Below are 128,327 nucleotides of genomic sequence, written 5' to 3' on the forward strand. Positions count from 1 at the left end.
ACCTGAGAAGACCCCCAGTGCCTGGCTTATGGGTGCCAATGTGGGGAGGGGTGGCTCTGAGGACTGAGGGGGATTACTGAAAGACTTTGAGCTCCATGGCTCAGGGACCTTGGCAGTAGAGGCCTGGTCAGCAGAGACTTGGACACTGGGACTTGGTCACAAAAAATATGATCAGAAAGGGCATGGCCATCAGAGAGTTGGTCAGGGGGCCTGGTCATTGAGGGATTGTCAGTGAGGACCTGGTCACTGGGTGCTTGGTCAATGGGTCTTGGTCAGTGGGGACCTGGTCAGTGGAGATCTGATTACTGGGGGCTTGGTCATCAAGAGCCTGGTCAGTCAGGACCTGGTCAGTGAAGGACTTGTGGGGGGGGCATTGGTCAGCAGCAGCCTTGTTGGTGGGGGCCTCGTTAGTGGGGTCCTGGCCAGCTGGCCACTGGGTGGCCTCATGCAGTGGTTTGTCCTTGGAGCTTGCTTGCCGCCATCTGTAGTGGGGATGAGTCACGTCACCCCAGAGGGCTACTGGGAGAAGGAGGTGAGCAAGTGTGTGGAATCCGGCCCTGCCACAGATCTAGCACTTTACACCCTAGCTGAGTCCCCTGCTAAAGAGGGGGCCTGCCCTCTGCCCTCCACCCTCAATTCTCTGCCCCCCACCCACAGGACTGCCCCACCTAGGGAGGGCTGAGGTTGGGGAGCACCTGTGGACACTCTGATGCTGGCCACAGGCCCAGGGCCAGGGGTGACAGTGACAAGGACCTGAGTGCATACATGAATGGGGCCACCTGGCCCAGCCACAGAAGCAACACACCATATGCACACGTGTTCACCCACATATGTGTGCACACTCACGTTCACAAACACACTGCATGCACACATGTTGATGCTTCGGGGGTGGAGGACGCTGACTCTGGGCCCTGCTGACCCAGGCAGGGGCCCATTGTGATGGGTGCCGTGACCCCATAATGTCACTGGTGCTGAGTACCCACCCGCCTATCCGGCTGCCTTCTCTGTGTCTGGAGCTCTTGGAGACAAGATACACAGCGGTCTCTGGTTCTGCTCAGAGGAGGCTTTCTTAAGTGAAAGGCACAGTTGGATCAGCAGACTCCGGTGAGTATGACCTGCTCTGTTCCCTCCCTGCTGACCTGGGAAAGTCGCTACCGGGCGGTGCTGGCCTCTGGGCAGGTGCCGAGGAGGGTCATCCCTGAGTGCTCACCAGGTAGGTGCCTGTTCTGCACTGACGGTATAGATGTTCGTCTTGTTGGTCGTCACAGTGACGCTGGTGGGTGTGGGTGCTGTCCCCTAATGTATCCATTCCACAGGTGAGATGTCTAGGGTCAGAGAAGCAGTGACCGGTCCAGGGACCCAGATGTGACCCTGGGCCATGCTCTTAGCCCTGCCCTGTGCTATGCTGGACTCAAGCCCTGACCTCTGTGGCCTCCCTGCCCTGGATTCCAAATCCACCCGGGGTTCCAGCCCCTGATGGGGCAGAGCCTGGCCCTGGAAGAGCCACTGGGACAGCTCCTATGGGTGAGGTGGAGGGGGTGGTCCTCGATCCAAATCTGTGCCCTAAGCTGGGTCCCCGCGGGAGGTCTCACCAACTCAGACTTCACATGCGGTCACTGAGGGTCATTGTGGGACCCACTGAACACAGGGGGTCCCTTGTCTGGGAGTGGGGTGAAGAGCCTTCTGCCCTTAGGCAGTTGGGTAGGGGACTTTGAGCCCTGCTGCTCTGGGACCTGGGCAGTGGGGACCTGGTCAGCGGGGTCCTCATCGAGAACATGGTCAGTGGGAGATTTGGTCATCATGGGTTGGGTCAGTGGGGGCCTGGTGAGCAGAGACTCGGACACTGGGGCTTAGTGAAAATATGATCAGTGGGGAAATAATCATGGGGCCTGCTCAGTAGGGCCTGGCTAGCAGAGGCCTGGCCAGCTGGCCACTGGACGACCTCAGACACGGGGTTTGTCCTTGGAGCCTCTTTGCCTCTATTCATAGTGGGGATGAGTCACAGCATCCCTGAGCACTCGCCAGGTGCAGGTTCTGTGCTGACCTTGTAGATGGCCTTTTCGTTCATCCCCACAGCAACTCCGTGGGGTGGATCCTGTCCCCAGATGTAGCCATTCCACAGGTAAGATGTCTAGAGTCTGACAGGTGATGACTGGCCCAGAGACCCAGATGTGACCCTGGGACATGCTCTCAGCCCTGCCCTGTGCAGTACTAGACTCAAGCCCTGGCCTTTGCAGCCTCCCTGCCTTAGATCCCAAATTTCCCTGGGGTTCTGGACCCTGATGGGGTGGAGGGGGTGATTCTCAGTCCAAGTCTGTGCCCTAAGCTGGGTCCCCACAGGAGGAGGTCTCACCAACTCAGACTTGAGGTGCGCTCACTGAAGGTTGCTGTGGGACCCACTGGACACATGGGGTCCTTCGTCTGGGAGTGGGGTGGGGAGCCCTCTGCCCTCGGGCAGTTGTGGAAAATGAAGGAGCTCTAGAGGGCTGCCTGGAGGGTGATGATCGTCCCTCTTGGTCAAAGGGGCTTGGGGACTGGAACCTTCTCTATCTGATCCTCTAGAGGTCTTGTCTTCCCTTTGTCCCAAGTATTCCCAAGGAGGATGGTCCCCCTGGGTGTTCTCCAGGACCAAGGCCCCAGAGTTCTCTTGTTTTTTCCTTGGTGACCCAGGAAAACGAAGCCCCCCCCTGTACTGACAGCTGGGAATTGTGGAGTCCACCGTCCTCTAGCTGAGACGGGGTTTCCATGAGCACAGAGGCTGCTTTGGATTCAATAGGTCATTTTTCCCCCAAACCAAATGCCCTCCTGCTTAGCTGGTGTTGTTCCTGAAGCGGCTGCACCAGCCAGAGTGCAGAGAATTGGAGCAGAATGGAGCAGTCACCAGCGTGGGGTGGGTGACTGTCTTGCTTCCTACAGAAAACTGGGCATCTTCATGGTCCTAGAAGGATCCCAGGAGGCTGATCCTATAGAGACATCTGGTTCCTGACCCCAACTGCCTCCAGGTGTCTGGAACAGCCCATCGTGGGCCCTTTACCCTCAGCAGGTGGATGCCGTTTGTCGGGCTGGGAGAATAAAACCTTTGGCGGCTGCCCTTCCTCACTGCATTGTGGTTGGGTCTTTGATGAACCGAGACATGCCCTCCTGCTTAGCTGGTGTTGTTCCTGAAGGAACTCCCTCTATGAAGGAACACACAGGTGTGTGTCTGTCTTAGGACATTTGGGAACAATGGGCCTCTCTGTCCAGGTCCCCCTGTGTTCAAGTCCTCAGGAAGGAGCCCACTCCTGGTCCAAAGCAGGGACTCTAGAGACTCGGGCATGGGTGGGAACACTGGGTTTAGCCCTTTGTCTCGGGGAGCAATGGTGGAATGGGGCTCACCTGTCTGGCCAGCATTTGGGGGCCTGGTGGGAGCCGTTCGGGTGTTCTCTGGAGCTCTCAGGTGCAGCAGAGCCTTTGGATGACTTTGTCTCGCAGGATGGAGATGGATGAGGACCCGGATATCCTGCCCACCCAGGGGCAGGGCAACATCATCATTACTAAGTATGAGCAGGTACAGGTCGGGCCACTCCCTTGAGGAAGGTGGGGCCTCACCTCCCCCACAGGTCAGAGCCTGGTCAGAGGGTCCTGGGCTCCCCAGGATCACAGGGTGAAGACACTCTCCATGCCCTCAGGACCCCAAGCCCCTCACCTTGCCCCTATCTCCCTGGCCCTTGCTGGGTCACAGGGATGCTGAGCTGGGGCAGCAGTGGACACAGAGCATGAGCGTGTCAACATCTGGAAATTCACCAGTCGCCTCTGGGTTGTGTGGTAAGTCCTCTGTCCCCCCACCCACCAGTCTCACCTCAGGGACGGGTTTTGTTTTTAGAAAGGTCTCTCTGGGGTAGGGCAGGTTTCCCTGGCTCAGGCCAATCTCCTCTCCAGGGTCAGACCTCCTCTCTGCCTCTCCTGCAAGTCCAGCCTGTGGTCAGGGTTAGGGCAGAGCCTCAAGGCCCATCTAGGGAGCTCGGGAGAGCGGGTGGGACAGAGAGGGGGCTGGGTCAGCCCCGGGGCTCTCAGCACTGAGGTCTCCTCATCAGCAGGAGAGGAGGGGACAGCCTAAGGGTCTGGCCCTGTCCCCTTGGTGCCTGCCCTGGTGAGATCTGAGGGTGGTGGCCACAGGGCAAGGGGACACCTGGCCAGGCCTGTGGGCAGTTGCGTAGCAGGTCTCCAAGGGCTCAGGGGGCCCACTGGGGCATCCTATAGGGAGGGGCAAGGGGACTGCAAGGGCTGTGACCCTGGGAGGCTGGGGGAGAAGGGTAGGGCCTGTCCTGGGCATCTCACAGTGAGGCCAGGGGGGCAACAGGGCCTGTAGCTGAAGACCCCGGGAGTGGTGCTGGGAAGGGACCTGGGCCTGGTAAGGGGAGCCCAGCCTGGAGCCGGCCCCTCAGGCCTCACAGGATGGAGAGAGGGAGGAGCCTGGAGTTGTGGGGGAAGGGGGGGTCGGTGAGCCTGTGAGACCTACCACTTCCGGGATGCACCTGAACCAAGCTGGCCCAGGGTGGAGCTGACAGTCTGGGGAGGAAAACAGATGGGGTGGTCAGGGAACAGCGGCTCACCTGGGACCCCTCAGTGGGGTTGACTCAGTCCCCAAGCTCTGCGTGGCCCTCCAGAGACTCTTCCTGCTGGCTCAGTCAGCACCTCGGAGGGTAGATGGGAGGCTGAGCTGGGGCAGGCAGGACAGTAGGGGGAGGACAGCCAGGCATCCCATGTCCTGGTTTTTGCAGTGGCTGGGAGAGGCTGAGGGCTGAAGGCTGACTGCCCTGAGAGCCAGCTGAGGCTATAGGCAGGGTGGTGGGGCCAGCCCCACTGCCTGAAGGGCCCTTGGTCACCCTTGTCACCCCACGGTTCTCCCCAGCAGTGCTGAGCAGCCCAGTGAGAGACCTGGGGGGTCTCATACCTAGGTTCTGACAGGAAGAGGGTCCTGGAAGGGCCAGGGTGGCTGGAGAGAGGGTCACAGTCTCCGTGGCGGGCAGGATGGGGGAAGATGGGGAACAGGCAGGGTCTGCGGCCAGGATGCAGGGAGAGGCAGGTGAATGCTGGGAGGTCACACCCTGCAAAGCCTATGGGGAGTGTCAGGTGTGACGGGTCCCAGGTGCGTCCTCAGGGCACTAGGCAGCTCTCAGGCCAGGCTCCCTGGACTCTGGTGGGTGATGTGGTCACTCACGAGGCACTGCTGTCAGGGCTCAGCCACCCACCCAGGGTGGCACCCATCTTGTCTCAAGACTGGACTTTCTCAGCTCCCACAGAGGGTGTCACCTCCAGCCCAGGAGAAGCAGCCCCATTGTGCAGCCCGAGGCACTCCACGGGCCCCAAGTGGCCCCCTCCAGGCCAGCCTCGAGCTCCCTCTTCTCCAAGGTCCTGGTGCCTCATGGGCATCAGCTCCACATGGAGGCCCTTGCCTTTCTTCCCTGTGCCTTCTCCTGGGCTGAGATTTAGGGTGGATGGCGGGGGGGCTGGGGCCCTCTCATGGATAAGGATGGCTCCTGGACCAGGCAGGTCCTCAGCTCTGTCTGGGTTGCCTTACAGTGAGACAGAGCTGCCCACGTCAGTGCCCGGGAGATGAAGGTAAGAGCCTGTGCCTGCTGCGTGGGAGACTGGTCAAGGCACAGGGAATCGAGTAGTAGGTGAGACAGAGGGGGTGGCCCACGGACCCAGGCGGTGGTAAGTGGGCCAGGGCTGTCCCTGGGAGGGGCGGCCTTTCCTGATGGACTCTGTTCCCATGAGCGTTTGACCAAAACCCAAATCAAGAACCACAGTCTTGGCTCAGAGGTCACTGCCTGTTTGCACCAAGTCCCCAGCTAAAGGGCGGGGCCTGACCAAAACTCGGGGTGTCTGTGGCCTGAGGATGGTGTGTCCTGGTATCACCAGTCCAGACCACCAGCTCCAGTTCAGAGGGTCTCAGCCCTTGGGGTCTGCTCTTTCCTGACTCCTTCAGGGCCCCAAAGCCCAGGACCCAGCATCCATGGGCCGCTGCCGGAGGCCTGGCAGCTCCACTAACTCCATCATGGCTCATTTGACAGCAAAGATGTCAGGAAATAAAATATACTGACAAATGGCTGAAGATGCTTGGAGACTGGCCAAAATAGAACAGCAACAAGGTAACATGGCGGCTGGGTCTGGTGGCTCAGGCCTGTAACCCCAGCACTTTGGGAGGCTGAGGTGGGTGGATCACCTGAGGTCAGGAGTTCGAGACCATCCTGGCCAATATGGTGAAACCCGTCTCTACTAAACATGCAAAAATTAGCTGGGCATGGTGGCAGGTGCCTGTAATCCCAGCTACTCAGGAGGCTGAGGCACGAGAATTGCTTGAACCCAGGCAGTGGAGGTTACAGTGAGCCAAGATCGCGCCGCCGCACTCCAGCCTGGGCGACAAGAGCGAGACTTCATCTCAAAAGAAAAAGAAGGTAACGTGGGGAGGGAGTGGCCTCCGTGACTGCTCTCTGCAGAGTCAGGAGACAGGCGCCCATGGCCATGACCTGGCACCATCTGCCTCTCAGCAGATGGGTGGCACTCTATCCCCACCATAGGACAGCAGGCCTGTTTACTGGCTTTCCTCCCCAAGCCACTACACATCCTGTCTCACTGGAGTGTTCTTCTGTCTGTAGCTGTCTCGAAGCATGTACAAAGGCATTCCCCTGGTGTGAGGCCGGGCGTGATCACTCCTGCTAGACATTGAAAAAGTCAAGTCCCAGAACCCAGGAAATACAAGGTAAGGCCCTCCCACACTCGTCCAGGGCAGGACAAATAGACCAGGCTGTGTCAGGAGCCCAGGACTCCAGCCGGAAGGAATGTCAAGCCCGGGTTGGGGGTGGGGGCTGTGGTCAGATGCACATATTAGGCACAGACAGTGACACAGGCACCACAGGTGTGCTGGGCTGGGCTGACCCTCCCTGGCTTCAGAAACAAGGCAAAAAAGGAACTTTCTGCAGAAGGAAACCTTCCTCCCTTCCTTCCAGAAGTGCTGACTGTGGGATGACTGCTGTCAGGGGCAGGGAGTCTTTTGTCTGTTCTGAGGCTGCTTCCTCCTCTTGGCCCTGCCCTACAGGTCCTGAAGGAAAAGGGCAAGAGGTCCTCCAGAGTCATCCACCGCATCAAGGTAGATGTCAGCCACACCCTGCAGAACCACAAGATGTTTAGAGTATTCCCGGGCAGCGATATTCCCGGGCCATGTGCCCATACTCACAGGCATGGGTGCCTCTCGGGGGTGTCGGCACTTCTTGAAAATTCAGTGTTTGTGACCCACCAGGACGTAGTAGGCAGGACTCAAGCTCACTTGCCGGCATGGACACCCAAGCAAGAGGGCGGCTCAAGGAGTCAAACTGAGACAGAAAATGGTTGAAGCCCAGACTCCTGGTGTCACCTGGACCCGACCACCATGTCTCAGATGAAGAAATGACCTTCCCCTCCTGACATTGCCCCAAAGCCCAGGAGCTTGGCAGGGGTGCATGCAGATGGTCCTGGCAGGAGACAGGTTTGGCAAGTTGCTGAGGTGCCTGATGGGCCAGGCTCTTGTCATGAAATGAGTTTGCATCCTGAGGAAGCCTCTTCTTCACCAGAAACCAGACAGAGATCCAATTTCCCCTTTGCCTGAACCCCGTAGCAGTGCAGCAGACAGGGAGGGGGTCACCCAGGTGGCTGTTCCTGCTCGGCCGCCACTTTCCAGACCATTCCAGGCAGGGAGAGCAGCTGAGCCAACTCCATGAGCTGCCACATGGGGTCTGGACCCAGCCGCCCTCCTGTGCCAGACAGGCAGCCCTTGAGCTGTCGCAGGACCCTTTGTGTGGTGGTCAGCGCCCTGCCGCCTGCCCTCGTGGTGGGTGCACTTCACAGGTGCTGCTCTGGGCCAGGCATAGTGGCCTCCCCAGCCTGGCCCAGGGGAGAGGGCATGAACAATCCCTGACTGTGCCCTTTAGGGCCATGTGAGCTTAGATGTTCGCTGCAGGAGCCCCCCAGGCTCCTTGTCAGCTGAGTCACACGTGACCTGCTCAGTCCTCATGCCCAGCCCAAATCCCTGGGGGCCTGTGGCAGGTGTCCCCAAGGATCTCTGCCATCTCTGGTGATGTGAGTCCTCCCAGGTGGCCTCAGCCGTCCCAGGTGGCATCCTTCTATGGTGACTCCGGCTCTTGCAGCAGGTGGGCTACCACAGGGACCTGAGCCACATCACCGCCATCCTCCTCCTGTATCTGCTAGAGGAAGATGCTTTCTGGGTGCTGGCTCAGCTGCTGGCCAGTGAGAGGCACTCCCTGTAGGGTAGGTGGACAGCTGTCCCCGGGGCCTTACACAAGTCACGCCAGGGGACGGCCACTCTGGCCGGTGATCCCAACTTCCAGTCAAGGTGCTTTCCTTGTATCCCAGCTTGTTTGGAGCCTCCAGGATGTCCCTGCTGAGGTCCCACAACAGCCTGGGTCTGGACATGGACCCTCAAACCTCAAGTCAGACACCTTTCATCCCTAACATCAGAGAGCATTGATACCTTTTCCTGGCCACCCTCTGTTGCCCGAAGCCAGCCCCGACTTTGTGCAGGCACCACTCACCTCCCTGAGTGTCCTCCTGCCTCCCAGCTGGCTGCGCTCCCAGCCATCCTCCCTTCCTATGGATGGGCCGATGAAGCCAAGATGGCAATGACTGCCCATCCCACGTCCCCCAGCCTGATCCCACATCCAGGAGATGGCCACACAGCCCTCAGCTGCCACCCTGGTCTCCCCGCTAGCACCTGCCTGCCTCAGCCCTACCTCATGGTGTCAAAGGCATGCTGCCCTCCTGGCACCTCAACCCAGGATGCCACCGGGCAGTGCCTCCAGCCAGGGCCCTCCTCCCCAGGGCGGAGGCCATGTGATGGGGTCACCAGATGGGAGGGAGGGAGGCCTCGGGGTCCGGGGTCCCCCATCTTGCCCAGCTCTTCCAGCTGATGCCTCCACATCTTGGGCGTGGGCTCTGATGGGGTGATGGGTCGGCAGCTTCTCAGTATTCTACAGCCCAAATACTGCCCAGATTCAGAGGCTCCTATCGCACCAGGAGAAGGTGCTGCACAAGTCCTTCCTGAAGATCGTGAGACAGCTGGTGAGTGGATGACACCCTCTGCTCCTCCCCATAGGCCCTGGGCCCCACAGGCCAGGGGAGGCTCTAGCCTCTCACAGAGCTGAAAAGAGGCCAAGTCCCAACCACAGCCTGACCTGCGATGGGGATTCTCCATGGGTTTGGAGTTGGGTTTCCTTTTCCTATCCTGAAGGAGACAGAGGCGCTGGGACCAGGGCCAAGCTCTGGCTGAGCAGGGCTAAGGGAAGTATGTCCACTGGGCATCCGTGCATGGGGCAGGTGTTGGCGCCCTGGCCAACACCCTGGCTTCTGCTCCTTGAGGAAGGGTCTACAGAGGGGCCTGGAAGTGGGAGGACTTCAGGGCAGCCCAGGGGGCCCTGAGCACCTCTGCTCCTCCCTTCAGGGCAAGGAAAGGCTGTGCATTGAAGGTTCCATGCTGACTAGGCTCCTCCGGTGTTTCCTTGATGGGGTAAGGAGGCACAGGGAGACCCCAGCCCAGGGACCCTCCTGTCCCGCAGTGCCCGGTACCCCTAGCCCAGGGGTTGAGCTCCCACAGGAGGACTCAGATCCCCTCCAGCCTGCAGGAGGCACAGGCAGTTCCCTGCAGGGCACATAAATCAGGCTCTGCCTGAGAGGGGGCATCCCACTGCAGAGGCCAGGGCTCAGGCCCAGCCTCATGGGCAGACTGGGTCAGGACCCAACTCGGAGGGGCCCAGGGAAGCCCCAAGTCCTCAGGAAGCCCCTTCTTCCAGAAGCCACCTCACTGCTGAGATGAGTCCCCCATGAGGAGCTGCAGGACCTTGTCTGACTGCAGCCTCATGGAGGGGTTTCATCCCATGGAGAGGAGTCCTCAGCACTCCAGGGGACTGAAACCCCAATGGGTCCTGCTCAGGCCACCGGCCCCAGCCTGGAAAGGCCAGGTTCTCCCACACCTGCTGTCCCCACAGAAATCCTTTGGGCTCACCCTGCAACTGTGGGATGTGCTCATCTTGGAGGGCAAGCAGGTACTGACAGCCGTGGCGCATGCATCATTCAAAATACACAGGGGTAAGTCCCATGTGCCTGAGGGTGCCCAGGGGAACACATGGAACAGACCTCGGCTGGCCTGAGGGAAGCATCCTCACACTGTCACGACTCTCTGCTCCATCCGAGCAGAGGGCCTGGCCTGGTGGGCTGGGCAAGGCATGATGACACTGAGCCCACTTCCCACATGATCCAGATGAAGGTCAGGAGTGTGGTGAGCACTTCCCTGCCCGGCCTCCCCCAGCTGTGGCCTCCTGTGCACAGCTCGACCCCAGGGTGGCCAAAAAGGACCCAGCACCACCCAGTGGGAGGTAACTCTGGTGGAAACCGGGGTGCGGGCACTGACCCCTCCCAGGGAACCCTCCTGACCTGATGCCCACCCTCTCCCTAGAGCGCCTCATGAAGCTTTCCTGGAGCACCGCCTGGGAGTTTCAGGAGTGACTCTCTCAGAGCTGGGCCCTGGAGGACAACACAGTCCTCAGGAACCTTCAAACCTCTATGAAGGAACTCACAAAAAAACACCAGGACCTGCTACCCCCAGGTGGGCTCCAGCACGAGGTCCCCTCCCGAGTCACCCTCTGGGGCAGTCAATGGTGGGGGGTGCCCTGGCCCCATCAGCCCTCCTACCTGGCCTTCCTCCTGCACCTCTTCTTCCTCCTCTTCCTCCTCTACTCTAAGAAAGTCAAATGGGTCTGCCACTCCTCAGGGCAGGCGCTGAGTGTGTGTGTGTGTGTGTGTGTGTGTGTGTGTGTGTGTGTGTGTGTGTGTGCTGGAATGCTGTGTGGACAGGCAGGGGCCATGGGCAGGACCCCAAAACACCCCTCCGCCACTTTCCACATTGTCCTTCTCTCCTTGAAGGGCCCTGAGGGACACTGGGGCAGTCAGACCCAGCTGTGGAAGCCCCCACCCCCACCTCCAAGCAGCCTCAGAGAGCAGCAGGGACCCCTCATTCTTGAGTGCCCCTCCAAGGATGTCAAGACAACATGTAGGGAAAAGAAAGAGACATCAGACTGTCACTGTGTCTATGTAGAAAGGGAAGACATAAGAGACTGCATTCTGAAAAAGACCTGTACTTTAAACAATTGCCTTGCTGAGATGTTGTTAATTTGTAGCTTTGCCCCAGCCACTTTGACCCAACCTGGAGCTCACAAAAAACATGTGTTGTATAAAATCAAGGTTTAAGGGATCTAGGGCTGTGCAGGACGTGCCTTGTTAACAAAATGTTTACAAGCAGTATACTTGGTAAAAGTCATTGCCATTCTCTAGTCTCAATAAACCAGGGGCACAATGCACTGTGGAAAGCTGCAGGGACCTCTGCCCTTGAAAGCGGGGTGTTGTCCAAGGTTTCTCCCCATGTGATAGTCTAAAATATGGCCTCGTGGGATGAGAAAAACCTGACTGTTCCCCAGCCCGACACCCGTAAAGGGTCTGTGCTGAGGTGGATTAGTAAAAGAGGAAAGCCTCTTGCAGTTGAGATGGAGGAAGGCCACTGTCTCCTGCTTGCCCCTGGGAACTGAATGTCTCGGTGTAAAACCCGATTGTACATTTGTTCAACTCTGAGATAGGAGAAAAGCTGCCCTGTGGTGGGAGGCGAGACATGTTTGCAGTAATGCTGCCTTGTTATTCTTTACTCTGCTGAGATGTTTGGGTGGAGAGAAACGTAAATCTGGCCTACGTGCACGTCCAGGCATAGTACCTTCCCTTGAACTTATTCTGATATAGATTCTTTTGCTCACATGTTTTTTGTTGACCTTCTCCTTATTATCACCCTGCTCTCCTACTAGATTCCTTTTTGCTGAAATAATGAAAATAATCATCAATAAAAACTGAGAGGACTCAGAGGCTGGTGCCAGTGCAGGTCCTTGGTGTGCTCAGTGCCAGTCCCCTGGACCCACTGTTGTTTCTGTATACTTTGTCTCTGTGTCTTCTTTCTTTTCTCAGTCTCTCATCCCACCCGACTAGAAATACCCACAGGTGTGGAGGGGCAGGCCACCCCTTCACAACAAGCCAGGGAGACAAGAGAATCAGTGCCCCTGACCCAAGAGGATTCAGGCACAGGATAGAGGAAGCCCTAACCCAGAGCCAGAACCAAGAGTTCAGCTGGGCATGGGATTGGTCCAGCCCTGGCATGGGGTGAACAGCCTGGAGGGCAGAGGGGAACCCATGCCCGGGGCCTTCTCATGCTCTGAGACAGGCCCCCATGTGTGGTGGCAAGGGGGCTGGGTGACAGTGCAGGTCCCTCCCACTTGAGTTCTGAGTTGGGGCTGCCAAAGAGCCCTGAGGTGAGGGCATGAGGCAGGAAGCCCTGAGCCAGCCTGAACCCTGGGGGCCATTTCAGGAGCAACCTGAGGTTCCCTGAAAGCTCCCTGACCCTAGACTGCACACAGTCCTCGCCCTGAGATCAGCAGCCTGTGGGGGCGTCCTCAGTGTCAGGGACCCCGAGGACTCCAGAGACCCAGGCCTGTGGGGCCCAGCCCTGAAGGGACCCAATGAGCTTGGTGAAGATGCCGACCATGTCTGTTTCTTTTTTTTTCAGGAGAACTCAAGCGAGAGTCCTCGAGGGTGTCTCCTGGCATTGGGCCCCTCTGTGAGGGGGACAGATTGGCCCTGCCCAGCCCACCAGCTCAGCTCCTCCCTGGGACAAAAGCCTTGTCCTCCCCCAGCCTGGCCTGACAGGGTTGTCTCCATGGCTGAGGCCAAGACCCCGCAGCACAAAGGGGCTTCCCCAGAACCCAGGGCAGCAGGCTGCTCTCTGGGTGGCCCAGAGGATCAAGATGTGGCCAGCCTGTTTCCCGGTGAGGTCAGGCCTCGTATTACATGAAAATACCTGTGCTGGGACTCTATGCCACACCTCCACACAGACCTGGATGCTGGGATCCATGGTTTCCCTACTACGATTTTTTTTTTTTTTTTTTTTTGAGACGGAGTCTTGCTCTGTTGCCCAGGCTGGAGTGCAGTGGCACGATCTTGGCTCACTGCAAGCTCCGCCTCCCAGGTTCACGCCATTCTCCTACCTCAGCCTCCCTAGTAGCTGGGACTACAGGCACCCGCCACCATGCCCTGCTAATTTTTTGTATTTTTAGTAGAGATGGGGTTTCACCGTGTTAGCCAGGATGGTCTTGATCTCCTGACCTCAGGATCCGCCCGCCTCGGCCTCCCAAAGTGCTTACAGGCATGAGCCACCGCGCCCGGCCTCCCTACTACAATTTTGAACAGGGCTACTGGGCCCCTGTCACTTCAACATCTTACCTGGACAGCCCTGCAACCACAGGATGGCCCTGGCCTAGCAAGCCCACTGGGACCCTGACATCAAGCCCTGCCCAGGCTTATGACAGAGGAGGCAGGTCAGGAGACACCCCAGCAACAAGGCGGCACCTGCCTGTGATGCCCCTCAGTAGAAGAATGTGGCATGGAAGGAGCCCAGGTGGCACCCGCCCAGCTTCCTTGCAGCCCCAGATGGCTGCTGGACCTTGGTTCTGGGCCTTGGAAAATCCCATTCAGGGGGGCTTAGTCCCATCAAGGCCTCTGGAGGGAAGGCTAAGCATAGGGTTCCCGCGGCCCCAGCCAGCCAGCCAGCAGCGTGCCCTGGGGCCTCTGACCCCACCTGTGAGTCCCAGGCCCAGAGATTCCTGGCTTCAACTCGAGTCCTAGGAGGAGAGGGGCACCAGAGGCACCACGGGCTCCCAAGGTGACCACACAGGGGACCAGGGCACTGGGAGCCCTGATGCTGTAAGGATTCACATCAGAGAACCTGAGCAAGATGGGAGCCCATGCAGTAATGAGGATGTGGAGGGCTGGCTCAACGGGGCCAACAGCTGTGAACACTGCTGCCTCTTCCCAGCCTCATCGCTGCAGTGCAGGCAGTCTGATCTCTGGAGCCCAGCCCAAAAGTGTCCCAAGTGCCCTGGCTTCATATGCCAATATGCCACCCGGAGGCTTCGAGGCCCTGCCTGCTGCACACCCGCCTCACCATTGCTGAGCACCCCATCTGATGATGAGAGACTTGCTGTGGATCCCTGGGCCAGCACCATTTCCCAGGAGGAGCGGCGGGGTGCCTGTGGGCAGGCCACCCACACTGTGGAGGGGACTGAGATCAGCCTTCACTGTAGGAAGCCCCTACCTGGACACAGACTTGCCGGCTCTACCTATCGCCATCATGGCAGCCTACATGGCATTACTTGTGACCAGGGCGCCCCATCCAGGTCGGTCTGCCCTGGCTGCTGTTTTCCCTCCTGCCACCCTCTCTTTGACTGCTTGTGTCAATAAAAGGAGAACTGGCCAGTTTTCAGAATAAAGTGTCTCAAGTCTCTCTAAAATGTGTAAAACCAAGCTGCACCACGACCACCTTGGTACATGTTCTCACAATCTCCTGAGGGCTGTGTCCTGGACCGGACCATGGTCACTCATATTTGGCACAGAATAAATCTCTTCAAACATTTTACAGAGTTTGACTCTTCTTCATTGACAAGACCATAGAGAGTAACTTCTGGATGTTGCCATGGCATTTGTAAACTGTCATGGCCCTGGTGGGAGTGCCTTTTAGCATGCCAATGCATTGTAATTAGTGTATAATGAGCAAGAGGACAACCAGAGGTCACTTTCATCCCCATGTGGGTTTTGGCCAGCTTCTTTACCGCATCTTATTTTATCAGCAAGGTCTTTATGACCTGTATCTTGTGCTGACCTCCTATCTTATCCTACAACTAAGTATGCGTAACCTTCTGCAAATGCAGCCCAGTAGGTGTCAGACTTATTTTACCTGGACCTTATTCAAGATGGAGTCACTCTGGTCCAAATGTACGTGACACATTTAGATGGTCACAGGGGAGGTGGTGGGCCTTCAAATTTTATTTTGGTTCATGATATGGCTTGGTGTGTATGCTTTTCATTTGTAAAATTGCTGTTCTTTTGACAATTTAAGTGACTGTTTCATTGACCGTAAGTTTGAAAATAAAAATTAAGAAACAAATTCCGATGACTGTGCTGTGGTTGGAGACTTTATTTACCAAGATGTTTACCCTTTCCTTTCCCCTCTCATTATGAGGAGCTGTGTCACTCCTCCTCCTCCTCCTCCTCCCCTAATGCAGCCCTAAGAGCTGCCCCCACCAACTATCAACACCACACACCTCTGAGTACCTCAGGAGGGCACCACCCTGGGGCCAGGCTGTGGGACTATGCTGTGGGAGAAGCCAAGGTCCCATGAGACCCCAAGAGAAACTTTGAAACAAAAGGCCTGGATTGGCATCAAGAGAAGATCTAACCCAGGCTCAAGGCAGCACTGGGAAACGAACAGCTCTATACTGCATCCCAGCTCTCTGGCTATTTCAGAGCAACCATCAGGCTGGGCAGGGGTGGCTCATGCCTGTAATCCTAGCTCTTCGGGAGGCCAACATGTGGGTGGGTCACTTGAGACCAGGAGTTTGAGGCCAGCCTGGCCAACATGGTGAAACCCTGTTTTTACTAAAAAATTAGCTGGGCATGGTGGCATACTCCTGTATTCCCAGCTACTTGGGTGAGCTGAGATCACACCACTGCACTCCAGCCTGGGTGACAGAGCGAGATTCTGTCTCCAAAAAAAAAAAAAAATCTCCTTTTGGAGACTCCCCAAGGGAAAGGAGACTGTTGGGAAGTTAGGCTGCGTTTAGGGGATGTTCAGAAGCCTCAGGCCTGGTAACCTGGGGGACCCCAGAACCACCAGGGCAGGCAGGAGCCTCAAAGCGCAAGCCTAAGAGGGCCCCAAGAGCTTGCTGTTCACTGTGACGGGTCACAGATGGCCACCTGCCATGCGGCTGGAACTATTAATACTGCCTCTCCTCTTAAAAATACACTAGGAAGAGCCTCTCTGAAGTCATTAGTTATGGGGTTTCTTATTGGAAAAAATACGAGAATAAAATCTACAAAGAAATCAAATGAGTGGCCCAAACTCTATTCTGCACGAGTGCAGACACACTCGCTTTGCTTCCCCTTAGAGGAAAACATCCTGCTCTGACCCCTGGATGGGCGTGGGTGCAGGAGGGTGAAGAGCACGGAGCCCCCCTTTGAAGTGTGTGGGTAGAGCAAGTCTAGGGCTGCAATGAGGAGTGAGAGGTTTTATGGGATGATAGGACTTTTTTTTTTTTTTTTTTTTTTTTGAGACGGAGCCTTGCTCTTGTTGCCCAGGCTGGAGTGCAATGGCATGACCTTGGCTCACTGCAACCTCCACCTCCAGGGTTCAAGCAATTCTCCTGCCTCAGCCTCTGAGTAGCTGGGATTACAGGTGCCTGCCACCATGCCCAACTAATACTTTTTTTTTTTTTTTTGAGACGGAGTCTTGCTCTTGTTGCCCAGGCTGGAGTGCAGTGGCATGATCTCGGCTCACTGCAAGCTCCGCCTCCCGGGTTCACTCCATTCTCCTGCTTCAGCCTCCTGAGTAGCTGGGACTACAGGCACCCACCACCACGCCTGGCTAATTTGTTTTGTATTTTTAGTAAAGACGGGGTTTCACCATGTTAGCCAGGATGGTCTCGATTTCCTGACCTTGTGATCCACCCGCCTCGGCCTTCCAAAGTGCTGGGATTACAGGTGTGATCCACTGCGCCTGGCAATTTTTTTTTTTTTTTTTTTTTTTTTTAAGTAGAGACAGGGTTTCACCATGTTGGCCAGGCTGGTCTCAAACTTCTGACCTTAGGCGATCCGCCCACCTCGGCCTCCCAAAGTGATGGGATTACAGGTGAGCCACCGCCCTGGCCAGATGGCCAGACAATAGAACTTTTATGGTGTTTACCCTTTCACTCTGCAGAGGCATCTGACCAGGCCAGATGATAGAACTTTTATGATGTTTACCCTTTCACTCTGCAGGGGCATCTGACCACTTCTCACCACCTTCATGCTTGCTTTAAGCCACTCTCATCTCTCCCTGGGGTCACTGCAATTGAATTCTAACGGGTCTCCCAATTTCCCAGCGGTTGCCCCTGTAGCTGCTCTCAGCACTGCAGCTGGAGGGAGGCACCCTGTGAACCCTGAGTCAGATCATGCCCCTCCCCCTCAAAACCCTTCCCTGCAGCGCCCACCATACTTTGGCAAAGCCAAGGACCTCGAAAAGCACCCAACCCCCCATAATCTTGGCCTCCTCCCACCCATCTCCCTTACCCCATTTTTTCCCGCTCTCATTGACTTCTTTGCTGCCCCCACAACTGGCCAGGCTCCCACCTCAGGGCCTGGCTCTGCGCCATCCACTTGCAATGTTCTCAGGGCCCTCCATGCCCTCTGCAGCTCCTTGCTCAATTGGCCCCTTCTTGGTGACTCTTCTTGACCTCCCCACTTGAAACTTCAAATCTCCCCAATCCTCCTCCTTGTTCCCCAGGTGCCCTGGGTCTGGACAAATGCTATGTGGGAGTGGATGCTTCTAGAAGCGTACGGGCCAAGGCTCACGGCTGGATAAGCATCTGAGATACCACAGCCCAAATGGACGTTTCCTGACCTTGTCATGTGAATTAAACTTTCGAAAAGTTATTATGGTATGACTTACATCTGCTGTGAGTGCACAGCTCCGAAGACTTACAGATGGAACTCGCCAGCCCCCAGATCATGAAGCAGAACATGCCCAGGCCCTCCCAGCACTGCCCCTGCAACCACGGCCTGACTCTGCAGGCCGGCCTCCTGTGCTTTACACACAGGGAATGATAACCGCCTCAGTTTTTTAAAATGAACTTTTACTTTTACTTTTTGAATGACTAAATTTACAGAAAAATTAAACAGATACCACAGAGTTCGCCTATGCTTTCCATCCAACTCTCCTTAAGAATGAAATTTTGCATAACCCTGGCACATCTGTCAAAACTAGGAATTTAGGCCAGGCGTGGTGACTCATGCCTGTATCCCAGCATTTTGGGAGGCCAAGGCAGGATTATTTGAGGCCAGGAGTTCAAGACCAACCTGGGCAACACAGCGAGACCCCATCTCTACAAAACATACTAAAAAAACCCCAAAACAATACAATCAGCTGGGCATGGTGGTGCATGCCTGTGGTCCCAACTACTCAGGAGGCTGGGGTGGGAGGATTCCTTGAGCCCAGGAAGCCAAGGCTGCAGTGAGCTACAACTGCACCACTGCACTGCAGTCAGGGTGACAGAGCAAGACCCTGTCTCAAAAAAAACAAAGAGGAAAGGAAAAGGAAAAAGGAAAGGAAAGAAAAGGAAAAAAGAAGCAAACGGAGAATGAGGCATGAGCCTCTTATGGGATTTATTCCTGTTTACGGCTGGAAACCCAAGGACAACACTGTCCAGGGAAACGCTGAGGCCCAGTTGACGACACGTGCTGGGCTCGAGTCTGCACCTTCACCTCAAAGAGGCTTTAGCCTCTCATCTCTCTCCTCTTCTCATCCAGGCTGTCTCTACACCAGCAGTGCTCAACCAAGATGCTCCTGCCCTCACCATCAAGAGACAGGTAGCCGTGCCTGGGGTCACTGGGGTTGTCTCAATGACAATGGGGCACCTAATAAGTAGAGTCCAGGGATGCTGCCAACCATCCTAGGATGCACAGGACAGCCCCAAAACAAAGCTGATGTGCCACCCCATCCCCTTTCACAACTGGACCACTCCTCCCTAGGGTAATTATGAGACTTTATACAACCACAAGCAAAATCCATTTGTTTTACAAGGAACACACTGGAGACAGCACCCAGTCTGAGAACTTCATGCTACAGAAGGGTTTTGTTTTTGAAAACCGAAACTACAGAATAAATACCCAGAGAGAGACAGGGAAACCTCACCATATGGGTTCAAATGAGCAACCTGAGTATTCTTGGCTCCTGGTGGAAACGGAGGTGCTAATCTCAGGCAAGCCCATCTCCTGTGGCACCCACCACAGCTTGGTTTTGAGCTGCTCCTTCCACTCCTGGCACAAGAGGAGCAGATACTTGGGCAGCCCCATGACTAACTGGGCAGCCAAGACCAAGACTCTTATGCACACAGATGCCCCCTAGTGGCTCCTCCTCCACCAATGCTGGAGGAAGCAGGCCACCGGCAGCTGCTCCCAGACTCAGGGGCCTGAACTCTTCCTCTTCTCTCACGTGGCTGGGAACTGTGCCAGCTGAGGGCCTCAGAGCAGGCTGTGATGAGTTTCTGAGTGTCAGAGCCCTTGAATGGGGCTCCCAGCTCTATTCTTTGGCTTCCCCGGCTGTAGGAAACCTGTGGGGCACAAGGACAGGTCACTGGGTTCAGGATGAGATGAACTGGGTTCCAGTCCTGACACTGTCCTGACTGGCTGTGTGACCTGGAGCAAGTCACTTAATGTCTCTGAACCTCACTCTCCTACCCACTGAAATGAAGAAGTCAATGTGTTGAGCAGGGTTTGGTGAAAATGTTTCTCTCCTGGATCCTGAGTGGTGGTGTAACTGACTACACGTTCTCTGGAAGGGGATTTGGTAACGTGAATCTAGAGCAGGGGTCTTAAACTCAGGTGCCCCTAAGAGCCAGGTAGGTGATGTAATAGAGGGAGACTCATTAGCATAAGGGTAAGGGCAGCTCTGATTTTTTTTTTTTTTTTTTTTTTTTGGAGACAGGATCTTGCTCTGTCACCGAGGTTGGAGTGCAGTGGCGTGATCTTTACTCACTGCAGCCTCTACCTCCTCGGCTGAAGTAATCCTCTCACCTCAGCCTCCCGAGTAGCTGGGACCACAGGCACAGGCCACCACACCTGGCTAAGGTTTTGATCTTTTTCTACAGACAAAGTCTCCCTATGCAGTTCTTAAAAAATATTTTTGAGGTAAAATTCACATAAAAATTACCATTTTATTTTTATTTATTTATTTTGAGATTGAGCTTCAATCTTGTTGCCCAGGCTGGAGTGCAATGGCACAATCTTGGCTCACTGCAACCTCCACCTCCTGGGTTCCAGTGATTCTCCTGCCTCAACCTCCCGAGTAGCTGGGATTACAGGTGCCCGCCACCATGCCTGGCTGCTTTTTTGTATTTTTAATAAAGACAGGGTTTCACCATGTTGGCTAGGCTGGTCTTGAGCTTCTAACCTCAGGTGATCCACCCTCCTTGGCCTCCCAAAGTGCTGGGATTACAGGCATGCCTGGCCTCGGTACCATTTTTCAAGAGCCTGGCTCTTCCCCATTGAATGATCTTGGCACTTTTGTCAAAAATCAACGAACCTTATATGTGAGGGTTTATTTCTGGACCCTCCATCTGTTCCATTGATTTCCATCTCTCTCCTTATGCCATGACCACACTCTTTTCATTACTGTAGCTTGAAACAAGTTTTGAAACCAGGAAGTGTGAGTCTTTCAACTTTGTCCTTTTTCTTCTTTTTTCTTACTTTACTCACTTTTTAATTTTTGAGACAGGGTCTCAGTCTCACCAAGACTGGAGTGCAGTGGTGCAATGATAGCTCACTACAGCCTCAAAGTCCTGGTGTCAAACCATCCTCCCATCCCCGCCTCCCAATTAGCTGGGACTATAGGCACATGACACACACCTGGCTATTTTTTTTTTTTTAAACATTTAGTTTTTTGTAGAAACCAGACTCATTATGTTGCTCTGCTGGTCTCAGACTCCTGGCCTCAAGTAATCCTCCAATCTCAGCCTCCCAAAGTCCTGGTATTACAGGCATGAACCATTATGCCCAGCTTTTTTGTCCCTCTTTTTCAAGATTGTTTTGTTTCTTTGGGATCCCTTGGAATTCCACACCAATTTGGGGATCAGCTTTCCTATTTCTACAAAAAAGGCCACTGAGATTTTGATAGAGATTGCATTGAGTCTGTATTTTGCTTTGGGTAGTATAACATTTTAACAATATTAGGTCTTCCAGTCCATAAACCTGAGCTGTGTTTACAGGTATATAGGCCTTTAATTCTGTTCAGCAATGTTTCGTAGTTTTTGTGCACAAGTCTCTCACCTTAAATTTATTCTGAAGAATTTTATCCTTTTGGTTTCTATTGTAGGTGAGTTTGTTTTAATTTTCATTGCTAGTGTATAGAAATAAAACTGATTTCTGCGTGTTGACCTTGTACTCTGCAACTTTGCTGAATTCCTTTATTAGTGCTAGTAGCTTTCTACTGGATTTTAAGAATTGTTTTTATGTAAGGTAATTTCATCTGTGAATAAATAGTTTTACTTCTCCCCTTCCAATATGATGCTTTTTATTTATTTTGGTTGCCTAATTTCTCTGGCTAGAATTCCAATACTATGTTAAACATAAGTGGGCGTTTTGACCTGTTCCTATGTTAGGTGAAATGTTTTCAGTCTTTCACCACTGAATATGAGGTTGGCTGTGGGTTTTTCATAAATGTGTTTTATCAGCTGGGCATGGTGGTTCACACCTGTAATCCCAGCACTTTGGGAGGCCAAGGAAAGTGGACAGCTGGAGCCCAGGAGTTAGAGACCAGCCAGGGCAACATGGTGAACCCTGTCTCTACAAAATACAAAAATCAGTCAGGTGTGGTGGTGCATGCCTGTAATGCAGGCATGTGTCACCACACCCAGCTAATTTTTGTATGTTTAGTAGAGAAAGGGTTTTGCATGTTGCCCTGGCTGGTCTTGAACTCCTGGCCTCAAGTGACTTGCCTGCCTCAGTCTCCCAAAGTGCTGGGATTACAGGTGTGAACCACTGCACCTGGCCTTCATGGAACCATTATTAATAATAATAGGCAAAACGCAGAAACAACCCAAATGCCCACCCACTGATGAATGGATAAACCACATATGATATATCCATAAAATGGAATATTATTTGGCCATAAAAATGAACTACTGATACATGCTATAACACAGATGACCTTTGGAAACATTATGCCAAGTAGAAGAAACTAGTCACAATACACCATATATTGTGTGATGCCATTGATGTGAAATGTCCACAACAGGTAAATCTATAAAGACAGAGAATAGATTAGTAGTAGCCTGGGGCTAGAGAGGAATGAAGACTGACAAAGTTTCCTTTTGGGGTTATCAAAATGTTCTAAAATTAGATTATGGTGATAGTTGCATAACTCTGTAAATACATTAATACTAAAAAACATAGACCCATACACTTTAAACAGGTGAACTTTATGTCACAGGAATTATATTTCGATAAAACTATTTACTGAAGGGGAGGCAAGAACTGGGCAGTTGGAGAAAAAGAAGGAAAAAAAGACTTTCTATCATATCTTTCAATACTTTCTGGGTTTCAAGCCACCTGACTATACTATCTATTCAAAAGCAAGTCTGAAATCACAGGATATAAAAAAAATTAAAGACAGACCCCTGATTCTCCCCTAGTTTGGGCTGGTGAGTGGAGAAGGAGGGAGCTACTGCACACCCTGCCATAGTGTGAAGCAGTGGCTGAGTAGAATGCCAACAGTGGGTTCTATTGGACAAGGGCAGCTTTGGGGAGTTTCCAGGACCCATTCATGGCCTGGAAGCCACCAAAGCCACTGGACCTGAGGGGAGACAGTGCCCTATTTACCAGATGGCAGTTGCCCAACTGACCAGAGGAGCTGTCCATGCCCTTCCTCTTCTACCACCATCTCAACCCACATAAAATCTCAGAACCCCCAGGAAGCCCCAAAGAGAAACAGGAAAACCCTAAGACTGACACAGCCAGGTGGAGTAGAAGCTTGAGAGAGAAGCTCCATTGACAGAAAAAGAAAGGAAGAACTCTTCTCAGGCACTAGCTTTGTGGGCTGGGCTCACACTCTGGGCAGCCGCAGACCTGGATGCAGGAGAGACTCTCTCCTGCACCCTGAGACCAGAGAGCAGCCAAGGAGGGTGATTCTTAGAGGCCTCTGCTTGTGCCTCATGTGCTTGTCCAGTTAACAGGTGCTGCTAGATCTCTGTGGTCAAATTAGCTTGAAAAATGCTGGGTTAAACAAAGTCAAAGCAGCCAGGTGTGGTGGCTCACGCCTGTAATCTCAGCACTTTGGGATGCTAAGGCAGGCAGATCACCTGAGGTCAGGAGTTTGAGACCAGCCTGACCAACACGGTGAAACCCCATTTCTACTAAAAATACAAAATTAGCCAGGCGTGGTGGCGCATGCCTGTAATCCCAGTTACTTGGGAGGCTGAGGCAGGAGAATCGCTTGAACCCGAGAGGTGGAGGTTGCAGTGAACCAAGATCGCCCAGTGCACTCCAGCCTGAGCAACAAGAACAAAACTCCATCTCGAAAAAAAAAAAAGAAAGCCAAAGTATTTTTTTTTTTAACTGCAGTCCTTCTTTCTCAGAGCCTTTTCTTGTGTGCTTGTGACTCTTCAAGAGGAAGTCTGGCAGGTTCAAAGCACTTTTGTGTTTTTGAGGCATATCTAATAGGAAAGACAGTCTTCTTTGTTTTACAGCTGACGGGAAGTGTCTCAGCCAAAGTCCCAGCGTGGGTCAGGCAACAACTGGCCAGGGCTGATTCTGCAGCACCAGACAGCCTCTGCCAGCACCAGGTCACAATTCTGGCTGGTCCTGACTCATGGTCCCAGGGCTCTAAGCAACATCATCCCGTGTCGAGGCAGCCTTTGGTCACTGCTTTGTTCAATTCTCAGAAAGTTTATGTATTTGAGCCCCTGATCAGGTACGTGTCTGGGGACATGGTTAACTGGACACCCTGGGGTGTGGGGACACAGCAGCAGGGAAAGGCTGTGAATCCAGGCTGTGTCCAAGGTCCACCCAGCGGTGGGTTCCATCTGCACAGTGAGACGTGCAGTTTCCCCCTCGACCTGTTAGATGTAAATTAGCGGCACCCCCTCCCACCCCCGTGCCTGCACCTTGGGTCTCAGGAGCCCAGGTGAGTGGCTGGGGTCCAGGCTCCTGGGATCCCATGGGGCACTGCCCACCAGTGCGCACAGAGCAGTGGAAGGCCTGCCTGGCCTTGGATCAGGTATCGACTGTGGGATGGCCCGTCTTCTAGATCTGGCCCTGGCCACTCCTTGGGCCTGATCTCCCGCCCCCCGGCACACACCCTGGGCCAGGATAGCTCTCCAGCCTCCCAGCATCACTGAGAAGGCCCTTCCCTTTTCCTGGACATACTTATTCAATTTATTGCCTAGTCAGCTCCTCCTGATCCTCCTTCAAGGCTCTGTTGAGCTGTCACCTCCTCTGGGACGCCGTCCCTGACCCAGCCCAAGTCAGGTGATGCTCTTTCTCTGTGTCTTGTTGGTCCTGTCCAACACCTAGCAGAGCACTGGAAAGGCTGAACCCCAGGCCTGGACAGCCTGGGTTTGAATCTTGACCCTGCCGCATACCAGTGGAAGGCCTTGGTGACAATTTATGGAACTCCTCTGTGCCTCCATGCTCTCTGTGTAAAAGGGGATGAGAACATTGCCCATCTCACAGGTGGTTATGAGCATGAAGTAAGGGAGCACAGTTATGTTCTTAGAGCAGGTTCTTGGTACACAGTAAGTCCTCAATAAAGGCCGTGGAGGATGAATACTACGGCCCGTATTGCACTGCATGGCAACTGTACTCCTGTGTCTTCCCCATCCTCTGAAACCTCCCGGGGGATGGAAAGCCCAGCAACAGCCAAAGGCAGAGTGAGAGGAACGTAAAAGCAAAGAAAGCCCATGGGCCCTTAGGAAGAAACTGAAGGACGAGGAGGATGTGGGCAGGTGGAGAGGAAGGAGGGAGGCTCCAGGAAGCAGCTGGAGCAGGGTGATGGTGCACAGAGCAGGAGAGGAGATGCAGACGGTCAGCAAACACAGGAAATGTCCAGTCTCCCCAAAATCGGAAAAACACAATGGAACAATGAAAAACTAACTTTCAGCCATCAGGTTGCAAAGTTTTAAAGTTGGTAACATCAAGGGCAGGGGGGTGATCTACAGAAACATGAACTCAGGGCCCACTGGAGGGAGGGAGCTGGCAGCAGCATTCTGGAGAGTAACCAGCCATGGTCAGTTAAATGCAGAACACAGACCTAACCCACCCCCGAGAAATTCTCCTCCTCCGTGAGCCTCCTCATAACAGTGAGAAACGGGAAACTATAAATGTCCATGCAGCAGAGGATGCCTGAATAAGCAGGGTGCACAGGCCAGAGCCAGGAGTCTATGCCACAGTTAAGAGCATGAGACAAATGTGGAATCTCTCAGGACAGATATTGAGTGAATAAAAGTAGTTTATAGCGTGAGTCTTATAGTATTGTTACTGGAAGGAAGGGAGTGTGAGTTGTCCAGGTCCTTGGTGTTTTGAACAAAGAATTGAACAAAACACACAAAGTAACAAAGAAATTAAACACAGAAGGAAGCAGGAAAGCAGGGATTTATTAAAGCAAGAAAGCACTCCACAGGGTGAGAGTGGGCCCGAGCAATGGGCTCAAGGGCCTGGTTACAAAGTTTTCCGGGTTTTAAGTACTCCTTTTGAGGTCCCTATAGGCTACCCCTAACCTGGATGAAGGATTTGGTCATGGCTAATTAAAGGCTGGGGCGAATTGGTGCCCTATGCAGAGGAAGGGATGGCTCATGCTTGGCCTTGGCCAATCCAAGGCACTCTCCCTTTCCATCTGAGATGTGGTGGAAGGGGAGGGCTATAGGAGAGGAGCCTTTGATCCTTGTCACTTGGGTGTGGGGAGATCGGTTTGTGTGTGGGGGTGGTAGCCTTAGGAAGGTCGCATTAATTGGCCTTAGGTTCCTTGCCCCCAGATCCAGGTGTTCTCTCTTTAGGGAGTCAGCATGAATTGACCCCAGATTCCCTGCCCCCAGACGTTGGTGGTTTCCCTTGATTCACCTTTAGGAATTCAGCATGAGTTGGCTTTTTTTTTTTTTTTTTGAGACGGAGTCTAGCTCTGTCACCCAGGCTGGAGTGCAGTGGCACAATCTCGGCTCACTGCAAGCTCCGCCTCCTGGGTTCACGCCATTCTCCTGCCTCAGCCTCTCCGAGTAGCTGGGACTAAAGGCGCCCGCCACCACGCCTGGCTAATTTTTTGCATTTTTAGTAGAGACGGGGTTTCACCGTGGTCTCGATCTCCTGACCTCGTGATCCGCCCGCCTCGGCCTCCCAAAGTGCTGGGATTACAAGCGTGAGCCACCGCGCCCAGCCTCAGCATGAGCTGGCTTTAAGTTCTCTGCCTCCAGACCCTATTCTCCTGCCTCAGTATGATAAACCTAACATTACACAGATACACACACACACACTCACACACACTCGCACACACATACACTACAGTGCTATGTTGTTCGTGATCACGCACACGATTGTGAAGCGTAAGAAGCCTGCAAGGACGTGCATGATGACAATGGCTACCACTGGGTGGGGCAGAACTGGGGGTGACCATCAAAGGGGCCTTTAATGCTATTTGTAACTTTTAAATTTCATTGCTTGTGTCAATGAACAGTAGCAAAACAACAGCTGGGCTTTGGCAGGTGGATTTCTAAGAAAGAGGTAACGAACAGATCCCACTGCTAGGAACTTTCTGTCTGTAGAAACGAGCAAGCCTAAAGTCACTACAGGATGCTCTTGTTGTGCCCCACCTCCCCTCATGGTTGCACACCCCCAGGGCTGGGGTTCTCACCACCTCACAGAGCTGCTGACTCTAATACTACAATACTGCTCTAATATTGTAGTTTCAAACATGAAAACAGCAGCCTTTAAAACTCTTAAACTCATCTCACTACAACTTGCTAAGGGTTACGGATTCCAGCTTTGGAGATGCAGGTGAGATGTAGGGACTCTCTACCCATGCCCTTGCCTGATTCACCAGTGTCCAAGGGTCCATGGCATGGCAGGGCCCAAGGACCATAGCCAAGGTGCCACCATGAAGGTGTGGGGTGGCTGTGCCTCACCATGCTTCTTGGGAGGTGACAGAGGATGCAGAAGAGACTTAGAGCTGAATTCCACACATTCATCAGAGTGACTTCCAGGCCAAGATCCCCCGGCTGAAGGAAGGCAGAAGGCAAAGCAAACAGCATCCTTGGACTGGCTGAGGTCTCAGGGCATCAGGACAGAGACGGAGACAAAGGACCCAGTGGCACCACATTTGCAGGTGTCAACCTCAGAACTGCAGAGCACCCACATGACAATTTCTGGGCATGGCTAGGGACTTTCTAGCACTAAAGCATTGGTGGCTGTCAGCCAGGGGCCCGGGCCCTTCTCAGCTCCTTCTCATGTGCCCCTCCCTCTTCAAGCCACCAAGAATATGCAGAGTCCTTCTCATGCTTTACACCTCTTGGCTTTTACAGGGCTTTGTGATTAGGTGGGGCACATCCGGACCACCTCCCTGTATCATATAAAGGGCAGCACATTATTCCAGGGAGAGTCATGGGGGTTATCCTTAGAATTCTGTCACATTCACCCTCTTGGCTTTCTGTCCCTCCAGAATTCTTACTGGAAATTACATTAGAGATGGAGATTTCCCCATCGTAACACAAAACTAGGAGCTCTAAGTAGACTTTTAGATGAAAGAAAAGGAGACGTAGTGGTTCCACAGGTCACAGCTGCCCTTGGCTTGGAAAACAACTAGCATGCATCAGGAGCATGAAATTTGAGGACTGAGAGTAATCTGCAGGGCCTTCTTGGGAGTGACTTATTCCAAAAAGACTCCAGGATGTCTGAGTTGAGCAGAATGTGTGGAAGGGTCTCCTAGGAGCACCATTTTGAGCTCAGTGTGGGCCTCACTTGACAGTGAGGGCAGACTCATGTCCTTTTACTGGTTCTCAATTCTGGGCCACTTAAGACATCAGGCAGCTGGCCCAAGGCTCTGCAGGTGGGTCTGGCTGCGATGCTCACTTCCCAGTGCTGCTGACCTGAGGCGACCACCATTGTGTCACTTCAGCTCCTATTGGCACAGTCACGGCAGTGATGACCTCCTTACTTTGACCCTCCACACCTAGTCCTTGGTGGGAAATAAACCTTCATGCAGACACCAAAGCCCTTCAGGGAAGAGGAGCAAGTGCTCGAATGTCACCTCCCTGACCACGGTTATAAATCGCACCATTCACCCAACATTCCCAATCCTCTTTCCCTGCTTTCTCTCCACAACAATATCCCCTTATGTTACCTTTTATTTCAGTTAACTGACAGACCCCATGAGAATGTAAGTTCCATGAGAGCAGGGACTGTTGCCTGTTTTATTCACTGTGGAATCCCCAGCACCTACAATATTACCTGGAGCTGAACAGGTCCCTGAACACAAGTTCATTATTGGATTAATATATGGAAGGAGGCTGAAAGAAACCAGAGATGACACGAATCAATGGAAAAACATTACATGATCATGAACTGGAAGCATCAATATCATTAAAGTGGCCATACTTCCCAAAGCACTTTACAGATTCAACGCTATTCCCATCAGACTACTTTTCACAGATTTAGAAAAAACTATTCTGAAATTCATATGGAACTAAAAAGGACCCTGAATAGCCAAAGCAGTCCTAAGCAAGAACAAAAAAGCTGGAGGCATCATACTACTGGAATTCAAACTATACTATAACTCTGCAGAAACCACAACAGCATGTTGCTAGTATAAAACCCACACATAGATCTTTGGAATAGAATAGAGAACTGAGATGAAGCTGCATACCTACAGATCTCTGATCTTCAACAAAAACAAGCAATAGGGAAAGGACTTCCTATTCAGAAATTGATACTGAGATAACTGGTTGGCCATATGCACAGGAATGAAACTAGACACCTACACCTTTCACCACATACAAAAACTAACCGAAGATGGATTAAAGATTTAAATGTAAGAACTTTGGGAGGTCAAGGCAAGTGGATCACGAGGTCAGGAGATCGAGACCATCCTGGCTAACATGGTGAAACCCCGTCTCTACTAAAAATACAAAAAAAATTAGCCAGGCATGGTGGCAGGTGCCTGTAGTCCCAGCTACTCGGGAGACTGAGGCAGGAGAAGGGCGTGAACCCGGGAAGCGGAGCTTGCAGTGAGCCAAGATCGCGCCACTGCACTCCAGCCTGGGCAACAGAGCAAGACTCCATCTCAAAAAAAAAAAATGCAAGACATCAAACTATTAAAATTATAGAAGAACACCTAGGAAATACCCTTCTCGACACTGGCCTTGGCAAAGAATTTTTGGTTAAGTCCCCAAAACCAATTGCAATTACAACCAAAATAGGTGGAATCTAATTAAACTAAAGAGCTTCTCCACAGCAAAGAAAACTATCAACAGAGTAAACAGACAACTTACAGAATGGGAGAAATATTCACAAATGATGTATCTAATATCCAGAATCTATAAGAAAAACTTAAAACAACAAGCAAAAAACAAATAACCCCATTAAAAAATGGGCAAAGGACATGAATAGACACTTCTCAAAAGAAGACATACAAGTGGCCAACAAACATATGAAAAAATGCTGATCATCACTCATCATCAGAGAAATGCAAATAAAAACCACAATGAGATGCCTTCTCACATTAGTGAGAATGGCTACTGAAAAGTCAAACAAATAACAGATGGTGGTGAGGCTGTAGAGAAAAGGGAGCACTTATACACTGCTGGTGGAAATGTAAATTAGTTTAGCCAGTGTAGAAAGCAGTTTGGAGATTTCTCAAAGATCTTCAAACAGAGCTACCATTCGACCCAGCTATCTCATTACTGGATATGTACCCAAAAGAAAACAAATCATTGTACCAAAAAGACATGGGCACTCATATGTTCACTCCAACACTAGTCACAATAGCAAAGACATGGAATGAACCTAAATACCCATCAATGATAGACTGGATAAAGAAAATACGGTACCTATACACCATGAAATACTACACAGCCATAAAGAAGAAGGAAACCATGTCCTTTTCAGCAAGATGGATGCAGCTGGAGGCCATTATCTTAAGCAAACTAAGGCAGGAACAGAAAACCAAATACTGTATGTTCTCACTTATAAATGGGAGCTAAACATAGAGTACACAGACACAAAGATGGGAACAACGGACACTGGGGACTCTGAAAGGGGTGAGGCAGGGTCAGGGACAAGGCCTGAAAAGCTAACCACTGTATACTGTGCTCACTACTTGAGTGATGGGATCAACTGTACCCCAAACCTCAGCATCACACAATATAGCAATGTAACAAACCTGCACATGTACCCCCTCAATCTAAAATAAAATACATATATATGTACACACACATGGAGAGAGAGAGGGATTGAACATAACCTATCATGCTGTACTTTGGTGAGGTAAAAAGGAAGTTATTTTAAGTAAAATGCACATGGCTACTGGTTTTCAAGAAGACTATGAACCATCTAACTTTCACCACTTTTCTTTGGCTTCCTAATTCTGAGAGAACAAGCCTATGAGGCATCATAGACAAACAGGTCTAGACACCATATTTTGTGAAGAGTAAATAAAGCAGACACATATTTATATTTCTAATTTTACAGAGATTTAACGATGAATAAAAATTACTCCAGGCAAAATGAGTTTTGGGTTTCATCAAATGTAAAATGTTTTGAAAACTAATCCAAAATATTCACACACACACACACACACAAAATCACGCCAGCAGGAAATACTATTCTTATGATCAAGATTGGAAACATCTTATTTTCTATCTCTTCCCTGCAAGCTCATTATGACTAGGTTACATCATAAAAGGGCACTAATGAACATGTGAATTGCCTTTGCATATCCACTCTGGCAGCTGCCTCGGTCCATTTCTGTCAGGTGGGGGACAGCACAGGTGGCATCAGTGGAGTCATTCTTGAATGACTGCTCTTTTTAACTGTTTTCTTCAATTTCCTGTTACCATTCCTATTTCCTTTATGCTAAATCTCCTGCAGGCAGCCGCCTCCCTCCAGCTTTTTATTCTTTCCAGTGTTCTTGGCAGCATGGCTGATGGGCTGGGGAGGCTGTAATCAAGGGGCCTTCCTTCATGGTATGGTCCAGCCTCGGAACGGGGTGGAGGCAGAATGGACAGGGTAGCAGGAATAACAAATAGGGGTCTGAGGCAAGTTTATACTTTGGGAGCCCCTATTATTGGTCAGTAACATGACAGGTTTTCTTTTCTTTTTTTCAGACAGGGTCTCCCTCTGTCACCCAGGCTGGAGTGGAGTGGTGCTATCACAGCTCACTGCAGACTTAAACTCCTGGGCTCAAGCAATCCTCCTGCCTCAGTGCTGGGTTTCTTTTTTTTTGACATAAAGTGAAAAGAAGGTAATGGCAGTGGCAGATACAAGATATATATCTATAATCTGGGTAGATTCTGGTTTTAAGACATATGACTGCTGATATGACGGAGACTCCCAGCCCTGCTAATGTACTATCTGGGCTAGGTCTTGGCTGAGGCTGGGATTTCCCTGCCAGCTTCTTTCTTTCTCTGTCCCCATTTCCCCAAAAGGCTTGAGGCTGGGAAGGGAGTGTTGTGGTGCCAGAATCTTCTAAAGGTTTTGCAAAATATTTTAAGAATGCAGTAGGAGTTGGTGATTTTAAAGAGCGTTTCTATTTAGTGTGAAAGATACAACAATAAAGCTTTTGCAGGAAAACATAGGATAGTATCTTCATGATCTTGGAATAAACAATGTCTTACACAGAATACAAAAAGCATTAACCGTTAGAGAAAAGATTGATGAATTAGACTTAAGAACTTTGTTCATCAAAAGAAGAACATTTAAGGCACGCTGGACGAAGGTATTTGCCACACAATTATTTGACAAGGGACTTATATCAAGAATACATAAAGAACTCTTAAAAGCAATAAGGAAGATAATGACAATCTGATTTTTTTTTTTTTGAGACAGAGTCTCTCTCTGTCGCCCAGGCTGGAGTGCAGTGGCACAATCTCGGCTCACCGCAACCTCCACCTCCCAGGTTCAAGCGATTCTCCTGCCTCAGCCTCCCAAGTAGGTGGGATCACAGGCGCCCACCATCACGCCTGGCTAATTTTTGTATTTTTAGTAGAGACGGGTTCACCATATTGGCCAGCCTGGTCTCGAACTCCTGACCTCAGGCTATCCGCCCACCTCGGCTTCCCAAAGTGCTGGGATTATAGGTATGAACCACTGCTTCCAGCCAACAATCTGATTTTATAAATGGGCAAAAGTTCATGTTCTGCTTACAGAGCCAACAAATCTCACCCCCCAAACAAACAAAGATGATGGTTTCCAGCTTCATCCATGTCCCTGCAAAAGACATGAATGCATCCTTTTTTATGGCTGCATAGTATTCCATGGTATATATGTATCACATTTTCTTTATCCAGTCTATCACTGATGGACATTTGGGTTGGTTCTATGTCTTTGCTATTGTAAATAGTGCTGTAATAAACATACGTGTACATGTGTCTTTATAGTAGAATGATTTATATTCCTTTGGGTATATACCCAGTAATGAGATTGCTGGGTCAAATGGTGTTTCTGGTTCTAGATCCTTGAGGAATCGCCACACTGTCTTCCACAATGGTTGAACTAATTTACATTCCCACCAACAGTGTAAAAGTATTCCTATTTCTCCACAGCCTCATCAGCATCTATTGTTTTCTTGACTTTTTAATAATTGTCATTGACTGGTGTGAGACGGTATCTCACTGTGGTTTTGATGTGCATTTCTCTAATGATCAGTGATGTTCAGCTTTTTCTCACATGTTTTTTGGCCACATAAATGTCTTCTTTTGAGAAGTGTCTGTTCATATCCTTTGCCCACTTTTGGATGGGGTTGTTTTGTCTTGTAAATTTGTTTAAGTTCCTTGTAGAGTCTGGAAATTAGACCTTTCTCAGATGAATGGATTGCAAAAATTTTCTCCCATTCTGTAGGTTGCCTGTTCACTCTGACGGTAGTTTCTTTTGCTGTACAGAAGCTCTTTAGTTTAATTGGATCCCATTTGTCAATTTTGGCTTTTGTGGAAATTGCTTTTGGTGTTTTAGTCATGAAGTCTTTGCCCATGCCTATGTCCTGAATGGTATTGCCTAGGTTTTCTTCTAGGGTTTTTGTGGTTTGGGGTTTTACATTTAAGTCTTTAATCCATCTTGAGTTAATTTTTTTATAAGGTGTAAGGAAGGGGTCCAGTTTCAGTTTTCTGCATATGGCTAGCCAGTTTTCCCAGCACCATTTATTAAAGAGGGAATCCTTTCCCCATTGCTGGTTTTTGCCAGGTTTGTTGAAGATCAGATTGTTATAGATGTGTCTTGTTGTTTTTGAGGTCTCTGTTCTGTTCCATTGGTCTATATCTCTGTTTTGGTACCAGTATGGTGCTGTTTTGGCTACTGTAGCCTCGTAGTATAGTTTGAAGTCAGGTAGCATGATGCCTCCGGCTTTGTTCTTTTTGCTTAGGATTGTCTTGGCTATACAGGCTCTTTTTTGGTTCCATATGAAATTTAAAGTAGTTTTTTTTATAATTCTGTGAAGAATGTCAATGGTAGTTTGATGGGCATAGCATTAAATCCATAAATTACTTTTGATTTATGACCAATGTATGACCAGTTTCATGATATTGATTCTTCTTATGAGGATGGAATGTTTTTCCATTTGTTTGTGTCTTCTCTTATTTCCTCAAGCAGTGGTTTGTAGTTCTCATTGAGGAGGTCCTTCAAGTCCCTTGTAAGTTGTATTCCTGGGTATTTTATTCTCTGTAGCAATTGTGAATGGGAGTTCATTCATGATTTGGCTCTCCGCTTGTCTATTGTTGGTGTGTAGGAATGCCTGTGATTGCTGCACATTGATTTTGTATCCTGAGACTTTGCTGAAGTTGCTTATCAGCTTAAGGAGTTTTGGGCTGAGATGATGGGGTTTTCTAAATACAGAATCATGTCATCTGCAAACAGAGACAATCTGACTTCCTCTCTTCCTATTTGAATACTCTTTATTTATTTCTTTTGCCTGACTGCCCTGGCCAGAACTTCCAATACTATGTTGAATAGGAGTAGTGAGAGAGGGCATCCTTGCCAGACTTATCTTTAAAGAAAGTATTTGCAAAACACATATCTGAAGAAGAACTTGCATGCAAAATATACCAAGAACTTGCAAAATTCAAAAGTAAGAAAATAAACTACATTTAACAAATGGACAAATATATGTAGCAATACCTCCCAATAGTAGATATTCTGATGGAAAATAAGCATATAAAGACATGGTGAGCACTAGGGAATTAGGAGAAAAAAGTAATGCACTGTACACTAAGGAAAGCAAAGTAAAACAGCAATGAGATAGATAGCCTATACATCGATTAAGACAGTTACATAAACAACAAACAAGCAAAAGCCAGCACTACCAATCCTTGGCGAGGATACAGAACAGGAACTCTCCTTCATTACCGGGGAGACTGCGTAATGGCATAGCCACTTCACAAGATAGCATGGCATGTTATTGCAAAGGAAACTGCAGCATCACATAGTATGCAGCAACCGTGCCCCTACACATCTACCCAACTGGTGTGAAAACACATCCACATACAAACCAACAAGAGGATACACACAGCAGCTTTATTCACAATGACGAAAACCTGGAAGGAATCAAATCGTCCTTCAATGAACACATAACCAAACTGTGTCGCTTGTAACCCGAGGCAGGAACAGGTGATGGAGACACATGAGACCTTCAGGGTGCAGCAGAGGAAATGGGGACAGACACATGAGAAGGCAGCACTGCAGCCACAAGGATTTCAGATACAAAAGGAAGACACTGACCACAGGCACATGGTATGGCAGCACTTGAGGACAGATATGTCTGCAGGCACAGGGCAGCTGGGGAATGAAGACACTTGAGGATGGATATGGACCTCTAGGTGATGAGTGAAGGCCCAGGTATCCTGACATGGGCCACATGGACAAGGAATGGATACACATGAGGGAAGACATGGGCTACGTGCAAAGGGACCAAAGACAAATGAAGACTGGCATGGGAGGCAGGCGCAGGGGAAGGAGACAATCTAGGCAAGATCTGTACTGCAGGCTGAGAGGACGGCAAAACCTGACAACACACAAGGGCAGACATGGAGAGAACCTGCAGAATTCAGGCACTGGGATGGAGATGCACAAAGCATGGCATGTTTGCAGAAGCACAGGGGTGAAGACATTGGGAGACAGAGTGCTGCAGGCACAGGGGCTGGAAACAGCTGAGTGCATACAGGAGTTGCTTAGATCAGAGCTTAGTGGGAACGTACACCCTAAGTGAGGATGTCAGAACAGAGAGAGACTGAAAATCAATAATCTCAGCTCCTTCTCAGGGATCAAAGCTAAGGAACAATCAAACTGGAAGTATACTGAATAAAGGCAATAAAAAACATAACAGCAGACATCAATAAATACGTAAAAAATAAAGCACAACAAAAACAAATCAACAAATAACATCAATAAACCATTAGTCAATGTGATCAATATCAGAAATCAACACAGACACATTCTTCACTGGGCCTGTGGACCTTAACAAGAACTTAAGAGGACTTTGTGAAATATGAGGGTCTAAAAATTCAACAGAGAACAAAATGCACCACATTTAAAAACCAACTTACCCAAACTGACCCAAACATAACATGAAATAGAAAAACTCCTAGTCTACTAAACAAGTTGAATAAATTCTCGGAAAAAAAAATCAAACCAACAAACAAAAATGTTCCACAAGTAAAACTCGCAGCTCACAATTATGAAATAGTCCATACAAAGAAAAACACTAAAATGAAAATATAGATAATATTTTTAAAATTTTTTGTGTAGCTGGCATTACATTGAGGACACAATTGGACCAGGACACATTATGGAACACAAATGAATAAAATTATGTCACCTCTTTCATAAACAGTATGTATCTCCTTTTTAATAAACAGAGCTGGGGCCGGGCACAGTGGCTCACGCCTGTAATTCCAGCACTTTGGGAGGCCGAGGTGGGCAGATCACGAGGTCAGGAGATCAAGACCATACTGGCTAACACGTGAAACCTCGTTTCTACTAAAAATACAGAAAAAAAAAAAATTACCCAGGTGTGGTGGTGGGCGCCTGTAGTCCCAGCTACTTGGGAGGCTGAGGCAGGAGAATGGCGAGAACGCGGAAGGCAGAGCTTGCAGTGAGCCAAGATATTGCCACTGCACTCCAGCCTGGGCAACAGAGCAAAAGTCTATCTCAAAAAATAAATAAATAAAAATAAAAAATAAAAATAAATAAATAAATAAATAGAGGTACAAATATTCTAAGCAAAATATTATATGAATGAAGCCACCTATGAAAACACAGTAGATCAATACTAAATGGAATACACACCAAAATGCAAGGTCCTTAACATTCAAAATAAATCATGTAAGTCATCCCACTAGCAGAAAAATACAGGAGAAAATAGTAAGATCATTTAGCTGAAAAGTTTTTTAAAGCATTTAATAAAATTTAAAATTGAACCACAAACACACACAAAAAAACTTGAGTAAAATATAAAAAGAGGATGGGCCAGGCCTGGTGGCTCACACCTGTAATCCCAGCACTTTGGGAGGCCGAGGCAGGTAGATCACCTGAGGTCAGGAGTTCGAGACCAGCCTGATCAACATGGAGAAACCCCGTCTCTACTAAAAATACAAAATTAGCTGGGCGTTGTGGCACATGCCTGCAATCCCAGCTACTCAGGAGGCCCAGGCAGGAGAATCGCTTGAACTCGGGAGGCGGAGGTTGCAGTGAGCCGAGGTTGCGCCATTGCACTCCAGCCTGGGTAACAAGAGCAAAACTCTGTCTCAAAAAAATTAAAAATAATAAAAAAAGAAGGCAACTTCCGGCCGGGCATGGTGGCTCATGACTGTAATCCCAGCATTTTGGGAGGAGAGGCGGGGGAATCACCTGAGGTCAGGAGTTCAAGACCAGCCTGGCCAACATGGTGAGACCCCGTCTCTACTAAAAATACAAAAATTAGCCAGGCATGGTGGTGGGTGCCTGTAATCCCAGCTACTCGGGAAGCTGAGGCAGGAGAATCGCTTGAACCTGGGAGGTGGAGGTTGCAGTGAGCTGAGATCGAGCCATTGCACTCCAGCCTGGGCGACAAGGGCGAGACTCCATCTCAAAAAAAAAAAAAGCAACTTCCTTAATTTGATGGAATCTGATAAAGTCTAATACTAGCCAATAACATATAACATAATTAACAGAGAATTATGGGAAGCTTTTTCCCCCAGTGCAGGACCAGATGAGGATGCCTGCTATCACTCTTTAATCAGCATTGTAGTGGAGAAACAATACAGTAAGAAAAAGGCATTAGGATTAATTTTTAAACCAAAAAAATTGTCATTATGTGTATATGACACTATTACACGCCTAGACAATCCCTGAAAACCCCAAAACTGTTACAATTAATAACTTACTGGATACATTATTGTTATCAACCAGATTACTATATACTAGTATGAAACCAACAGAAAATAATGATCAAACTAGAGAACAAGTATCTATGACAAAACGAGCCAATAAAGGATCAATTTACAGATTTAAGATAAGTCCTTCCAATCAATATAAAAAAAAAGGACCCTACAAAAACACGCACAAAATGAGCAAAGCATATGAAGACAAGTAAGGCACAGAAGCCAATAAACATTTGCTAAACTCTACCTCACATGAAACCCGCCACTGCAAGTTCCAGGTGAGAGGATCCCTGCAGAAACACTGCAGGGCAGGATCCCAGGAGGCAGGACCACCGGGGAAGTGATGGAGCCCCTGCAGTGGGGAGGGTCTCAGGCCCAAGAGGGCCAGGTGGCTCCAGACCTCCTGCTCCAGCTTCCCCTTACTCCCCACACCAGGCACAGCCCCACGTGAGTGCCCTGATGCAGGGAGGATTCTGACTGGCCATGTCTTCTCTGCCATTGTGCAGCCTGCTGAATGGCAGCCTCCTTGCCCATTACATCATTCCAGGCTTCCCTTTCATGGGTCACCTTCTCCCTCCCAACACAATGCCAGAATCCACACCAGGAGGATAGGGACCGGGAACCAAACTGTGGCACCATGAGTGGAGACCCTGGAGGCAGATATGGGTGTAGGCACAGAGTGGAAACATGCTAGGCCTGGCCGACGGGTGACAATCACAGAGGATGGGGACATTCAAGGGCAGACACGGGCTGCAGGCACAGCAGAGAAGACCTGGACTACAGTCACAGGGGATCCAGACAAAAAGGGAGCTCGCTGGCTACAGCTGCATGGCAGAGGCACACCAGGGACAGACATTGGTAGAGGTGCAGGACAGAGGAGTAGGTGAAGGTTGATGTGGGCAGGGGGCACAGAGATAAAGACACCCAAAGGTAGATGTGGCTGTAGGCTGAAGGGTGGAGTCACAAGAGTCCTAATGTGGGCTGCTTGGACAAGGGCTGGAGTCACAGGAAGACAGGCATGGGAAGCTGGCACACTCAATGACAGGCCTCTGCTGCAGTAACAACAGACGGAGACACTCAACGAAAGAGACTGGCTGCAGGTACAAACATTGGAGATAGGAGTTTTGGGCATAGCCTCCTGGGAGAAATGACCCAGGAAAAGGACAGAAATGGGCTGAAGGCACAGGGGAAGGAGACACACGAGTGCAGACATGGCCCAAAAAGCATGGATGAAAACACTGACTGTGGACATGGATTAGTGGGACAGAGAATGTAGCAAACATAAGCTGGCATGGGCAGAAGCTCAGGGGACAGACAGACAAAAACATCAGAATGGGCTGCAAACACAGGGATTGAGGCACTGGAGGACTGCTACTGCCTGAAGGCTAAGGAGATGGCAACATTCAAGGCAAGCAATGTCCTGCAAGCACACAGGATGGAGACTCACATGGCTGGCACGGGCTGCAGGAGCAAGAAATGGAGACTTCTGACAGGCGGCATAAAGTGCAGGCAGAGGACAGACCAGGTGACAATACACAAGGGCAGACGTGGGCTTCAGTCATTATGGGATGGTGATACTGGTGAGAAGATACAGGCTTCAGGCGCAAGGATGGACACACAAGGCCTGGCATGGCTGTAGGCAATACAGGGTGGAGACACTGGGAGGTCAACGCAGCAGCAGACACAGGGTTTGGAAACACTTGACAGAAAATGTGGGCTTTCAGATAAATCTTAGAGAGAAATTTACAGCCTTAAAGGAATGTGTTAGAATAGAAAAAAAGATTGACAATCAATCACATAAACTCCCTTCTCAAGAATTAAAAACGATCAAAATGAAAGAATGCAGAATTAAAGTAATAAAGAGCAGACATCAATGAAATAGGGAAAAAAATGCAACAGAAACAAATCAAGGATAAAAGTTGGTTTATAGGGTCGGGTGCAGTGGCTCACACCTGTAATCCCAGCACTTTGGGAGGCCGAGGCGGGCGGATCACGAGGTCAGGAGATCAAGACCATCCTGGCTAATACAGTGAAACTCCATCTCTACTAAAAAATACAAAAAATTAGCCAGGCGGGGTGGCGGGTGCCTGTAGTCCCAGCTACTCAGGAGGCTGAGGCAGGAGAATGGCCTGAACCTGGAAGGCAGAGCTTGCAGTGAGCCGAGATGGCACCACTGCACTCCAGCATGGGCGACAGAGTGAGTTGCCGTCTCAAAAAAAAAAAAAAATCGGTTTATAAATATTAATACACTTAAGAAATCACTAGAGAAACTAACTAAGGCAAAGAAAAAAGACACAAAAAACCAGTATCAAGAATCAAAACAGAAGCCTGCTCTATAGAGCAGTGTATTAAGACACTAGGAGGGTTCTGTGAAATACTTAGGACTACAAGCTTGACAACAGAGATTCAAATAACATCACACTGAAAAATAAACTTACTAGGCCGGACATGGTGGCTCATGCCTGTAATCCCAGCACTTTGGGAGGTCGAGGCAGGTGGATCGCCTGAGGCCAGGAGTTCGAGACCAGCCTGGCCAACATGCTGAAAACCCGTCTCTACTAAAAAATACAGCCGGGCACCGTGGCCCACACCTGTAATCCCAGCACTTTGGGAGGCTGAGGCAGGTGGATCACGAGGTCAGGAGTTCGAGACCAGCCTGGCCAACATAGTGAAACCCCGTGTCTACTAGAAACACAAAAATTAGCTGGGCGTGGTGGCACGCACCTGTAATTCCAGCTACTCAGGAGGCTGAGGCTGGAGAATTGCTTGAATCTCGGGAGGCGGAAGTTGCAGTGAGCCGAGATTGCATCACTGCACTCTAGCCTGGGAGACAGAGCAAGACTCTGTCCCCCAAAAAATAAAAATAAAAGTAAACTTACTAAAATGGACACAGAAATAACATAAAACAAGAAAACTCCTATATATACCAAAGGATTTGAATTATTAGAAGTCAAACCAGCCAACAAAAATACTGTTCCACATGGAAAATTCCATACCTAAAGAAATATTCCAAATATTTACGGAAGAAAACACCTAAATTTCTCAGACTCTTCCAAAGAGAAGAAATATAGGAAATATTTTTCAGTTTTTTTATGTGTGTGTGTGAAGCCAGCATTACGTTGACACTACAATCTGAACAGGACATTAGAAAAAAAAATTATAGGCCCTCTCTTTCATTAACAGAAATACAAATATTCTAAAAAAAAACATGTATGAATTAAACCACATATGGAAATGTAACACAGGGATACCAAGTGGGATATACTAAAAAATGCAGGATTGCTTAACATCCAAAAATAGTTCATGTAAAATATCCTATTTTCAGAAAAATATGAGAAAAACATATGATTATTTACAGTATATGTATAAAAAGCATTTATTCAAATTCAACAATTAGTCATAAATAACTCTTAGCATATGTAAAAGAAGGCAGCTTCCTTAATCTGATTAAGTCTGTCTAAAATGAAATTATAGCAAACTACATAAGGAATACAGGATCACTGAAACCTTTTCCCTGGAATCAGAACCAGACACACCGTGCTCAGGAGGTGTGATCGGGACAATAAAAGAAGAAAGTGAAGAAAAATAAAGGTGTAAGAACCAACATTTAAGCAATATAGCTGTTATCATACGTGGCTGACACTAAGTACATAAGTAAGTACGTAAGTACATAAGTACATAACTACATGTACATAAGTACATGAAAAACCCACCACAATCCAAAAATGACGACTATGAATATGTGAATTAAGCCAGGTAACACGATACAAAATCAATCTATAAAATCAATTAGTTTCTGATTTACCAGCAAGAAAGAAATGTGAAATAAAATTAAGGTACAATGACCAGACTAAGAAACAACTATCTGCACTAGAAATGACCCCATAAAGGATTAATTTGTAGAATACCTTTTTAAATTCTTCAAATCAATGTAAGAACACAAATGACCCAACAGAAAAGCCAGCACTGAAAATGAAAACAAAGACGCAAAGGCCAATAAATATTCACAAAACGTCACTTCACTAACTTATTTCCAGTTCCAGATGACAGGAGGCCCTCAGGGACTCAGGAGGCAGGACCACAGGGAGGTGACAGCGCCAGCAGCGGGAGGTGGGGCCTCTGCCTTGGCCCGAGCCAGGCCACAGCTCCGGGCGGGCTGCCGGGGCCGGGAAGCCCGAGCAGCCTGGTGCTCCAGGCCCCTGCACACGCTTCCCTCCCTCCACCCCGTTCCTCTCTCTCTCTCTGTGCCTTGGGCCCCGTGGGATGCGCTCACATCCAGACTCACCAGGCCCGAGACGCTGGGAGAATGGAGAAGCGCTTGCGAGCCGAAAGTCCTCCAGGAACACCTGAAGGAAGCTTCGCCTGCACCTGGGACACCCTTCCCTGATGCTGGCCTCAAGACAGGTGCACCGCACACGCTTCCGGTCCATGACGACCACACCACAGAGGAGCAAGCGAACCCAGCCTCCACGAAGAGAAAATGGCGGAATGGGCCTTCGCCTCCCTTTTATCATGGCTGTACTCAACCGCTGCATCTTGGAAGCTTGGTTCTGATTGGGTGAGAAGGAACTTTTTTCGACAACTCTTATTGGATAATAGTCTCCATCTCTGATTGGATAATCTTAACTAATCAGAATTGGAGACTTATCCAATCTGTGTTGTAGTACAGAGTCTGCTCTCATCCTATCAGAAAGAGGCTTCCAGGATATGGCCTTTGAATACAGACATTATAAAAGGGAGGCAAAGATCTGCACCTGCCGTGGAGGTTGGGCTCATGTGCTCCTCTGCATTGGAGTTAGCCAAGGAGCGTGTGCAGAACACTTGCCTCATAGGCCAGCCGTAGAGAAGGATGTCCCAGGTGCAGGCGAAGTTTTGTTCATGTGTTCCTGGAGGATTTTTCCCGTGGCAAGCGCTTCTCCATCCTCCAGCATCTCAGGCCTGGTGAGTCTGGATGTGACCGCTTCCTATGGGGGCCCCAGGCACAGAGAGATGCAAAGAAGGGTGGATAGAAGGGGAACGTGGGCAGGGCCCAGAGAGCATCAGGTTGCCCGTTTCACCAGGCACCAGGTGCAAGGGAGAGGCCGGCCAGGGACCCAGGGCCGGGCTTGGGGTCGTGGGCAGGGCAGGGTGGGGCTGTGGGGTGGGGCACATGGCCCACCCGAGGAGCCACATCTTGGGGAGCCTGGAGTGGGGAGGAGGCTGGCTGGGGTCTCTGTAACAGCCTCTTCTTGGGCAATGTCCTTTAGGTTTCCTGTGGGCTGAGACCTGAGATAAATGCCCCTCACCTGACCCTGAGGTCTCTTGGGGTACAGAAGGGTGAGAGGAGTGGAAGGGGGCATCCACCTCTCGGTTGGTTTAGATCCTCTCTTAGCACAGCCCACCGTTTCCCCATCCTATAGCTGAGCCCGTTTGCCCACCCCAGCCTGGAGTGTAAACCTGGGGAAAGGTTTATACGAGGAGACTGGGTTAGCAAGGGCTTCTAGGGATGGGGCAGGGACAGAAGCTGACTGGATGGAACTGTAGCCCCTAGAGTGCATTCCTGGGTGTCAGGCTCTGCAAAAGGGGCCAGTGTGGAGACTGCACCCCTCTGGAGCCCCAATTTCTTTATCTGCCATATGGGTTGGCCTCCGAGGCTTGATGGCATTTCTGTGCTGTGAGGTGGGCCTGGTGGGTTTGGGCTCAGTTTCCAAGGCAGGATAGGCTCTCGGTCCCCTCTTTCTCTTCAGCACCCAGCCCCGGGCCAGCACCGTGGGTGGAGCAGTGTGGGGTGAAAGACAGCGACTTCGGGGGGCTCACCTGACACTGCAACCCATTTCCCCACCAGACAGGGTTGAGGCGGGCCGGGCTTCTCCTCTTCTCCTCATTAGGTCATGGGAAAGCGTAGCTGGAGGGCCCGCCCGAATCACAGGTGACAGGCCTGAGAGCAGTGGCACTCATAGGTACACGCACGGCACCCAGCACGAGGATTTGAAGAAATGAGGCAAATTCCTGATGATGGGTGGGGAGGGGGTCCCCAGCCACCTAGGAGCTGGCAGGTGGCCCGTGGTGATGAAAGCCCAGGGGAATGGAAACAGGAGCAAGCCTGCTGTAATCACTATGCCCACTTGGTGGCCTATAAAGGAAGCAAGAATTACCACCTGAGCTCCACCCTGTCAGATCAGGGCGGCATTCGATTCTTATAGGAGTGTGATCCCTATTGTGAAGTGTGCATGCGAGAGATCTAAGTTGCATGCTCTTTATGAGTCTAATGCCTGATGATCCGAAGTGGAACCATTTTATCCTGAAACCATCCCCACTGCATCCTATCCCCTGCCCCTACCCTGTTCGTGGAAAAATTGTCTTCCATGAAACTGGTCCCTGCCAAAAAAGATTGGGGACCGCTGCTCTAATCCACCCCATCTCCGCCGGGTGCGGTGGCTTACGCGTGTAATCCCAGCACTTTGGGAGGCTGAGGTGGGCAGATCACCTGAGGTCAGGAGTTGAAGACCAGCCTGGCCAACATGGTGAAACCCTGTTTCTACGAAAAAATACAAAAATTAGCCAGGCGTGGTGGCAGGTGCCTGTAATCTCAGCTACTCAGGAGGCTGAGGAAGGGAGAATTGTTTGAGCCTGGGAGGCGGAGGTTGCAGTGAGCTGAGATGGCGCCACTGTACTCCAGTCTGGGCAAAAGAGTAAGACTCCATCTAAAAAAAAAAAAGAAAATCCATCCCATTTCATGCCATTGCTGGACAAATGCTTATACAGCAATTTCTGATGATGTTATTCCCCTGTTCAAATGACTCTAATTGCTCCCTCTTGCTTATAAAATAACCTCCAAACTTTTCCTGCATGGAGACAATGCATTGTAAAGAGCAAAAATGAGTGAATTAGAGACACAAGCGTTCCAATTTCTGCTTTTGCCAGATGTTAGATATATGGCCTTGGACAAGTTTCCAAACTTCTCTTTGCTTCAGCTTCCCCAAATATAAATAAGACTTATAAACTTATTGAGAATTGTCATAAAATTAAAATAGCCTTCATTTATTGAAAGTTTATTGCATGTTAGACTTTTTAAAATGCAACACCTCATTTAATCTTCATAACCATGTTCTACTATTCCTCTATTTTCTTTGTTCTTCTTTTCTTTCTGTTTTTCTTTTTTTTTTTCTTTTTTGAGACAGAATCTCTCTCTGTTGCCCAGGCTGGAGTGAAGTGGAGCAATCTTGGCTCACTACAACCTCAGCCTCCTGGGTTCAAGTGATTCTCACGCCTCAACCTCCTGAGTAGCTGAGACTACAGGCATGCACCACCACACTTGGCTAATTTTTGTATTTTTAGTAGAGATGGGGTTTCGCCATGTTGGCCAGTCTGGTCTTGAACTCCTGGCCTCAAGTGATCCGCCCACCTTGGCCTCCCAAAGTGCTGAGATTACAGGCGTGAGTCACTGCACCTGGCCTTATTCCTCTATTTTTTAGGATCAGGAAACTCGGACTCAGAGAAGCTAAGCACCCAGCCCAATTTCAGATCCTCAACTGACCCGTGCTGAGGCCTCGCTTTGTGCCGCAGGTAGTCAGTACGTGTAGTTCCCTTTGTCTTCCATAATCTGACTCTGACACACCTTCAAAAGCTTATCTCATGCTACTTTTCTCCCAGCAGTTGTCATCTCCATGGTCTGAACTACCTGACCGGCTGTGACTCCACCTACAAGGCCCTTCCCCGCATTTCTACCTATTGAAATCCTACTGCTATCCTAAGCTCTAGCTAAGTGTCATCTCTTCCTAGAAGACCTGATTGCAAATGTTCCTGCCTCCCTGGAAATCTCGTAATACTTGCCATGTCTCTTATGCAAAGATCATGTTTTTGCTTGTATTATCATTTTTTTCCCTTTTGTATGTATGTTTTATTTTCCTTCTTGAATCACAAACTCTTTCTGGGCAAGGAGAATGTTGCCAAAGTCTTATTCAACCTTGTTTGCCTTTTAGTTCCAGGCTCAGTCCCTGGGACAGATGAGGCACTTGCAAAGTTCTGTAGAATATTTAATTTTTGTGCAAATTTAATCCAGCTTTGAAGAGTTGAGCTCAATCTACAGTCTGCATGAAGTGAATGTGTTCCTCATGTGTTAGAGGTGATATCACAGAGAGAACAGTAATTACAATGTGAGATGGAGATGGGGCCAGTTAGTCTTTCTCCTTTGCCAATAAAAAGGCAGAGAGAGTGAACATTATATGGTTTTAGGCAAAGTACCTGACAGCAGGGACCAGCGGTAGGAGGTCTACTTAGGTTTGCTATCTTAATTAGCCTATTTAAAAAAGATTTCTGGCACTATAAAGATGTGTGGATTTGCCTCTGGAGGTATATGGATTTACCATCACTCTCGTGTGCACGCACACACACCCTCCCACACACACCCCACAATCCAAATAAGACAGTAGAAAGGGTTTTAAAAGAAAACTCTTAATCTACCCCATTTCTATTTCAGCAGCTTCCAAATTCACATGCCTGAATGCAATAAATAAAAATACCGGAGAAGAAAATCAGATAACACAAGTGAGAACTCAGTCAGAGAAAGGTTCCCTAACATTGCAGGAAATATCACTCTAGGCAGAAAACTGCTACCACATCCTTAACTCTGAGAAAGAACCGGTGGAGACATGATAAGTCAACGCCGCTGAGGCTTCATGCAGCAGCCACTGCAGCCCGGCTTGGGTAAATATTTTTATTACAAACACAGTGATGCATAATAGGCCAAACGATCAGTCCTTACAAAGATTGCACACAGGACTGTGACACTGCAGTAGCTGGGAAAGTGGGCTAGAACCGAGCTTACACGAACCTGACGAGCAGCATCGGGGTTGATGTCAAGTTAGTGACAGCTGCCATCACCTCAGAGGAAGCAAAAGTGGAAAATGCAAAATTCAGTTTTGAGAAATCTCAATTGATGGCAAGACGTTTCTTTAAAAACTGCAAGATTCGCAGGACCCTCCATGATCCTCTTAGGCAAATATTTCTTCTTAAGGAAACAGTGTCTTTTCTATTTTTCTTTCTCCCTCAAACTCTCACAGGCTCTGCTTCTTGGACTGAGCTGAATTCCAGTCAAGCCAACCATTTAGATGTCTTCTTTCTTTCTTCCTTCCTTCCCTTTCTTTCCTTCCTTCTTTTTCTTTCTTTTTCTCCTTCCTTCCTTCCTTCCGTCCCTCCCTCCCTCTCTCTCCCTCTCTTTCTCTCTTTTTTAGAGATGGAGTCTCACCCTCTCACCCAGACTGGAGTGCAGTGGTGCGATCTTGGCTCACTGCAACCTCAGTCTCCCGGGTTCGAGCAATTCTCCTGCCTTAGCTTCCAAAGTAGCTGGGATTACAGGCAGCGCCACTACGCCCAGCTAATTTTTTGTATTTTTTTAGTAGAGACAGGGTCTCATGATATGTTGGCCAGGCTGGTCCTGAACTCCTGACTGCAGGTGATCCGCCAGGCTCGGCCTCCTAAAGTGCTGGATTACATGTGCAAGCCACCTTGCCCAGCCTGTTTAGATATTTTCAAAACACCTGCGGATCACAGCGTTGGACCAATTGTCTGGTGACTGTGGCATTCAGTAAGATGTGGAGAGTTAAGAGAGCAGAGGGGCTGCCCAACCCCTGCACCTGGCTCCCTTTACACAGTTACCTACTCCCCCCACCCCCAGGCTCAGGCTGAGAAGAATGAGATCCAGGAGATTGGCTAAGAGGCCAGGAGAGAGAGAACTGGGCTGTGGTGGTGAGAAAGTGAGAAAGCTAACGGGGCAATTAGAAGGCTGATTCATTTGTTTATCTAGATGATTATGCTCTACTTAGTTGAATAGTTTTGAAGTGCTCTGTGGTTCAGGAAATTTCCTCTCACAGGCTTATCAGGTCCACAGCCTTCCATGTGCCTGACAGTTCCACGAAAGAAGGCTCCTGAGCACAGGGTATGGGTTTTGAGGGACCTTTTAATAATACACTTGCTAATATAATTAAGTCAAGTAATGCATACCAAACCTCAAGCCGAGGAGAGGTGAAAAAAATTCAACTAGGGTTGCTTCCATCTTTTAAAAGAACAGAGGAAAAAGACATGGCCTCTTAAATATCCCTAACACAGGGTTTCCCAAGAAATGTTTCTAAATCCCCAACTGGACCTGTGATTCTAGAAATGCAACATAGATTAACAGAATTTTTGAACAGGAAGGAACTTTTAAGCAATATCTTAGGTTTGGGTGTCTCTGATCAATATTTCACAGAACTCTACAATAAAATATGTGAGTCACAGAAGAAGCTAAAAGATAATTCCATGGATCAAATCATTTTAGGAAATTGCAGATTAAACAAAGGTAGGCTGGGCGCAGTGGCTTATGCCTGTAATTCCAGCACTTTGGGAGGCTGAGGCAGGCGGATCACCTGAGGTCAGGAGTTTGAGACCTGCCTAAGCAACATGGTGAAACCCTGTCTCTACTTAACATACAAAATCAGCCGGGCGTGGTGGCACATGCCTGTAATCCCAGCTACTCGGGAGGCCGAGGCAGGAGAATCACTTGAACCCAGGTGGTGGGGGTTGCAGTGAGCCGAGATCACGCCATTGCACTCCAGCCTGGGCGACAAGAGCGAAACTCTGTCTTAAAAAAAAAAAAAAGAAAACAGAAAAGTAAATTGGTTTCTTTAGCAAAGGATGTGACAGCTTACAGATGGCAACAGGTTCTTTGTCTTTGCTGGGTCTGCGTCCTCGCCCTTGTCTCTGGGGGGGTTCTGTCTTTGACAGTTGAAGTGATCCTGCCAGTTTCTGGGCGCTGGCCTTATGGGGTTGGTAGCTTCGATGTCTGGTCTCTGGCTGGGCTTGCACTGGAGGGCTCCTCAAAGCTGCCATTCCCCAGCAGACAGGCAGCATCAGTTGCCCACCATGTGAATGGGTCTTGTGGGCTTGAGCCCTTGCCTCCCGTGACTGCCACCCCAGCCAACAGCTGACTGCACCTGCAATGAAACCCAAGTGAGAACAGCCTAGCTAAGCCCGATGAATCCTCAGCACTGAGAGAGATGACAGGAAGTTACTGTTTAAGCCATTAAGTTTTGGGGTGGTTCATGTTGCTGTATGGCACACAGTTGGCAATCAGCAACTATTTATTTAATGAATGAATGACTGAGTGAGTGGTGTAAATGTGAATCTTCCAGAGGGTGGTATAGCATGCCACATTTCCTAAATATGACACCTGAATACTTCAAGACAAATCTTGCAGAACAGGGCTTGACGGAATGCTAGTCTGAGAAACAATAAATGAGAAGATTGAAATGGTAGAGTTTGGAAAATATTGGTCGAGTTATACCCTTTTATGTTATAGATTAGAAAAGTGAGCCAGACAGGTCAAGAGAATTGGCTGAGGAAACAAAACTGTTAGACTCCACCTGTGAACGAATCTCCTTTCCTAGCTCAAGTAAAGGGTATGGTTACAATGGTTTCCCTCCCATAGCCACATTTTAGCTAATTAAATAGATCAGGCTTCTAACTTGGTAGCCCTCTCTTTCTGTTCCATGATAAAGTCTTTGTGTCCAACTAGCTATTTTCCATGAGACCTCTTTTACGTGGCAGACTTCCAAAGATGATATAAGAATATGAATTAGGCTAGGTGTAGTGGCTCACACCTATAATCCCAGCACTTTGGGAGGCCGAGGCGGGCAGGCCACTTGGGGCCATGAATTCGAGACCAGCCTGGCCAATATGGTAAAACCCCATCTCTACTAAAAATAAAAAAAATTAGCCGGGCATGGTGGCGCACACCTGTAATCCCAGCTACTTGGGAGGCTGAGGCAGAAGAATCACTCGAACCCACAAGACGGAGGTTGCAGTGAGCCAAGATCGTGCCACTGCACTCCAGCCTGGGCAACAGAGCAACAGAGCAAGACTCAGCCTCAAAAAAGTAAAAAATTAAAAAAAATATGTATTAGCCTAAAGTCTAGATTAAGCGTTCTCAAAATAGCAGAACGCATAGCAACATCTTGGTTCTTTGGTTTTAAAACATTTGCTTGGACTGGGCATGGTGGCTCATGCCTGTAATCCCAGCACTTTGAGAGGCCGAGATGGGTGGATCACCAGAGGTCGGGAGTTCGAGACCAGCCTGACCAACATGGAGAAACCCTGTCGCTACTAAAAATACAAAATTAGCTGGGCATGGTGGCGCATGCCTGTAGTCCCGGCTACTCAGGAGGCTGAGGCAGGAAAATCACTTAAACCCAGAGGTGGAGGTTGCAGTGAGGTAAGATCACGCCATTGCACTCCAGCCTGGGCAACAAGAGCAAAATTCCATCTTAAAAAGAAACAAACAAACAAAACAAAACAAACATTTGCCTGATGGAAATCCTCGCTTAAAATGGAAATGTCTGGAAGAACAGATTTTCAGTGGAACTAGCTATTGGTGAGGAATCCAGATTTTAAAATTTCTTCAGTCTTATGTTACAAATTTAATTTCTCTTCCTCCATATGAGAAGTAAATAATATGATCTGATTTTAAAACAATATAATGAAGAATGTTAATACTAACCAGGTCAAAATCTAGGGTATTCCATTTTACTTTTCTTCCTTTTTTTAGACAGAGTCTTGCTCTGTCGCCCAGGCTGGAATGCAATGGTGCCATCTCAGCTCACTGCAACCTCCACCTCCCAGGTTCAAGTGATTCTCCTGTGTCAGCCTCCCGAGTAGCTGGGATTACAGGTGCACGCCACCACACCCAGGTAATTTTTTTTTTTTTTTTTGTATTTTTAGTAGAGACAGGATTTCATCATGTTGGCCAGGATGGTCTCGATCTCCTGACCTCGTGATCGGCCCGCCTCAGCCTCCCAAAGTGCTGGGATTACAAGCATGAGCCACCGCGCCTGGCCTCCATTTCCACGTTTCAAATACCATTACAGCCTATGCCACCGCTTCCTAATCAAGTCTCCAAAGCCAAGAACCACTTCAATATCAGTTAAAAAAAGTTTTATCGAATTATCTTCATTCCCTACTTTGAATTGACCAACGATGTATCTTTTTCTGGTTTTATCAAAGGGGCTGCCAGGACAAAAACACATCCAATTTTAAGTAGGCTTTAGTTAGCAGACTTAAAATTGATCATGCATTTTAGTTTCAGTAACTTGCAATTTCTATACCCTTTGATAATTCACTTTAAAGAGCAAACCGTCTTTAATGACAAGGCTTAAAAGAGATGACATTTCTGAACAAAATATGAAAGCTCAGAAGAGATAGTTCTTTTAAGGAAACTATGAATTAAAATGACCTTGTGTTCTGAAACTTTTCTCCCACCATTTTTGATGTTTTACCTTTCCTTTTTACTCTTAGAAAGAAAGCTAAAACACCACTGCCTTCTATGGATGGTGATGCACTTCAATAAGAGAGCTGTTAATTGTTAATTCCAACTCACAATTTCTTCTGTCTGCATTGTCTCTGCAGATGCCTTTAATGAGGTTGCTCACCACTGTAAGCATGTATCCGTTTCTGAAGAAATCACTGTTGATATGTGACATAACAGGATAATGTTTGAATCTGAGCTATTTCCCTTGAATCACGTCAATTCTTTTGTACAGTCTATGAAGCAAGTCCGTCATTCTCTGTTCCCTCTTAGTCTTCCTGTTTTCTTCATTATGTCCCTGATGGCTGCCCTCTGTGAAGTTCACTGTTGAGTGGGGAGGTTGCAAAATCAGAGCTCAGACCCCTGAAAGGGCGCACTGCTTGGTGATGCAGAAATGGTGGACTAGAACAAAATTGTGACATATGTGGATGACTGAATAGCTAACTTTGCTGTTAGCCCTTCTCTTCCCTGACCCCGAGTGGCTAATAACAAACACCAAGAACCTGGGTTGCAGAGTGTTTCTTCTGCTTGGCTTGTTCCAAACCCTTTACCAGCCACTACCTGTTGACAATTACGTGTTGAAATAGAAAAAGCACTGGTGGATGACTCAGGTACAGCAGCCAATAATAATAACTTGAGATGTAACGAAATTAGGTACTTGTGATGAACAATTGATCTTCCAGCAGATAAAAGAATGGATGGGCCTGCCTGCCTTCCTTCCTTCCTTCCCTCCCTTCCTTCTTTCTTTTCTTTCCTCCTTCCTTCCTTCCTTTTCTCTCTCTCTTCTTTCTTTCTTTTTTTCTTCCCTCTGTGACCCAGGCTGGAGTACACTCGGCTCGCTGCAGACTCCCTGCGTCCGGCTCCCATGATTCTCCTGCCCTGCCCTGCGGGCTGCCTGGGATTGCCGGCGCACGCCACCACCCCTGCCTGGTTTTTCTCCTTTGGCTGGAGGCGCGGTTTTGCCATCTTGGCCGGGCTGGTCTCCAGCTCCTGACCTCGAGTGGTCTGCCCGCCTCGGCCTCCCGAGGTGCTGGGACTGCAGACGGAGGCTCGCTCACTCGGTGCTCGGTGTTGCCCGGGCTGGAGTACAGTGGCATGGTCTTGGCTCCCTGCAGCCTCCATCTCCCAGCCGCCTGCCTTGGCCTCCCAGGGTGCTGGGATTGCCGCCTCTGCCCGGCCGCCGCCCCGTCTGGGAGGTGGGGAGCGTCTCTGCCTGGCCGCCCATCGTGTGGGTTATGAGGAGCTCCTCTGCCCGGCCACCCCGTCTGGGAGGTGAGGAGCGCCTCTGCCCGGCCGCCCCTTCTGGGATGTGAGGAACATCTCTGCCCGGCTGCCCCGTCTGGGAGGTGAGGAGCGCCTCTGCCCGGCCGCCCGTCTGGGGGGGGGGGGCGCCCGTCTGGGAAGTGAGGAGCCCTCTGCGCGGCCGCCCGTCTGGGTGGGGCGCCTGCCGCCCCGTCTGGGATGTGAGGAGCGCCTCTGCCCGGCCACCCATTGTCTGGGATTTGAGGAGCGCCTCTGCCCGGCCGCCACCCCGTCTAGGAAGTGAGGAGCGTCTCTGCCCGGCTGCCCCGTCTGGGAAGTGAGGAGCACCTCTGCCTGGCCGCCCCGTCTGGGATGTGGGGAGCGCCTCTGCCCGGCCGCCCCGTCTGGGAGGTCTACCACAGAGGCCAGAAGCAATGTGGGGGCTGGAAGTGGTGGCTCATGCCTGTAGTCCCAGTACTCTGGGAGGCCGAGGCGGGTTGATCACTTGAGGCTAGGAGTTCGAGACCAGCCTGGCCAACATGGCGAAACATATGAAAAATACAACTGACAAACCAACCAACCAACCAAGCGACAAAAAAACAGGTCTACCCTGGAGTCATACTCTAATTTTTTCTATTTTCCTCCCTTTCTGATCCTTTATCCCACTTTCTTTTTCTTCCTCTTCCTTCTTCTTCTTTGTCAAATAGAGGATTGAGTTATTATCATTGATCCATACAAAGTCCCTCTCTCATTTATTTTCTTTAATTCCCACCCCCCATTTCTATTCCCCGTCTTCCCATGTGCAACCTTCCTAATATGTTTGATATGCATCTTTTTGTTTGTATGTACTTTTAGAAAATATTTATTGTTTTGTGTGCAAAAAAAAAAATTAAAAAAAAAGAATGGATGGAATCTCAGATGATTTTATAATAAGGCACAGTGTTTATAATTTATTTCCTGAGCACTTTCTTTTTCTCCCAGTAGCCATTTCTATACTCACTGCTCAACTCAGTAAGGAATTTCAAACATGCCAAATGCAATTTTTCTTTCTCTTCCTTTATCAGAGAATGTTCACAAAGACATTAGTGTCAACCATCCATTCCTATCACATCCAATCAAAGTGACCTAAAGTTTCATTCCCTTTACTCCCAGACGTACATGACATGGTTCAGAAGGGAAACAGGATCTGGGTAATGTCAAAGGTTCACCAGTGTTTGTAATTTCATAACCCTTGAAATAAGGAAAAGAAAGAATGGCAGGCAACCTTCCAAAACACCTACTGATATTTACTCATGGAAAACAAATAGTCTTGAGTGAGAGTTCCAAAGCCAGCATACAATACAATTCACAAAGTATTTTCACCTCAAGCACCTAATAACCTTACTAATGAAATCTGGTGAGCTTCAACTTGTTTTCCATGGTCTGTACAGAAAGAAGTACTTAACAGGAATCCTGTAGGAATCTTTCCATTCAGACTAAATCATAGTCTGAGTACCAATAATCCTCATTTGTTTTAATATCATCTGTAATGATTTTGCTTTTTCCTAAATATTCTTGAAACCAGTACTATAATTTATTGTATATGCAGGAAAAACCTCATCTTCCAAAAGACAGAGACTTATATTCCTGGGGGAGGTGTCAGGGTGTCTGAACATTACCAGGCTGAGTGGTAGCCCCACAGAGATGAGTTAGTGCAAGAATCCCAGGCCTCCTCTGATGGCCACAGCCCAGCCCTGTTTATGCCAATTCCCTCCCTGGCTTTGGAAGTGGCTGTAAAATCTGTTACTTCCTTATCATCTTCGTGGCTCAGTTACAGTACAAAAAGGGGTAATTAATCCTTGGGCTGCAAACAACAGACTTGTGCATGGGAAAGAGAAAAGAATTTTGAAAAAGTGTAAATAAACTTTGTGCCCCATCCTTTTACAGTAAACCAGAGGATTACAGCCCCGCCCATGGGCCAGATTTTTAGAGAGCTCAAAATGCCTATGGCACACACCACAATGCAGTCGAAAGAATTTGGAGCATCCACTCATTCTCCACAATTCAAAATTTCCTTGGCAAATGGGTTGACCAATCATCACAGAACAGCTCTTGGGCATTTGGGTGAGGAGAGGGATGCAGACTTAACCATCCACTCATGGAAGCAACACCATAGTCTCTCAACCAGGTGGTGCCCACATGCAAACCGGACCAAGTAAAGCACATTCTGTGACTACTTGCCAATGTGTTGTGTCCTCATAACCTGACCTCACATTTTTTAGGCTTTCTTAAGGATCATCGATTGATATTATAATTAAAACAACGACCATAAAAAAGGAGATCAAGAAAGTAACAATAAAACCACAGCAGCTATCTAAAATTGTTACACCATATTCTGCCTCTAGGGTTCCAGGACGTGATTGGAGACCAACAAGACAAATACTTGGACTGATATCAGATGATCCAGTGATTTTATCCTAAACACCAATTCATGCACTAATTATGGAGTTGATTGTTGATATGATATAAGGTATATTTTCCCAAAGTACAATTTGAGATTGCTAACATTTGCTTGGGAAAAATACCATATGTATGTCACACTTATTTTAGCAAATGAGGTTCGATAAAAAGTAGAAATAAAACTGATAAGTACAAAATAATATTTTAATAATATATGAACATGAACATGAAAACAATGTAAACAGGTTAGAATTTTTGATATGATACTACAAATGTGATTTTGATCGTACACAACTGGTAAAATTCTATGCAAAACGATTAACAAGGCATATCATAGGAAATCACTTTGCCCAATATAAGCAGTTCTCAGCACATACTCAAATGCACACAAACATGAAAATCGGAAATAAAGGAATGTTAAAAAAATAACTTAGGCAGACACAAATAAAACCACCCCACTAGTGTATGAATGATGCATGTTTTTATGATCTTAATGACATTTAAGGATTTAAAAAATGCCACTGATCTCACAGTTTACAATATCCAAATCTTCAAACCTGCTGGAAGAAGTCCACAGTGCAGTCTGGAAATTGCATCCATTGCATTCTCTCGTGCAGTTACCTGTAAACCAAAAATCACGGTCACGACTTTCTCTAGGTTTAACAGGTATGTCAATCAAAAAATAAGCTTCAATTCTGGAGAAGTTGATAGGGGTTGAAAAGGATATTTGATATCAAAATTTCATAATTTATGCTTATCTATAAGGGATCAAATCTTACCTATACCAAGCAAACAGAATCTTTTGAAAAATGTGTGATTCACAAGATCCTTCCTTTTAATTCAAAGCCAAATAAGTAGTTCAGTCTTTCACTGCATAAACAGGAAGGGCGTCTGATAGAATTACAGCAGGTAAACACAATCTATGTTAGTGATGGCACTGGGAACCTTTGACTACAAAAGGTCTCATGCATCCCCAGAAAGAGCACTGAGGGTACTCAAGTCACTGTGAGTGCTGGATCACTGAGCTGTTAATCTATTCTGGTCTGGAGAACACCACCAAACCCTTAGGGGAAAGGACTTTGAAGATGTGAGCTATCCTAGCAAGTACTGCATCATCTTACTATCTTAAAGGAAGATCGTGTCTCCTTCACTCCATCACTGGGCCTCGACAACGTCCTGTCCTCTTGTCCAGGTAAGGCCTGGACCTGCCATGCCCCTGCAGATCCTTTCATCTTTCTTTTTTCTTTCCTTTTTCTTTTTCTTTTCTTTTTTTTTTTTGAGACAGTCTTACTCTGTTGCCCAGGCTGGAATGCAGTGGTATGATCTCAGCTCACTGCAACCTCCGCCTCCCAGGTTCAAGCAATTCTCCTGCCTCAACCTCCTGAGTAGCTGCGATTATAGGCGTGTACCACCATACCTAGCTAATTTTTGTATTTTTAGTAGAGATAACGTTTTACCATGTTGGCCAGGCTGGTCTTGAACTCCTGACCTCAGATGATCCTCCTGCCTTGGCCTCCCAAAGTGCTGGGATTACAGGAATGAGCCACTGTGCCCGGCAGATTCTCTCATCTTGTTTCGATAGTACAGACTAAGCACTGGGATGAAAAGGGGGGTGGACTTCTTAAAGACATCCTACTTACTAAAAACAAGTCTTTTTCAAAACTTGTATTATGTCCAAGCATTTTAATAAAGACAAAGGCCAAATGAGGAGGCTCACAGATGCCACAACACAAACTAATCAGGAGACAGACACCTGCTTATGGGCTGTACCTTCTGCCTTGATATGTAGTCAGTTTTCTTGAAGGATGGAAAGTCTCTTTTGCAGAAAATTAACCTAGAAAAGACACCTTGTGTGAGAAGAAGTGGATGTGGCTTACGTGTCAATGTTGTGCAAATAGTATGGTAAGATTTTATTCAAATTCAGACAATTCCCTAGATAAAACTCAGAGGATTTGTTGAATGTCAATGTTGTGTTTTTTACATTTGGTCACATCCCATCCTTATTGAAAATCCATCAGATACAACAGAATAAAGTTCAAACTCCTCATCGCAGAGCCATTTTGATCTGGCCCGCCCCCATCATTGTGGCTTTACCTGCCCTCAAGCCCTGCCCACCATTGCTGCTTCTACACCATGTCTTTCTCACTCCACTGCTCTCTGGCCCAGGCCATTTTCTCTCTTTGGAACACTTGTCTTTCTGTCTCCCATTCATCCTCCACCACTTGGTTTAAATGTCACCTCTCCTATGGAATCGTTCACCTCCTCCCCAGCTGCTCCTCACCTCCTAGCCCCAGGCAAAGCCAGCGGTCCCCTTCTCTGTGTTCCTCCCCTCTATTACTGGTACTTCTCAAACTGCTTTGTGGTTATTTGTTTTCATATCTCTTCCCTAAACCTGAGAGCTTCTCTTGGGCAGGAATGACTTTTCTGTCTCTCCACCCCAGTTTCTTTCACAGGGTTGGGCATGTAGCTGGTTTCACTAGCTGTTGAATTAATTAATTAATTAATTAATTAATGAGTGAGTGAGTGTAAAGAAAATTACTGCTTTCTGGAAACCTCAATCCATCCTAGGGATTACCTGAGGTTGGAGGGACAGAACTTCATAGCGGAAAGAGCCTGAGCTTTGTCTGGAGTTAGGCCAACTTCGGTTCAATTCCTGGCTTGCCATCTGTGGCTCTAGGAAAATTACTTAAGCTCTTGATGCTTAATCTGTGAAATGGGATTAATGACAGCTACTTCCCAGGGTTATAAGGATGACATGAAACAACTATAGAAACCGCCTAGTGCAGAGCTCAAAGCTGGTACAACCCCCAGACCACCATTCTTAGGGGGCTGGAGAAACTGGGTTGTTTAGCATATTCTCTTAAATCAGACCTTTACAAAGCATTTGATTACTGTGAAGCATACATTTCTATACTGTTAAAGATGCCTGTATCAGGCGTGGATTCAAAAGCACCTTACACAACCCAAATGGTTTGGGGCCAACTTATACCATGGCTTAATGTAATCAAGAGTCACAGTGGTATTTGATCGTTTCAGAATTGTTTATTCTTGCATCTTTGGTCTGAACTGAAACCATGGCAACAGTTGATCCCGAAACATAGTTATGTAAGAGAGTACAGCTGGCAGAACAGATAATGTGCTTGAAAGATAAGAAAACACAGTCTTTCTAAATGGGTGCATCTCAAAGTGGTCCTCCTGGTTTTGCTTATTTGTATAGCACCCTGGTCTTCATTTTATCCAATTGCTCAAGTGACCCATAGGACAATTGATAATTTTGACAGATGCAGGGATTACACTGATTCAACTTCCCTCCCCCAACCATGCTCTGTAATCAGAATTCCAACAATTCTCAAAAAACACAGGCACCTGTGCTTTCAAACTAAATTTGCTCACTGTATGGCCTGTGACTCCTCCGTGCAGCTGCCAACTCTGAGGTCCTATCGCAGCTGGCAGCACTCTCTTTCTGGGTCAGCATCCAGTTTTAGGAGGCTGAAGTGGCTTTTATTACAGTGAAATGATATGAATGATAACAGAAGCCCTGCAGGTGGGTATCAGATTCCTTTTTTTTTCCTCTTCCTAAAAAAACTCCTCTGAAGGCGTCAGGTCCTACATAGCTGACACTATCTGTAGCTCACCTACAAACTTAATGGGTAACCACACCTGGAGTGGAGCTTTTCATGTAAATAAAGATTATTTAACCCTTTGTATGTTCCCATTCTCCTCCACTACTTATTTTTATATGCAGGCGTGAACAAAATTTCATAGCCCTTAGAAGCAAAATCGCAACCAGTAGCATATGGATTGAGATTATGAACATTTCATTTTCAGATGAGAGAAGTTTTACTAGGGGAATATAAAAGGAGCAGCTAAAATGTGTTCCACATTTTATCTTACATATTATAAATAGATAACATGGATATCATCAAACCATATCATTTATTTTATTCATAAATATATTTATTAAGCACCTGTTATGTGCCAGGCACAGTACTTGATACAGGGAGTAAAGAAATCCTTTCCTTCATGGAGTTTTTCAAGGAAAAATATGTCTTAAACTTCAAAGTGGGCTGGGCACGGTGGCTTATGCTTGTAATTCCAACACTTTGGGAGGCTGAGGTGGGCGAATTGCTTGAGGTCAGGAGTTCGAGACCAGCCTGGCCAAGATAGCAAAACCCTGTCTCTACAAACAAACCCCTGTCTCTAAAAATTAGCTGGGCATGGTGGCATGCACCTGTAATCCCAGCTACTTGGGAGGTTGAGGCAGGAGAATCGCTGGAACCTGGGAGGCAGAAGGTGCAGTGAGCTGAGATAGTGCCACTGAACTCCAGCCTGGGTGACATAGTGAAACTCCATCTCAAAAAAAAAAAAAAAAAAATTCAAAGTATGTTGGAAATGTGAATATGTAAACTCTTTCTTATGACACCAACAATACGTAAAACATTCAAACATGTTAGAAATTTTTCTCACATCATGAACCACATCACATTTCTTTTTTTCTTTCTTTTTTGAGATGGCGTCTTCCTCTGTCACCCAGGCTGGAGTGCACTGGGCATGACCTCGGCTCACTGCAACCTCCGCCTCCCAGGTTCAAGTGATTCTCCTGCCCCAGCCTCCTGAGTAGCTGGGATTACAGGCGTGCACCACCATGCCTGGCTAATTTTTGTATTTTTAGTAGAGATGGGGTTTCACCATGTTGGCCAGGCTGGTCTCAAATTCCTGATCTCAGGTGATCCACCTGCCTTGACCTTCCAAAGTGCTGGGATTACAGGTGTGAGCCACCGCATCTGACCATATATATATATATATATATATTTGAGACAGAGTCTTTTTCTGTCACCCAGGCTGGAGTGCAGTGGTGTGATCTCGGCTCACTGCAACCTCTGCCTCTGGGGTTCAAGCGATTCTCCTGCCTCAGCCTTCCAAGTAGCTGGGATTACAGGCATGGGCCACCACACCCAGCTAATTTTTGTATTTTTAGTAGAGACAGGATTTTGCCATGTTGGCCAGGCTGGTCTCAAACTTCTGACCACAAGTGGTCTGCCTGCCTTGGCCTCCCAAAGTGCTAGGATTATAGACATGAGCCACCACACCCAGACAAGAACCACACATTTCAACAAGAACTATTTAACCTAATTGTTTGAATACCTTGTCATTATTTTGCCTTGAACTTAGAATACATCTTGTTATCTCTAACGATCATGTAAAATACACACCAGAATAAAAGTGCTTCTAACATAACTGTGCTTTCAATTTCTCTGCACTTCTACACAGTGAGGAATCAGCCATATGCTAAGTGATGGCATTTTGGACCTGATACCAAGAATAAAAGGATGAGGCTATATTGGAAGGTAGACTGTAAATGAAGTTATAACTGACTGAAATTTTCAATTTTAAGGGTGCTTTAAAGAAATTCTTATTGAGACCGTGAGTTATTAAACAAGTAAGAAAAAAATTTAAAACAAAATGAAAATTTATCCTGAGTAGTAGGTTATGCAATGACATCACATTGATTTCTGGCATCAATTTGGAATCAGATTTATTTGCAAGTTTCTTTTCAGAGTATCCCCTAAATCCTTGGAAAATGCCTTGATTCTAGTAATTACCTGTGATTTTAGGGAGGAAATGATGTCTTCAAGTTCTTGTCTTAGGGATGCTGGCATCAATCCTTTCAATTTTGTTTCATATTCTCGTCGTATGTCAATTATCTAAATTGGAAAAAAATTAAGAGTTATCTTTTTACCACATAAATGATTGTTTTGAATTTAGGAAGTCTCAGAACAGTATCTGTTGATCACAATGAAAGGTTTGTTACACGCGGTCAGAAACCAGACAATAAAGATGAAATAAGAAGAAAGAGTTAAAAACTGAAAAGGCTACCCAGCCTGACCCTGTGACTCTGAGAGAGATGGTCCCTGTAACAATGCTTTATTTCTTTAAAATCTTTGTGAACACAATTTTCGGCATCTGAATAAGTAAAATAATTGTTCTCTCCTCCCCACTCATGAAGTTCCCCACTATGCTAGCCCTGCAGCCTCTCCTTGATCAGGATGTGAACTCCAACCATACTAAGCTGTCATCTGAGGACAACTCATAGCATGTCTCTGCTTTGATTAAAATACTCCTTGAGGGTGTGGTGGCTCATGCCTGTAGTCTCAGCACTTTGGGAGGCTGAGGTGGGCAGATCACTTGAGCCCAGGAGTTTGAGACCAGCCTGGGCATCTCTAAGAAAATATAAAAATTAGCTGGGCATGGTGGTGCACAGCTGTAGTCTCGGCTACCTGGGAGGCTGAGGTGGGAGGATCCTTTGAGCCCAGGAGATCAAGGCTGCAGTGAGCCAAGATTGGGCCACTGCACTCCAGTCTGGGTGACAGAGTGAGACTTTCTCCCCAAAACCCCCCCAAAATCCCTACTCCTCCAAACTGTCAGGTAGTTGGGGCACTAAATGTGATTCATATAATCATGAAGACATGAATGAAGGAGAATCTGCATAGCTGTGTCTCCAACCCCCTTTGACACAAGTAGACAGGTAGAGTGCACTGGGCATAGGAAGGTTCCTGGTTCCTGGTTTCTTTCTGCCTCTCAAATACTATCAGGCCTGTGTTTAACTAACTGATGCTCACTGGGATAGTAAAAAAAATAGGTTGGTGGCTCATCCCATTCATCTCTCTCAAGGCTAAAGGAGTGACAGGGTAGAAGAAAAGCCTTTGGAAGAATATGCCTGAATGGGATGAAGATGTGCATGGATGAGACGTGAATATGCATGTGTAGATATTGGTGTCTTTTTCGAGCTGTGTTTCTGCATTTCTCTTCCTCCTACTATGAAATATGATAGAATATTTTAAAAATCTGTTGCATGTGCTGTGCATGACTTAACCAAACATTAAAGCTGAGTTGCAGTGTATCATACCAAGTGATTCATCATACACACTATACACACCTGGAAATAGGCAATATACTATGAAAATTGTATACAACTGAGATGAGTTGGATAAGCCTATCAATTTGCTGAAGATAATTTAAAATTAACAGTCTTTAAGACCCAACTTTTCTTACACTAAACTGAATTAAGGAAGAAATGTGCTCAAGAATTCATTTCATTACCTACTAAAATCCTGTGGCCACTGTTATAGAATACAAATTTTCAATTTTTGGCAAAGTGCTTTTTTTGGGATATGCTATAATCCTGTGACTTATACCTAAAGGAAAAAAAGAAATAATAAAACATGATCTCTCCCAGAGATGCAAAGTCTTTGCTGATGAAATATCTGTTGATTCTCCTATCTACTGATTTTTCTCACCTTCTCTTCTTCAACTTACTTCCAAGTGAGCCAGTTCCAGCTACTCACTTATTTGAGTCCGTTAGCTGACTCCAATGAAGGAAAAATGCAAAGCAAAACACATGCTTTATAAACCAGACCTCAGGGTAACATTTATTGAGGGTTCATGGGTTATATATTGACTATTTTTTTTTCTATCACTCAGCACTGGTTCTGAAAGTTTGAGTTTCAACTCTTTTAAAAACAACTCATGCATGCACTATTTCCTTTTTAAATAAATTTTATTCTGTATTTTACTACTGAAATATGTTGTCCTACCCATCCCACCCCACAGTAAAAATCTCACCCAGGCTCCCTATTTCTTTCCCTTATCCCCTCTTCCACCACACCATCCCGGGACAAGTGCTCCAGGATTCCCTGCCCACTGGCCATTCTGGAGTGTGTCCTGTGGGTAGCAATGTGGAAACCACCAGGGCCTTTGTGGAGAAAATGGAGGGGGCTGAAGGAGTCCCAAGAGGGGCTTATATGAGGGCCTTGGATCCTTGCTCATAGGCGAGCTTGATCTCATCATCTGGACAGGTAGAGGCAGATTCTTCCTGAGCATAGGCATTGCTCAAGTACCGATGCATGCCCCAGAAGGCCTCGGGGATGGTGAATCCCTGGTACTTTTTTTTTTTTTTGAGATGGCCTCTCACTCTGTCGCCCAGGCTGGAGTGCAGTGGCATGATCTTGGCTCACTGCAACCTCTGCCTCCCAGGTTCCAGCTATTCTCTTGCCTCAGCCTCCTGAGTAGCTGGGATTACAAGCATGCACCACCACGTCTGGCTAATTTTTTTTTTTTTTTTTTTTTTTTAGTAGAGACAGGGTTTCACCTTGTAGGCCAGGCTGGTCTTGAACTCCTGACCTCCAGTGATCTGCCTGCCTCAGCCTCCCAAAGTGCTGGGATTACAGGTGTGAGCCATGACACCAAGCCCCCTGGTACTTCTTACACACCACTTGTACTATGTGGAGCACTGGCAACAGGTTGCAGTCAGCCAGGGTGAGCTCATTGCCATCTAGAAACTTCCTCTAAGAGATGTCTTCATCTTCAGAACTGGTTTCATCCACTTATTCTGAGTGGGGGGATGTCAAGTAACTGTCTAAAACCTTCAGGACTTTCAGGAGTCCCTGCTCCAGATTGTCATTGAGTGCTGGCTTTGAATTTTTGATGTAAGCAGAAAATTTTGCAAATATGTCCAGCTCAGCTGTGCTGGACTCAGGGTTCAGAGCTGCCAGCTTGGGGTACCTGGGAGGGCACAGCACTGCCTACAGAAATTCCTCAATCTTGTTGGTGTCCTTGTGCTCTTCCATGCCATACAGCAGGAATGGGAGCTGCCCTCCTGGGCACAGCTTTTGCACAATCTCGGTCTGCCTCTTGGTATCAATGATGGTGACACTGAAGGTGACTCCCTTGAGCCACAGCATCATGAACAGTCTCTAGGAGAAGGGGCAGTTCCCAATCTTGGCCCCATCACTGCCAGCCTTCACGAACAATTCAACTTGCAGTTGTTCTTCAGCTATGGTTGTGTTGGGGACCAGAAAGTGGCCATAGCTGGGGGAACTGGGGCATGCACTATTTCTTACATCCTTATCTGTTTAGAATGTCTATCTGTTTTCCTAAGCTGGCACTCAGCAAGAAGGCCATGTTCCATTTGAGTGCCAAGATGGTGAAGCCCAATGGTGAGAAGCCAGACAAGTTCAAGTCTGGCATTTTCCAGGGTCTTCGGAAGCTGGAGATGAACTCGGACCTCAAGGCTTAGCTCGGTTGCATTTACAATGCAGTCCTTGAGGATTTGGTCTTCTCACATGAAACTGGATGGCAGCCAGCTCATACAGGTTAATTTGGACAAAGCACAGCAGAACAATATGGAACACAAGGTCAAAACTTTTTCTGGTGTCTATAAGGAGCTCATAGGCAAAGATGTTGATTTTGAATTTCCAGAATTTCAATTGTAAACACAAATCATAAAGTATATTCACAGTAAAAAAACAAAAAAGTCTCTCCATTGCCTGTATATTTAAAAGACAACTTTGCTGGGTATAGAAATGCTTCAATCCCACTTTCTTTCTCTCATAACTTTGTGAACACAAAGATCAAGTTAGCCAGGCATGGTGGTGTGCACCTGTAGTCCCAACTACTTGGGAGGCTGAGGTAGGAGGATTACTTGAGCCCCTCAGAACATTTCTCCAGTGTTTTCTGGCATTACATATTGCCATGGTAAAGTCTGAGGTCAATCTGATTTTTTTCATGTTGAATATAACTTTCTTTTTCTGCTTGGATGCTATGATTTTCTTTTTCCTTCATTTAGTAACTTCACTGGGAAATGCTTTGATACTAATTATTTTATATTAATTTTCCTGAGACATTGTGTGTGCCCTTTCTACCTTTACATTCCATTATTTGAACAAAAGTTTCCTTTGTTAGAATAATTATTTCTATTTTATTATATATATTTATATATATATTTTTTCTGTTGGTTCTCTTCTTCAGAGACACAAACTTTGCATGTGTTGACCCTTCTTTGACAATCTCCCATAATTATACATTTTCTCTATCATCACTTATACTTTCATATCATTTTATTTTGAGACAGGGTCTTGCTATGTTGCCCAGGCTGGTCTCCAACTCCTGGACTCAACGAATCTTCCTGCCTCAGCCTCCTGAGTAGTTGGAATTACATGCATGCATCACTGCACCAAACTCTTCTTATCGTTTTATATCTATTTTATATTTTCATTTCATTTTGTATAATAGCCTCTAGCCTAATTACTATATTTCCTTGGATGGTTTTAGTTATTTTTCTATTTTTGTTTCATCTACTATGGTTTCAATCTCTGTAATCTTTTGCTTTTGTCTATCATTTTTCCTAAGCTCTGAGAGATCACTTTTCATCTGTCTGTTGACTTATATAATCTTTAAATATGTCTCTTCTTTTTTCTACTTCTCTATCTCCCTCCACCATTTTCCTTGAGAGATGTCTAAATGTGTTTTGTGAATGCTTTGACACTGTGAAGAGCTGTTATAAAGAACTGTAATTACTCTGAACCTTCCTCCTGTAATTTTCCATTTGATATACAGAACATTATTTGCTTACATTCTTTCTTCTCCTCTCTTTTAATCAAGCAAAGATCATATGCTAGTTCCTTTTTCTAAAATAAAAATTATACCTCATTTTTGAATGGAACCAGCTATTTGCTGAGAGTTGAGGTGTGGCGGGGGCAGCTGGGGTCAGGCCACAGCTATGCTTTGGTTTTGTTGTCTTCATTACACTTTGACCAAATCTATGATTTCAGTTGCTCTGGGGGTCTATGTCCCTCAGTTTTCAAGTACTTTGGAGGTCACGGCCAAGTACTTAAGCCCTTTGGTTCATGCTCATGGTTGGTTTCTCTTGACTCTCCTTCCTCCCGCCCTGCCCACTATTCACGTGATGGTTTCTCTCTAGCAGGAGTCCAGGCCATCGAGAGTAGAAGATTGGGTGTGACTAAGGTTGCTCTTTGATCACCATTATTCCTTCCATCACTTTTCAAATTCAGAAGTTACATTTTCCAACATTTATTGAAGATTCGTGCATTTATACTTCCTGTCTACTCCTTTATTCTTAGTTTTTGTGATTTCAGTGAATTTGAATGAATTTAAAATAAGCCTCTGGAAAATATGAAATTACCTCATGTATGAGTGAGACTGTCAACTGGGAAAATATTACTACCCTGAATTCTTAAACTCAAATTCTCAATTTAAAAATCATTATATAAAGCTGAATCCTGTTACTTTAATAAAGTCATGAAAAACTTTAACCAATCTGTTTTCATTCTATTTATGAGGTTAATAAAGTTACCACGAGCAAACATTTACTGAGGACTTTCTCTGTGCCAGGTGTGACTCTCCATGTTTTTATATGGACTTAATCCTTCTGATCACCCAATGAGGGAAGCACAGAGAGGTAAAACATGATTTGAACTCAGATAGTCTGACTCTCAAGCACATATGATTGTCCACTTTGCTCTACAGTTTCTCAAATAATCCTTCCAAATGCTGAGTTGATTTTTCCACCCTAGGGGGAAGAGAATTCCAGAGACATGTGGGTTAGAGGAGTCTTTGCTACCACGCTCTAGTGCTTTCCCCAGCACAACAGGGGCCAGGGCCAGGGGATGGGGTGTTGAACTGCAGTGCTTCCAGACATCCATCTAGTCATTGATCTTTTTAAAAAAGTGACAACAATAACAACAATGACAACAACAACTGGTTCCAGAGGACTCCCCACACTTTCCCATTGATTTTAAAATTTTAGCTTACTACGGATTTATATATGACCAACTGAAGAAAACCTACACAAATGCAACGTACATGTCTGACCTAAAATAAAAGTTCCACAAATTCCCCAAAGAAGTACATATTCAAAAATCCAACCAGTGAAGGATACCAAAATCCATGGATGCTCAAGTCCCTTTTATAAAATGGTGTGGTATTTGCATATAACCTACACACATCCTCCTATGTACTTTAAGTCATCTCATAACTTATATAGTACCTAATCCAATGCTTACACATCACTTCATTCACATGGATTCAACATAGTACTTGACACACAGCAAATCCAAGTTATGGTTTTTGGACCTTTGTGTAATTTTTTTTTCCTGAATATTTTTGATCCATGTTTGACTGAATCCACGGATGTGAAATCCATGGATATGAAAGGCCAACTGTACTCTTCACTCATTAAATATAACATGCAAGCAGTGTTTTAATGTTGATATAACTAATAATTGAACTGAAGCAGTCGTTTATTACATAAACAGGAAAAAAAAGTAAGCAAAATTTAATTACTGGTTAGCTGAAATTAACTTAGAAACAAATTATTCTTGGCTGGGTGCAGTGGCTCATGCCTGGAATCCCAGCACTTTGGGAGGCCAAGACGGGCAGATCACTTGAGGCCAGGAATTCGAGACCAACCTGGCCAAAATGATGAAACTCCCTCTCCACCAAAAATGCAAAAATTGGCCAGGCATGGTGGTGCACACCTGTAGTCCCAGCTACTCAAGAGGCTGAGGCATGAGAATCCCTTGAACCTAGGAGGCAGAAGCTAGAGTGAGCCAAGATCGCGCCACTGCACTCCAGCCTGGGTGACAGAGCAAGACTCTGTCTAAAAAAATAAAGACAAACAAGTTGTTCTTTAAAGGTGAGAATGTATGGTTTTATAAAAATCAGTCTGCATTAATGCTTCATTTGCTATCTTAAATATTTTATAGCTTCCCATAAAACATATTACCTTTTTTTCCGTAGGTGTGTTTTAAATGATTTGAAACTTATTTTCTTGATCCTGTGAATGATAAATGTTTATACTTATTATACTTTAAATTATACTAGAGTCAATAAAATTAGCAACCTAATGAAATCAATCAATCTACTTAATGTCAAACTTTAGTTCAGAGTTTTGCATATTATTAAGTAAGCCCTACAGGTAGAAATTTGAGTAGCTTTATATTACAAGGCATAAAATCTTAGCCACCTGAAGATATTACTGTTCTCAAAAGTATTTGCTTTACAGTATAGGAAAATCTTTCTGACCCTTAGGATTAAGAGATTATTTCAAAAATAACCAAGTCAATAAATATGGAAATGATAAATTCGAAGTCACATCATATAACAGTCCTTGGTATTTTTTGATCATGAGAGAAAAGATCTAAAAGGTGCAAAAGAGAGAGACAGAGGGAGAGAGAGAGGCAGAGAAAGAAAGAGGGAAAGAAAGAGAGAAATTATGAAGATTGGCAGGTAATTTAAAAGAAGGAAATTATTCTAAAATAATAATATATTTAAATAAAATGTATTTTTAAAACTAATCTCAAAAGAGATCATTCCAATTCAAATTATTGTACTTTATTCTCTACATCTCATTAGCATCAATCTCTATTAAGATAAATAAAATGTAAAATTATACAATGCGATAAAAGAATCAGAAAAGACGACCTGCATTTCTGAGTTTTATTTTTTAATTGACTCTCAATTATACATCTACATCAAGAAAACTGTGTTTGACCATTGTTCTTCTGTGTAGAAATACAAGACTCACCCTTAGTTGTTCCTTTGTTTGAATTTGTGATTCTTGTAACTGCTGTTTTAATTGACAGACATTCTGCTCTAATTCTTCAATCATACTAGATGCCTAGAAGGATTTTAAGAAGAATAAAAAGCAGAATATTGATTTTTGTACCATATTATACTTTCCAATTGAAAAAATATGCCTTTTGTACCCCTGAAAATCCAATCAGAATTAAAATTATCTAGAAATTTGAATGAAAAGTTTTTAAAAGATACTAGAAAAATTAATCTTTTAAAGTAAAAATATAAGTTAAATGCAGCATAGTATTAAATATTATGAAAATGTAATGCTGACATAAAAATATAATCTTTTAAAGTAAAAATAGAAATAGAAATTAAATGCAACATGATATTTGGAATTATGGAAATGTACCACTGACATAAAAATAATAGCTTTACAGAAAACTTCAAAATTTTAGTTATAAAATGAAAGCAGAACCAAGATTTCAAAATAATAATAACGCATATAGTTACTCTATAAAATGTATTATTCATACAACTAAGCACTGGAATTTATACGTTTCCTCCTTTTAAGACCTTGGTAAAGAATTTATGATTAAATCCCCAAAAGCAATTGCAACAAAAATAAAAAATGGACAAGTGGGACGTAATTAAAAAAAGAACTTTTGCACAGCAAAAGAAACGATCAAGTAAATGGATAACTCACAGAATGGGAGAAAATATTTGTAAACTATGTATCTGACAAAGGTCTAATATCCAGAATCTATAAAGAACTCAACAATTCAACAACAAAAAACAAATAACCCCATTAAAAAGTGGGCAAAGGACATGAAGAAACAATTCTCAAAAAAAGACATACAAGTGGCCAACAAACATACGAAAAAATGTTCAACATCGCACGTCATCAGAGAAATGCAATTCAAAACTACAATGAGATACCACCTCACACCAGTAAAAATGGGTGTTATTTAAAAGATTAAAAACAACAGATGCTGGCAAGGTTGCAGAGAAAAAGGAATGCTTATATACTGTTAGTGGGAACGTAAAGTAGTTCAACCACTGTGTAATGCAGTTTGGAGATTTCTCAGGGAACTTAGAACAACTACCATTTGATCCAACAATCCCATTACTAGGTATATACCCAAAGGAAAATAAGTCATTCTACAAAAAAGGCACATGCGCTTGTATGTTCATTGCCATGCTATCCACAATAGTAAAGACATGGAATCAACCTAGATGTCCATCGATGGTGGATTGGATAAAGAAAATGTGGTACATATACACCATGGAATGCTAGATGGCCATAAAAAAAAAAAAAAAAAAAAAAAAAAAAAAAAAAAAAAAAAAAAAAAAAATGGAAAAAAAAAAAATAGACATGGACCTAGAGAAAAAAAGCTGAACTACTGTTGGGCACTATGCTCACTACTTGGATGATGGGATCATTCATATCCCAAACCTCAATGTCACACAATATAACCATGTAAGACACCTGCACATGTACCCTCTGAATCTAAAATAAAAGCTGAAATTATTTTAAAAAATGAAATAAAGTATCCATAATACTCAAAGCAATATACAGATTCAATGTAATCCCTATCAAAATATTAATGACATTTTCACAGAAATAGAAAAAGCAATCCTAAAATTTGCATGTAACCAAAGAAGATTCTGAATAGCCAAAGCAATCTTAAGCATGAAAAACAAAGGTGGAGGCAGCACAGTAACTGACAGGAAAATATACTTCAAAGTTGTAGTAACTAAAACAGTATGCTATTCCATAAAAACAGATACACAGACCAATAAAACAGCATGAAGCACCCAGAAAAAAATCCACACATTTACAGCCAGCTGATTTTTGACAAAAATGGCAAGAACATACAATGGGGAAAATATAGTCTCTTTAATAAATGGTGCTGGGGAAACTGGATATCCACATGCAGAACAATGAAATTAGACCTGTATTTCTCACCATACACAAAAATCGACTCAAAATGAATTAAAGACTTAAATGGAAGAACTAAAACTATGGAACTACTAGGAGAAAACATAGAGGAAAAGCTCCATGACATAAATCTAGGCAACAATTTCTGTACAGGACCTCAAAAGCACAGGCAACAAAAGCAAGGAAAAAAAAAAAAAGACAAATGGGATTACATCAAACTAAAAAGCTTCTGCATGGAAAAAAAAAATCAACAGAGTGAAAAGGCAACCTATGGAATGGGAAAATACATTTGCAAACTATACATCTGATATGGGGTTTATATCCAAAATATATAAGAAACTCAAACAACTCAATAGCAAAAAAACAAATATTCTGATGATTAAAAAATAACCTAATGACTTATTTAGGCCAAGGACCTAAATAGACATTTCTCAAAAGAAGACACAGACATGGCCAAAAGGTATATGAAAAATGCTAAACCTCACTAATCATTAGGGAGAGGCAAACCAAATTTACCATGAGATATCATCTAACTGTAGTTAGAATGATTATTATTAAAAAGTCAAAAGATAGCAAGTGTTCGTGAGGATATAGAGAAAAGAGAACCCTTACATACTGCTAGAGGGAATACAAATTAGTACAGCCATTAGGGAAAACAGTGTGGTTCCTCAAAAAATTAAAAATAGCTACCATATGATCCAACAATCCCCCTACTAGATATATATCTGAAGAAAATAAAATCAATATGTCAGAGATATCTGCATTCCCACGTTTACTGCAGCATTATTCACAATAGTCAAGATATGAAATCAATGTAACTGCCCATCAAAGGATGAATGGATAAAGAAAAGGTGATAGATATGCACACACATACACACACACACACACACACACACACACACACAAACACTGGAATACTATTCAGCCATAACAAAGAATGAAATCCTGCCATTTGCAACAACATGGACAAACTTAGAAGGACATCGTGTTCAGTGGAATGAACTGGGAACAGAAAAACAAATACATAATCATACTTGTGGCATTTTAAAAGTTGAGCTCATAGAAGTAGAGAACAGATAGCGATTACAAGAAGCAGGGGAGGAGAGGGAGGAAAGGGGACAGAGAGAAGTAAAAAGCAGGTATACTGTTACAGTTATTGATAGGGTTTGGCTGTGTCCCCACCCAAAATCTTGTCTTGAATTGTAATCCCCATAATCCCTACGTGTCAAAGGAGAGACCAGGTGGAAGTAACTGAATCATGGGGTCAGTTCCCCCAAGCTGTTCTCATGATAGTGAGTGAGTTCTCATGAGATCCAATGGTTTTATAAGTGTGTGGTAGTTCCTCCTGTGTTTATTCTCCTTGCCGCCTTGTGAGGAAGGTGGCTTGCTTCCCCTTCACCTTCTACCATGACTGTAAGTTTCCTGAGGCCTCCCCAGCCATGCTGAACCGTGAGTCAATTAAAGCTCTCTCCTTTATAAATTACCCAGTCTCAGGCAGTTCTTTATAACAGTATGAAAATGGACTAATACAATAATATAGGAGAAATAAATTATGGCTTTCTAATGCACAGTAGAGTGATTATAGTTTATAATAATGTATTATACATTTCAAAAAGTTAGAAGAGAGGAATTTGAACGTCCTCACCAAAAAGAACTGATAAATATTTGAGGTGATAGAAATGCTAATTACTCTGATTTTATCAGTATATAATGTATCTATGTATTGAAATATCACACTGTAACCTAAAAATATGTAAAATCATTACATGTCAATCAAAAATAAAATAAGTTTATACAATAAATTCTAGTTCATATTATATTATCTAAAATTTCAGGAAAGAAATGCTTCAATGGACCAAATACAAAATTAAAATGGCTTAATTTCCAAAAATTGTTTTAGTGCTAGTTAACTAATTTTGTTTAAAATCTGTTGGCTGATAAGAAATCCAGAACATTAATTAAATTCAAGAGCTAGTCAAAAGAATATTTTCTAAATGAAAACTATTTTATAGACCATAGACTTCCAGAAGAAAATATACCAAAACATGAACAGTAGCTGTTTCTAAACAGCCTGGAATTTTAGTTATTTTTTAAACTTTTCTGTATATTCTGTGAAATCTATTACTTTTATAATTAAACATGTTACTTGGAAGCATAAACTGTTATGTTTTCCGTTAGTATTTTATGTAGCTTACCTTTTTTTCCCAGTTATTATTTAGAGATTCCATACTTTGTTCACACATCTTTTTTAGCTCCGCAGTCTGGTCTTCTTTAGTCTTGCTGATAACTTCATAGTCACGTAACAGTGTCCAAGCTGTCAAAAATTTTGAAAACATAGTTAAACCAATTCTAGGTACATAGAGTTTGATGATATAAAATTTAGTGCACCAGTTAGTAGGTAATTCAATTTTTCACCAAGTCTTCTCAATGCTTTCTTCTAAAATATATTTTATTCCTTGCTTTTTCTCGATTTCTACCACTACAGACAGCCTTGGTTAAATTCATCATTACTGGCTCCCTAGACAATTTCAACAGTGTATTGGCCTCAAGCATCATTCCCCTCCAAGGAGTCCTCTGTTGCTTTGAGGAAACCTTTCACCATTATTCTAAGTGAAGTAACTCAGGAATGGAAAACCAAATACCATATGTTTTCGCTTATAAGTGGAAGCTGAGCTATGTATGGGTATGCAAAGGAATACAGAATGGTATAATGGACTTTGGAGATTCAGAAGCAGAGGGTGGAAAAGGGGGTGTGGGCTAAAAACTACATACTGGATACAACGTACACTACTTGGGTGATGGGTATACTAAAGTCTCAGACTTCACCACTGTACAATGAATCCATGTAACCAAAACCACTTGTACCCCAAAAGCTCGTACACGCCGCCCCGGAGCACGGCAGGAGGCGCCCAGTGTCAGGCGCTGCCGCCACCAGGTTCTTCCCCTAGGGCTCTGGTAGTCGGGAGAGCGAGACCCTCCCCTCACGCCCTCCCGCCCCCTTCGCCCACCCCCCTCCTCGCCCCCGCCCTCCCCCTAACGCGCCGCTCGCCCGGCTCCCTCCGGCCGGGCCCCGCGTTGATGGTGGTGGCGGCGGCAGCGGCAGCTGCTCCCCCAGGAGGGAGGGGACTAGCGGCTCCGCTGCCGCTGCCGCTGCCGCCACAGCACACGCCCTCCCTTGGTTCTCCTGCCCGGGACTCTGCTCCGCGCCCTGGCTGCGGACATGTTCCTCGGGGCTGCGCACTGGGTGTGCGTGCCGGCGGATGCCAGCCTCACGGTGTCTGCCGGGGCCGGGAGGCCCCCCACGGCCTCTTTTCTGCTGCCTGCGGGGTTTGCACCCCCCACCCCAGTGCCTCAACACCTACCGCTCGCCCGCCAGGGGGCGAGGCCAATCCCTAGGTGTGGGTGAGGGTGGGGACGAGGGTGGGGGTAGGAGCCTGGAGCCCAGGCACCTGCTGGCCACCTCCCCGCTCCGCGGCCCCCCATCCGACCCCCGCACGCCCGCATCACTGGGAGGGGGCAGCCTCTCAGTCATTTGTCCCTAATGTGAGTCTTTACCGTCTACAATATATTTTACTTTACACTTCCAAAATTAAACTAAAATCTGATTGCAATTCAAAATGCCTTTGGAAACATTATTTTTAAAACCTCGTCATTTTTAAACCTTAGGCATGTTTGAATTGCCTATTTTGAATCAGGGTAAAGAAGAAAACCTGGAAATTTAAAATATTCTTCTAGACACTGATAATATTTGGAGAAAAAACCGAAACGAATTTATAATTGCTTTTACCAACATTTAAGGGTGGAAATGAATCTAAAAATATTTATTTAATTGGTTAACTTATCTATGTAATTGCTGTCCTAACTTGTCAAAGCCATTATCATTCACTCAGATACACTCAGGTTTGGTGATTTGGGGAAGAGCCAGTAAGTTCCATACAGAAAATCCTAAATGAAAACCTTCCCTTCTCCTTTTCTCTTATTCATTGCCTAGATCTTCTCATTCACTAAATCATGATTCACTCTTCAAAATTTCTTCTTTGGTTCCATTCTAACTACTCCCAGTGCCATCATTCAGAAATCCTTCTCACCTTAACATGCAAAGTTACAGCAGCACAGAAGCAGAACATCTCTGAGTTGGCAGGGACTTTATATATTATTTATTCTGATTTCACCATTTTATAATGAGTAAACCAAGGCCCAGAGACGACTTGCTATCATATATCGGACACTGATAACAGAGCTGGGATTACAGCCTATGTTTTCTAATAAGTAGAATGCTCTCTCCCTCACTCCATTCTGCCTCTGCCTAACAGACTTGGAATTGGCCTACTCTATTCAACACACCCTCCATTACCAGGCTACTCCTCCCAAAACATGAGGTCCTAAAACTCACATCTCAAAATCCTTCCCTGGCTGTTTACATCCTGCATCTACAGGACAAAGTTCAAGCTTCTAAATCTAAAATTCAAGGTCATATTTAATCTAGCCCCAAGTCAACTATCTTAATATTTTAAAATCTATCTCTCTTTTTTTTTTTTTTTGAGACGGAGTCTCACTCTGTCGCCCAGGCTGGAGTGCACTGGCATGATCTCGGCTCACTGCAAGCTCCACTTCCCGGGTTCACGCCATCCTCCTGCCTCAGCCTCCCGAGTAGCTGGGACTACAGGTGCCCGCCACCACGCCTGACTAATTTTTTGTATTTTTAGTAGAGACGGGGTTTCACTGTGTTAGCCAGGATGGTCTCGATCTCCTGACCTCGTGATCCGCCCGCCTCGGCCTCCCAGAGTGCTGGGATTACAGGCGTGAGCCACCGCGCCCAGCCTAAAATCTATCTTAATGCATGGGGTATCCACTCTAGCTAAGTAGTTGAGAAGTACCCTTCCTACAACTTACCTATTTCAGCATTCCCATCCCAGTACCTGCAACTCTTCCCTCCAACTAACCAAGACTTTAAAACTTCACAAAATTTTACAAAAGTTCCTTTCCCGAAACAATATTTTCTTTTTTTTTGTTTTGTTTTGTTTTGTTTTGTTTGAGACAGGGTCTTGCTCTGTCACCCAGGCTGGAGTGCAGTTGCGCGATCTCGGCTCACTGCAAGCTCCGCCTCCCGGGTTCACGCCATTCTCCTGCCTCAGCCTCTCCGAGTAGCTGGGACTACAGGCGCCCGCCACCACGCCCGGCTAATTTTTTTGTATTTTTAGTAGAGACGGGGTTTCACTGTGGTCTCGATCTCCTGACCTCGTGATCCGCCCGCCTCGGCCTCCCAAAGTGCTGGGATTACAAGCGTGAGCCACCGCGCCCGGCCTCCGAAACAATATTTTCAATACTCTCTCTAATGACCACCTATTGATGTAGATGTTTCGACCCATAATCATAGTCAACTAGGGTCAGAGTTAGCTCAAGCGGTTACCTCCTCATGCCGGACTTTCCATCTGTCCATAGTTAACTTAATACTTGATTACATGCTTTCTTTTCCTTCTTAATAAAAATGCAAATAGGAAATACTTTTTAATTTTTTTCTGTCAATCACAATACTAGCATATACTATCAGACATAAAAGTAGATACTTAATGTAATGAATTTTACTAGATAAAGAAGAATAATTTCCTTTGACTTCCTCATGAAAGCCAGTAAGTCCTAATTCCATGACTGCTCTCAATACTCTATGGCAGCTGTATCCCAATGAGGCTAGAGTTAAGAGGGAGTGAAAGCAACATACTCTTCCAACTCTGTATCTAAACCAACCACCACTACTACCCCATAACTGTCACTACACAAACACACACACAGACACACATACACAAACACAGTTTTTGCCCCTTCATATGGAAGCCTATATAAATTTATCCATTGATGAAAGCCCACATAAATATACCTACCTCATACTATAAAAGGTCAGAAATCAAATTTTATTCTCCACATCACTAAAACGGAAATGTTATTAAAAGATGTATGTAACAGACTATAAATCATGCTGCTATAAAGACACATGCACACGTATGTTTATTGCGGCACTATTCACAATAGCAAAGAGTTGGAACCAACCCAAATGTCCAACAACGATAGACTGGATTAAGAAAATGTGGCACATATACACCATGGAATACTATGCAGCCATAAAAAATGATGAGTTCGTGTCCTTTGTAGGGACATGGATGAAACTGGAAAACATCATTCTCAGTAAACTATTGCAAGGACAAAAAACCAAACACCGCATGTTCTCACTCATAGGTGGGAATTGAACAATGAGAGAACTCATGGACACAGGAAGGGGAACATCACATTCCGGGGACTGTTGTGGGGTGGGGGGAGGGGGGAGGGACAACATTAGGAGATATACCTAATGCTAAATGACGAGTTAATGGGTGCAGGAAATCAGCATGGCACATGGATACATATGTAACAAACCTGCACATTGAGCACATGTACCCTAAAACCTAAAGTATAATAATAAATAAATAAATAAATAAATAAATAAAAATAATAAAATAAAATAAAGAATGACTCAAGAAAAAAAAAAGATGTATGTAACAATACAACATCATCATTCTTTCCAAGCTTTCTAATAGTCTCTTCAGTTTCATGTTGTTTCCTCCTGTATAAAGTTTTCAGTTCTTCTATTTCATTATTCTTTCTTTCTAAAATCTGCAAATAAATTTAAAATGTTTCAGTATATTGTATTACTTTACATATAGGACACTTTTTTTGAACCCTGATATATTTAATTCTAAAACATAAATAGAAAAAGTGATTGTAGCAAATATGACTACACTGTGAAATTATACTCACACACACACACAAACACAAAGTAGTACCTCTTATCCACGGCTTTACTGTCTGCTGTTTCAGTCAGATGTGTGTGTTTTTGTGCATGTCCATGTTAATAATTCTAGCCTAGTCAGAAGTTCACATTTTACTCTTGCAGCAGCTAGGAGGTAGAATCTATATGATCTGCCACACTTGGAAGCTTCCAAATTGTGAGATTTTCCTCCTTTTGACTAGTGAATATTGCCGCAAATTGGCATTGTAGTGATTTAAGTGACTTTTTAAATTGATTCTCAAATGTCAGTGTTTTGTAAATTAGGTAGAAGTGTTTTGTCCTGAAAGGGAGTTAGGGATTCTTTTTCTCAGATTAGCATAAAAATAGGTGAAACTGTATGTGTCTAATATTTCTCTTCACATATTTTTCTTATACTTATGATATCTACTGTTGTTTATCTGCTAGCAAATTCCAGCAGATAATAAGTGAATGGTGAATTAGCAGGTATACATTAATAGAAACTCGTAAAGAACCAATCATATATCTTTTCAATGAGTGTAATATTTTTGTAAGTCTATCTCAGCTAATCTCATAAGTGGTTTCCCCCCAAACTGTAAAAATTATATTATAGTGCATTAAGAAAATTATTAAATATACAAGAATAATTGATTATCTGAAAGAAATATGTTATTTGTTTGACATTTTCATATAATAATTGTTAAGGACAGTATAAATAATAATTTAGGTGATTCCCTAAAGTGTAATTCAGAAATTAAGCTGTCATAAAGTGGCAGAGAGAAGCCATCAGAAACTTGCCAGGTTGGGAGAGTATAATTCATCACATTGCACTGGGATAGAACATTCTTCAGCTGGGCCTGTCCCTGGATCCGCCCACAAGCACCCTTCTATCCTCCTAGTGCACAGTAGAATTCCCAGATACATGAGGAGATGACATGTAATCGGCCTCCTTTATATCTAGCTCTGCTACTGTGAATCAGAAAAATCAGCTCAAAATATGTCCAAAATTGCAGTAAAATCTATTGTTAATTTATATCATGTCAGAAATTTTAAATGTAATCATTTAGTAAAATTTGTGATTTTATACTTCAAAATACATCTATACTCACAAAAACTACAGAAATAACCAAAATGTAAAAAAGATAGCAAGTAAGAGAAAATGCTAATCAAGGGGAAAAAGGAATATCTACTTTTCTTATGGTTGGGGTATATTTCCCATACACTCATAAGTCAGCTTAACAAGAACAACAAAAAAGAATGGGGCACAGTAGCACACGCCTATAATCAGCTACTCAGGAGGCTTACAGATCACTTGAGCCCAAGAATTCGAGGCTGAAGTGAGCCATGATCATGCCTGTGAATAGCCACTGTCCTCTCCCAGCTTGGGCAACATAGCAAGATCCCATCTCTGGATAATAATAGCCATAAAGAAGCAAAAAAGAAAAAGAATGTATACTAATAAGTAAAACACTGTAAATTTTATGCCTCGCCAATTCCTGATGCTTAGAAAATGCCAAGACAAGCAATAAACTGATGAATATACTTTTCAAATCTAGCATAAAGTCAGGGATTTTACTTATATTTTACCTGGCACTTCAAACTAGTTGCACTGTCTTCTGCAAATAAATTTCAGGATTTATTTTAAAGAGAAATTTCTGGAAAGAATTTTATTATTAAATATTTTACTTTGAATAAATCTTTGTAACAGACATACCAAGAAACCTATTTCAAATTCCATCACCATAATTTTTCCAAATAACTTTTTATATTCATTTATCTTATACATCAATAGACTCTATTTCAATTGTACATGTTGTATTGAAATTATATTACTGACTCTCTAACATACTTATGATGGAGAACTATTATGTAAACAATTTAAACTAAAGTAAAACTCCAGTAAGAGCAAAAAAATTTTGCCTGTAATATCTGAATGGGTGAGAGGAAATTGGAAAAAGAGTTCAGTTTTTTTCTCTAATATCCAATCAGTGGTTTCCTCCTTATTGCTTTGAAGGATGAGCCAAATATGTATTTTACTAAATATTTATATATATATATATTAAGCTTTTAAGAAAGCTTGGATACATAATCCTGATGCTGTAACTACTGCAACTACCTGCCTCTGTCTCCAGTACTCAGTTTTGGGAAGCAGAATCATAGGCTTAGTTTTGAAATAGTAAATGCAAAGTTTCCTTTTGGATCAACCTCCATGTATTTCAAAAAAACACATACATACATTATTATCACTAAATGTTTTAATCATTACTAAAATATAGTAACAACCCAAATCCCATGTAGGATAACCATAATTAATGATTTTTGCTGTGCCAGCTAAGAAAAAAATAAGTTTTATTTGAAAATACAGGCTGAAAGATTAGAAAGCATCAATCCAAATTTAATTACCAGAAAACTAAAAGAATATTAGAATAAAACAAATTCTAGTATTTATCATTGATGTCTTATTTCAACTTTCATGAAAGGTAATGACAGAATGCAGACAAAAGACTATAAGAAGGTCAGCCTAAATGCAACAGTTAAAGAAGGACTAAAATGTAATGTAAATATAAGGTTTTAAATAACACATATGTTTAGCTAATAAAGTTAAAAAATCAACTTTTGCTGGGATATTAGTTCAGCATATTCTACTTATAACAGAATGTCAGAAAGTACATAAATAAGTGGATGGATGGATGGATGGATGAATGGATGGATAACTGGAAGGATCATCATAAGACCTAGAATATTTTTAGTATTCAATATAATTAAAACAAGAGATACATATCCTACCTTCTGAACATCAGCATCATGTTTCTCTTGCAGTTTAAGCTTTTCTACATGAAATTTAGCTTCCATCATTTTTGTTTTCATGTCCAACTTCAAGAAAAATATTTCAAAGGTGTTATTAATTTACTTTCCCTTCGGCAAAAAATACACAATTAAACTAAACTAATTCCCCATAAAAAAGACAGTTATCATTTTCCACCTTTACCTTGTAGTCACAGATTCTAGCAATCACATTACATATACCAATATATTTATTTCAGTCCTCTAATTACTTTCAAACTAATTAAAAGTCTTTAAAATAAATTTCACCTGGTAGGCAAAACTGACAATACTAAGTACAGATTCACTACTCTCCCCATTCTCTCCCGCACAAAAGAAAAAGGCATTTTAAAGTGATATTTTGCTTTTACATTTAAATCCACACAGTATTTTACTCTTCATTATTTTTCACTTCAGTAAGTCTCTTCCAACCTTTTATTTTTTTCTTTGATCTACTTGCTCATTTTAAAATACTCTAATTAACCTACATATGTAAATATGACTTGAGAATGAATATCCATAAAAATGGCAAATTACTGATAAGTGCGTATCTTTCGACAGTTTTCCAGTTCTCTCTCCCAGAATCATAGACCCCCGCTCCCTCAAGGGAGTGACTTTATCTCCTTCCAAACATTCCTTAACTTCTATCCTCTCCAAACCAACACCACATGCAACGGTGCTCTGAGCAAAGCCAAAAATGTAACCAATCTTGTTAATATAAGAAGTGTATCCTACAATTAAAAGAGCAGTAGTGACAGGTTTCAAGAAGAGCAACATAAAATTGATTATCTCAAATGTGAAAGTATTTGGCCACATGATTCCTCACAATTTAAGGGAGTAAGTATTATACATTGGAGTCTGGCAGACCTCTTTTCCAACTCTAATTCCAATCCCACCATATATGCACTGTTGCGACTTTGAGCAAGTGACCCTTTGACACTCTAGTTCCTCTTCTGCTAATTAAGGAAAAGTATTCTTACCTCAGTGGATTGTGAAAATTATATTCAATAAAATAATTTAAATGACCATACCCAGGACAATGTGTGGCACAAAGTAAGTATGCAAAAATATCAATCAACCATATTTAGGAAAAAAATTTTAATATGATTAATGTACCTTCAAAATATTTTCTTGAAAATTTTTGAAATACACTTTATATTTTCAATTACTGTTTCAAATACAAAATAATATAAATTTAGCAAGATAAACATACATATCATATTAACATATCAAACAGATTTTATATTTCACAAACAAAAGTTAACATAATACAAATTCATGACTTAAATGTTATGAATGGTGGAGAAAGAGACAGTTAACCATTTACTTTGCAAAAAAAAAAATTCAATTCCCTTGCCTCTAAATCACACAATATTTCTTCTGCGTTTTTGCAGAAAGGAGGCTAGACAATCTAATTCCATGTAAAGATCCTTCACAGAAGCATTTTTGGGGTCTATTAAAACGGAACTAAAGCCAAAAAACAGTATGAGAAAGCTGGCCAGGTCTAAGAGACATGATTCATTGCCAGATCTTTCCATAACACCTTCTAGAGAACTTGTCATATCCTCAGCTTCTGAGGGTAAGCCCTAAATACCATGTGAGTGTGCTACCATAACCCCAACCCCACACCTCTCACTGGCCCCACCTCATTATTTATTGACCAAGTTAGGAATAAATACCTGAGATATGCTTAAGCAATCCATTAGCTAGCAAACAATCATTCAGATTCTCTCTCAAGAATCTGAACTAACACACCAGGTTAGCTATTTTGGGGAGCAAACCCAAGTTCTAAATTGCAGCAACCAAGAGAAAGCAGGTGAATCCAGTATATAGAAAAAAGTAGAGCAAATACACAAATAAAGATTAGAAATCACATAGCATCTGAAATACGAGGGAAGCAAACTCAGGCTCCAATGATCTCAATGATACTAGGGTTAGTTGAACTCAAAAGGAGTTTTGTGTCTGTTTTTATTTTATGTAGCTTGATGGATCTCTGTTCTTACAACCAAAGATATTTATCTGAAGTCTATTCTTCTGGTTATAACTTTTTTTCTTGGCATAATATTAAACTTACAGAAAAGTTGCAATAATAGCACAAGGAACTGCCATATACCCTTTACCCAGATTTACCAATTTTTTATATTTTGCCCTATATGCTTTGTCATTTTATGTCTACATCTATCTCTACATATATATAAATACACACATACTACTTCCTCAATTATTTGTAAATTAGAAGCATCATGCCTCTTTATCCCTAAAAACTTCAATATATATTTCCTTAGAACAAGAACACTGTCTTTGATAATCAAAGCGTGGTTACCAAATTGAGGAAATGTAATATTAACACAATGATATTATCTACTGCACAGTTTATACTCAAGTTTTACAGATTATCACAGTAATGTCATTTATAGCTATTACTTTTCATAATCCAGGATTCAACCCAGAATTACGCATTGCTTTTAGTTGTCACATCAACTATTTATTTCTCCTTTAATCTGGAACAGCCTTTCTTTGTGTTTAGTGACCTTGACATTTTTTAAGAGTACAGACCGTCATTAAATGTCTCTCCATTAGGATTTGTCTGATGTTTCCTCATGACTAGGTTTATGAGATTTTGGCAAGAATGACACTAAAGTGATACTGTGTCCTTTTTCATTGCATCATATTAGAAGGAGGCTAGTTTTTCCCAATATCTCCAATGTACAGCTCAGTAACTTGGTTAAGACAGTGAGCACCAAGCTACTCTAAGCGTAATATTACAAAGAAAGTCTCTCCACTGCCATCCTTTTAAAAAGTTAAGAGTATCTCATCTCTGGAAACTCTTACCTTGATGCTACAGAATAGCTCTATATTTCTACCCTGTACTCTAGAGTAGAAATCCTGGATGTATTATGTACAAGTAGGGCATGATGCCTGATGAAACATCAGGATTAGAATATAGAAACAATCTTGCTACTATAGTATATAAAGACAGTATAAGGATACAGATTTAGATATAGATGTAGATATAAATATAGATACGTACCTATGTGTTCATCTATATAGACTGAAATTGAAAAACGTTTCTAATTAGTTTGACTTCCAAGGAAGCCTGACTTCAAAAAACATTTAAGTTTTCTTTTTCTGACATCAGGATATACATTATCAATTTCAAATTTAAGATGTAAAAATTAGGCTTGCAGATCTACTTCAGTCTATAATGAAGTAGGTTAACACACTAACCTCCCACTGTTAACCATACAATGGGATAAAATATATGAGATAACCGTTCTCAAGTATTGGACAACAGGCAATGCAGTACTGTGATCCTCATGAATTGAAGACCACGACAGTCCCAACTTTCCGCCTGGGTACAACAACTGGAGTCCATGTAGAGCACCACAGGCCTACTGAGCTGAGAAGGCAGAGGTCAGAGTTCTGGGCAGTTAAAGAATCTTAAATGCAGGGCACTAAAGAGGTATAAGCTTCCCAGAAGATTTCCCTGTCACTCCTCAACCACAGGCTGATGGCTGGGATGTGTGCACCCTGGGTGAATAACAAAACATTACTGCTACAAAGTAGAAAATGTAACAGCTGCTACAGGTTAAAGTGCTGGGAGGCACCAAAGACCTGCCCAGCCAGGTGGAGACAGCTTCCTAACAACTTGCAAATACCTGGGAATTCAGCTGAAACAACATAAAGGCCACACCTTAGTACTACTCTAAACCTACCTACAAGGACTGAAAGCAAGCCTCAGAAAGATAGTTTGTAAGACAGGTCCCATGGTGTTGGATAATATCTTTGGCTTTCTATGTATTTGCCTTAACAGAATGTAAAAACCAAGTCTACGCAACTTAAAGGTGATTAACTAGTAACTGAACAGCCTATAAGAACAACAACAACAAAAATATTCTATGGAGAAAAATAACAGAATCCAGAGTCCCTACGAGGTATCAACCACAAGGTCCTTTATCTAGAAAGTAATAAAGATGCACCAAAAAAATAAAAAAGAAAAGAAAATTTTGTCCTTAGGCAAAATCAATATAAATAAATGAAAGAAGTTAATAAGGCCCAAGATGACTCTACTTCAGCACACCACAGTTTAAAGAAGTTCATATAAATACCTTCAAAGAACTAAAGGAAAACATATTCAAAAATTAAAGGAAAATATTATTTTAATGAAAGAACAGATAGGGGATCTCAGAAGACAAATGGAAATTATAAAAAGGAAACAAATGAAAATTCCAGAATTGAAAAGTGCAATAATTCAAAGGAACAAAAATTCACTAGATGAGCTTAACGGATTAGAGAGAGCAGATAAAGGAGTCTGTAAATTTGATGACAGAACAACAGAAATTATCTGAGAGAAAAAAGATTGAAGAATTGATTTTTAAAAATCAGTAACACTTTTGGAAACTGTGAGACAAAATCCAAGAGTCTAATATACATGTAATTGGGGTTCCTATAGAAGCAAATAAGAATAGGGAAAGATTATTTAAAGAAATAATGGCCAAAAATTTCCCAAGTTTGATAAAACATAAAAATACTGACTTAGAGAATAAGATGCTCAATGAACTCTATGCACGATAAATGCAAGAAAACAACACCTAGAAACATCACAAACTGCTGAAAAACAAAAACAAAAAGAAAAATCTTGGCTGGGCACGGTGGCTCATGACTGTAATCCCAGCACTTTGGGAGGCCAAGGCGGGCAGATCACAAGGTCAGGAGTTCGAGGCCATACTGGCCAACATGGGGAAACCCCGCCTCTACTAAAAATACAAAAATTAGCTGGGCATGGTGGCGTGTGCCTGTAGTCCCAGCTACTCGGGAGGCTGAGGCAGGAGAATTGCTTGAACCCAGGAGGCAGAGGTTGTAGTGAGCCAAGATCGTGCCACTGCACTCAAGCCTGGTGACAGAGTGAGGCTCTGTCTAAAAAAAAAAAGAAGAAAAAAAAAAAAAGAAAAATCCTAAAAGCAGCCAGAGGAAAACAGGCATTACATTCAGAGAAACAACAGGCTCCCCAACAGAAACAATGGAAACCAGAGGACAAAGGAATAACATCTTAGAAGTGCTAAAAGAAAAATTCAGATGACTTAACTTATCACCAGTAGAACTGCACTAAAACAAATAGTAAAAGGTATTCTTAAAGATGAAAACTTAGAAACTCTGAAATGAAGGAAAGTACTAGAAATAGTATGTAAGCAGAGATACATAAAAGCCATTTTTATCTTCTCACAATTCCCCAAAACACAACTATTTAAAGATAATACAACAACCTTGAAAGTTAGGTTTCATAAGGTATTTAGAACTATGACAATAGCACAAGTAATTGTAGGGTTAAATTAGATTATACTGTTTTAAAGTTATTAGATTTATGAGGTGGAAATTAGCAAATGGGAAAAGTCCAGTGTAAGCGGCACAATATTGACACTAAAAACTGACTTTGATATGGTAAGGATGCATAATTTTAGCCCAAAAGCAACCAATAAAGAAAACATACAAAGGGAAAGTATAGCCAAGAAGTCAATACAAAAATTAAAATAGAATAACAAAAAAAATAACTAAAAATAAGGCAAGAAAGGAGCAACAGAGTAGTGAAAAATATAAAAAGGGGGTACCAGTGGAAACGAACACCAACAACGTAGATTAAACCTAACCATATCAATCAGTAACTACATTAAGTTTAAATGGACTAAACACTCTAATTAAAAGAGACTGTTAAAAAATTAGCAATAGGATCTTGAATGGGAATCATTATGGTGGATGGGAGGCATGAGGACTAGATTGCAGCTCCAACTCGGACAGACAGAGCAGTGTGCAGAGGCTTGCATGGTGAATTTTAGCTCCAGAATGACTGCAAGAATGAACCAGGAATCCCGGAGGACCCCCAGACCCTCTGAAGGAAGAGGACTGCTCTTGCAGGACCCGGGAGACACCCCAAATACTGTGAGTTCCCAAACTGCAGAAGTGGGAAAGGGAGACCCTCCATTTCCAAACACACACAACCAATGGGAAAACTCAAAGTCTTGTTTGCAGGAGACGTTTCCGACCTTACCCACAGCTGGGTCAATTTGGAGGGCTGAGCAAAATATACGGGTAGAGGAAGCAGTAGGAAAGGCCCTGGGAGCCCACTGGGTCCCCAAGCAGGCCATTCGTGCCTGGTACCACAGGGACCTTTAGCGAGGGCAGCTAGAGGTGTAGGGGGAAATACCACAGAGAGAAGGAAGTCTCCAACTGAACTTTGTAACAATTTGAACTGGGCGAGAAGGCTCTGGGCCAGAACTCGGAGAAGGGTGCGAACCCAGTGTGCAGACTCCACAGGCGGGGTAAGAACCAAAGCCCTCTTCTTTTGCATCTGGGAACTAGGTAGCCTGGGACAAGTTCTCAAGCCCTGCTTGCTCACCCCCTGGAAATAGACTCGGGTTGCTAGGGGGACATGGTGGGGGTGAGACCAGCCCTGAAGACTGTGTGGGAGCTGGGTAAGAGCTGTGACTGCCAGCCTTCCCTCACTTCCCTGACAACCTGCATGACTCAGCAGAGGCAGCCATAATCCTCCTAGGTACACAACTCCATTGACCTGGGAACCTCACCCCATCCCCCACAGCAGCCACAGTAAGAGCTGCCCAAGGAGAGTCTGAGCTCGGACATACCTAGCCCTGCCCCCATCTGCTGGGCCTTCCCTATCCACCCTGGTAGCTGAAGACAAAGGGCACATACTCTTGGGAGTTCTAGGGCCACATCCACCACTGGTTCCTCTCCATAGTACCACAGCTGATGCTCTCTGGAAAGTGCCACCCTCTGGCAGGAGGCCAACCAGCACAAAAATAGAACTGTAAACCACTAAAGCTAAGAACCCTCACAGAGTCCATTTCACCCTCATGCCACCTCTACCAGAACAGGTGCTGGTATCCATGGCTGAGCAACTCATAGTTCACATCACAGGACTCTGTACAGACAACCCCCAGTACCAGCCCGGAGCCAGGTAGACTCGCTGGGTGGCTAGACCCAGAAGAGAGATAACCATCATGGCAGCTCCGCTCACAGGAAGCCACATCCGTAGGAAAAGGGGGAGAATACTACATCAAGGGAATACCCCGTGGGACAAAAGAATCTGAACAACAGCCTTCAGTCCTAGACTTTTCTCAGAGCCTACCCAAATGTGAAGGAATCAGAAAATCAACTCTGATAATATGACAAAACAAGGCTCTTTAACACCCCTCAAAAAATCACACTAGCTTACCAGCAATGGATCCAAACCAAGAAGAAATCCCTGATTTACCTGAAAAAGAATTCAGGAGGTTACTTATTAAGCCAATCAGGGAGGCTTCAGAGAAAGGTGAAGCCCAATGCAAGGAAATCCAAAAAAAAAAAAAGATACAAGAAGTGAAGGGAGAAATATTTAAGGAAATAGATAGCATAAAGAAAAAACAATCAAAACTTCAGGAAACATTGGACACACTTAGAGAAACGCAAAATGCTCTGCAAAGTCTCAGCAATAGAATAGAATTAAATAAAAAGAAGAAAGAAATTCAGAACTTGAAGACAAGTTATTCTAATTAACCTAATCCAACAAAGACAAAGAAAAAAGAATAAGAAAATATGAACAAAGGCTCCAAGAAGCCTGGGATTATGTTAAACAACCAAACCTAAGAATAATCCGTATTCCTGAGGAAGAAGAGAAATCTAAAAGTGTGGAAAACATATTTGGGGGAATAATCGAGGAAAACTTCCCTGGCCTTTCTAGAGTGTGGAAAACATATTTGGGGGAATAATCGAGGAAAACTTCCCTGGCCTTTCTAGAGACCTGGACGTCCAAATACAAGAAGCACAAAGAACACTTGGGAAATTAATCGCAAAAAGATCATCACCTAGGCACACTGCCATCAAGTTGTAGATTCTGGTTATTAGTCCATTGTCAGATGTATAGATTATGAAGATTTTCTCCCACTCTGTAGGTTGTCTGTTTACCCTGCTGACTGTTCCTTTTACTGTGCAAAAGCTCTTTAGTTTAATTAAGTCCCAACTATTTACCTTTGTTTTTGGGGTTCTTGGTCATGAAATCCTTGCCTAAGCCAATGTCTAGAAGGGGTTTTCCAATGCTATCTTCTAGAATTTTTATAGTTTCAGGTCTTACATTAAGTCCTTAATCCATCTTCATTGATTTTCATATAAGGTGAGAGATGAGGCTCCAGTTTCATTCTCCTACATGTGGCTAGCCAATTATCACAGCACCATTTGTTGAAAAGGGTGGCCCTTTCCCCACTTTATGTTTTTGTTTGCTTTGTTGAAGATCAGTGGGCTGTAAGTATTTGGGTTTATTTCTGGGTCCTCTATTTTGCTCTATTCTGTGGTTTTGTATCTTTTTTTTTCTTTTCTTTTTTTTTGAGACGGAGTCTCACTCTGTTCCCATGCTGAAGTGCAGTGACACGATCTCAGCTCACTGCAACTCTGCATCCCCGGTTCAAGCGATTCTCCTGCCTCAGCCTCCCGAGTAGCTGGGACTACAGACATGCGCCACCACGCCCGGCTAATTTTTGTATTTTTAGTAGAGATGGGGTTTCATCAGATTGGCCATGATGGTCTTGAACTCCTGACCTCATGATCCACCTGCCTCAGCCTCCCAAAGTGCTGGGATTACAGGCGTGAGCCACTGCGCTCGGGAGGTTCTATATCTTTTAAGTGGAGCATTTAGGTTATTTACATGCAATGTGAGTATTGAAATGTGAGGTACCATTGCATTCATCATGCTCTCTGTTGCCTGCATACTTTGGGGTTTTTTTGTTTTTGTTTTTTAACTTGTATTTTTGTTTTACAGGTCCTGTGTGATTTATGCTTTAAAGAGATTCTGTTTTGATATGTTTCTAGGATTTGTTTCAAGATTTAGAGCTCCTTTTAGCAGTTCTTGTAGTGGTGGCTTGGTAGTGGCAAATTCTCTCAGCATTTGTTTGTCTGAAAAAGACTGTACCTGTCTTTCATATACGATACTTAGTTTCACTGGATACAAAATTCTTGGCTGATAATTGTTTTGTTTGAGGAGGCTGAAGATAGGGCCCCAATCCCTTCTAGCTTGTAGGATTTCTGCTGAAACATACAAGGGGCCAACAAACATATGAAACATCACTAATCATCAGAGAAATGCAAATCAAAACCACAATGAGATGCAATTTCACACCAGTAAGAATGGCTATTACTAAAAGGACAAAAATAATAATAATACTTAACATACTGGCAAGGCTGCTAAGAAAAAGGAATGCTGCGGGGCACAGTGGCTCATGCCTATAATCCCAACACTTTGGGAGGCTGAAGTGGGTGGATCACCTGAGGTCAGTAGTTCGAGACCAGCCTGATCAACATGGTAAAACCCCGTTTCTACTCTTGCATATGTATATCAGGATACACATATAAGGTTATTCATAGAATTATTATTTGTAAAGGCAAAAAATTAGAATAAAGTTTATCAAAAAAGGCAAGAAATATGACATTCATTAAATAGAAAACAATGCAAACAAACCTATTACAACTATATGGCACAACATGGATGAATGCCTGTAACATACTATTGAGCAAAAGAAGCAAGACATAAAGGAATATCAAAAGTTTAGTTCTCAGCCGGGCGCGGTGGCTCACGCTTGTAATCCCAGCACTTTGGGAGGCCAAGGTGGGCGAATCACGAGGTCAGGAGATCGAGACCATGGTGAAACCCCGTCTCTACTAAAAATACAAAAAATTAGCCAGGCGTGGTGGCAGGCGCCTGTAGTCCCAGCTACTCGGAGAGGCTGAGGCAGGAGAATGGCATGAACCCGGGAGGCGGAGCTTACAGTGAGCCAAGATTGCGCCACTGCACTCCAGCCTGGGCGACAGGGCGAGACTCCGTCTCAAAAAAAAAAAAGTTTAGTTCTCTTTGAACACAAACAAATGAAAAAACATTCCATGCTCATGGATAGGAAGAATGAATATCGTGAAAATAGCCATACTGCCCAAAGTAATTTATAGATTCAATGCTATCCCCATCAAGCTACCCTTGACTTTTTTCACAGAATTAGAAAAAACTACTTTAAATTTCATATGGAACCAAAGAAGAGCCTGTATAGCCAAGACAATCCTAAGCAAAAAGAACAAAGCTGGAGGCATCATGCTAACTGACTTCAAACTATACTACAAGGCTACATAACCAGAACAGCATGTTACTGGTACCAAAACAGGTATATAGACCAACGGAACAGAACAGAGGCCTCAGAAATAACGCCACACATCTACGACCATCTGATCTTTGACAAACCCCAAAAAAACAAACAATGGGGAAAGGATTCCCTATTTAATAAATGGTGTTGGGAAAACTGGCTAGCCATATGTAGAAAAATGAAACTGGACCTCTTCCTTACACCTCATACAAAAATTAACTCAAGATGGATTAAAGACTTAAACATAAGACCTAAAACCATAAAAACCCTAGAAGAAAACCTAGGCAATACCATTCAGGACACAGACATGGGCAAAGACTTCATGACTAAAACACCAAAAGCAATGGAAACAAAAGCCAAAATTGACAAATGGGATCTAGTTAAACTAAAGAGCTTCTGCCCAGCAAAAGAAACTATCATCGGAGTGAACAGGCAACCTACAGAATGGCAGAAAATTTTTGAAATCTATCCATCTGACAAGGGGCTAATACCCAGAATCTACAAGGAACAACTTTACAAATTTACAAGAAAAAAAAACAACCCCATCAAAAAGTGGGCGAAGGATATAAACAGACACTTCTCAAAAGAAGACATTTATACGGACAACAAACATGAAGAAAAGCTCATCATCACTGGTCATTAGAGAAATGCAAATCAAAACCACAAAGAGATACCACCTCACACCAGTTAGAATGGCAATCATTAAAAAGTCAGGAAGCAACAGATGCTGGGAGGAAGTGGAGAAACAGGGACACTTTTACACTGTTGGTGGGAGTGTAAATTAGTTCAACCATTATGGAAGACAGTGTGGAGATTCCTCAAGGATCTAGAACAAGAAATACTATTTGACCCAGCATTCCCATTACTGGGTATATACCCAAAGGATTATAAATCATTCTACTATAAAGACACATGAACACATATGTTTATTGCAGCACTGTTCACAATAGCAAAGACTTAGAACCAACCCAAATGCCCATCAATGATAGACTGGATAAAGAAAATGTGGCACATATACACCATGGAATACTATGCAGCCATAAAAAAGGATAAGTTCATGTCCTTTGCAGGGACATAGATGAAGCCAGAAACCATCATTCTCAGCAAACTAACACAAGAACAGAAAACCAAACACTGCATGTTCTTACTCATAAGTGGGAGTTGAACAATGAGAACACATGGACACAGGGAGAGGAACACCACACACTGGGGACTGTCAGGGGGTAGGGGACTAGGGGAGGGATAGCATTAGGAGAAATACCTCATGTAGATGACAGGTTGATGGGTGCAGCAAATCACCATAGCAAGTGTATACCTATGTAACAAACCTGCACGTTCTGTACATGTATCCCAGAACTTAAAGTATAATAAAATAAAATAAAATAAAATAAAATAAAAAATAAAAATAAATAAAAAGTTTAGTTCTCTTCATATAAAGTTCAAAATCTGGTAAAATAAAAATATTTCAATTTTCAAAGATGCAGGTATTAATGCTAAAATCAATATTAAAACAAATAGGTGAAAATTATCATCAGAAAAATCAGAATAGTGGTTACTTCTAGGAAAGATGGAAGAGAATATGATTACAAATGGTCAGAGAGCAGGCTTCTTAGGATATTGGCAATTATCTAATTCTTGCCTGGGTTGCATTTACAATGGCATTCCTTTGTACAATTATTTATCAAATTATGTGACATTATGCATATCTGAATGCTATGTTTCATAAGAAATCTATACCTGTTCTCTCATTTATTATGTCAATAACTGTGGCTTTCTTTATCCTAGAGTTATTTAAATTATATATTTGACTAGCAGACTCACACACACACACACACACACACACACACACACACACACACACACAAAAGGCCTAATTCCAAGCGCAGTGGCTCATGCCTGTAATCCCAGCACTCTGGGAGGCAAAGGCGGGCGGATCACAAGGTCAGGAGTTCAAGACCAGCCTGGCCAACATAGTGAAACCCTGTCTCTACTAAAAATACAAAAATTAGCTGGGCATGGTGGCACACATCTGTAGTCCCAGCTACTCAGGAGGCTGAGGCAGAAGAATCGCTTGAATCCGGGAGACGGAGGTTGTGGTGAGCCAAGACTGCACCACTGCATTCCAGCCTTGGCGACAGAGCAAGACTCCATCTCGGGGAACAAAAAAAAAAAAGCAAAAAAAAAAAAAGGCCTACTTGGCATTACACATAATAAAGAAGCAATATCTCTTTTTAGGCAATAGATGGAAACATTCAATATGGGTGAAAAGAAAGGTCAAAGGAAATTTTCTATTTTATTTCACAAAAAGAGTAATTTTTTACTCTGGTTTCTCTTCAGATTGTATAAATCTTTCGCCTTTTACCAAAGGAGCAATTTCTACCATCTGTTCTCTGAAAATTGACCTCTTCTTGTTGTGTTGTCTCTTCTTTCATTTTCAGTGAGAACACTTTTCCAAATGTCATAATGTCAAAAAGCCTTTTTTCAGATTACTAAAAAAAGAAAGAAAGAAAGACCCATTGCTTGATGATGCTCACTGTCACACAATTCTGTGATATGGATATCAGAGAAAATGTGTTAGCAATTACAAAGGCAAGCAAGTCCAAGTATGTTTGTAAGTGATAGGCTAAAGTTAAAATAAAGGATCACTGTCACTGAACATATGTTTTCCCATAACATATAAGAAATATGCCCAAAATATATTGAAAATTTTTAAGAACATCTTAAAATATTTAATATGTGGGTCAGGTGTGGTGGCTCATGCCTGTAATCCTAGCACTTTGGGAGGCAGAGGCAGTGGATCACCTTAGGTCAGGAGTTCGAGACCAGCCTGGCCAACATGGCAAAACCCTGTCTCTACTAAAAATACAAAAATTAGCTGGATGTGATGGCGTGTGCCTGTAATCCCAGCTACTTGGGAGGCTGAGGAACAGGAATCACTTGAACCCAGGAGACAGAGGTTGCAGTAAGCCAAGACTGCACCATTGTACTCCAGCCTGGGCGACAGAGCGAGACTCTGTCTCAAAAAAAAAAAATTTTTATATGTGTATCTGTAGCCACCGAAACAATCCACTAAAATTCTTTAACTCCAATAAAAGTAGATATTAATAGTAATATTAATAATATTAATTAGTAAATTAGGTTAAATAATTGCATCAATTCAATTAGTAATTTTACATATTTTACTCATGTTATCATCTAAGGTATCTTCTGAACAATTATGAATTTAAAATGGAAGTTGTATTTTATTAAATAGCTCCATTTCTAAAGGCTAGTTAAATATTTTAAGACTCGCTAAAACTTCAACAAAATTAAATACTTTAATAAATCCTTCATGACTGATATGGTTTGGCTGTGTCCTCACTCAAATATCATCTTGAACTGTAGCTACCATCATTCCCATGTGTTGTGGGAGGGACCCAGTGAGAGGTAACTGAATCATGGGGAAGGATTTTCCTCATGCTGTTCTCATGATAGTGAATAAGTCTCATGAGATCTGATGCTTTTATAAAGGGCAGTTTCCCTGCACTTGCTCTCTTGCCTGCCGCCATGTAAGATGTGCTTTTGCTCGTCTTTTGCCTTCCGCCATGATTGTGAGGCCCCCCAGCCATATGGAACTGTGAGTCCATTAAACCTCTTTTTCGTTATAAATTACCCGGTCTTGGGTATGTCTTTATTAGCAGCATGAGAACGGAGTAATACAATGACACAGATGAACTCTATAATCTGTAAAAAAATTGGTATCAATTAATTATCTCCAGACTTACTGGACCCTTTAATATAAGTATTTCAAACTCCTAAATTTTTATTTTATACCATTAAGAACTGACTAATGAGGTCAGGCGCAATGGCTCATGCCTGTAATCCTATCACTTTGGGAGGCCAAGGTGGGCACATTGCCTGAGCTCAGGAGTTCAAAACCAGCCTGGGCAAAATGGTGAAACCCCGTCTCTACTAAAAATACAAAAAAATTAGCCAGGCATGGCAGTGAGCACCTGTAGTCCCAGCTACTCAGGAGGCTGAGGCAGGATAATTGGTTGAACCTCGGAGGCAGAGATTGCAGTGAGCTGAGATCGTGCCACTGCACTCCACACTCCAGCCTGGGTGACTGAACAAGACTCCATCTCCAAAAGCAAAACAACAAAAAAAGAACTAACATAGATTACTATCAGTATTTACAGCAAAACCTCTGAAAGAGATCTAATATTTAAATAGAAAAATAAAAATTTTAAATAGACAAAAAAGAGGTAATTTTTTGTTATGTTGGAAGGTGAAAGGCTTTTCTAAGCATAATACAAAAACCAGAAGCCTAGAGAAAATGCTGACTATTTAAAAGAAAACTTCTCATGCAAATCAAAAATACCATGAGATATCATTTCAGTCCAGTTAAAATGCCTGTTATGCAAAAGATAGGTAATAGCAAATGCTGGCAATGATGTGGAAAAAAGAGAACCCTTGTACACTGGGTTGGTGGGAATGTAAATTAATACAACCATGATGGAAAACAGTTTGGAGGTTCCTCAAAAGAAAATAAAAATAGAACTACCAATCCACCAATCCCACTCCAAGGTATATACTCCAAAAAAAGAAAATCAGCATATTGAAGAGATATTTGCACTCCCATGTTTATTGCAGCACTAATAACAATCGTGAAGATTTAGAAGCAAGCTAAGTATCCATCAGCAGATGAATGGATAAGGAAAATGTGGTACATATACACAATGGAGTACTACCCCGCCATTAAAAAGAATGAGATCTTGTCATTTCCAGCAACATGGATGGAACTGGAGGTCACTATGTTCAGTGAAATAAGCCAAGCACAGAAAGACAAACTTCACATGTTCTCACTTATATGTGGGAGCTAAAAATTAAAAACGATTGAACTCATGGAGATAGAGAGTAGAATGATGGTTATTAGGGGCTGGAAAGGTTAGTGGGAAGCTAGGGGAGGAGTTGGGATGGTTAACGGGTATGAAAAGTAGAAAGAATGAAGAAGACCTATAATTTGCTGGAACAATAAGGTAACTATCATCAAAAAATAATTTAATTGTACATTTTAAAATAACTAAATGAGTATAGATTGTTTGTAACACAAAGGATAAATGCTTAAGATGATGGATATCCCATTTACCCTGATGTGATTATTATGCATTGCAGGCCTGTATCAAAATATCTCATGTAACGCACAAATATATACACCTACTATGTATCCACAAAAATTCAAAATTAATTTTAAAAAGTTAAAAATAGAAGAAACCTTCTCTACACTAAAATGTAGCACAAATCAAAAGACGTTTACAGAGAAAAATATTTGCAAGACATACAAAAAAGAAGTGATACTTTAACATGCAAATTGCTCCAGCGTTGATAACAAAATGGAAAGAGACATTCTCTATACCATTAATGTTAACTTAAATAGACAAACCCTTTTTAAGTTTTACTGAAATATAATTTATATATCATAAAATTCATACATTTAAACAATACAAATCAAAGGTTTTTAATATATCAGAGAGTTATACAACCATTAGCATAATCTAATTTTAGAACATTTTAATCACCCTAAAAAGAAACTCTATATACGCTAGCCAACACTCCATACACTCCCATGCCTGCAGCCCTATGCAGACATAACCTTATTTTAAGGACAACTTGTCAATGTCAATCTAAAATGCAAATGTGCCACCCTGTGACTGAGCCATTCCATTTCACATAATTTATTCTGCAAGAAAAGACACATAATACACAAAGATATGCATAGGGGTATTCTTGAAATACCACTTGTTATAGAAAAATACTCTAAACAGCTTATATGCATCAATAGCAAATTATATTAATAAAACATGACATATCAGTAAAGTAAAATTTATGTAATTCTGAATAAGAATGGGGTGATATTTCTGATATGGAAAAAAATCATTGGAATATATATGTCAGTCAAAAAGCAATGAAATGGGCTGAGCACGGTGGCTCATGCCTGTAATCCCAGCACTTTGGGAGGCCGAGGCTGGCAGATCACAAGGTCAGGAGTTTGAGACCAGCCTGACCAACATGGTGAAACCCCATTTCCACTAAAAATACAAAAAATAGCCGGGCATGGTGGCACGCACCTGTAATCCCAGCTACTCAGGAGGCTGAGGTAGGAGAATTGCTTGAATCCGGGAGGCAGAGGTTGCGGTGAGCTGAAATTATGCCACTGTACTCCAGCCTGGGTGATAGAGTGAGACTCCATCTCAAAAAAAAAAAAAAAAAAAAGCAATGAAATGGTCTATATACAGTATATGATCTAATTTTACTTAAAAAGAAATAATCCTAGAGAATTTTAAAGAGAATACTCATTAAATTTTCAGCAATAATTATCTCTGAAGAATGAGTTGAAAAGGTGATGATTAAATACTTGAGAGCTAATATTTAATTTTAAATAAAGTTGACTCACTTAAAAGAATGCTATTTACTGTTTTAAAAATACTACCTGGCAACAATAAAGGCATTTTTAGATGAGAACATGCACAAGAGTTGTTTTATAGGGACATGTAAGGCTCTAACAAACTTCGAAACAGAACAGCATTTATCCTCATGCCAACAATTAAATGTTGAATAAAAGGGATTTAAGCAATTAGACATAAGATTTTCTTTTTTTTTTTTTTTTTTTTCTGAGACAGAGTCTCGTGCTGTCGCCCAGGCTGGAGTGCAGTGGCGTGATCTCGGCTCACTGCAAGCTCTGCCTCATGGGGTCACGCCATTCTACTGCCTCAGCCTCCCAAGTAGCTGGGACTACAGGCGCCCGCCACCACGCCTGAGTAATTTTTTGTATTTTTTTAGTAAAGACGGGGTTTCACCATGTTAGCCAGGATGGTCTCGATTTCCTGACCTCGTGATCTGCCCACCTCAGCCTCCTAAAGTGCTGGTATTACAGGCATGAGCCACCGTGCCTGGCCATACCAATTTTCTAAAGAAAAACATATGTTTATAGAACACATAGAGAAAAGAAAAAAAAACATACAATATATTACTAGTATTTTTTATTTCTAGGTGTTGATTCTATAGGTGATTTTATTTCCCGCCTTACATATGTCTCTATTTCCCAAAATGTCTTTAATAAAAATTTACATAATTTATTTTATAATCAGACATGCTACTTTAAAAGATAGATGAAACTAAGATAGTTTTTACACAGGTTCAAATCAGCAGATACTTTTAAATATTGTGCAATGGAGAAAAATATGATAACAAAAACTTCCATCAAAATAAGTCAGAAATGACTGTAATTGCACAAAGGATTATTTTAGAAAAATGTACATTGAATATATTTTAATATATGGAATAAGTTTATGATTACATGCAAACTTCTCAATGATGCCTCAAATATTTTTATAGTATGCCCAAAAGAAAAACAAAAACATAAGGATTTAGGAAAAAATAAATTCAAACACATTTAAAAATGAATTTCTGATGCAATGCATGATAGCTTTAAATCTTTTTTCTTTGGAAACATATGTGGATGGCATTGGTATGTTGACTCCTGCCCCAAGTTGTCATCAATAAAATTTTTAAGTGATGACTTCCTTTCAATTCGTTTAATTATTTTATGGTAAGCAGCCTCAATAAGTAAGAATTAATACAAAATAAAATTAAAAGGAAAAATAGTTGGGAATGACTCAAAATGATTTTTATAATTAATGAATGACATTTTTTAGAAAAAGAAATTCAAAACGAGCTGAAAGGACAAATATGCTTTTTAAAATGTCATTTGTTTTTATTTCAACAGTTTTTGTAACACCAGGATTACACAAGAAAGAAAACCCTGAGTCTGATGTCAGCAAGATGGCAGACTAGGACTTTCAAGCCCTCGTCCCTCTACAGAAAAATCAATTTGAACATAAACATGCACAAAAATACCTTCATAAGAGCTAAATAAATAAGGTGAAATATTATAGCACAAAATAGGAAAAGACATAACGCAGAATGTAGAAAGGACAGTTTTACTCAGAAGTCCGAGGCTGCAGGTTTTAAAATACTCACATCACCCCTCCCCCAACTCCAGACAGTAAAGCGTGGTGAGACCCTCCACTTGGGAGGAGGGAAGAAAGGTGAGCACTAGCCTTCACCTCAGACCCCAATACCAGGTCAGTCCCAGTAAAACATAGGACCAGGCAGGACTCCTCAGCCCTAGACTCCCAGCTAGTACCCCAGGACCAACCCTGCAAATCTACCCTGGTACAAGGAAAATCTCACAGCCCCAGGCTCCAGACTGGCCCAGTAGATTTAGTCCCTGGGTCCACCCCACCCCATGCTGATCCCAGCAGCCACAGCATCCAAACTAACCCTAGTGCTGGACTGACCCCAGCAGCCTAAGCTTCAGCTCCACCCCAGAGCCAGACCAGCCCCTACAGACTAAGGTTCCTGGCTAGTCTCTGTAGCCTCAGGCTCCAGGTCAGCTCCCAAGACCTAAGACTCCAGGCCAGTACCCATAGACTGAGCCTCTAGGCCTAATTTGGCACAGTGCAAGATCCCACAGCCCCAGGTTCCAACGCCAGCCCAGCAGACTCAGTCTCTGGACTCACCACATTGCCAGGCGGGCCCAGTGACCTTAGGCTCCAGACTATTCACAGCACGAGGCTGGCCCCGACAACTTCAGGTTTCAGGCCTACCCAGGAACCAGGCCAGCCTCCAGAATCCCTAGTCATCAGGCCAGCACTCACAGACTCAGCCTCCATGCTGGCCCATGTGAATATAGTCTCCAGACATACCCAATGTCAGGCCAGCCCATCTGGCCCCAGGCTCCAAGCATAATGCAGGATTCAGAGGCAGGTCAGCCAACACAACCCCACGCTTTAGACCCACCCAACCTCCCAGTCAACACCTCTGGCCCAGATCCCAGGTCGGCCACTGGGGCCCCAATCTCCATACTAACCCCTGTGGTCCCATATACCAGGAGACTCAGGTTCCAGGCCTGACTAACAGACCCAGGGTCCAGGCTCATCCCAATGAACTGTGGTGCCAAGCAAGCCCTCAGAAAATAAGATTCCAGGTCCATCCCTATAGAATTGTGACCCAGGCCCACCCCTGCACACTCAGGCCCCTGGCCTGTCCCAGTGGACCAAAGAACCAGGCCCATCCCAGAACCTGTCTGGCCCCTGCAGATTCAGGCTTAAACCCATCCTAGAACCAGGTCAGCCCTTGCGGACCTAGGCTTCAGGCTAGCCCTGGTGGATACAGATTTCAGGCTTACCATGCAGACCCAAACTCTAAGCTCACTCTCATGGACCAAAGCAACACATCTACCCAGTGGATCCAGGCTCCAAGCTCAAACATGAGGACCAAGATACCAGGCCCACCCACTTTCTGACCCTGCCTGAGGACTGTAGGAGAAAGCCCACCAATAGGCCCAGAATCTCTGGATAGGCTGAATGGTGACTGGCTTTCTCAAATGAAGCCAGTCTACAAAGACTATAATAATTTCCTACTTCTTCAAATGTGCAGACACCAACATAAAGCCACAAGCAACATAAAAAACCAAGGAGACATAACCCCAGCAAAAGAAAATAATCTCCCAATAGCTGACCCTGAAGAAATGAATATATATAAACTGCCTGACAAATAATTCACACTAATTGTTTTAAGGAAGCTTAGTGAGCTTCAAGAAAATACAGAGAAATAATTTATTGAAATCACAAAAACAGTAGTGTACAAAATGAGAAATTTAACAGATAAATTTTTTGAAAAATCAAATTCTGGAGCTGAAAAATATAACAAATGAAAAGAAAAATATAACAGCATTCACAATCGAATTGATCAAGCAAAACAAAAAATTCAGTAAACTCAAATATACAGGTTATTAGAAAATACGCAGTCAGAGAAGAAAAAGGAAAACGACTGGAAAGGAATGAAGAAAGTTTACGGGACGTATGGGACAGGATCAAAAGAACAAATATTCAAGTTATAGGAGCTAAAGAAGAAAAAGAGAGACAAAGGTGTAGAAAGTTTATTTAAAGAAATAATAGCTAAAAACTTTCCAAATTGAGGGAAAGATATATATATCCTGGTACAAAAAGGTCAAAAGTCTCCAATCAGGTTTAATTAAAGCAAGACTATACCAAGGCATGTTATATGCACACTGTCAAATATAAAGAACAAATGGAGGATTCTGAAAATATCAAGAGAAAAGCAAATTATATACAAGAGACTTCCAATAAGACTAGCAGTGGATTTCATGGAGGAAATCTTACAGGCCAGAAGAGAGTAAGATGATATATTCCAAGTGCTCAAAGACAATAACTGCCAACCAAGAATATTGTGAGTGGCAAAGCAGTCTTTCAGAAATAAAGAAAAGTTAAAAATGTACCAAGACACAAAAAAGCCTTAGGGAGTTCATGACCACTAGACTTGTCTTACAAAAATGCTCAAGTGAAATCTTGATGCTCAAAGAAGAAGACACTAATGAATAACAAAAAATATATATATAAGGATAAAACCAGTAAAAGTAAGTAAACAGTCAAATATAGAATAGTCTAATAATATAATGTTGTGGAAATGACTTATATCTTTAGTATGAAGATATGATATTATTTAAATATAATAGCCACAATAATTTCTTTCTATACAATATAAAAAGATGTAAACTGTGACATCAAAAAATGAAAGAGTAAAATGTAGTTTTTATATGTGATAAATTGAAGTTATTATCAGTTTAAAATAGCCTGTCATGAAAATAAGATGTTTTGTGTAAGCCTCGTAGTAATCACAAAGCAAAAACCTACAATAGTTGCATGAAACATAAAAAGAAAGGATTCAAAGCATACCACTACAGAAATTCATCAAATCACAAAGGAAGGTAACAAGAGGGAAAGGAACAAATGTTCTATAAAACAACCAGAAAACAAATTACAAAACAGAAGTAGCAAGTCTTTACTTATGAATACTTATGTTGAATATAAAGGATTAAATTCTCCAATCAAAAGACAGAATACCTGAATGGATTAAAAAAAACAAAATTCAACTATATGCTTCCTATAAGAAATTCATTTCATGTTTAAGAACCTACATAGACTGAAAGTGAAGGAAGAGGAAAAGATATCTCGTGCAAACAGAAATGGAAAGAGAGCGAGGGTAGAAATACTAACATCAGATAACACTGACTTAAAATCAAAATTATAAAATGAGATACAGGTCATTATACAGTGACAAAGGGCTCAAGTCATCAAAAGGATATACCAATTATAAATATATATGCACCCAAAGTAACAGCACCTAAATATATAAAGCAAATATTCATAGATATAAAAGGAGAGAAGGAGTGTAATACAATACTAGTAGGGGACTTTAAGACCACAATTTCAGCAAAGGACGGGTTACCCAGAAAGAAAATTAATAAGGAAACATCAGATTTGGTCTATTCTTTAGTGCAAATAAACCTAAAAGAGATATACAAAATGTACCATTCAATGGCCACAGAGTACACATTCTTCTCAACCAAATGTGAAATATTCTTCAGCATAGATCATATGTTAGTTCACAAGTCTTCACAAATTTAAGAAGACTGAAATCATATCAAGTATCTTTTCTGACCACATGTTTAATACTAGAAATCAGTAACAAGAGGAATTTCAGAAAATCGACAAATACATGGAAATTAAACAACATGCTCTTGAAGAGCTAATATGTTAAAGAAGAAATTAAAAGAGAAATTTGAAAAGATGTAGAGACAAATGAAAATAAATACACAACACACGAAAACTTATGGGATACAGCAATAGCAGTTCTAAGAAAGAAGTGAATAGCAATAAATGCCTACATCAAAACAGGAGATCTCAAATAAACAAGTTAATGTTACACCTAAATAACTTCTAACAGAACAATCTAAGTCCAAAGTTCATGAAAGGAAGGAAATCATAAAGATCAGAGCAGAAATAAATGAAATATAGACTAGAAAACAAGAGAAAAGGTCAGTAAAATTAAGAGTTAGTTATTTGAAAAGATAAACAAAATTGACAAAACTTTAGCTAGACTAAGAAAAAATAAAAGACAAATAAATAAAATAAGAAATGAAAGAGAAGATGTTAGAACTGATACCACAGATTTACAAAGGATCATGAAAGACTACTATGAGTAATTATACATCAACAAATTAGCCTAGAAGAAAGGAATAAATTCCTGGACACACAGAACATATGATGATGGAATCACGAAGAAATAAAAAAGCTGAAGAAATCGATAATGAGTAAGGTGACTGAGGCATTAATTTATGTATTTACTTTTTTTTTTTTTTTTGAGATGGGAGTCTTGCTCTATCATCCAGGCTGGAGTGCAGTGGTACAATCTTCTCACTGCAACCCCCACCTCCCAGGTTCAAGCAATTCTCCTGCCTCAGCCTCCCAAGTAGCTGGGATTACAGGTGCACACCACCACACCCAACTAATTTTTGTATTTTTCATAGAGATGGGGTTTCACCATGTTGGCGAGGCTAATCTCAAACTCCTGACCTCGGGTTATCTGCCCACCTCAGCCTCCCAAAGTGCTGGGATTACAGGCATGAGCCACCGAGTCTGTCCCTGAAGCATTAATTTAAACACACACACACACAGACACACACACACACACACAACATATGCTCAGGACCTGATGGCTTCACTGTTGAATTCTGCCAAATATTTAAAGACCTAATACCAATCCTCCTCAAACTCTTCCAAAAAAGACAGAACACTTCCAAACTCATATTATGAGGCCAACTTTACTCCGACACCAAAACTACACAAGAACACAACAAGAAAGGAAAATTATAGGCCAATATTAAGGAAGAAGATAGATGCAAAAGTCCTCAGCAAAATATTAGCAAACTGAATTCAACAGCACACTCAGAAGAGCATTCACCATGATCAAGTGGAATTCATCCCAAGAATATAAAGATACTTTAACATAAGCAAATCTATACATGTTGTACACCAATTAATAGAATGAAGGATAAAAACCATATAATCATCTCAATAGATGTGGAAAAAGCATTTACAAAATTCAACGTATTTTCATAATAAAAACAACAAATTAGGTATAGAAGAAATGTACCTCAATACAATAAAGGCCATACATGAAAAACCCATTGATAACAATATATTCAACAGTGAAAAACTGAAAGCTTTTCCTCTAGGATCAGAAATGAGACAAAGATGTCCACTCTCACTACTTCTTTTCAACTTAGTACTGGTGGTCCTAGCCAGAGTATTACACAAGGGAAATAAATAAAAGGGTGGCCAGGCACCGTGGCTCATGCCTGTAATCAATCCCAACACTTTGGGGGGCTGAGGCAGGCAGATTACTTGAGGTCAGGAGTTCAAGACAAGCCTGGACAACATGGTGAAACCTTGTCTCTACCAAAAAAATAAAATGTTTTATATATATATATAATATATATATATATAACATATATATATTATATATATAGTGAATGGTGAAACCTTGTCTCTACCAAAAAAATAAAATGTTATATATATATATATAGTGGGCACAGTGGCAAATGCCTGTAATGCCAGCTACTGGGGAGGCTCAAGCACGAGAATTGCTTGAACCCATGAGACGCAGGCTGCAGTGAGCTGAGATTGCACCACTGTACTCCAGCCTAAGTGACAGAGCGACTGTCTCCTAAATAAATAAATAAATAAATTGCATCCAAATTGGAAAGGAATGAGTGAAATGGTCTCTATTTACAGATGACATGATCTTATATGTAAAAAAAAAATTTTTTTAAAGACTCCACCAAAATGCTGGAACTAATAAATGAATTCACTAAAGTTGCAGAATACAAAATCAACATACAAAAATCAGTAGCCATTTTATACACTGACAACGAACTACACAAAATCAAGAAAACAATCCCCCTCTTACTAGGTACCAAAAAAAAAACCACTTAGAAATAAATTTGATCAAGGAGATTAAAGACCAGTATAATGAAAACCGTAAAACACTGATAAAAGAAATTAAAGAAGACACAAATAAATGGAAAGATATCTCATGTTCATGAACTGGAAGAACTAATAATGGTTAAAATGTCCATGCTATCCAAAGCAATCTATATATTTAATGCAATCCCTATCAAAATTCCAATGGCATTTTTCACAGATATAAAGAAAACCCTAAAATTTATATGAAACGAAAAAGACTCTGAATACCCAAGGCAATTTTGAGCAAAATGAACAAAGGCATCACACCACCTGACTTCAAAATACACTATAAAGCTATAGTAATCAAAAGAGCATAGTAACTGGCATAAACCAGACACACAGACCTAATGAAACAGAATAGAGAACCCAGAAATAAACCCATACATTTAGTGTCAACTGATTTTTATATTTATTTATTTATTTATTTATTTATTTATTTATTTATTTATTTTGAGATGGAGTCTTGCTCTGTCACCCAGGCAGGAGTTCGGTGACACAATGTTGGCTCACTGCAACCTCTGCCTCCCAGGTTCAAGCGATTCTCCTGCCTCAGCCTCCTGAGTAGCTGGGATTACAGGCATGCCCTACCACACCCGGCTAATTTGTGTATTTTTAGTAGGGATGGGGTTTCACCATGTTGGCCAGGCTGGTCTCAAACTCCTAACCTCAAGTGATCTGCCCACCTCAGCCTCCCAAAGTGCTCGATTACAGGCGTGAGCCACCATGCTTGGCCGGGTCAACTGATTTTTGACAGAGATGCCAAGAACACACAATGGGGAAAGACAGTTTCTTCAATAAATGATGCTTGGAAAACTGGATATCCAACATGCAGAAGAATGAAATTAGACCCCTCTCTCACACCATATACAAAAATCAATTCAAAACAGAGACTTAAATGTAAGACCTGACATTTTAAAACTACTATAAGAGAAATAGGAGAAAAGCTCCATGACATTGCTCTGGGCAATGATGTTTTGGATATGAACCAAAAAGCATAGTCAACAAAAGAAAAAATAGACAAATGAGATTATATCAAACTAAAAAGCTTCTGCATAGCAAAGGAAACAATCAACAGAGTAAAAAAACAGCCTACACAATGAGAAAAGTATTTGCAAGCCATATATCTAATAAGGGGTTAACATCCAAAATATACACAGAACTCAAACAACTCAATGGTAAGAACACTAATAACCTGATTTTAAAATGGGCAAAGGATCTGAACAGACATTTCTCAAAAGAAGACATGCAAATAGCCACCAGATATATGAAAAACTGCCCAACATTCCTAATCATCAGAGAAATGCTGATTAAAACAATATTGAGATACCACATCACACCTATTAGAACGGCTATCAACAAAAAGAAAAAAGATCAGTATTGGAGGTGATGTGGAGAAAAGAGAAACCTTGCCTGGTGTTGGCAGTAATATAAATTAGTGCAGCCATTATAGAAAAACAGTACAAAGGTTCCTTGAAAAATTAAAAATAGAACTACTATATGATCCAGCAATCTCACTATTAGGTATAAATCCAAAGGAAATGAAATTGGTATATTGAAGAGCTATCTGCACCCCCATGTTCACTGAAGCAATAGCCAAGATATAGAATCAATATAAAGTGTCCATCAACAAATAAATGAAGAAAATGTGATACACACACACACACACACACAATGAAATGTTATTCCATTTTTAAAAAGAAGGAAATCTTGTCATTTAATACAACATGGATGAACTTACAGAACACGATGTTAAGTGAAATAAGCCAGGCACAGAAAGGCAAATACCACATGATCTCACTTATATGTAGATTCTAAAAAAGGTGAACTCACAAAAGTAGAGAAATCGTGATTATGAGGCCAGGTGACAAGGAGTGGCATTGGGAGATACTGGTCAAAGGATACAAAATTTAAGTTAGATGAGAGAAATAAGTTCTAGAGATATATTGTACAGCATAGTGACTTTAGTTAATAACAATGGATTGTATTTCAAAAATCACTATGAGAGTACATTTTAAGTATTCTCATTACAAAAAAAAAATGATAAGTCCGTGAGGTGATTCATATATCAAGCTGAATTTAGCCATTTGACAATGTACATATTTCAAAACATCATGTTGTACACAATACACATATACAATTTTGTCCAGGTGTGGTAGCTCATGCCTGTAATCCTGATGCTTTGAGAAGTCAAGGCAGGAGGAGGATCACTTGAGGCCAACAGCTCAAGACCAGCATGGGAAAAACAGTAAGATCCCATCTCTACCAAAAAAAAATTTTTTAATTAGCTGGACGTGGTGGCACAGCTGTAGTCCTGGCTACTCAGGAGGCTGAGGTGGGAGGACTGCTTGATCCCAGTGAGCTCTGATTGCACCACTGCACTCCAGCCAGGCAAAAGAGAGAGACTCTTATCTCTGGAAAAACAAAAACAAAAAACAAAACAGAAAGACAAACCCTGCCTACCAAGCATCACGTTTTATATTTGTTTCAAATGCAACCTCTTCCTAAAATATACCATTATTTTAACTAAAACCTGAAAATCTAGATTACATAAAATATTAAAACTGTATTATCAATGGGTTTATCAGCAATATCTCATTCCTACCTCTTTCTCATGTATTCGACAGAGCAAACAATCATCACGGAAACTGCTCGATTTTCTCGGACTGAATTGTGTTGTCATCTGCCAAATGAACAGGAGTTATTTAACACGTTTTCAGATCTGGTTTATCCTTAACCCCAAAGAAAACTTCTAAACTGCCTGAGGCCCGTACCAAAATAGTACTAACATTGCAGGAAAAAAATCACCTTCAAGTGATAAAATTCCAAAACTATTATGTTTCCTAATGTAGATCTGCTTTATTTTCTATAAATAACTTAGTGGTTATTTTATTTTAAAATACCTGCCCCTAGAAAAAGTCCAATGGATTTCTCACATATCAGAGAAACTGGCACAGGCTTTGGCCTCAGGTATTGAGGATTTTCTGTCTGAAAATTTAAAAATAAAACAAAATAAGGATTTATTAATTTTGGAGTTTTAATTATTATTTGATAAAATATAGAATTAAGCTGCCATATGAAACATTTTCTAGATTTCTTAATATTTAATTCATTTTTAGAATGAGTATTGTATGATACATTTTTAGTGGCTCCCTACAAATAAAATATAAAACATAAACTCCCTTGCATGCCAAAATGAACCTTCATGATCCTCTCACTGCGTAACTGCCCACTCTCATCTTCCATTACTCTTCACCTCACATTTTATGCTCCCAGTATCCACAATGACTTATATTACCAGAACATGGCAGATGTTGTCATGCCTCTCCACCTCTGAATTTCTCTGCCCAGCCCTCCAAACCCTGTAAGCACACACCTATTTGTTCTTAGAGTCTCAATTTAATCACTGCACTCCCAGATGTATTTGGTATATGAATCCTTAAACATACCTTTCTAATAGCAAAGAGACACAAAATTCCTTTGGGACTCCCCCTAAATCTCCCTTTCAGATTCATCTATCTCCACCATACCCCACATTCCAAGGACACCAGACAATTTGTTTTAACTTAAAAGCACCATACTGTCTCCCATGTCTGAGTCTTTGTAACCTGTAAGATCATTCCCCCAACTTCTACACATGGTTAACTTACTCAGGACCCACAGTTTAAAACTCATCTCCCCCAGGAAACTTAGTTTCTACTACTCCAGTAGTACCCTGGATGCTGGTTCCCTTTTACAATCTGGCATCTCCCTGTTTCAAAACCGTATGGACTCTGAAAGCAGAGACCATGACTGCCCTGTTCACCACTCTATCCCTAGCACCCAACTCAGTGCCCAATGAATATTTCTTCAGAAAGAAGGAAGAAACAAGAGGAAAGAAAGGAGTAACCTGTACCTGATTCCACCTTCTTATCAGCTCCTAAAGTATCCTATGTCTACTCTCTCATAGCCCTTATGTAATACTTTGAGTGTTTATCAGTATGTCTCCACATATCTCTTTGAACAGAAGAGTACTGGGATGACATCTTCTCAGTTTTGTATCTCTGGGACCTAGCACAATATCTAATGTATACTAGCCATTCAATAAAGTATTTATTGCATGAATATACTATATGATAAAGTAGACACATTGATAGTTATCTCTATTTTGCTCACAAATGAAGTGATAATCAAAAATCATTACCATGAAAGTCTAATTTCTTCATATCACAAACCCACAAATTACTACATGGATAATCTCACAAAGTACAAGAACACAAACTATCACTTCAACCTAGGGCAGTGGTTCTTACACTTGTTAAATTAAGATTAACATAAAGCTGCCTCCTCACATATTTTTAATTCAGCCTAAAGGTTTCTCCATTCATGGTGAACTATAACCTAACTGGATGTGTAAACAGACTACAGCTTACTCTTGTGCCACTCACTGAGTTTTGGCCAATTAAAGGCAATCAATCGTTCAAACCAGATTCAAATAACGCAAATGCAGAGCTGTAACCAATCCCGCTGTTTCTGTACCTCGCTTCCATTTTGTGTAGGTCACTATCCTTCTTATGTCCATAAATCTTCAATCATCCAGTAGTGCTGTAGCCTCTCTGAACCTATTATGATTCAGGGGCTGCCTGATCCATGAATCATTCTTTGCCTACTAAACTCTGTTCAATTTAATTTCTTTAAGGTTTTTCTTTTAACATCCTGGAGTGTACGATGAGGATCAAGTGATAAACATTTCAAATATAAATTATTGGATTCTACTTCTCCAAAATCCCATTGTGTTTTCAAAAAGTTCCCCAAATGATTTATTATGGTTAATAATTCTTGAAAATGAACAATCCACACCCAATTTGACAATAAAGATAAGGGTGAATGAAGAATCAATTAATCAAAAAATGTAGAAGTCATAACATTTATAATAGAATCCAATCAAGTAAAACTTTAAAAAGAGTATAGCAATAGACAGGATATAAAGTGTAATTATTTTAGCATCTAGATTAAAGGAAATACACAAAACAATTTTCTTTCATGTGGATGCCAGATCCTATAAAGTAATGGCAACTGTATGAATTTAAATGTCTCTCCCCATCCTCCAAAGACCCATACAGATTGATAAAGAGACCAAATAAAAATGCCCATCATCCATGACTACATCATAAAAAGGAGAAAGGGAATACAAATCCCTGGATCAACATGTAGGTGGCCAAATAAAGATACCAAATCAGCAAAATTAGATCCTGAGCTAAACCAGAGTGGTAGCATGGGGAAAAAAGGAAGTACCTCAAAGTCCTAGTAGTGGTGGAACCAAATATCATCAAATACTGACCTGTCAAAGAAGAGTGGCCTGCCTTAAGTGGGCCACACAAAAAAACTTAATGGCTCAGAGTGCCAGAGATGGGCACAAAAGAAGGGGCTTGGAAACTATGAAGAACCAGAAAGGCAGTTCTGGGAAGGAATCACTTCTGAGGTAGAGAGAAGCACCTTTGAAGGAAGGTTGTTCATGATAAAGGGAAATAAAAAAGCAGCTGAAGATAAGGGCCCTGCAGAAACAAGACAAAATCAAAGAATCAAAAGAAGACAAGCCATGGCCAGGAGCCGTGGCTCTCGCCTGTAATCCCAGCATTTTGGGAGGCCAAGGCAGGCAGATCATCTGAGGTCAGGAGTTCAAGACCAGCCTGGCCAACATGGTGAAACCCCGTCTCTACTAAAAATACAAAAATTAGCTGGGCGTAGTGGTGGGTGACTATAATCCCAGCTATTCAGGAGGCTGAGGCAAGAGAATCTCTTGGACCCAAGAGGCGGAGGTTGCAGTGAGCTGAGATCATGCCACTGCACTCCAGCCTGGGTGACAAGAGCGAAACTCCGTCTCAAAAAAGAAAAAAGAAGACAAGCCAGGCTGACAACCACAAAAGGCACCATTTGTTAAAGAAATTAAACTTCAGTGTAGCAGAGGAGGAGGGCTGTCCAGAACTAAGAAATAAAGTAAGCCACCCACTACCACTTCCTACACAATCACTGGCTATTATTTGTTCAGACAAATCTAATAGATAATCATGAACAGAAGAAAAGAATCCAATATCCACAAAAACTTACTATATAAAATAGAAAATCAAAATCAAAACCTGCCAGCAGAAGGAACCACTTTTTTAAAATACAGGAAACAGTAATACAGGCTTCCTTTTGATTCCCATGTCTCCCCACTCTCATACTTAAGGGTTTTTGTGCAACCCACTTAAAATAGGACGCTCTCCTACATGTCAATACTTCATAATATTTTTGTTCCACCACCACTAGGACAACAGTTATTCAAATATAACTTTTAAGTAACTTCAGGCATAAAAATACTACAAATCAAAATAAAGACAAAAATACAAAGACGTTAAATAGGAGGTGACTAGATTCAGGAAAAAAAAAAACATGGAAGAGTAACAAAAATCATCCAAGAAATGAAGACTAAATTAAGAGTTGCACAAGAGACAGGCTGGGCGTGGTGGCTCATGCCTGTAATCCCAGCACTTTGGGAGGCCGAGGCGGGTGGATCACAAGGTCAGGAGATCGAGACCATCCTGGCTAACACAGTGAAACCCCATCTCTACTAAAAATACAAAAAAATTAGATGGACGTGGTGGTGGGAGCCTGTAGTCCCAGCTACTCGGGAGGCTGAGGCAGGAGAATGGCGTGAACCCTGGAGATGGAGCTTGCAGTGGGCCGAGATCGTGCCACTGCACTCCAGCCGGGGTAACAGAGTGAGATTCCCGTCTCAAAAAAAGAAAAAGAAAAAAACGAGTTGTATAAGAGAGAAAAGATAATATAGTAACAGCAAGAGATAAAGATAGGACCTGAAGCCAAAAACCAGGAAATAAAACTGAAATAAAAACATATTTAAAAATGAGAAACAAGAATACAATAAATGTATAATTGGATTCCCTGAAGAAAATAAAATAAATGCAACTAAATATTTTAAATTATTAAGAAAATATTCTTAAATAAAATAATACCTGAATCATATTAAATATTCTCACTGTTTACCTTGGAAAACTGACCTAAGACCATCGTCTGAAACATAAACAGTTGGCCCACCATATTCATGGTTTCTACATCTACATATTCAACCAACCAAATTGAAAATATTCAAAGTAATAATTAGAAAACAAGAAAACAGTACAGTATAACAACTATTTCCATATCATGTATATTATATTAGGTACTATAGGCAATATAGAGATTATTTAATGATTCATAGGTTATGTACAAATACTGCACTACTTTATGTAACAAACATCAGCATTTGCTGATTTTGGTATCTGTGGGAAGGAAGGAGGATGTTCTGGAACCAATCAACTCTTGATACTGAGAGATGGACTGTACAATATATTGAATAAAATCCAATGTGATATATTGAATATCTTTCGGAGTATAATATAAAAGTCCAAATATTAAGCTTTATGAATATTTTTTAAAAGTTCTCTGGACCCTCAGTCAAAAAGATAAGACATTGATAACTTTATTTATATATTTATGAAAAATGAAAAGTATGTATCACATTTCTCAACTGTAACATACATCATATAAAACATTATATTTAAGGAACTCCGGTAAAGAAAATGCAAATCAAATATTTTATATATAATCTAGATTTCCTCCAAGAATTAAGACCATAAGAAACCATTTGAAACGTGCAAGAATTCAGAAAATATTGTATCACCAGGTCCATTCAGTAGACTTTACTAGAGCATGAACATTTCACCTTAGTTAAAAGATAATCAAGAGGGAAAAAAAGATAATCAAGGAACCTTCAGTCAAGAGACTGATGTTTCCTGATTAAGTATTGTAACATTTGTAATTTACTTTCAAATAGTTCCAATAAGGCAAAATCACAAAATTTAAAAGGCAGCAGTAATAAGTTACTGTTGTACTATTCTTTTTCTACTTGAATATTTTCATCATAAAAATTGTAAAAAAAAAAAAAAAACGGTTTCTTTAATAAGATAGCACAAACCAAATAGATAATTATCTTATATTTTGATTTTGGGAAACCAAATACTATTGATTAGTCCAGTTAAATGGCAGTTTCTGATTACTGTATAGTTTAAATACATGCTGGAAAAAAAATGCTTTTTAAATAATGTTAATTCTGAGAAAAAAAAAATCATGCTGAGTTTTTGTGAAAAGACTCTGCAAAAAACTTAGTGGTTATTTGGGACTAGCTAAATGAAATCACCATGGAATTTAAAATAATACAAGCTATTAGATAGAAGCTATAAATGTATTTTAGAAAGAAGAGATGGTTATTTTTTAAGAAAAATGTGAAAATTATTTTGTGTAGATTAGAAAATATCAAGCTGAGAAAAGTTTCACCATCTCAACAGTTATTTTTCCACCTTATATAGATAAAAGCATGGTAGTTTTGAGGAGACAAAAAATCTGAGAGTACATAAGTAACTAGAAGACAATATCAGAGATCCTTCAAAGGAATAATTTCTTGTGTCACACCTGGGGTTATATCATATTCTTTCAACAATTATTTACTAAACATCTACCATGTGCCCAGGTACTTTGAGAGACGTTTATGACAAGCTGTGAGAAAAAGAACTGTAAACACCTGAAAATAACACCCGATGGAAACTCTACATAAAGTAATAAATATGCCATAAATGGTAAATGGTTGCATAAATAGATAAGGCTTTTAATCTTATATTTTCAATCCATTTAATCAATGTATAACTATTTAAAGGAAAACAAACAAAAACATAATATAATGAAAATAATATATTGTGGAGTTTATAACATTAATAGATTAAAGGAAGAAACCATATAATCCTCTCAAAAGATAAAGAAAAATTCAGGCCAAGCGTGTTGGCTCATGCCTGTAATCCCAGCACTTTGGGAGGCCGAGGTGGGCAGATCACAAGGTCAGGAGATCAAGACCATCCTGGCTAACATGGTGAAACCCCGTCTCTACCAAAAATACAAAAAAATTAGCCGGGTACGGTGGCAGGTGCCTGTAGTCCCAGCTACTCGGGAGGCTGAGGCAGGAGAATGGCATGAGCCTGGGAGGCAGAGCTTGCAGTGAGCTGAGATCACCCACTGCACTCCAGGCTGGGTGACAGAGTGAGACTCCATCTCAAAAAAAAAAAAAAAAAAAAGAAGAATTCAAAAATTCCATAACCATTCATGATTTTTAAAAATATCCTGACAAAATAGAGACATTCTTAATTTGATAAATGGAATCTACCAAAAGAACTGTAAGTAAGAAAAAACTACAAGTATGAAAAACTAGCCGGGTGCGGTGGCTCACGCCTGTAATCCCAGCACTTCGGGAGGCTGAGCTGGGTGGATCACCTGAGGTCAGGAGTTCGAGACCAGACTGGCTAACATGGTGAAACCATGTTTCTCCTAAAAATACAAAAAATTAGCCAGGCATGGTGGCACACGCCTGTAATCCCAGCTACTTGGGAGACTGAGGCAGGAGAACTGCTTGAACCCAGGAGGTGAAGGTTGCAGTGGGCCGAGATAGTGCCATTGCACTGAGTGAATAAGAGTGAAATTCCATCTCAAAACAAAACAAAAAAAACCATGAAAAACTGAAAGCATTCCTTTTAAGATTGGGAATGATACAATGAGTACCACCCACTATGAACACGCTCCTATTCAACACTGTAGTGGAATTCTAAACAGCATTTTTTTAAAAAAAGAGAAGAAAAGGAAAAAGGAGGAGGATAGAAAGAAGAGGGAACAAGATTAGAAAGTAAAAACTAGAACACCTCATAATTTGCAGATACCTATCTACATAGAACTCTATGAATGAATAAATAAACAAGTAAATAATAGAACTAATAAGAGTTTGGCAAAGTTACCAGATGCCAAACCAACATATAAAAGTCAACTGCAATCAAAGAGGCAGAGCAAAATGTTCAAATAGAAGCCTTTAGCAATTTTCCCCACAGCATGAACACCAAATTGAACAACTATTCACATAAAAAAGCACCTTCATAAGAAGGAAAAATCAGGTGAGTGATCACAGTACCTGGTTTTAGCATATTAAGGAATGAGATGCCAAAAAAGTTAGGAGAGGCAGTCTTAAATCACCTGCATCACCCTTCTCCTATCTCCCAGCAGTGGCTACATGGCATGAAGAGAGAATCTGTGTATTTGGGGAAGGGAGAGCACAGTGATTGTGGGATTTTGCATTGAAACTCAGTGCTGCCCTGTCACAGCAGAAAGAAACAGCAGGCAGAATTCAGTCTGCACCCAGAGAGGAACATTTAGACCAACCCTAGCCAGAGGCAAATCATTCATCCCAGCGGTCAGAACCTTAGTTCTAGCAAACTCCACTACCACCATGGGCTAAAGTGCACTGGAGTCCTAAATAAACTTCAAAGGCAGTCTAGGTCACAAGGACTGCAAGTCCTAGGCAATCTCTGATGCTGTGCTGGGCTCAAAGCCAGTGGGCTTGGGGGTGCATGTGACATAGTGAGACACCAGCCAGGGTGGCCAAGAGTGCTGGTGTCACCCCCAGGCAACACAGTTTGCAGCTCTGAGACTCCTTCACTCTGCCTGAGGAGAGGGGAGGGATGAGTAAAAAGAATTTTGTCTTGCAACTTGGATACCAGCTCAGCCACAGTAGACTATGGCACCAGGCAGAGTCCCAAGGCCTCCAGTCCAGGGCCTGGCTCCCAAACAACATTTCTAAACACACACTGGATCAGAGGGGAACCCACTACCTTGAAAGAAAGGACCCACTCCTGGCAGAATTCATCATCTGCTGACTAAGAGCCCTTGGTCTCTGAATACTCAGCACTGACAGCCAGGCAGTACTTGCGTGGGCCTGGGGTAAGACTTAGTGTCATGCTAGCTTCAAGAATGATCCAGCACATTCCCAGATGTGGTGTCTATGGGAAGAAATCCCCTCAGCTTGAGGAAGGGAAAGGGAAGACAAAAGGGAACATTGTCTTTCAACTTTGGATACCAATTTGGCCATAGTAGGGAAGAGCACCAAGCAGGCTCCTGGGGTCATGAATTCCAGGCCTTGGGTACTGGTAGGCATTTCTGGCAGCAGACTTCTCAGTGGAAATGTTACAGACCAAAAGAGAGGGGCATGACATATTTAAAGTGCTGAGGAAGAAATGCTTTTATCCTGGAGTAGTATATCCAGCAAAAAAACCTTGAGGGATTCGATCAATACCAGACCTATCCTACAAGAAATGCTACAGGAATTTCTTTGATCTGAAAGGAAAGGATATTAATGTGCAATAATGAATCATCTGAAGGTATAAAACTCACTGGTAATAGTATTATACTTAGTATGGTAAGTATATTACTATTATAACACTGTAACTGTGGTGTGTAAACTACTCATATCTGAAGTAGAAAGACTAAAAGATGAACCACTCAAAAATAATAACTGTAATAATTTTTCAAGACACAGTGTAATAAGATAGACACAACAAAAAGTTAAAAAGTGGGGGGATGAAGCTGAAGTGTAGAGTTTTTATTAGTTTTCTCTTTGCTTGTTTATGCAATCAGTATTAAATGATCAGCAGTTTAATATAATGCATTAAATTACATGCACACTTCATGGTAACCTCAAACCAAAAAACCTACAACAAATGCACAAAAAATAAAAACCAAAAAATTAAAACATACCACATGAGTAAATGGCTTTCACTAAAAGGAAGACAGGAAGGAAGGAAAAAGGAAGAGAAGACCACAAAACAACCAGAAAACAACTAATAAAATGGCAGGAGTAAGTCCTTACTTATCAATAATAACATTCAATTTAAATGAACTAAACTCTCCAATCAAAAGACATAGAGTAGCTAAATGAAAACACACCTGGGCCAGGCACAGTGGCTCATGCCTGTAATCCCAGCACTTTGGGAGGCCACGGTCGGTGGATTGCTTGAGCTCAGCAGTTCAAGACCAGCTTGGGTAACATTGCAAAACCCCATCTTTACAAAAATTCCAAAAACTAGCTGGGCATTGTAGCATGCACCTGTAGTCCCAGCTACTTGGGAGGCTGAGGTGGGAGGATGGTTTGAATCCAGGAGTTAGAAGTTGCAGTAGCCAAGATCACACCACTGCACTCCAGCCTGGGTAACAGAGCCAGACCCCATCTCGAAAAAATGAACCTAATAAATATTTACAGAACATTTCATCCAAAGGATGTAAACATTCTTCTCATCCACATATGGATTATCCACAAGGACAGACTGTATGTTAGGCCACAAAATAAGTCTTTAAAAACTTTTTTGAATTTAAGTTGCATCAAGTTTTATTACCTCTGACCACGAGGTAATAAAACTAGAAATCAGTAACAGGAAGAATTTTGAAAACTATACAAAGACATGGAAATTAAATATGCTCCTGAATGACCCATGGGTCAATAAAGAAATAAAGAAGGAAATAAAGAAGGAAAATTTTCTTGAAACAAATAAAAATGAAAATACAACATACCAAAATCTATGGGATACAGTAAAAGCAGTAGTAAGAGGAAAGTTTGTAGCAAGAAGTATCAATACGAAAAAGGTAGAAAAACTTCAAATAAACAACCTAATGATACATCTTAAAGAATTAGAAAAGCTAGAGCAAACCAAACCCAAAATTAGTAGAATAGAAATAATAAAGATCAGCGCAGAAATAAATGAAATGAAAATTTAAAAAACACAAAAAATCAACAAAACAAAAAGTTTCTTAAAGAGATAAAATCAACAAGCCTTCAACCAGATGAAGTAGGAAAAAAAGAGAGAAGATTCAAATAAATAAAATCAGAGATGAAAAAGAGACATTACAACTGATGTGGCAGAAATCAAAAAATCATTAGATGCTACTACGAGCAACTATATGCTAATAAATTTGAAAACTGAAAAGAAATGGATAAATTCCTAGACACACACAACCTACCAAGAGTGAATAAGCAAGAAATCTAAAACCTGACCAGAACAAAAACAAGTAATGAGATTGAAGCTGTAATAAAAATTCTCCCAACAAAGAAAAGCCTAGGACCCAATGGCTTCACTGCTGAATTTTACCAAACATTTAAAAAAGAACTAATACCAATCCTACTCAAACTATTCCAAAAAACAGAGGAGGAAGGAATATTTCCTAACTCATTCTCAAGGCTAGTATTACCCTGACACCAAAACCAGACAAAGACACATCAAAAAAAGAAAACTACAGGCCAATATGACTGACGAACATTGATGCAAAAATCTTCAACAAAATACTAGTATACTGAATTCAACAACACGTAAAAAAAAATCATTCATCATGACCAAGTAGGATTTATCCCAGGGATGTAAGGATGGTTCAATATAGGCAAATCAATCCATGTGATACATCATAACAACACAATGAAGGGCAAAAACCGTATGATCATTTCAATTGATGCTGAAAAAGCATTTAATAAAATTCAGCATCCCTTCATGATAAAAACCTTGAAAATTTTGGGAAAGAAGAAACATACTTCAGTACATCAAAAGTCATATACAACAGACCCACAGCTCATATCTATATTGAATAAGGAAAAACTGAAAGCCTTTCCTATAAGATCTGGAATATGACAAGATGCCCACTTTCATTACTGTTATTCAACGTAGTACTGAAAGTCCTAGTTAGAGCAATCAGACAAGAGAAAGAAATAAAGGGCATGCAAATTGGAAAGGAAGAAGTCAAATTATGCTTGTCTGCAGATTATATAATCTTATATCTTAAAAAAAAGACTACAACAAAAAACCATAAGAACTGACAAACTATAAGAACTATAAGAACTGACAAACTATAAGAACTGACAGTAAAGTTGCAGAACACAAGATCAACATACAAAAATTAATAGCATTTCTATATGCCAACTGCAAACAACCTGAAAAAGAAATCAACAAAGTAATTCCATTAACAATAGATACAAATAAAATAAAACACCTAGAAATTAACTTAAATAAAAGAGTGAAAGATCAGTACAACAAAAACTATAAAACACTAATGCAAGACTTTGAAGAAGACACAAAAAAATGAAAAGATATTCCATCATGGATTGGAAGAATCAAAATTGTTGAAATGTCCATACTACCCAAAGCAATCTACAGAGTCAATGCAATTACTATAAAAATACCAACAACATTCTTCACAAAAATAGAAAAAAATAATACTAACATTTATATGGAACCAAAAAAAAAAGACTGAGAATAGCCAAAGCTATCCTGAGCAAAAAGAATAAAACCAGAGGAATCACATTGCCTGACTTCAAACTATAGTACAGAGCTACAGTAACCAAAACAGCATGGTACTGGCATAAAAACAGACACATGCACCAGTGGAGTAGGACAGAGAACCCAGAAGTCAATTCACATATTTACAGTGAACTTATTTTTGACAAAGATCACAAGAATACATACACTGGGGAAAGGATAGTCTCCTCAATAAATGATGCTGGGAAAGCTGGATATCCACATGCAAAACAATGAAATTAGAGCCCTATCCCTTGTCATACATAAAAATCAAATAAAAATGTAGGAAAAACTTAAATCTAAGACCTCAAACTAGGAAACTACTAAAAGAAACACTGGAGAAACTCTCCAGGACATTGGAGTGGGCAAAGATTTCTTGAGTAATTACCCCACAAGCACAGGCAACCAAAGCAAAAATAAACAAATGGGATCTTGTCACGTCAAAAAGCTTCTGCACAACCAAGGAAACAATCACAAAAAATGAAGAGACAACCCACAGCATGGGAGAAAATATTTGCAAAGGAGCTCAAACAACTCTATAGGAAAAAAACCAATAATCTGACTTGAAAATGGGCAAAAGATCTGAATAGACATGTCTTAAAAGAAGACATACAAATGTCAAACAGGCATATGACAAGATGTTTAACATTACTGATCATCAGATAAATGCAAGTCAAAACTACAATGAGATATCATCTCACCCCAGTTAAAATGGCTTCTAGCCGGTGGGCCCTCCCACCGCTATTGTGCGGGGGAAGATGTAGCAGCTTCTTCTCCGAACTTCCCCTTTGCCTTCGGACTTCTCCGGGGCCAGCAGCTGCCCGACCAGGGGCCCGGGGCCACGGGCTCAGCCGACGACCATGGGCTCCGTGTCCAACCAGCAGTTTGCAGGTGGCTGTGCCAAGGCGGCAGAAGAGGCGCCCGAGGAGGCGCTGGAGGACGCGGCCCGGGCAGCGGAAGAGCCTCAGCTGCTGCACAGTGTGGGCATCTGTAAGTGGTTCAACGTGCGAATGGGGTTCGGCTTCCTGTCCATGACCGCCCGGGCCGGGGTCGCGCTCGACCCCCCAGTGGACGTCTTTGTGCACCAGAGTAAGCTGCACATGGAGGGGTTCTGGAGCTTGAAGGAGGGTGAGGCAGTGGAGTTCACGTTTAAGAAGTCAGCCAAGGGTCTGGAATCCATCCGTGTCACCGGACCTGGTGGAGTATTCTGTATTGAGAGTGAGAGGCGGCCAAAAGGGAAGAACATGCAGAAGCACAGATCAAAAGGAGACAGGTGCTACAACTGTGGAGGTCTAGACCATCATGCCAAGGAATGCAAGCTGCCACCCCAGCCCAAGAAGTGCCACTTCTGCCAGAGCATCAGCCATATGGTAGCCTCATGTCCGCTGAAGCCCCAGCAGGGCCCTAGTGCACAGGGAAAGCCAACCTACTTTTAGGAGGAAGAAGAAATCCACAGCCCTGCCCTGCTCCCAGAGGCGCAGAATTGAGCCACGATGGGTGGGGGCTATTCTTTTGCTATCAGGAAGTTTCGAGGAGCAGGCAGAGTGGAGAAAGTGGGAATAGGGTGCATCGGGGCTAGCTGGCATTGCCATGTATCTCAGGCTTGGGTTCACACCATCACCCTTTCTTCCCTGTAGGTGGGGGGAAAGGTCAGTCAAAGGAACTCCAACCATGCTCTGTCCAAATGCAAGTGAGGGTTCTGGGGGCAACCAGGATGGGGGAATCACCCTACAACCTGCAAACTTTGAGTCTCCATCCCCAGAATTTCCAGCTTTTGAAAGTGGCGTGGATAGGGAAGTTGTTTTCCTTTTAAAGAAGGATATATAATAATTCCCATGCCAGAGTGAAATGATTAGGTATAAGACCAGATTCATGGAGCCAAACCACTACATTCTGTGGAAGGGAATCTCTCAGGAGTAAGCAGTGTTTTTTTTCACATCTTGTATCCTCATACCCACTTTTGGGATAGGGAGCTGGCAACTGTCCCAAGCAATGGGTAATGATGATGGCAAAAAGGGTGTTTGGGGGAACGGCTGCAGACCTGCTGCTCTATGCTCACCCCCACCCCATTCTGGACCAACGTGATTTTATTTATTTGCTCCCTTGGATACTGCACCTTGGGTCCCACTTTCTCCAGGATGCCAACTGCACTAGCTGTGTGCGAATGATGTATCTTGTGCATTTTAACTTTTTTTCCTTAATATAAATATTCTGGTTCTGTATTTTTGCATATTTTAATCTAAGGCCCACATTTCCTGCACTGTGTTCTCAGGTACATGAGCAATCTCAGGGATAGCCAGCAGCAGCTCCAGGTCTGCGCAGCAGGAATACTTTTTGTTGTTTTTGCCACTGTGGAGAGCAACTATTTGGAGTGCACAGCCTATTGAACTACCTCATTTTTGCCAATAAGAGCTGGCTTTTCTGCCATAGTGTCCTCTTGAAACCCCCTCTGCCTTGAAAATGTTTTATGGGAGACTAGGTTTTAACTGGGTTGCCCCATGACTTGATTGCCTTCTACTGGAAGATTGGGAATTAGTCTAAACAGGAAATGGTGGTACACAGAGGCTAGGAGAGGCTGGGCCAGGTGAAAAGCCCAGAGAGCAAGCCAAGATTAGATGACAGTTGTCTAATCCTAGGGCACAGGACGTGCTTTACATCTCCAGATCCATTCTTCACCAGATTAGGTTAGGCCTACCATGTACCACAGGGTGTGTGTGTGTTTGTAAAACTAGAGTTGCTAAGGATAAGTTTAAAGACCAATATCCCTGTACTTAATCCTGTGCTGTCGAGGGATGGATGTATGAAGTAAGGTAAGATCCTTAACCTTTCAAAATTCTCGGGTTCCAGGGAGACACATAAGCGAGGGCTTTGTGGTGCCTGGGGCCTGTGTCCTGCCCTGCTGCAATAGTGATTAATAGTGTCATGGTAGCTAAAGGAGAAAAAGGGGGTTTCGTTTACATGCTGTGAGATCACTGCAAACCTACCTCACTGTGTTGAAATGGGACAAATGCAATGGAACACATTGGGTGGTATGTGTCTGATCCTGGGTTCTTGTCTCCCCTAAATGCTGCCCCCCCAAGTTACTGTATTTGTCTGGGCTATGTAGGACTTCACTAAGTTGATTGCTAGGTGGCCTAGTTTGTGTAAATATAATGTATTGGTCTTTCTCCATGTTCTTTGGGGGTTTGTTTACAAACTTCTTTTTGTATTGAGAGAAAAATAGCCAAAGCATCTTTGACAGAAGGTTCTGCACCAGGCAAAAAGATCTGAAACATTAGTTTGGGGGGCCCTCTTCTTAAAGTGGGGATCTTGAACCATCCTTTCTTTTGTATTCCCCTTCCCTTACTACCTATTAGAACAGATCTTCTGTCCTAAAGACTTGTCTTCTACCCTGCCATCTTTTCTGTTCACCCCCAAAAGAAAACTTACACACCCACACACATACACATTTAATGCTTGGAGTGTCTCCACAACTCTTGAACAATGTATGCAAAAATCCTGAAGCTAGGAAAACCCTCCATCCCTTGTTTCCAACCTCCTAAGTCAAGACCATTACCATTTCTTTCTTCTTTTTTTTTTTTTTTTTTTGAGATGGAGTCTCGCTGTGTCACCCAGGCTGGAGTGCAGTGGCATGATTGGCTCACTGTAGCCTCTGCCTCTTGGGTTCTGGTGATTCTCCTGCCTTGTCCTCCTGAGTAGCTGGGATTTCAGGCACCCGCCACGCCCAGAAAATTTTTGTATTTTTAGTGGAGACGGGGTTTCACCGTGTTGTCCAGGCTGGTCTGGAACTCCTGACCTCAGGTGATCTGCCCACCTTGGCTTCCCAAAGTGCTGGGATTACAGGCATGAGCCACCATGCTAGGCCAACCATTTCTTGATGTATTCATGCCAAACACTTAAGACACTGCTGTAGCCTGGGCCCGGTGGCTCACGCCTGTAATCCCAGCACTTTGGAAGGCTGAGGCAGGTGGATCACAACGTCAGGAGTTCAAAACCATCCTAGCCAACATGGTGAAACCCCGTCTCTACTAAAATACAAAAAAATTGGCCGGGTGTGGTGGCACATACCTGTAGTCCTGGCTATTCAGGAGGCTGAGGCAGGGGAGTTGCTTGGGCCAAGGAGGCAGAGGTTGCAGTGAGCTGAGATCGCACCACTGTACTCCAGCCTGGTTACAGAGCGGGACTCTGTCTCAAAAAAAAAAAAAAAAAAAAAAAAAACACACACTACTGTATTTTGGATGGATCAAACCTACTTAATTTTAATTTCTAATCCTAAAGTAAAGAGATGCAATTGGGGGCCTTCCATGTAGAAAGTGGGGTCAGGAGGCCAAGAAAGGGAATATGAATGTATATCCAAGTCACTCAGGAACTTTTATGCAGTTGCTAGAAACTTATGTCAAAGTGGCCACAAGATTGTTTAATAGGAGACGAACGAATGTAACTCCACGTTTACTGCTAGAAACCAAAGCTTTGTGTAAAATCTTGAATTTATGGGAAGGGAGGGTAGGAAAGCCTGTACCTGTGTGTTTTTTTCCTGATCCTTTTCCCTCATTCCTGAACTGCAGGAGACTGAGCCCCTTTGGGCTTTGGTGACCCCATCACTGGGGTGTGTTTATTTGATGGTTGATTTTTCTGTACTGGGTACTTCCTTTCCCATTTTCTAATCATTTTTTAACACATGCTGACTCTTCCTTTCTCCTTTCCCTGGGAAAATACAATGGATAAATAAAGACTTATTGGTACTCAAAAAAAAAATGGCTTCTATCCAAAAGACAGGCAATAATAAATGCTAACAAGGATATGGAGAAAATGAAACTTTTGTACAGTGTTAATAGGAATGCAAATTAGTACAGCCACTATGGAAAACAGGGCAGAGGTTCCTCAAAAAACTAAAAATAGAATTAACATATGATCCAGCAATCCCACTGCTAGGTATATACCCAAAAGAAAGGAAATTACTGTGTCAAAGAGATATCTGCAGGCCCATCTTTGTCGTAGCACTGTTCACAATAGTGAAGATCTGGAAGCAAGCTAAGTATCCATCAACAGATGAATGGAAAAAGAAAATGTGTTACTTATGCATAATGGAGTACTATTCAGCCATAAAAAAGAATGAGATCCTGTCATTTGCAAAAACTTGGATGGAACTGGAGATCATTAAGTTCCGCAAAATAAGCCAGGAACAGAAAGACAAACTTCACATCTTCTCAATTATTTGTGGGAGCTAAAAATTAAAACAATTGAACTCTGCAGATCAACAGTAGGATGATGGTTCACAGAGGTTGGGAAGGATAGAGGGGGTTGGGGAAAGTGGGGATGGTTAACGGGTACAAAAATATAGTTAGAAAGAATGAATAAGATCTAGTATTTGATAGCACAATAGGGTAATACAGTCAAGAATAATTTATTGAACATTTTTAAATAACTATAAGAGTGTAATTGGATTGTTTGTAACACAAATAAAGGATCGATGTTTGAGATGACAGATATCCCGTTTATCCTGATGTCATTATTATGTATGATATGCCTGTTATCAAAATATCTCATTTACCTCATAAATATATATACCTGCTAAGCTCCCATAAAAATTTAATTTTTTTTTACATTAAAAAAATCAACTGCATTTCTGAAATGAGTAAAAATCATCTAGGAGAAGAATTTACAAAGATATAATTTCTAATATACTGTACAATTCCTAGATAAACTGACAAAATGATACCCTAAACCTTTATAGAGCAAATAAGCTTCATCAAAAGATTAGGGCTAAAGACTGAAAAAAAAAGAATAGAGAGTAGAATCCATTTTGGACAGTCTCAATGTTGCAAAAAATATCAGTTCTTAAGTTGATCTAGCAATTAAATGTGATCCAAACCAGAATTCCAACAGGGTTTTTGTAAAACTTATAATGACCTTATAAAATGTATATAAACAAAAACAAGGCAAAAGTAGTCAAGACAAGCCTGATGAAAAAAATCAAGGTGGGGCAATTAGCAATTTATAAAGATATAATAAAACCGTCTGGCATGGTGGCTCATGCCTGTAATCCCAGCACTTTGGGAGGCCGAGGTGGGCAGATCATGAGGTCAGGAGATCGAGACCATCCTGGCTAACACGGTAAAACCCTGTCTTTACTAAAAATACAAAAAGTTAGCCTGGCGTGGTGGCAGACACCTGTAGTCCCAGCTACTCAGGAGGCTGAGGCAGGAGAATGGTGTAAACCCAGGAGGCGGAGCTTGCAGTGAGCTGAGATTGCACCACTGCACTCCAGCCTGGGCGACGAGCGAGACTCCATCTCAAAAAAGAAAAGAAAAAGAAAAGAAAACATACAATAAAACTATAGTAATGTAGACAAACCAATTGAACTAACTGGAAATTGGCAGAAAGAAACTCAAGTATATTTATTTGATAATGTGATTTGTGAAAGATCTAGCATTGCCAATTTTTGAGAAAAGAAGGGAATGTTCAATAAATAGAAGAATATAAAATCAGATCACTTCCTCACACCATATATAATAAATTCCCAGTGGATTAAATCTTATCATTAAAAGCAGAACTACAAAAACTTTCAGAAGACCATTTAGAAGAATGATGTTATGGCCTCAACCTAGAAAAGATTTGCTAAACAAGAAATGAAAAAAAAAGCATAAATACAAAAAATCAACTCAAGATGGATTAAAGACTTAAATGTAAAACCCAAAACTATAAAAACCCTGGAAGAGAACCTAGGCAATACCATCCTGGACATAGGTCCTAGCAAAGACTTTATGACAAAGACACCAAAAGCAATTGCAACGAAAGCAAACATTGACAAATGGGATCTAGTTAAACTTAAGAGCTTCTGCACATCTGCCCAGCAAAAGAAACTATCAAGAGAGTAAACAGACAACCTACAGATTGGGAGAAAATGTTTGCATCTGACTAGGGTCTAATATCCAGCATCAATAAGGAACTTAAACAAATTTACAAGATAAAAACAACCCCATTAAAAAGTGAGCAAAGGACATGAACAGACAATTCTCAAAAGAAGACATACACGTGGCCAACAAGCATACGGGAAAAAAAAGCTCAATATCACTGATCATTAGAGAAATGCAAATCAGAACCACAATGAGATACCATCTCACACCAGTCAGAATGGCTACTATAAAAAAATAAAAAAATAACAGATGCTGGCAAGGTTGTGGAGCAAAGAGAACACTTATATGCTGTTGATTGGAATGTAAATTAGTTCAACCATTGTGGAAAGCAGTATGGCCACTGCTCAAACGGCTAAACGCAGAACTACCATTTGACCCAGCAACCCCATTACTGCATATATACACAGAGGAATATAAATCATTCTACAGTAAAGATACACGTGAATATTCATTGCAGTACTATTCACAATAGCAAAGACATCAAATCAACCTAAATGCCCATCGATGACAGATTGGACAAAGAAAATATGGTACATATACCCACGGAATACTATGCAGCGATAAAAAAGAATGAGATCATTTCTTTTGCAAGAACATGAATGGAGCTAGAGGCTATTATACTTAGCAAACTATTAAAAACATAGGAACAGAAAACCAAATATTGTATGTTCTCACTTATAAGTGGGAGATAAATGACAAGAACATAAGAACACTAAGAAAGAAACAACGGACACTGGAGTCTGCTTGAGAGGGGAGGGTGGGAGGAGGGAGAGGAGAGAAAAGGGAACTACTGGGTACTGGGCATAATACCTGGGTGATGATGTGTGTTTACCTATGTAGCAAACCTTCACATGTACCCCCAAACCTAAAATAAAGGTTTTAAAAAAGCATCAATGAGAGAAATTAATAAACTTGACCATTTTTTTTTTTTTTTTGAGATGGAGTCTCGCTCTGTCACCCAGGCTGGAGTGCAGTGGCGCAATCTCGGCTCACTGCAAGCTCCGCCTCCCGGGTTCACGCCATTCTCCTGCCTCAGCCTCTCCGAGTAGCTGGGACTACAGGCGCCCGCCAACACGCCCGGCTAATTTTTTTGTATTTTTTTTAGTAGAGACGGGGTTTCACCGTGGTCTCGATCTCCTGACCTCGTGATCCACCCGCCTCGGCCTCCCAAAGTGCTGGGATTACAAGCGTGAGCCACCGCGCCCGGCCATTTTAAGAACCTCTCCAAGTCATAAAAACAAGTCATAAGCTGAGAGATGTTCGCACAAATGATTAGTCTCCCAAAACGTGTAAACAAGCCTTTAAAAATCAGTGAAAAGGCCAGGTGCGGTGGCTCACATCTGTAATTCCAGCACCTTGGGAGGCTGAGGCGGGCAGATCACCTGAGGTCAGGAGCTCGAGACCAGCCTGGCCAACATGGTAAAACCCCATCTCTACTGAAAATGCAAAAATTAGCCAGGCATGGTGGCAGGCACCTGTAGTCCCAGCTACTCGGGAGGCTGAGGCAGGAGAATCATTTGAACTCGGGAGGCAGATGTTGCAGTGAACCAAGATTGTGCCATCGCACTCCAGCCTGGGGGACAAGAGTGAGACTTTGTCTCAAAAAAAACAAAAAAATTTAAAAAAACGATGAAAAAAAAGATGTCAACACACTTGAAAAAAATGAGGAAAAAAACTTGGGGCACATTTCACTGATGAGGAATTATGAATGGCTCATAAACATATAAAATATGGTCAATATACTATACTTAGAAATATAAAAATATAAAGTAATATCACAATGAGGTGATATTTTACAATTTTATAGATTGGCATAAATTAAAAATTTACAATAAAAATGTTCAAGATGTGAAACACTACTAGTGGGTATATGAATTGGTACTCTTACTCAGGGAAACAATTATTAAGATAATAATACAATCTACCTCAACATGGTACCAGAGAAATGCACATATTCTTCAGTAAATAACACAGTGCCAGCCAGGCGTGGTGGCTCACACCTGTAATCTCAGCACTTTGGGAGGCCGAGGCGGGTGGATCACTCAAGGTCAGGCGTTTGAGACCAGCCAGGCCAACATGGCAATACCCTGTCTCTACTAAAAATACAAAAAAATCAGCAGAGCATGGTGGTGCGCACCTGTAATCCTAGCTACTTCAGAGGCTGAGGCAGGAGAATCACTTGAACTCGAGAAGTGGAGGTTTCAGTGAGCCAAGATCATGCCATTGCACTCCACCTGGGTGCCACAGTGAAACTCTGTCTCATAATCCCAGCTACTCGGGAGGCTGAGGCAGGAGAATCACTTGAACCTGGGAGGTAGACGTTGCAGTGAGCCGAGATCACACCATTGCACTCCAGCCTGGGCAACAAGAGCAAAACTCCATCTCGAAAAAAGTAAATAAATAAAATAAAATAAAAATAAGTAGCCCAGTGCCATATACACACTGCAACTTGAAAAATAGAGGCAGCAAATTCCCAGCAGGCAGCAAAGTACATGCAATTAAATATGTACCAGCTGAAGGTATAAATATACATCTTCATATATACACATATACATATGTATACGTGTATGTGTGTATTATATACATATATTCGGTAATAATTTATTTTTGGAATGTTGCAGGGTTTTGTATAAACAGTAAGTTCTTCAAAGATACATGCAATTCTGCAAATATACAAAACCCAATTCATGAAGCAGAATCAAAATATTAAGGAAAAAATAAAGAGGAAACAGGAATTTCCAAAGATGCTCAAGCTCTAATTCAGTTTAAAATTTAAAATCAAAAGCCAAGAAAACCATTTGTGATTTATTTTTATTCAGCTCTACGTTTACAAGCAGGGGTACAAAATACTGGTTCAGCTAATTACAATGTAGCATTTCAACTATGCAGAAGTAACTCCTATTTCATCCTCTTCATCTTTAAAAGACATTAAATAAAGAAGTTACATTCTAGCATCATTAAATTTTCCTTTCTCAAGTTGACAAATAAATAGAAAATGTCTATTCTAATTTTTAAAGCAACAATGAACACTGTAAACAACAGTGAATTATGTTGTTATTCATTTATAATACACTGAGTTTGTCTCATAACCATTTAATATGCAATGGGAATTATTCATGGTAAAGCATGTTCTTGAGTCTATTTGGGGGAAATAAGCAATCTATTTGCTGATTTTGTAACAGCAGCCAGATGTGCTTGAAGTTCAATGTTCCCACTTTTGTAATCCACAAGTAACATGGAACTTGAAGCAATTCTGTAAACAGTCTTAACATTTACTTTTTTTATGCTCTTTTAGAAAAGTTCTGTCTCTCATACTACCCAAAAAAAGAATACCACAATAAATGTAAAATGGAAAATAAAAAAGACTTAAATGAAACACTAAGGTCAAAGAAAATATGTATAGAAAGCAAAGCTAAAAAAGTTCCAATGGATGAATAAATAACATGTTTGCACATTTCTTGCTTAACAGGCAATAGAATTGCAATAATAAAATTGTAATAACTTAGGCTAGACATGAAAACAGACATCTGAATACTTTTTAATGAAAACTGGCTTTTGACATTTTATTTTTTTTTTTAGCAGATTTGTTTGTCGGTTGTTAGAGTTTTCTGTCCACTAGTTTTTTTAAATTACTTGGCATTTGGCAACTGACATAAGCAAAGAACCTCTTATAAACTAATGGTTTATCAGATAGAGAAGGTTTTACATTTCCAGAAAAATTAAAAGGCACTTTATCTGATATTACTATCTTAGCGAGAAGGACATTGTCAAGCATATATTACCAGCAAACACAACTAAAATAAATGTTTTTAAATCATGAGCATCAGTCAGAAGTGCCAAACCTCTCTCCATAAACAAAATAATTCACTTTTCAACACTGAATTGAATATGGCTCCAAAATTTTATGTTTTAAGTCAATATTTTAAGATTT

At 42.9% G+C, this 128,327-nt stretch overlaps 3 protein-coding genes and 2 pseudogenes across 7 annotated transcripts; 3 read left to right on the forward strand and 2 right to left on the reverse strand.

Annotated features, from left to right (window-relative positions):
- The first annotated feature begins 3,472 nt into the window (after positions 1 to 3,472).
- Positions 3,473 to 9,088, forward strand: TBC1D28 (TBC1 domain family member 28). Its single transcript, XM_030827067.1, is given in 7 exon segments — positions 3,473 to 3,547; positions 3,722 to 3,804; positions 5,364 to 5,397; positions 6,642 to 6,764; positions 7,082 to 7,288; positions 8,166 to 8,300; positions 9,002 to 9,088. Coding segments are annotated over 7 exon segments (744 nt in total).
- Positions 9,089 to 9,342: 254 nt separating this feature from the next.
- On the forward strand, positions 9,343 to 12,992 carry TBC1D27P (the record flags this gene model as incomplete). The annotated part of the gene is given in 6 exon segments (XM_030827068.1): positions 9,343 to 9,351; positions 9,476 to 9,541; positions 10,020 to 10,119; positions 10,487 to 10,636; positions 12,632 to 12,724; positions 12,727 to 12,992. Coding segments are annotated over 6 exon segments (684 nt in total), but the record flags the coding sequence as incomplete, so codon positions are not given.
- Positions 12,993 to 54,458: 41,466 nt separating this feature from the next.
- Positions 54,459 to 106,223, reverse strand: LOC100596615 (centrosomal protein of 112 kDa-like). 5 transcript variants are annotated; one of them, XM_030827750.1, is made up of 10 exons: positions 92,546 to 92,551; positions 82,799 to 82,811; positions 81,640 to 81,644; positions 79,128 to 79,214; positions 76,110 to 76,207; positions 71,758 to 71,878; positions 67,631 to 67,723; positions 59,850 to 59,951; positions 56,017 to 56,080; positions 54,459 to 54,867 (listed from the first exon to the last, which is right to left on the reverse strand). In XM_030827750.1, the coding sequence occupies exons 4-9, from the start codon at positions 79,206 to 79,208 to the stop codon at positions 56,036 to 56,038; spliced, it is 540 nt and encodes a 179-aa protein (XP_030683610.1). In that variant the 5' UTR covers positions 79,209 to 79,214; positions 81,640 to 81,644; positions 82,799 to 82,811; positions 92,546 to 92,551; the 3' UTR covers positions 54,459 to 54,867; positions 56,017 to 56,035. The 5 variants fall into 5 exon arrangements, 4 of the variants coding, with proteins under 4 accessions (XP_030683610.1, XP_030683608.1, XP_030683609.1 ...); XM_030827748.1 differs by lacking the exons at positions 81,640 to 81,644; positions 82,799 to 82,811; positions 92,546 to 92,551 and adding exons at positions 105,866 to 105,943; positions 106,164 to 106,223; XR_004033335.1 differs by lacking the exons at positions 54,459 to 54,867; positions 81,640 to 81,644; positions 82,799 to 82,811; positions 92,546 to 92,551 and adding exons at positions 56,822 to 56,952; positions 105,866 to 105,943; positions 106,164 to 106,223 and having other exon boundaries at positions 56,014 to 56,080.
- On the reverse strand, positions 62,045 to 63,138 carry LOC101176447 (annotated as a pseudogene).
- Positions 106,224 to 118,208: 11,985 nt separating the features above from the next.
- Positions 118,209 to 118,915, forward strand: LOC115838333 (annotated as a pseudogene).
- Positions 118,916 to 128,327: the final 9,412 nt, after the last annotated feature.

Source organism: Nomascus leucogenys, chromosome 14 (genome assembly GCF_006542625.1).
Source record: "Nomascus leucogenys isolate Asia chromosome 14, Asia_NLE_v1, whole genome shotgun sequence".
NCBI lineage: Eukaryota > Metazoa > Chordata > Mammalia > Primates > Hylobatidae > Nomascus > Nomascus leucogenys.

Coding starts and splice junctions, on each gene's coding strand:
- LOC100596615 (XM_030827748.1), bottom strand. CDS start 105,943: ATGACAACACAATTCAGTCCGAGAAAATCGAGCAGTTTCCGTGATGAT. Junction 79,215..105,865: donor GTCGAATACATGAGAAAGAG/GTAGGAATGAGA, acceptor TTTTTCTTGAAG/TTGGACATGAAAACAAAAAT. Junction 59,952..67,630: donor AAACAAAGGAACAACTAAGG/GTGAGTCTTGTA, acceptor TTTCCAATTTAG/ATAATTGACATACGACGAGA.